Genomic DNA, 144,179 nt, shown 5'->3' with positions numbered 1-144,179 from the left:
AAAATGCATAACTTTAACAATAATAACATAATACACATAAGTAAATAAAAATAAAATAAAATAAAATAAACAAAAGTATAAACGACATATATAGATAAATATAAAAAAGCTAAAATAAAAACATATTTAAACATAAAAAAACGTATAAGATTTATATTGCAAGAGAAAAAAAAAATAGTTTCATAACTATCAAATCTAGAACTAAATATATCAGCCTTATCCTCATATTGATTACCATATCTGTGGAGCCTAGTGATAGGCGAGTGCGTGAGATAGTTGGTCCTAGAACGTGCAGAATAAAAAAACGATCTGTAGCGGGTATGTCGACCAAGTACACGGAAACACACCAACTCCAGCAAATCTGGACCGTCAATGAATGAATTGATCACTTTATCAAGTAATTATACGTCAGTAAGGATTCTTCTATTGGAAAGTTTTAAAAGATTTGCGAAAGATAACGATTGATTTTAATTAAATAAAGCAGCTGAAATATGTAATTCAGTTCGGACAAGTCAGTTAAGTAAGTCAGTTCCAGAATGCAGTTAGTTCTGTTAATCTAACGTAAAACATTTACGCAGTTACAAATGAATAAATTAGTATTATGTTAATAAAATTTGTATAAAACCACTCACCGACTTATCTGTCTACCAGTTTCGAGACGTCACCCGTCTCTTCGTCAGGACAACAACACTACACCAACATGCAAATACCACTACACACCTTCACCATAGTAGATTTGCATAAATATAAAATCGACATGCAGGTTAGACACATGCTTCAATACACCACCACCGAGGGTTTATGAAGCTAATAGAGGACTTATGAAGCTAATATTTCAAAAGGATTAACAATCGGAAAAGGAGGAAAAAGGGAGGGGGAGGGTAAGGTGACCATTAGAATGAAATATCGAATAATGGACTATATTGGAAAGTTACTTGATTATTATTTTTATACATATTTGATACATTATTTTTCAAATCCTTCTTTATGTAAAAAATCTCCATATTATTTACTTTCAGTCCTTTATTATTTATGTGTAAAACTTTAACACCGGCATCTTTATTAAATTCATGATTTGAGTCTATAATGTGGTTGGCGAATTCTAAATAAATTTGTTTTCATTAATACTATTAATACTCTATTAAAATTCAATACTTTTATATTCGATTTCAAAAACTTATACTAAGGTGCGTTAGCACTTTAAATGTATTTGTATAATGGTATACACACACATCCGTAAAAAAATATCGTGACACAAGGTGTTTATGAGTTGTATTATTTTACCCTAGAAAAATGTCGCGTAATAAGTCAATCATGCTAAAGAAGTTATGAGGTTTATTTGATACTGATTTGCCATTGATTTCAGCAGACCAAAATAAACGAACCCATAAATATTTTTTTGCTGAATTATAACGTGTGCTGATCGTGTCGAACCCATTTTGCGCAGCAAAACTTTCCTTCGTTCCATTTTTTGTAGTAACGGTAAGAGTTCAGACTATAGCGACGAAAAAAATGTTGAATGGAAGGCAAGGTGATCAGTTTAATGCTTCGGGTGCCAGTCAGGAACAATAAAATATTTCAGTTTAAAACCAATATTTCGATGAGTAAAAGACACTAAAACGAAATTGACAATGTCGACAAGAGGAGAAAAAAACATTTTAAACAGATTAATCATACTTTATAGCACAATCAAGTTTAGTTTATGAATTTGAATATTTTAATTTTTATAGATTTTGTGAAGATACGTATTTGTGTTATGAATAAAACCGGTAATCGGAAACATTTCTGCATACTTAACTCGAAGACGCATTTTATAAATCTAGTTTTTTGTTAATGACACGTAGATTTTACGTTCATCTTTGCAAGAATTCAACCGTGACCTCAAGATGAGTCGTAAATTTCACTCGATTCCGTTTTCAGGATTCTAACATTAGTGCAGCCATCCAGACGAAAACACTCGTCTAGGGTTTTGGTTTTATTTCACACACAGAACTGTTTTCCTCATCCGTAAATTGAATAATTATGTTTAAAAACATCCCATAATTTTAAAGCAACAATTTGATGAAGTCGAAAGACAGGGAAACTTTAGAGGAACATTCCTCGTGGTAATTTAAAAAAAAAAAAACGAATATTTTTTTCCAAAAAACTCATTTTCCGATTAAGAAAAATTAATTATTTTATTTTGAAAATGGATAGAATTTCATTGTCTTGGACTAGCACATCTTTCAAAAACCCCAACTGATTCTTTACCCAGTTGGTTCCTTAGTCCGCATCATTTCGTTGGTCAAATACGTTTTTAATCTCATTTTTTTCAAATAAAATAGTGTGATTTTCCAAAAAAACACGAGGGTGCTTTTTAAAGTACTACATCATAAAAAAATGTTTCTTTGAAGTTTCAAAAATCATGTATTTGTTAAGTCTTTCTGTTGTAGACCTTATGATACATACATAAGTAAGTGCGTTAAAATGTTTAACAGGCATACTCGTACATTATTATTTATTTTATTTTTATTTATTTGGGATATCAACAGTAATACATGTAACCAAAATATAACAAATAAAATACACATAGAATAAAATCAATGACAGATATCCACAGGAATACATTAAATACACGCACAATACATACTAGTGTGTTTGTGTGAGTGTAAGTGAGTGAGAGGGTGGGTGAGTGGGTGTTATTTTGGAATGAGGGTGGACATGTGTGTAAATATTGCACAAGTGTCAAGTATCGAAAATATTAAGAATAAGAGATAAAATAAAATAAAATAAAATAAGACTTTATTATTAAAACTAAGTATAAGACAAAAAAGTATGTTTTAAGACGAGCATTTTATTTTATTGTATGCCTGTTAAACATTTTAATTGTATCAGTTACTATTGGCGAACCAAGTAAACGCAAATTGAGTTCGTGTTAGTAGACACACTAATATATTTAATTTGAGAACGTCTTGTCACGCACATGTAAGCGAAGTTTATTAAATATTTTAATGAACTGTGGTATAAATGAAATTTCTGATTCTATGGCGTGCGTAAGAAAAGTTTTATTAAATAATTGTCAGGGTTAAATTTAACGTACAGTCTATTTTTTTATGAATGAGAAAGTATAATTTAAAACATTGAATGTAAAAAAGCACTGAAAGTTTTATCTCATTTCGAAATTACTCCTTTAAACGTAAAGTCTGGCATTTCTGTTTGCGTGTTAACTATGAAAACCAGCTAGCATGATTTTTTTATCAAAAGAACCGTTAATTTGAGCTACTTATAGCTTAAACTTAATGTGAAACATCTTTAAAAAACTAGAAATGACACAAGTCACGAAGGAAAATCATTTTACTTGTACACAATTAATGTATCAGGTGTTATCATCAAGTTGTGCCCGTTTTTTTTTCCAAATTTAAAAATCAGTTAAAATGAACTGTACTTTGGTTTAGTTAATGGTTACACCCGATGATGGGTAATCTGAAACTAGGTGAGTTATAATATTAAACTGGTGTGCGATCTACATATACAAAGTGAAACAACTTTTCTGTTCACTCAAATTTAAAATACACATTTGGTCATGATATTCGCAATTACAATACGCGTTACTCAGGGAATCTTCATGTGTCTCAGTTTCGCTCAACAAAGTTCGGCACTAGGTCATTGGAAAATATTGGCCATTCCGAATATAATAAACTGCCCGATGAGCTAAAACACGAAAAATTGAATAAATAATCCAGAAGTGTGGCAATTAAAATTATGCTTTAAATATTTTTGAAAGTGATAATTATTAATGTAATTTATATAGAAGGTGTAAAGCAGTGGAATAACGCCTCAGAGGTAGGGCACCACGCTTCAGAGATGAGACATGTCGGCATTCCAAATATAAAGGAAAATACTCATCGGTCATACAAAAAAATGCCTGAGATGTACAAAATTAAAATATACGCCAAATTGTATTTAAAGTAGAATAAAACCCATTACTATTTCAATAATTAACTGAAAACACAGAAACTGTGCAGAATGTAGCTGTAGATGCTGTATTGGCACCGGGTCCAAGCTGTATAATCTCTTCGTTCTAGTAACGAGAGAACCCTTTTAATACCCCGTCATCGCTCTAATTTTTTTGCATCCTCTTTCACTGTAGTAGCCGCTCGATTGTGGAATAATCTACCCACTAATGTTAGAGACGCCCCTTCTTTATTTACATTTAAGTCAAGATTGAAATGTCACTATCTAAATATTTAAATTGTTCCTTTATCCTTCTTCTTTCCTTCCCATCCCCTCTCCTCTCTTCATAGTATAGTGTTATTTTTTTTAAATATTTATATTTATTTTTGTTAATCTTTGATTTTAATTTTTGTATAAAATTGTAAGATTCAAAATGTCCATGTATTTATAATTTTCTCAAACTGAACGAACGGTTTGGGTAGGTAGGAAGAAATTGCCTTAAGGCAATATGCCCGCCCTTATATGTATATTTATTGTATATGTATATAAAGTGTCAAATAAAAATAATAAAAATATAATAGTATTTTGGTACTAATTTACGTTTTGTAATAATTTTAATGATAATACATGTTTTGGAATATGTCTCATTTAATTTCATTAGGGGTTTATATGTTTACAAACATATTACAGGATGAATTGGAAATTTACCTGCTGTTTAATTAAAAAAGATGCAGGTGGGGCATCTGTCTTTTGAAAAGACTACGGTGGAGCATGGCATAAAGAAGGCCGGGAAACACTGGTGTAAAGTATTGTGTTTTATGTTTCTTGTACAGTAATGTTTTCTTTCTATTTCGGATGTATATATGATATTATGTATTGTCAAAAAAATGTTTTTTTTATCTACGGTCCCAAATGAGTTTCTTTGATAACTCCTGGGAGTATAATATGTAATTTTTGAATTACATGTTTTATTAATAATAATAATTTAAAAAAAGTAAAGTAAAGTCACGTGTAAATTCACCGGACAGTTTCCCTTTGAATTCGTTAAGAAGCAAGTTTGCATATCAACCAAGGCTGTGGACATTACAACTGGTATCTGTGTCGGCAATATTACGTTACTTTCCCACATTAAATTGAACTTATACGGACAAACTCGCTTACGAAAAATGTGCTGAATGTGTTTTGTCATTTTTATAATCTATTGAGGTAAATACCGGTCACGGAATGATACACTTTCTTGACATATTTTTTCCACGAACTATTAGTGTATAATTCGATTATGTGCGATAACAAACCTGTCAGCAGCTTCACGCTATATCCTCACTAGACTTGAAAGCTCACCTAACTTGGTTAGCAACAGTGTTTACGCGTGGGAACCATAATAACTTCGCACTTTTTTATCCCACCGACTGTAGAATGCACAGAATAAAACCCGCCCAAAGTTCAACCGCCAAGAACACCTACGTACAATAAAGAAGACTAACTTCGCAGCTTTTGTCCCGCCACCGAGATGTGCAAGTAAGCTTTTACAATTTTCCCTTGGGCTATAACGCGAGTCTACATTACTCATCTTTATAGAATTATATTGGCTTAACATATTGTAATATAATTAGTATTATGGAGTGTCGAAATAATAAACTAATTCATGGATAAAGTTATTTTAACATGTCCAAGGATAAATAATTGTAACGCATGATATATGCAGAAAGATAAATAACTCAATAATGTTATAAATATTATGGCCGTTAAAATATTACATTTAAAAATGAGTCAGATGCTGGTTAAGAACATTGGTCTGAATTTATTATTTGATTATAAATATATTTAACCTGCTTTAAGAGTTTGGTAGAGTTACATAAGTTCTAATCTAATATTACTGAATTTTAGCTTTGATACTAAATGAACTTGTTAAATATGTTATGTCATCACAAGATCTTTTTGTACGAGTATTGAACTACACTCCGGTATCGGATCATTCCAACTGTTTTATATAATAAACATTAACGACAGAATACACAGTGACATAATGGGAAAAAAAACTATCTATGTGGACGACTAAAGAATTTTATATGAAAACAAAAATGACATTGAAACGACTAAAACCATCAACAATGACGTGCAAAAACTATTAGAATGGACAAACAAAAACTTTTTAACACTAAATGCCAAGAAATGCAATATAATACATTTCGAAACACAAAAGAAGAACCATAACATGAACATAAAAATAAACAACGAAACTCTTAAAGAACTAGAACATGTGACTTACTTAGAACTCACAATGGACAGACAATGAAAATGGACAAAACGCATAGACGGACTCATTAAAATAATGGCATCACTACATAGCCTCTTCAACAAAATTAAAGATTTTATACCAAGAAAGGAAAAAAAATATGATGTACGAAGCCCATGTCAATAGTAAATTGAGTTACATGATCGCCTTCTGGGGAACTGGTAACAAGACAAACATAACAAGAATACAAAGACAACAAAATGAAATTCTTAAACCAACATACAACCTACCCTACCTGACCTCTACGACTGAACTGTACAAAAAAACACACTAGTTTGCCATAAACTACTTGACTAAAATTGAGACCTTAAAAGTTGTGCACAAAATAACTATTAGCCAAAAATGCTGACATACACAAATATAACACCAGACAACAACAACACTATCATATTGAAAAAGCAAAGACAAACACAGGACAGTCAAAAATACTACATAATGGACTTAAACACTACAACGACTTACCTTACTACTTGAAAACTTTTACTGGAGACAAATTTAAAATCAATCTGAAAAAGCACATGATGACTGAACTAACTAGACTAGACGGGACATAAAATGACTAGACAATATAAAATTTATAGTGTAACCCTAATGGGTTTTTTAAAATTGTAAATAAATAAAAATAAATAAAAAATATCGGGTACTTGTTATATTAATAATAACATTGTAATGCTATATAACTTTTGTTAACGTGTGTGAATATACTTAGGTTACGACGGTTGACTTTTACATTTTATCATAATTGTTTGGGTTTCATACACTTGTATCGATTAAAGAAGACAGACCTGTATTTAGTTTTTTTTATTCGTTGAGCAAAATATTTAGTTGATATATTATACCTCTTTACAATCAACAATTTAACTGGGCGGAGTTATTGACGTTAAAAATGGACGCAACACACTAAGAATAAAGGGCCCTTACTCGTCACGCTGAGGTTGCCGTTGACGTTGGGGATATTGGTGCCGAGGTATACCTCGGCACCAATATATATATATTTATATATATTTATAAATGAGTTCGGAGTAATAGCTTTGCCTTTAAATATATGAACCCGCATAAGTATCTTTACCCAAAAACCTGAATGACTCAATCATCATAAGAATGGATACCTTAAAGGGGTATTTTAAACGTAAAAACGCGCGTAAAAAATGCATTTTTAACGCATATTTACGTACTAAATACACGCTTACAGAGATATCTATTGGCGCGCAAATCCGTTCAGAATACCAGTCTAGAACTGTTCGTTTTTTGATAAAGTATAGAGAGTAGCGATTGCAATTATTAACGATAAGTTTATATCAGACTGCAGAATTGAAAAAAAAAATGTAATGCGCTTTTATTGCATTTTTTTTCTCAATCAGGTCATTTCATATTTTGTTTTTATAATATTTGTTTATTTAATTTTACAATTCATCCTAGGGGCATTTACAAAAATTATACAGGTAAGTGTAAACATAGTAAGTATTAATTTAAAAAAAAAAACACTTTTCTTGTATACATGTAGAAACAAAAAAAGCATGCTGCAATTCAAAATAAAAGTGAAACTTTGAATAGTAAAAAAAAAAATATGGATATAAAAAAAATGTTCGAATCTTGATATTATTTTACTTTAATAATTTTTAAGTTTACTGTAAGTATTTAAAAACTTTATTGAACTTTATTTTGTTTGTCCTTTTTATGCGTTTTTATGTTTTTAAAATGATAAAAACTCTTTTGAATTCTATCAAGCAAATGTGGAACATCAAAGTTATTTCTCCATTCTAGGGTAGAAAATACTAAAGGTTTAACAATGTTAAGAATCGTGCAGAATGCAGAGCATAACGTTTATTGACATAATTAAAAATAAGCGCAGAAATAGTTAAGCATGAGGAAAGTGAACACTTAAACATTGATAAAAAAATATGTGTGCGTATGTTGATTTTGAGCTATGTAATTATTTTTTTTCTGAAAAATAATCTGAATAAATTATTTGATAAATAATATATTTTTACAATAAAAATAAATAGTTAATTCAATGAGGCATATTTAAACTCATACTTTTTAATAAATATTCAAGTAGACATTTTTACAAGACTGATTATTCACAGAATAAAGAGCTGTTTTTCCTTTTCAATGAATACATTAAGATTAACAGTTTTTTTATGTCAGATTCTGGTCTAGAAAAGTTTTAAAAAAAGAATGCGATTTAAAAAAAAAAAAATTGTCAAACTTGCAAGGGTCAAATTCATATTACCCATATCAGGGTTTCCTAAACTATGTTCAACGGAACACAGGGGTTCCACGAAACCTGCATAAGTGTTCCGCAAAAATTGTGTAATTCTATACGAAAACAACTCTTATGAATTTTTTTTTTAAACTACTAAGAACAAGTCCTAATTTTGGAATCCATTTTTCTCAAAATTGAAGAACTCAAAATCTCACTCATATTTGTATATGAATTGATACAAAATCTCAATATACTACATGTTTAAATACTTTTTTTAAAATTAACAATCATGAACTGTTCAACCTCAAAAATAAGCTAGGTGTTCCGTTAAAATTATCGGCTCTGTGAAGTGTTCCGTTGCCGAAAAACTTTTAGAAATCTTGATCTCAATTTATTCATAATACTTTAATTTGAAAATTAACATGTTAACATGTTAATATAGCTCTTCATTAAGAAATATTGCATGGACTAAGAACAAAATGAAAATGTGTAAAAATGATCAAAAAACTGCAAATAATAACAAATATCATATTCTGTATTAGACAATAGGCATTAATGATGCAATAACTTATATTTACATATAATTATATACAAGTTATTACATCATTACAATGGAATTCCATCAAGAATTGTCAATATATAATTTTAATAAAATAATAGGCATTAAAGCTAAAAAAAATGTGAACCTACTCTAATTTTAATAATTTAAAAAGTAGCTTATTTATCTAAAAAAAAAACGCAGTTTGTACAAACATGTATATTGCATACAGAAAATAAAAATTGGTAAATAATAAGGTAAAATTGTAAAAACAGTCCATATAAATTTTTCATAGCGATGTAAGTTATTCGTAAAGTAAATTATAGGTATCGAAATAAAAGTAATTTAAAAATTAAATAGTGTTAGAAAGTCAGAAATTGCATATAAAATAAATAAACATGCATATATGGATAACAATAAAGTATATGAAATACAATTTAAATGTAATAAATAAATAAATTGAAAGAGCAAGAATGAAAAAAAAAACAAGTTCTTTAAAAATATTTTAGAAAATACAAAACATAATGATCAATGTATATTTACTGACATCGTAAAACTAAACAGGCATACTGTCTATAAGAGATCTTATATATTTTGTAAAGGAGAAAGGAAAAATGTCTGCGTAACCGGAGAGAACGGTATTTCAATAATGACATGTTCTAAAGTAAACATATTTTTTCTTGAGTTTGTCCTAGGTATGGGCAAATTGAATTGAGTTTTGAGTCTTGCCTTGTTGGGTACAAGATAATTTGAAGACTTGTAAGTAAAAAGCGGTCTATGACGTTGTTCACAAATTTAAGTAGGTAATATAAAATGATTTTTAAATGCGATTTTAAACTCGTGTAGGAGGGTCTGAGCAAATCATATTGATTCAGATTTACAGGCAAATTTTGCCATTCTAAGATACCATGAATCAAAAGGTTTCTCGCCTAGAACCAACGAATGCTGGATTTAAGACAAAAATCAAAAGATGAAATTGAAATATTTGTATTGCTCATGGAAAACTCTTAAACTATTAAACCGTGATAAATAATACATGTCGCTTTCTATATCGCGTATTTTATCCAACCGATGAAGATGTAATACGTTTAAAAAAAAATGCTCAAATATGTAAGAGACAACATGAAACAGCATTATCTTCAATTCTGATCGAACATCTAAATGTAAATCTTGTATGATTTATACGCTTAAGTAGAAGTTCTGACTAGAGAAGTAAACAAAAACTAAATAAATGAAGTGGATGTGAAAACGGAAAACGAGTGTTTGTTAGACTGGCGCCGCCATAACACTTAACTGTTTTATATCGAATCGCCCTGATATATGAAGGCGCCCTATTTCGTTTTATGCCAGTATTCTTGTGCTATGTATTTACATTTCTCAACAAATTTCAATTCGCTACACCAAACTAATTTGCAATGTTTGAATAATGAAAGTTAAGAAAATGTTATGGATTCAGAGATGATTCTAGGGATTTGAGGTAAAATGAACGTTTCTTTGCTTAAATAAGATTAAGATTTTTTAGAAAACCAACAAATTTAGAGAGTTGATACCACACGCAATCTGGGTGTTATTCTAAATAGCGAACTTATATTTGAGAATTACTTCGATGAAATACTGACCCGTGAACCGAAAAATCTTGGTTTTGCTCTTCGTACATGTTAGGTATTTGAAGATATCGCGTGAATTCAAATTTTCTACTTTGCATATTTATGTTCGCAATTTGCTAGAGTATGCGTCTTCTGTTTGATCTCCACAATATGTCACACATAAAAAAAGGTTCAAGAAAATTCAATTGACATTTCTCCAACATCTTAACTTGAGATGCAGGTATACCGATATTAATCACATATCTTCCTGCAAAAAGCACCACTTGCTTACTTTAGAAGATTGCCGACTGCTATTAGACATGAGGGTCCTTTATAAATTACTTAGTGAATGCCTTGATAGCTCGGCTTTTATGTCAAAATTATCATGGAATGCCCCTGGCTACCATACCCGTCACACGTAGAGCTCTCTATTTCATGTGCCAGCAGTTTGTACTAACTATGCCCAGAGCTCTCCACTTTCACGTTAAGCTCATGAGTATAATTTGAACTTTCCTCCTATTGATTGCTTTGATTGCAATACATTGATATTTAAAATAGGCATTTCAAAACAGACTTTCTCTTATACTTAGTAGTTTCTTAATTTAATATGAAATAAAAACTAATTTTATTTATAATATTTCATATTTTATATCTTTTTGAGAAATGTACAATAGTATACACACAGATGTTCACCCTTACACAACAACTTTTATAACTAATATCTAAAACATATTTACACACTCAAAAAAACCGGTTTATGTATATTTCATGTATTTCTATGGATATGTCAATGGTTTTGTTTTTGGTTTGTATATTTTATTTGTTATATTCTTTTATTTGTTTTGTTAAATTAATGTTTTGTTTTTTTTTACTATTGATATCCCCAATTAAATTTTTCGATTACTGCAGTGAATGTATTTTTTATGCATAATGTTTTATGTAACAATTTTTCTCCACTTTATTAAAAAAAAGAGTAAACAATTAAATTGCACAAACGTTGCAGATATATAACGACATAATTTTACGAGTTGTATTAGGTAAGCTGTTTTTGTTTAGGCCAAGTAATTAATTTATGTGTTTTTCATGGTAAATGCTTCTCTCGACTATTTTTCTTCCTTTATCAATATTTTTTTTTAGAAACCAAACGTATGCAACGTAAAACATGTTGAAACGGTCTCATTTGCTATAGTCCTGCTGAAAAAAAAAATATTGGGAGATTCGTTAACTTTAAGTATCTTTTAATTAATTAAATTCCAAAATTTTGTATTGTGAAAAACATTGGTAATATCATTTGGAAAAATATGAAATAATGAAAGAGCAAGTAAAGTTAAATAATCTTTTGATTAAATAGAAATTGTCACACATAAACATGATAATTTATATAATTTTAAAGTGTAAGACTGATTATTTGACCTTCTTCTTAACGAAAATGATCCAAATCCACTGCAATTGATATGTGAAACACTGGGTGAAACAATTATGACGATTTCTTTAATGTTTATGATATCTTGAATTCCGTGGACACATTTAAAAAATATGTACATCACTGTTGAAAATAACTGTCAAGATAAAAAAAAAAGTATGAAATTTTAAATTTTAATGTCTTTTCATCACGAGAAAAACGTTTTAGCTTTTATAAATACAATTAAAAAAACGGGTTTAATAGGAATCAAACTTAAACCTGATAAAAATATAAGAAGGCGCGTAAATGAAACTATTAATACATTGTCTATTTACGAGCGGCATACAGCTATTAGCATTATCGAGGCGTATTATCAACCTTTTCGCTAACGATTCATATTCCAGAACGTAAATATTTGCAAGGCGCACCCAACAAAGCGATCCTAGCGTAATCACCAATAAAATGACACTAGCTTTTACCTTTACGAGCGTAAATACAACAATAAATTGGGACCGGTCCATAAACTTTCCTCTCTTCATCTCTTTATATCTTAAATCTTATCTGGCAGTTAAACTTTGGATTACCTGGAGTTCTGCGTCATTATGCCACCCAATAAATTCACGGTTCTGAGACTCGTCCCTGGAATAATCGATTATAAGATCCAAACATTATATAAATACATATAAATGCTTAGTTAAACATGGTTTTTACGGCTTGAAATTTGATTGACGTCATAAATAAATAAACATGTGATCATTAACATTCCTTTATCAGCACGTGTCTTATTATAACGCTCATCTGATGAAAATAGAGCAAAACAATTAATAGAATAAATAAAAACAAAAAACTCCGATATGCTAAAGCATTGACCTAATTCTGGATTAAGAATTTGCCGCTTGATAGCTTTAATTCACATCCTCTAAGAATAATTTGAACGCCTCCGTTCTGAAACAGTGTCATGTTTAAACTGTTTACTTAATAAAATCGACATTTTATTAAGTAAACAGTTAGTGTTGTGTTGAAAGATCTGATATATATACGACACACTGAGGTTGATTAAAAAGATAAAAAGAAAAATAAAAAAAAACTTAGTATGCATGGCTTTAAGACAGCATGTTAATTTAGTTTTTTGTCTCTCCTGGAAATTACGTTTTTTTGTGTTATGATTAATTTATCAGATTTATTTATTTATTTATTGAAAGAAAACAACAGCAATTGAAACAAAAAAAAATACAAATAAACCAAAATTATTGGCCAATTATAGTTTTCTATAAATTACTTAATACAATGTCAAAGAAAAAAAAGCGTTCCTTTAAAAAGCTGATGGGCCTCCGCATTATTCCACACCTAAAAAAATAAAATGTTACAAACATAATGAAATAATAAAAAAATAAAAAAAAGTTTTTTTGTTTACTCGGACTTAAAAATCCATATTGTCGGAGGATCTATACGGAGTAACCCCAAATCAACCTTCCCTTTCTTTTTTTTTTCACACAAGAGAAAATAATTGAAATATTAAAGTGTACAGTGAGATAATTTTTTATTTTTATTTAGGGTTCTGGCATTTTCTTTAAATTTATTTAAAGTAAGAAAATAAATATCGATTTAAGTATAAACCATGTTTTAATGAAAACAAAATAATGTTATGTGATGTACGATATACAAGGTGTTCTTTAAACCCCGTCACATCCGAAACCACGATGATCAGTATAGGCAAGAAGACATATGAGCATATTTAAAAAATATTTGGAATATGTTAGTGTTTGTTACCTACTTAGCGTCGGATTATGTCGACTGCCTAGTAGGTTCCACATAAATTGCCAAATATTTATCCGCGTTGATATCGTTCCATAAAACTCGTCTCGTGAGAACGTTTTTTACTTTACGCTCGTTTTGGATAAATCTTCAGACTAACATGGTATGTGTGATGCACAGATAATGTAAAATATTGTACTTACATTTTTATCATATTTTATTAATACAAAAGATACAATATATAAACTTAACTAAACTTAATATAATAGAAAATGGAAATACTTAAAAATAACTCAAGGAATCTAATAAGTAAAACGTAAAATAAAGCAGCTAAGAAAAATTATGAAATCGTAACAATTAAAATTATATCAAGTTTTTGTCTAAAGAACGTGTGTCACCGAACACAGCCAAAACGCTTCTCGTCCTGTCCGTCACTCGAACCTGGCGCGCGAAGTTGCGTGTGACGTCCATAGTGTTGCCACAAGAACAATAACTTTTTTAAATAATTTATTTAAAAAAAAAAAACGAATGGTTGCTTACTTCTGCAGGGGAGAAGCGAGGGGGGCGTGGCCGCACGGTCAGTGGTGTATTAGACTCCCCTCTCCCCTTCCTCGTTTCTCCTCTGCAGAAGTAAGCAACTGTTTCCTTTTTTTTGTATATATATTTTTTTAAATATTTGTTCTAACAATTTATTTTAATGTGCCAATATGGCTTCTTGCTCATACTCATCATCGTGGTTTCGAATGTGACAGGGTTCAATAAACACCTTGTATAAACAAAATAAGTATTAGAAATAAATAAATGTAATAGAACGCCAGTTTTTCTTTTTTTAAAGTTGAACACTGCGTATTAAAAAAAAGTTTTTTGAAATTGTTTAATATTATTTATTATATTATTTTAAAATACACCTTTTTCTTTTCTTTCTGGGAGCAACCATTAAAATTATTTTTCATTGTTTTTAATGTTGTTTAGAAACAATGAAAATAATTTGAGTAATGAACCATCGAAATGTAGACAATGATTTATTTTGCATACTTATCTATTTAAATAAACGCATTTAGAATTATTAGTGAAATTAAGTAAAAATATCAATGATTTCTATTAATAATAAAAACAGTCGTTTTTACTTGGTTAAAATGTTCAAAAAGGTCCTTTGTACTATAATGATTTTAATTCAATTTGGTGCTCACACATTATTTTTAGATTATATTATAAACTGTGTTATATTTCTAAAATCAATTAGAATCTAATTAAATATTCATTTAAATATTCAAATTTATTTTTCAATTCCATTCCACATTCACTCGCCTCCTTGAAATTTTTTCTATAAATATGTATAAATATATATATATATGCATTTATTTATTAAATCATCATTTTTATTCCGCAACGAATGGTGAATATGGTAATTTAAAACTTTGGTACACCAACCGAAGGGTACTTCGATATTTTTTTTACATGAAGGTAAGATGATCAATGTTACACTTAAGGTTTTAGTCCAGAGGCAATAGTGTAAAAACACACTTTTAAATATATATTTTTTTAATATCAACCATTCTGAGAATTAAACCCGATATCTTTTGCATGGTAGCCAACCGCCTTGATCATGAGGCGGACAAATATATAGAAATTTGCATAAACACATATGCGTATATGTGTGTGTTTGTATTTAAATATTCTACCATTACTGATTTCGTATAAATTGGCTGATTTGTATAATGCTATTCCCACAAAAGCAATGAAGCTGGCCACTGATTAGGTCTATAAAATTAGTTAATTCATGAGTTAATTTGGAAATGTATAACATTTGTTAAATTCAGTTTCATGTCAAAGTTTTATATGGTTTTTAGTTTAGATGACTCCAACATGTGGATTGAATAGTGACATTGCGTTTCAAACGACATTTGGAAACATCGTAAATGTTAACGATGTTATAAAAAAGAACCGTTCTCACGCCTGTACCTACAGAAAAGGCCACGAATTTCAATGTAATTCACTAAGTTTTCAACGTACTAACTATTACAGGATAAAACTTCCGTACAGGAATCATTATTAAAGTCATTTCAAAGAAAAAAATAAAGAAGGTCTTGTCGTAGAACTTTATAATCGATACTTATTTTTGGTCATCATTTTATATTTTTGTTTTTAATGCTAGTTGTTCTAGTCAAGAGTCAGCCCTGCAACAATGAAATAATTCCGTGTAAAATAACGTTTAAAACTAATATTTCACATCCACCATTTCAGAAATCGAAATCAAGACGTCAAACATTGGTTTCAGATACTTTTAATTCGTTATTTTATTTTATTGAAATAAACGGCACTTAGTGCTTTTTACATATTAGTTACAAATACAATTAAATATACATACATGTAAGCATAATTATAAGTAATACAGAGCATTTAAAACAATATGATTAATTTAGAAAGTCTAAGAAATATAAACTATATAAAAGAATAAAATATTACCAGTTGTAGAATTATGGATAAAAAAAGATAATTTGGTATTAGAAATACTTGAAACCAATTAAAAAAATAACTAAGAAGCAAATTTTGAATAACATTAAAAAAATATATATATATGTATTATTATTGAAAACTAATATTTAGGTAAATAGTATATGTTTATGTATAAACATATATAATGATGTAAAAAAAATGACAAAGAGAAATATTTTAAACTTATAAATTAATTAAGAAAAGAAACGAAAAAAGAAAAAAAAACACTAATAAAGAAGTTTAAAACAAATTTTTAACAAAAGTAACAAATAGTTACCTAGAACTATTACCAATAAAATAAAGAAGAAGAGCCGTTCTATATGTAATAAATTTCATGTGAAATGAGTCACCAATGTCCTGGTACTTATTGCCTAGAGAGTGAAATCTATTGATGACTGCATTTTTACCATATGATGTCGAAGTATTGTTGCCACAGTATTGGTAGATTTGCCGAGTTGTCCTTTTTGGTACATTAAAACTAATTAGTGATAAAAGTGCAGGGGTGTCAAACATGTTATGCTGGTCTTCCTGATATTATTCATAGTAATAATAACACTGCAAAACGCACATTTTTTTCATCTAGATCTGACGCATAATTTTGACTAACTTTTGATATCTTTTGAATCTAAGAATGATCCTAATTTTTGTTTACCACGTCAACTTTTTAAGTTACAGAGTTCCCTCCCCCGATTTGCCACAAAAGTCATAAAATATGTGCATGCGAATTAAAATAAAGAAAAAAACTAGCAAATGTACAGTTCAAAGATATTAATTTAATTCAAACAAAGTCTTCATTGTAGTTGCCGTAAGTGAAATTGTCTTCACAAAAATAATAAAGTTATTTTACTAAATTTTTGAAACAATTTTTGAGTTCGATTTATCAGCTGTTCTTTAACTAAATAGGGATACTGATGTTAGTTTTCTATTATCAAGTAACTATTTTTGTTTATATTTTATCTTTATGCAATTTCTTTAAGTTAATTTAAAACACTTTTTAATGGAATTACGTACGCATTGTTATTTTTTTTTAAGAAGAATGTTTTGATTGTAAATATTTCAGTACGTTTTTGGCGAAATTTTAACGCCATTTGGCGGCCGATATAAACATTATTTTTTTTATAAAAAGGGTAAAATAGAAATAAAAAATTCTTATTTTTTTTATTAATATTATTATTTGAGAAGGGTATAAACTGAAATTGTATTAAAAAAATAAAATAATTGTCTTATTTTTTTAAATGATTTTAAAGGCAAAATTTTACGTAGAACAATGTGCATGCTTCCATTTGCCATTATGTAGCGTCCCTACTCAAAACAAGGCTCTTGGTCTCATACAGTAAGGAAAACGTTATTCTTTTTTTGTAATATATACCAGTGTGTATTTGTATGAATAGGTAAATAAATTACGAAAAAATCCACAAAATTTGTTTAACCTAAAATAGTTGTTTAATTACAAAAATATATTAAGATTTTGCCTCTACTGTTCTTTTGTTTAGTTTATTGTCAACAATGTTTTGAGTTTGTCCAAATTTTGGTAGACATGGACTGGATTTAAGCCCATAGAGAGCTGTTAATATAAACATATTACAACAGACATGAAGAACATTTTACAAAAAGGAATATAGAAGTGCAGTCATCCACAGGGCTTATGACCTGTTATGACCAGCCCAGTATGTGGGAAAAATAATTCAATCATATGAATCTCACCCGCAACATTAAAGGTTTTAGCTGTTCAACTTCACAAACGTCAACAGATGGAAGAGTTGAAGGAATTAAGATGTTCAAATATGGGCAAAATAGTGAATGTTACACAGTGTGTAAAGTGGTCCCTTGAATCAATCAATTGCAGGTTACAAGCTTTGTAGATGTCTGGACTTTTATCTTCTATATTCCTTTCTGAGAAATGTTCTTTAACTTATAAGCTTTTAATGATCAGAACCAATTTTATATTCAAGCTTTTAAGTCATTACATAAGAATCAATAAAAAAACATAGTTAGAATAGTAATAGTTTATTGAGAAAATAACAATTTTATCTTTATCTACCTTATTTTTTAAAGAAATATGATATCTCTGGATTACGTACTAAAGTTTGGTTTAAATTTTAAAAGGTGAAATTTGCCGGTTGAAAACCAAAGTAACTTCATTTATTTAATAAAAAAAACATTTCCTTACTTTTAATCATGCTACAGCCTTAATATGACGAGTGTAATAAATAAACGAGATGGAAAAATATCTTGTTTTCGCTTGATTAAAAACGATAAAAATAATATTTTCTTTTACCTATCTAAGATTCACATAAACGTCTTGTATATTATATTTTATAATAGTCATTAGAACACGTTATTATACGTACATATTATTTTCATGCTGAGATGAATACTTCCGTAATCTTTTTGTTTATTCTCTATGGAGATTCAAGCGCTTAAGGTAAGCACCCGCTATGGCATTTTGTTTGAGCGCCTATTAGGTCGTCCCTTTTAGAAAACTTTTCAAATCTTCCGCGTCATTTTGTGATGGGCGCTTAAAAAGGCGATATAAATATCCAAAAAGCAAGGGCCTATTAAAATAATGAACGTTGTTGAAACAAACGGGAAAAGCTTTTACCATAAAGTAAATTCAACCTCACACCATTAATGACTTTTATTAATATTTAAATCATTATTTTTGTGATAAAACATTATTCAATGTTACTAAATAATGAAAAAGTTCAATAAATTCAAAGTTAATCAAAAGAAAATGTTTGAACAAGTGTAAAAACTGCATTAATTTTAATTAGTATGAATGTATTATTATTTTCTGTTTTTATTTATACATCTAATAGGTTTTTTTCTCAAGTACTCGTTTATTGAAAATGATATAATTTCTTATAAATAAACAACTATAACACATTGATAATATTATTAACAAATCTCTCAAACTTCTCGGTTTTATCAATAGAGTGACGGCGGACTTCAAAAATATTAAAACCATCAAAACTCTTTATTGCTCACTAGTTCGACCCCATCTAGAATACGCTTCTCCTATTTGGTCTCCATTCTACAGGACTCATATTGACCATATCGAGTCTGTCCTACACCGTTTTCTAAGAAATGTGGCATGGTTGCTAGGATTACAAAGGGGTAATTATTCCTATTTTGAAATAGAGCAATCTCTTAATTTGTCTTCATTAGAGAGACGTAGAACTGAGATGGACCTTATATGCATTTTCAAATTACTTAATGCTTTAAGTGATGTCCCATCTCTGTTGCAATCAATTTATTTTCATGTTCCTAACCGTGAAGACACTTATTGACTTTTATCTACCGGTTTCGAGACATACCTGTCTCTTTGCCTTTTCAATAATAATTATATTTTATGGGCGAGTACAGCCTTAAAAGAAAAAAAAAACATTGTCCTGACGAAGAATCGAATATGTCTCGAAACCGGTAGACACAAAAAAGTCGGTAAGTGATTACATACAGTTATTGAGTAAAATTTTATGAAATATTTAACCATTAAGAAGTATTTGTTATTAACTTTTTTTTTGTTATTCAATTATATTTTTTAATTTTGATTTATTTATTTTATTAACGTTTACGTACATTACAAAAAATATTTCAATGCACACATAACACGAAAAAAATCATACTAAAATTAAAATATACAAATATGGTAAAATAAAAATACCCAGCAATTATAGAAAAAGGATTCACTCCTCTCCGAAGTTTTTTTCACTAATATGAAAAATGTCGATATCCGAAGAAATACGGTTAAGTAAAGACATTGCTCTTCCTACTGGCATAACCATCGGCAGGTTGGTTCTGCAAGCAAGAAGATAAAACCGCTTAAGTTGCCTATTTCTAAGGTAGTCATTAGGAATATAAAGAAAAATACTCTCCATTACACATCATATGTTGATCGTAATACCACGGATTAATGGAAAAAATTCATGAGCAAGTATGCATTTCTACTTTTCTCCAAATTATTGTAGCCAAGCATTTCCAGTATAATGTCAGATGTACTATCAATATTTAAGGCGTAAACTTTGTGTTCCAAAATTTAAAAAAAAAATCTCTGACTTACTTGTGTCGACCGGTTTCGAGACGAAGATGTCTATTTGTAAAGACAATTATTACACTAACATGCATATTCCTCTATCGAGACGGTGTACACATATACAAGTTGGAAATAAGATCTTCATTTATTTCAACGGAGAGAGAAAACAATAAGAATGTTACACAGTGTGGACATTGGCCACTTAAACCACCCAATAACAAATATGAAGAATTATGAGAATACGTTATTGACTTATTTGTTGTAAAATATATGATTGACAAATTTGCTTGATTTTTTTCCTCTTGTTTTTCTCATTTGGGACAAAATGGACTCCCATTTGTGCATGTTTAAAGTAGTGTTTTTGTCACAAAAAAACGTTTAATTTTATTAAAAGGTAGAATTTTTTATCTTAATTAGTCTTGAGTTTCTGTTTTATTTTATAACAAACCTTCATAATACTCGAGTTAAAATAAAAATTAAGTTAAAAAGCACATTATATTTTTCCTTGGTTTAAAAGTATTCTAATTTAAAAATTATTTCCCTAGTAATAAAGATGAAAAAGAGCGGTAATTCGTCTTCTTTTAGTGTTCGTATACAAATTTCCGTCTTTTGTCGAACGGGAATTACGCGATTCATATTTCCTCATCCAATTTATTTACTACTCATAAAGAGGCAGGTGTTCGTAACGTCTCACGAAGCCCATCCAGAGAAAGCCCTCTTTGAAATCAAATTAGTGCTTCGGGTATACATGTCGAACAGTTTCGATAAGGCAAGCCTCACCTTGGGGTAGAAACTCGATATGTAAATAGCGAAATGTCTATCGGAAGCTGTTTGAAAACACGCCCGCATTCCAGGGCACTGTACAATGAAGCTGATTGGTTCTGCAAACGCTGCATTCCCATACATGCCATACTTTTCACCATATCAGGAACAAATATTTTATTCAGTGTTGCTACCACACTGTTTATTTTTTTAAATAACAGATTCTGTCTGTGTCTGCGTGTGAGTGGAAAAAGAAAACTTTTTAATGTGTGAAATAGAACCGGGACCCGAATTACAATGGGGATGCCAGAAGGTATGCGGTGGATGGGAAATTTGATAAATAGATCTAATTTCGTTGCAATGAGAAAGGGAAATATTTTTGAGAACGGATTATGAAAGTCTAAAAATTTACACAATTCGCAGTTGGTCAAATAAAAAAAAATGGAAATTTAACCAAGGAATTTTAGTGATAGATTTTAATCAAAATCAATAACTTTGGAGTTTTATAAAAAAAAAATCAACAAAAAACAGCAATGCCGTTAAATGAATGTTTTTTATTTTTTATTATATGCATCCAGAGGGCGTTTTCATGACAGGTACAAAATTAATATTCAAGCGTTTCATGGTACAACATGACAATATTTATGTAGGTCGAATAAATATGTATCTTTAAACCGTTTTTTTTTAAAGTACCGAAATACATTATGTTTTATTAATATATATATATGTAACTAAACCTATAATACAACATGAAAGTAGTGGTGCACAAAAAAATGTAAAATGTTAAAATATTTTTAAAAATAAGAACAGTTGTTAATTTTAAAAAAAATGTTTTTAGGTAGGTATTATTTAAGTGTAGGTAAGTCAAATAAAAAATAGTAAATATGATTTTAACAGCATTTGAATAATAAAAAATAAAAAAATCTAAAATCTGACAATAAAAAACAAAACATATTGAATTTTCCATACTCGTTTTCAAGCCAGTGTAGTCAGACAATTGGAGAATTAACAAAATATTTTTGTCCTATTTAATATTGAAGTTAATTATGTCAACCGCGTCAGTCGTTGTTAAACTATAATTATTATTACTCAGCGGCGTTTATTAATTTAATTATTAATATCTCTAACAAAAACTAAAACCAAATAAACTTTCTTGAAATTATAAAAGTTTACTTCTAATTTTAAAACTCTTTTAACTATCATATTAGATCACACTTAACTTGTTGCTAAGGTATGGTTAAGACTTATATTAAGCAAATGACTTGTTAAGGCTCACTTAAGTAAGTAATAATTCTACTCTATTAAGGGAAACTGGAACACATTTTCAAGAATATTCCACTCAACTCAAAACAGGTAAACAGATTAATAAAGTACTTGTTTATTACAATGATTCTTAATCAACGTCCTATTTCGAGACTACATACGTTTCTAAGGTAGTACCTACGCATTTAAGGAAGCAGGAGACTTTACAAGCACCATGTGTTATTTATTGTATGAAGTTAAAGGCTTCATAGAACCTTCAATGCGACGGAAAATTCAGACGGCAAACAAGCTTTTCTCGTTAATTAAGAATTCTTTTTTCGCTATTCGTAAACAAAGTTATGTAATTTCTCATTAAAAAAATATAAAAAATAATTAAACCAATCACATTTTCCCGCCTGCTGATAAGGCTCTAAAAAAACATTTTGTTGTGTGTGAAAAATAACCAAAACCATAAACGAGAGTTATCGACTCGATTGCTATCCTCATGTGAAAAATATGCAAAGGAAAATCGGGTTGATATTAGTTTTCATCATGGTGTAGTGTTTGATGCGTTTGCCTACCATGCTTGAGGTCCTAGATTCAATTTTTGAAAAGATCTTTGTTTAAAATTGATCAAATTTGCGATTTTTACTAATATTTTATATCTATGGCTCATTTGTAAAGAATGGTCCAACCATAAAGCACGATGTTAATTGTAAGTCACACCTTAACGTCAATTTTTTTGCTCAACTTTATTTGTCGTTTTTTTGTTTTAGTCTTTGACAAATTCAACTATGGAGAGGTACAAAATTGAGCAGCGCGTTAAAATTGTTGAAGCGTTTTATGAAAATGAGCGTTCAAACCAAAATGCATTTCGTGCATTTCATGATTTTTTTAGTCAGCATAATCGACCAAATGTGCTTACGATAAGGATAATTGTTCGCAAATTTCAGCAAATCGAGTCTGTAGGAGATGTAAAAATACCTGTGCATGCTCGCCTAGTTCAATCTGCAGAAAACATTGGTACTGTTCGCGATATTATAGCAGAAAAGCCGTCAACCTTGACTCGCCGTCGTGCTCAACATTTGAATATCTCGCGGACATCACTGATGCAAATTTCGAATGAAGACTTGATTTTACACGCTTTCAAGGTCCAATTGACTCAAGAGCTGAAACCTAGTGACCATTTCAAGCGTCGTCAATACGCCGAACGATTGGTTGAACAGAAACAAGTGAATAGTGACTTTACGAACAAAATCATCTTCAGCGAGGCATGAGGCACACTTTCACCTCAGTGGATTCGTTAACAAGCAGAATTGCCGCATTTCGGCAAATGAAAATTTACGAGTGATTGTTAAAAAGCCGATGCATCTACAAAGAGTGACGGTTTGGTGTGGTTTATGGGCTGCGAAGTCATCGGGCCGTACTTCTTAACCAAGCAGCTACCGTGAATGGTGTTCGCTATCGCGAGATGATAACGGATTTTTTGTGAGGATATGGAGCTGGACAATATGTGGTTCTAACAATACGGTGCCACTTGCCACACAGCCAACGAAACAATGACTCTTTTGCACGAGAAATTCAATAGCCGTTTTATCTCACGTCGTTGCGATGTCAATTGGCCGCCACGATCATGTGATTTGACACCATTGGACTCCTTTCTTTGAAGATATTTAAAAGAAAAAGTGTATGTCAATCAGCCAAGAACAGTTTTAAAGCTTAATGATGACATAATTCAGCACATTTACTACATTGAACTTCAATTTAGCTTCAGCGTCATTGAAAATATAGAGCATTAGATAGAGGTATCTCACCAAAGTCGTGGCGAGCGTTTGGCTGATATTTTGTTTAACACATAATTTTAATCGATCTTTTTTTCAATTTTCTGAAAACTTTTTGTTTCATTTACAATTAAAATTATGCGTCATGGTTAAACCATCCTTAAGTTTTAGCCAGATATAGAAATCTGATTTCAGCAAAAAATAATTCAAAGGTTTTGTTATCTTTTCGGAGAATTTATTGTGTGCGAAATTAATCCCCATACGTGAAAAATTCACTTCTGTCTTATTTCAATCTAATGAAATACGTGTCATATGTTTCTGAAGTATTATTTTTTTACCGTAAAAATTCTAAGGCTCTCACATTACAGAAAGCTTCTTCGGACAACTTCTCTCGTTCCAAAACGAGCTATAATTGTTTGTAATACAAACTCCTTAAGAGGAGACTTGAGTTGTTTGTTTTTTTTGCAACTGGTGGGAATTAAACCCGCAACGCCAGTTTCACCGCCAAGAATTTGTGTCGCCAAGTTTCAAGTTTCGGCCGCCAAGAGTTTGTGCCGCCAAGTTTCAAGTTTCGGCCGCCAAGAGTTTGTGCGATTAAATGAAGTTTAATTTAATAAAATGGTTGCCTGACCATTTTCATTTTATCAAGAAACTAATGTTGGACCAGTTGACTTATACTGAAAACCACTATCAACTAGAGTTTACTTGTGGACAATAATTTGCCATACCCTAACTTTAGTTGGTATAATTATAAAAATATAATCAGTATGCGAAATGCCGTTAAAACTTATAAAGTCTTAAAATAGAACCTTCTCACTGGATGTTTTTAAATATTTGTATATAACCACTTACCAACTTTTCAGTGTCTACCGGTTTTGAAAAGTACCCGTCTCTTCATCAGAACACCAGTTAAACCAGCACGCAAGACTTTATCTAAATAATCATGATTTTAATAAAAATATAGGAGTAAAAATTTTACACATAAATAATAACGGGTTAAAAATAATTAAAATGGAAATATTTTACATTAGAAAGCTTAAAAAAATAATGTTCCGTTTATCAATAACCAAACAACCTTTCAATATAGCCTATTATATAATATTACATTTTAATGGTCCCTTTAAACATAAACTTATAAAACTCAACCCATTCCCTCCATCCCTTCCCCGTTTTTTCAACTATTGATCTAACAACATAAAATATTTTCATAATTCAATCAGTAGATGTGCTAATTAAAATGCATGTCGTGTTGGTTTTAAATTTTTGTACAACAGCTATGGTGAAAGTGTATAGTGGGTTTTGCATGTTGGTTTAATCGGTATACTGACGAAGAGGCGGGTACGTCTCAAAATCGGTAGACATAGAAAAGTCGGTAAGTGGTTACATACACATATTTAATAACATTTAGTAAAATGTTTGACTACAAAGTAAATGCTATTAACATTAATAATAGAACCTTCAAAATTATGTATTATAACTGTGGAAAATTGAATTAGAATTTTATAAATTTACATATAAGTACACAAATAGAATTAAATAATTCTGAAAAAAGGGTTATTTGGATATGAATTACTGTTGGAATATAATTTTCATCAAATTTCAGTTTAGTCGAAAGGTTTAGATTCTAGAATAATAATATTGTACATTGTACAAGTTTGCTTAAACTCCATTTTGATTTCAAATCTCACCAACTGTCTTAACACCCACTATGAACACAACCCTGGTACATCAACAGTCCATTATTTTCATTTGCTCTGTGAATACAAAGTATTATATTAAGTTTCAGGAAAAAATCTGATTGGATATTACAGTCATTTAGGGAAAATTTTATGTCCTTATAATGGATACTAAAAATCAAGTGTAAAACTCAAGTAAATACAAATGAGGGGTTTATTTTGAATGTTTTAAATGTAAGCTTGACTTTGAAATAACGTATATATAAAATCACCCTTGCATTGTAAAATACGGCCTTTATTAACACCTGCGGGCTCATGTAGAAGGCCATCAATGACAGTTTTAAGGTAATATTCTCACGGAACTTGGAGATGCGGGTTTGAAATAGGTGAAAGAGAAAGTGTTGGCTGGCGATAGGTTTTTTTGGAGGCGATTGATGATATCCATGAGGATATGGAAAAAAACAAAGAAGACTGTTGATATAATAAAGCTTTTTATGAAAACCAATAACGCACAAAATTAATCAGTAGAAACATGTGGCAAAGAAAAAAAAAATAATTGAAAAGCAACACATTTAGTTAAAAAAAAATATTTTTATAGTATATTTCAATGATGTCGGGAAGTGAACGCGAGAGTTTTCGGATAGTAGGCAAACGGGCTGACTTTTATAAATTATAATCATCATTTCTTTTCCGCACCTAATGGTGCATAGTTCACTGTATTGGTACACCAATTGCAGCGTCTCTTGACCACTTTTTTAACAAGATGGCAAGATAATCAGTCTTATGTTTCAGGTACAAGTCCAGGGACTATAAGATATTATACTGTAAAAACAACTTTTTAAATAAAAATTTAATACCAACGATGTCAAAAATCGAACCCGAGACTTCTTACATGGTAAGCAAACGCACTGACCATTACACCACGAAGCCGACTTTTGTAACAAGGGGCGAAAAAGTTTGAATATTTTTTTTGCATTATTATGTTTAAGGACGAATTAGGTGTTTCGGGTTTCTGTTTAAATTAGTTCACGTTTCGTGCATTCATTGAAGTTGTAAAAAAAGGTTTACTTATATGTAAGCACAATCGTTGGCAATATTGGAGACCTCCGTAATGTAATAGCTGAGATGCTTTACTCATATGTGGAAGGTTGCGAGTTCGATTCCCGGCGAGAACACAAAAAAAGTAATTTTTCTCAAGCATAGGTTGTTAAGTAAAACACGGCATTTATCGATACTATTTATGGCCGATTACCTTTCGTTCCCATCCTTCATTTGACCCATCCTTATGGTACCTACCTCACCTCAAGATAGAAGATATTCAAAATTAGAAGATTCGGATTTAGAGCAAAAACCAAACAACATTTTCGACTTGACATAAAATCGGATAAAACGTGTTTGGAATCGTCGCGCGTCGTGGAAAACATTGTTAAATTTAATAGTTCATTTTGTCATCCAGTGCCAGAAATTGAAGAACATTCAGACCATATTAAAGGTAGGTATTCATTCCATATTCCTATTCTTTCTCAAATATTTCCCAATCACAAAACTGAATCAAATTCGATTTTCATTTACAGTCCGCCTTTTCGTTAACATGGGTGTTAAGTACTGTTATTCACCACTGTGATTGGGCTTTCTGGCCTGATGTGGTGCATTAAAAAATGTTTTGCCTAAAATTACAGTATCAATTTTAATAAACTTGAGTTATATTTGCCATTTAAAAAAAAAACATCCTCAGCTTGATGATTTTTAACCATTCAATCGTTTTTTTAAATATTTTTAACGCCTTAGGCGAGACTTTTTTCTCTTGTTGCGGATATAAGGAGTGTCGGAAACTCGACACGATGGGGTGGACAGGTGGTAGTTTCAAACGAGAGTATGGGGTAGAAAACGAGAACGAAGGAGGGGAAATAAACCTAGAAATAAAAAGATTCATGTCTGCCATTACTTATTAAAATGGTAACGTCAAAACATTTTTACTGTCAGAAGAATAAAATAATGATGTTTGCATTTTTAATATAATATAAGATAGGTATTTATATTCATTTAGTACAAAAATATATTCATAAAATCTTAATACTGGTTAATATTTTTTTTCTATTAGCTTATTTTCTCTCCAAAACATAAACATAAATTGTTTATATATGTGAATTGATACAATAATCACAGCGTATCTTCATCGTTATATTTTATTTATTTATTTATTTGATGCACAAAACAAACAATTTAATCATAGAGCACAATTTTATTTTTTTTTATGTCCCGACTTGTTAGAAAATTCCGTGTTATCAGTCTTTCGCATCAGGTGCCAGTTCAGGGACTGAAATAAATATTTTAGTGTAAAAATACGTTTTTAACCCAATATTTCATTTAAATCAAGTTGGGATTTTAATCTTAGGATATTTTAAAAAAATCGATCAAAACTTAGTAAACTGTGTGTGCATTTGTGTACCTTTATTATAAATACTTTTTGAATGTATTTTTTTCACTGTTTTATAAAAAAAAATGTTCTTTATTTTAGGTACTGACTAGCAAGGAACTTCTTGTGTTTTGGCCTGACATTTTTTTGTTATATTTTCAATTAATTATATTTTTAAAAAATCCTAATATTTTGCCAAAAAGTAATCTTCAAAAATATTGTTAATGAAATAAGACTCGATTTCAAGACTTTACTTCCTAAACTTAAATATTTCAGTGTTACTTTTTAATAATAAATTACCATTTTTAATTATTGTTTTTTATATTTATAGTTACATATATGTTTATTAAAACTGTTGAAAATTAAAAAAAACCGCAGAAAATACAAATGGTCCTTTCTGCAATCTGAATATCGAAATATAAATAAGTAAACATAAAATAAATAAAAATTGAAACGTATGTGTATGAAATCGTGTTAAAAAATTGCTTTTAAGAATATGTTAAAAGAATCTTAATATATAATTATTATAATAAAGAAATCGTTAAGAATTTATAATAAAGTCTGCTCATTTTGAAACAAAATTCAACAATGTAATCCATTGCAGATAATTATTTTTTTAGTTTTGAACACAAAAAATACACTAGTATGTAATAAACACAAATATCTCAATTTTAAGGCCGTTTTCCAAGAGTCATAAGTTCCTGTGGTAGAATATGGGGATCAAATTGTAGTAGAGCGGGGTTTGAGCCTCTGATTAGTGAGTCCGCAACATTACCAACGGGCTACAGGCTGAGTTTTGTGAATTAACTTGAAAGATTGTAATATTACAACAAATATGAAGAACATTTTAGAGAAGGAAAAATGGAAGTCTACGCATTTATAGGGCAAATGATCTGCCATTGGCTGGTTTAAATAGCCCTGACTTGTGTATTACATTTTATAAAATGTGCTTCATCTCAGTTATGATATGTTGAACATTAATTTATTTTTGCATTTGACGTGTTGAATTATTTATTTAATATATGTGTTTCGGTTATAATGGGGCGAGGCGACAGCGCACAGGTGAAATTTAGGAGTTAGTTGCGATTCGAGGTAGGGTGGGGCGGATCGGGCATAATGGGGTAGGGTGACCGGGGTGTTACAAGACGGGGCAGAATGAGCATTGAATAAATAACTAATGGAGAAGAAAATAATATGAAAAAGGTAAATTATAATAAAAAACTAAAAGTAGGTATGTAGGAAAGTAAAGTACCCGGTAGTTTAAAAAGTAAATCGAGCTTTAGAAAGATACTAACTTTGTAGAGCGCCGTTTCTGTCACACAAGTCCAGTACCTGTATAAATGTATGAATGACAAAAGCGACGCTCTACAAAGCTGAACTCAGCCGATTAAACTGGCAGTTCTTGTATTAAGCCCAATGTACTTTATTTAATGCCAGATACTGTAGTACATTCATCTTTTGAACGAAAAAATATATTACTGACTAAAAAAAAAAAAAATAGCTTTGATTTTTGCTACACTAACGTGGTAAAATTTCATGACAATATACCTATATTAAAATCAACAGTATTTTGGGTATATCTAATTTTTGTAGAAAGATACAGGATTTTACCTCCTAGGGATAAAGATTGACACACTTAATATTCAGTGGAAGAGTTATTAGTGTGTTTCGGTCATGATCACCTTTTACAAGAGAAGATAATTATCATCCCGCACTTGAATTTTGTCACGATCTGAATGCAGATCGCCCCCGTCCCAAAACCCAGAGCCCAGTATCCATTCACCCACAGTGGTTATAGAGTTCTGGAGGACTTTTTGTTAGTGGGCATAGAAGAAAAATAGCAAAAATATTCTTAAGGAATGCAAATTCTATGCAGATTAACGAGGAGGGAGAAAGATGTATCGATATAGTCCTACACATCGTCCCTTACCCCCTGGATCCCCATAATAACTCTGTTTGTTTTATTTATGGAATATTGAAGTCAAAGCACTTGTCATTGGCTAGTTTATGTGTAACACTCACCATTCTGCCTATATATGAACACGCATATTTTTTAAATCTTCCAACCGGTTAATTTTCGCGAAATAAAAAAGCTAAAACATTAATTGATATAATTCAGTATTATGTATATGAATATTTGGACATACTTCATAAAATATTGTTTAGTACAAAGTATTATTTTATTTTATTTTTTGTGATGAAACAATGACGGACAATTGTACATACATGGATACATTATCTCTAAGCAGTTTTTCCGGACCATTTCATTGTGTAAATATTTTTTATTCAATGGCGTCAGGTTGGTATGTTGAATTGTTTGCTCCTAACAAGCACCAGGTTGGGCGTGCAAACACGCCGCGCCGCGACGTGGCACCGGGCGGCTGCCGTCGTCGTAGTTAGGGCGATAGCCCGGACATTCGCGGTCAAACCTCTCAGCATACGGCTCGTCGCTCGGAAGGCAAATTTAGCTGACACGGTAGGCAGAAACTGCTCTTAGTTTATGCATAAACTCAATGTTAAATAATTGTTATTACTACTCGTAAAGTATCGATTTGTTTAAGAAACAGCTGTATAATAAATCATAATTGTTTGAACGCATTTTTATTTCTAAATTTATTTCAACAGAGAATGAAAACATTTTTGAGAAGGGAATATGAAAGTCTAGGCATTGAACAAATTAAAATAAATTGAAATGAACATGAACAACTCCTAGGGAGGAAATCCAGCCAGTCTTCAAGTATTTGGACATACTCAAACATTGTTGCATTTTTATTTATTTGCGCGTATTTACGCAACTTTAAAAGGATTAACATGAAGGTGATAAGATAATTATGCACGTGAATTTCTAATACAAATACGACAGCAAACTTACCCATATAAAAATAAATATAGTACAACATTAAAGCCAAACGAAATGTGTATACGTAATCAACAAAATGGTCATACTTCTCTAAATGATAGATGGTTGAATTGTAGAGTTATAAAAAAAACAAAAACATGGTGTACATACATAAATTTGTTTGATTGTTAGATTAGGCAAATGTATGGGAGAGAGGTAAGTGGGGGGTTGATCGTGGGTGTAGGTGTGGATGTGGGTGTGGGTGTGGGTGTGGGTGTGGGTGTGGGTGTGGGTGTGGGTGTGGGTGTGGGTGTGGGTGTGGGTGTGGGTGTGGGTGTGGGTGTGGGTGTGGGTGTGGGTGTGGGTGTGGGTGTGGGTGTGGGTGTGGGTGTGGGTGTGGGTGTGGGTGTGGGTGTGGGTGTGGGTGTGGGTGTGGGTGTGGGTGTGGGTGTGGGTGTGGGTGTGGGTGTGGGTGTGGGTGTGGGTGTGGGTGTGGGTGTGGGTGTGGGTGTGGGTGTGGGTGTGGGTGTGGGTGTGGGTGTGGGTGTTTACCTGACATGTCATAATATTTCATGTATTTTTCTACCTACTTATGTGCAAGATCTTGTTATAAAGACATGAATTTTATACCGGTCTTAAAGCCCCCTGTGCGTATATAAGTAACACATAAATGATACAGAAACATTTTTTTAGTATCTGTTCAGATGCATGTACATACGTAAAATATATAAAAAAAAAAAAAAACATTTTTATCCTACCCTCTCTTCATCCCCATCCATTGCTAAAGGGAGGACTGCAGGAATACCAATAAATTGAAGTATCACATTATTATTTGGAACATAAATAAACAAATGATCAGTCTGATTATTTATATGCAAGTTTAGGGGAAAATATAAATATTAAGGACTCACGTTTTGTTTAATTATGAACATTGTTTTTATAATCAACCTTGCTACAATTCGAACCCCCTAACCGCATGCGTGGTACAACAATATTGAAATGAATTGACAAACATATCCAAATTACTGTTTTTTCTAATAACTCTTATTAGTTCTGAAATTTTATCTCTTATCTGAAACAAGCGAATAATATTTCAGTTCCGACACAATTTTAACCAGAAAATCTAAATTAAAAACGTGCTGCGATAGAAAAATAAATGAAAAGTTTGATATTGGTGGTTTTCAGGAGAAAATTACTTTTCGGAAACATTCCTTCTGTTTGAAAAGAAAATCGGTTTAGGGCGAAAAGGTATTTTGCCATCACAACAAACCAGGGACTTTTGAGTCTGAAATACGCCTGAAAGTCTTTGCCTAGTGAAAATTCCTGAAATGATATTACTTACTTAGATAATCCTTTCTCTTTTCTGATTTATTTCACCGTAAAGTGTCGGATGTAATTTATTTTTTAAAATTTAAAATGTTTTGTTTTTATTATTATATTTGATTGAAAAACAAGGTTATAAAGTACAGAATATTTGATTAAACATTCACTCTTCTAAATTGTTCACAGCGTGTTATGTGTAGCCAACAACAATTTAATAAAAAAAGAAGAAATTAAAAAAAGGTACACAATTAATTTTAAAAACAAAAAAATTGAAGAGTTCGATTGATTAAAATGATTTATATGATGATAATTTATAATGTTGATATACATACTTCTGAAGTATGCTAAAATTTTCAGCTGTATTTAATGTTTACTTTTTCCGTGGTAGCCACTAAGGTGAGACGTATTCAGCGTTGTCGGCAACTTTAAAAAAAAAAATTTCAAAAGAAATATTTTTTTCTTATGATTTACCCAAATATTTAAATTTAAGGCCCATTTTCAAAGAGTTCAATTAATTTGATATTAGAAAATGGGATCAAAATGTAATAGAGTGGGATCCAAACCACGGACCTTTGAGCCGTGAGTCCGAGACACTAGCCACGGGACCACAACCCGATCAATTTGGATTTTCGTCTTGGCGATTCAGAATGCCTCCACTAGGACGATTGAGCCTTGGTTTCGATGTCATATTCATAGACCTATACTTTGTCCTCTTTTATAACACGCTTCAGTAATTCTGCATCGTCGTTGATTTTATTTTGTAATACCTGAGCAACTTCCAATCGCCGCTGTTTTTGTTCAAAATTCAAACATTTTGGAACAAATTTTGCTGCCACGCGTTTCATACCCAAAACAATCGAAAAAATTTCATGGCACAAGCCAATTAATATAGCAACTTTTTTTTATTGTCGTTCGGCGATTGAATATAATCATTTTATTAAGTTTTTTCACGTTTTCATTGGTTGTTGATGTGCTGGGGCGTCCGGGCCGTTCGTCATCTTCAAAGTCTTCACGGCCATCTTAGAAACGCTTAAACTACTCGTTAACTCTTGTTTTACTAATAACAGACTCATCATAGGCCTTTGTTAATATTTCACACACATTGTTCCACTTCATTTCATTTTAAAAAATAAAAAAAATTCAAAAAAAGGATACAAACTCTTTGACCCCTTTTTTTTAACAAACAAAAATTGTTGAGCACATAAAAACACATCTAACCTTAGTGAGTGCAACAGACAAAGTAATAAATGAAAAGAGCTTTTTGTGAAATTATTCAAATGATTGTTATTTCTACAACATACACGTTTCTGGACATACCTCTAAAAATAAGGAAGAAATTATTTATCCTAAAGTTACTTCAGCTGATCGGCCGGTAGAACATGGACCAAATCTTCATGCCCCTATGCCACCTAAACCTATCGATGATGTTTTACAGTCCACTCCAGAATTTAGTCAGCCGTCTGATGATGAGTTCTAATGTTCTTCAGAAAATTCAAAACCACATTTGTTTACCCAAACTGAGTGGAATTATTTAATTAGAGATATTGGTTTGACTCAAGAAAAAGCAGAAGTGCTTGATTCTGGAATTAAGAAGAAAAACATTTTCTGGAATCTGGAACATTCATTTAACACTTTAGAACAAGAAATGAACAGTTAGCTCAATAATATGATTTAGTTTACTGCCATAATATTATTGGTCTAATTAATGAATTAGGAAATTAATGTAAAATGAAAGATCGGAGACTTTTCAAAGACTAATTTAAAATTGGATTGTGGTCATGTGGCTACTGTCTTAGGCTCACAAATCAAAGGTTGTTATTTTAAATCCCATTGTAATTTCCATTTTCTAAAAATGTGTTATTTACAACTTGTTGAAAATGACCCTCAAAATTAAACATTGGGGTAAATCATAAAAAAATTCAAATTTTTATTTATTATTTCAACAAAAAAAAACATCTTCAAAAGGTGTTTTACTACACAATGGAAATATTTGTGCCTCATTGTCTGTCGCTCATTTGGTCCATATAAAAGAATCTTACGAAAACTTTGATATTGTTTTAGAGAAAATTAACTATACAGCTCATAATTGGATAAAATTGATATCGTATAGTGAAATAATTATGGGTGATAAAAAAAAACTGATATTGAATACGGCTTCAGCACCCAAAAATACATAAAATTGAGGTTAATTAGTTTAAAAAGTTTTTACAAACATTTTTTTTGTTGACCTCTGTAATCAAGAAACCAACAAGTGCCGATCCTGACCACAGGAACTGTTCCTGCCTGCCACGCGAGAAGTCCAAACATTAAGGTTGGAAGAAGCCCAGTATAAGACAGGTAATTCCATTAATTTATATTGAAGTTCAGAAGCAAAAAAATTAAATATAACGCAAATCCACGAACCGTCAATATTCGAGCGTCCATCAGCTTCTGGCGAATGGCCCGTTCATCAGTGAAGTAACGGAATAACAGCCTTTGCGTTACTGAAAAATGAAAGTAAACACTAAAAGCATTATCTTTAGTTTTTTTTTAAATCAAGAAAAATATTAAATAATTTTACCAATTTTTCCTCATTTAAACGATTCCCATTTTGTGTCTTAGATAATGTTTTTTTTTACCAAGATATACTCATTTTTTTATGTCACCAAGAAATGTAAAAATACGTTCTATATGTTAAGTTAATATTACTAAATGACCTGAATACACGTTTAAGGTGCGTTTTAATAACACGTCTTTAGTTTGCTTTTGACCATGAATAGTGAATACGTAATCGTATTTAAAATTAAATTGTATTAATTTGTGGTATTATGCAGAAGTTGACATACCCGCACGAATGAAAAGCTGGCATTTATATTTTGCTCAAGTCCTTGAAATTAAAATCTACGTTTTCCTCATGATAATAAGATTTTATTCGAAATTTTAATTAATTAATTAATTTAAATTGCATATCCCAGTAGCTAATTTCATGCCGTATATATATTCATTATGAAATCTTATGGAATAAATTAAACAATCACATCCTAATTGTGTATATTTACTTTAATTTCAAAGAATTTAAGTAACGTTTTACTTTTTTTTGGTTTGCTGACAAAATGAAATGAATTCTGGCATTTTAGAAGTACAATTTCTGTGTTCAGGCAGATGAAGAATATAGTTCTGTTTGTGAAATAGAACCAGAACTCTAGATGAGTGCTTTTCACACAGCTGCTCTCAGGTAAAAATATTGGCTAAAGACATCGATCAAAGATAAGTCCGTCTCATTGTGTAGTGGTCCATATGTTTGCCTACCATTTTTTAAATCCTGCTTTCGATTTCTGACATGGTTGATGTGAAATATTGATTTCAATGTTTTTTTTAATGCAATGTTTCATTGTTCCTTGACTGGCACTTGAAGCGAACGAACTTACTGATTATTGAGATTCGCTGCATTTGGTGTTTTGATGCAATGCTCTATGCACAATCAGATCCAAGTAAGAGTGATAGCGATACAGGTGTTTAAAATAATTCGTGTTTTTAATTTTTTTTTGCATTAGAACCAGTCTACAAAATTTTTGTGATATTAATTTTTGTAATTTTTTTAAAAAAATATTTTTACACATGGATTGGTTCAATATTTAGTGGATACAATTATTATATTTAATTTAAATAAATATTTACAAGTTTGTTTTGTATAAAAAGTTTTAATGACGTAAACAAAACAGGCCACTAAACCTACATTAAGGAAAATAAGGAGAAGTAAACTAATAAAAACAATAATAAATGGGATTTTTTATCGAACGAAACAATCAAACCATCACGTCATGCCGTTTTTCGGTTAGAGTAAAAAAAGAGGATAGAATGCCATATCATTATGTCTTTGCATACAACCTCGCTTCCTCTACATTCATACATCATCTTATGCACGCACGCCGATTATTTATACTTTTGACATATCAGTCTTCAAGTGTTTGCTGAATTTGTTCATGCCATGTTTTCTCGGTCTTTTTCGTTTTCTGTATCCGTCTGCATTTGCATCGTCAATCTTTTTAGCAGTTCTTTCGCTGTCCATTTGTCCTACATGTCCAAACCAACGCGGCACTCCTTTCCTGATTTTGTCGACAATGATTGTCTCAGCCTCACATAATGCATGAATTTTGACATACATATTTTTACCACACATGAGCCTGAGATATCGCATTTCAACAGCATTCACCCTGCATTTACCCTAATTTTTCCGATTTCATACCTCAATCTCATTCATAAGAATTGGCACCAAGACTCCATTGTGAACTGATAATTTTGCCTCCTGAGACAAACATTTTTTTGCCTAACGAACATTGAAAGCCCTATTTACTTACCTGTGGCATCTTTTAAGATCCACACACAGCAAAAATAATTTAAAAAATAGCTGTTATAAACGTCAATTTTTTTTTTACAAAAATTCTTTCTTAAGAAAATATTTGCGTTTTTTAAAAATAATTTACATTAACTGCTTTCAATGCCCATATCGCCGTCAGAGCAACATTATTATATACAGTTAATTTGTCTGTCACCCAAAATAAAATTTTCTCAATTCTGATTACGATAAGGTATGTTAGTTCATTAGCTTGTTAATAATCCAGAAGAAACAAGTCTAGCCGAATAATTCAAAACCATTAAGCCCAAAAAAAAGTAATTGTTCATAAATGCCGCAACAAATCGGTTTCTTAGAACAGGCATTTGCCCATATAGGAACCGATTGCAACATTAGGCGTATTAATATTTCTGGCTTGCCGACCCTTCATATACTGAGCCTACTCCTAGTACTAGCAGAATTTTGCCAGAGTGTTTTTTGTGCCATTTTGTAACATTGTATGTATAAACTAATAAATAAATTAAAAAAAAAAAAAAAAAATAAAATAAATTCACTCTATTCCTAGCACCACCCTATTTGACTAATGAACAACACGCGATTAGATATTTTTTATGTACGAAACCTTTATATATACAAATCTGTTTAATAATTTAAGGCAAAATGTGAAATTCTGCGATGAAACGTGATAGTGTAGTAATTAAATTTTAATCCCGGTTCAAAGAACCGTAAAAAAACCTCATAAATTGAATATCGGTATTTTATTCTGACCTTTCAATACACTCTCGACTCTGTATCGATTCTTCTTCATGTTAGCGGTATGGCCACGGCCACGTTGAATTAGGAAGGTCTTTCAGGAAATATGATCCTGTTTGTTTTTCCCCATCTTCCTAAGTGCCTGTTTCCCTTTTTTCACGCACTTTGGAGAATGTTACGGACGAGCGTTTACCGCACAAGTATCATTTTCATGCGAGAGGATGTAAAATAAATATATCCCCGTCGTAAAAACTATCGACAGTGTGACTGACGGTCGGCTCGCAAAACCACGTGCGCAACATTAAAAAAATCCAGTTCAGGAAATGAAATGCTGGAACTTAAAGCTGAATTTTCATAACGAAACTGGTTCGTTCGTTTTATATCATTTTCACGATACTAATTAGGCTTGTCTATGTTTTTTATTTCATATTTCATGCAATGCATTCTACTAGTTTTTAAATTTTTTTTAAAGGAATATTTGCGTTCTTTTGATTTACCCAAATATAAAATTTTGAGGGCCATTTTCAACGAGTTGTAAATAACTCACTATTAGAAAATGGGAATCGAGTTAAGGTAAAGTGGGATTCGAACCATGGACCTTTGATTTGTGAGTCTGAGACAATAGCCACAGGACCACAACCGAGTTGGTACTAGTACTATTCATTTATTTTTTTTACATGATAATAAAAAGACTGAATTCACTTGTACGTGTCCGGGTGGATAAACAATTCAGCTATGTGTTAAATAAAACTAGAATCATGGGCTAGTATTTCCGACTCAATGAGTACTCTTAGATGAAAACTTTTGAAAAACAAATTGTAGTAGTTCGTTCGCCAACTATGTTTTGATCCACGGATTTGATATGTCTGAAGACCTGACTGAATAATGTTGTATTTAAACATAATTTTTTCAGCACTTGGTAATGTTATCATAATTTATGTAACATGTTTGTGTTTGATTTGTCTGTAAAAATATTCAGTGGCAATTATTGCGTCATTTGATTGTACGTATCTGTATAAATTTATGAACACAGGTCATAAATACCAAATGCCAGGAAGTCCACCACACAAATTTAACACGTCACTAGCTGGTAGAAATTGGAAACCGACAAGGCAAGACTTTTTCCAAACTCTAAATAGGCTAAATTCACTAAAAATTAACAGTTTACAACAGCTATGGAGAATATTTAAGAGAACAAAATATAAATGTCTAAGCTTTTAAAAGGCTTATGACCTGTCATCGGCTGGTTAAAGTGGCCACTTTACATGCTGTGTAACATTCATAATTTCGCTTCTATTTGAACATCCATATTTATTAAATTCTTCCATCTGTTAATTTTAGTTTGATGAGGTAAAATTATTCATTTATTACAGTTTGAGTAGGTATGAGTGGTGGCAAAAGTTGGTTTGCAACCAGTAGTCTTTGAGTAAGTCTGCTGCTTTTGGGTGCGCTGCCGGTGACTGGCCTTGAGTGTCACCTGGGGGTGTTCTGGTGCTCCAGAGAGTAGTAACTAACGTTTCCTATCACTGTCGACATAAAAGAGTTTGGAACGGGTGAAAAATTTATTTATTTATTTTATTTATACTTTCCTTTGTCCCTACCTTGTAGACGATGAGGGGTGGTTTTAGAGCAAGAGTGAAAGGGACATTAAAAGTTGTAAATGTAAATATTTGTTCTCACTTTTACTAACTGAATTTGGTTAGTAAAGGATGAAATATAATAAATTCGTAATAAAAAATATAAAAAAAATTGCTGATTGTATGAGTGAATCCGAAGAAAGACATGTAGTCTTTAAAACGGATTCGGGTATGTGGTGGATGCTTTTAATGTTGATTTTAGTGAAATTAAAGAGCTGTATGTTGTTAATAAATAAGTATTGTCTAAATTTTGTAATATTGTTGTATGTAAGTAAATCTTTTATTTAAATACACCTTTTGTAGACAACAAAACTCCTATTTAGTAAAAAATAATATACTCGTAATCATCTTGACACAAAAAATGTTATCGACATATTTTTTTTCTTCCTTCGTGTATATTGATTGATATTTTATTTTATTATGTGTCCAATAATTTAGATACGCCATTATTGCAGTGCCCTCTGCACCACGGTATACGGAAAAGAATTGATAGGTTACGTTTTCAAAATGGCAATGTTGAATTTTCATAATAGTCGTGAGATTTTATTGAAATTTAAGTTACTAGTGCTTGAAATGAAACACAAATTTCAATTTTGTTCGGTTGACAAAAGGGTGTTATTAAATTGCAACCCCAAAAGATACTTATTGGCATTCTTGCGTCGCGTTGGCTTGTACGTCGCGTCGCGCGTCGGCGTGGCGTGACGTAAATAAAAGAGTTAAATAATTATTGCATTTTCATCAAAACGGACTAAATAGGCGGTTTGATCTTCCTTTTTTTGTGTAACCCAATTTAACTGTGTGGACAAAAACATACCGTTTTATTAAGATTGAAATTGTTTTTTTTTTAATATTGTTTTTAATTCTGGTTATTGATTTTTGTAACATCACTATTTTGAATAAATTTTTCAAAGGTACATTTTTAAAACAGTGTGAAAATACAAAATGAACTTCAGTATTTAATAACAAATAACAACAGCGAGGAAGACCATTTTAGAGAAGAAATATGGAAGTCTAGGCATTTACTCGACTTTTGATCTGTTATTGCCTAATTAAAGTGGCCATTTTGCTCACTGTGTAACATTCTAGTATGATTTATTTTATAAAGTGTCTACTCTATGAACCTTAAATATTTTATACAGACTTTCCGTATTGAATGTTGAGGGTTTCTAAAAGTTTTTAAAATGAATTAAATAATTAATCTTTGTACTATTTTACGAGGATTTATTATATTGGCATATGCGCCAGCCCACCCTACAATACCATATTGTAATAAAGATTGTACAATTGAGTAATAAGATATTTTTAAATTATTGATTTTCAAAATGTTCATTTATCTAATAAATATGTTTAACTACTTCACTAATATGGTCTTTCCATTTTAAGTTTTGGTATATGTATAAACCAAGATAATTAATTTTATATATTGTATCAAGTACTAAACATGTTAGATCGTAGTTAGTTTTGTTGTTTATACTATCATATTTATTTATATTTACTATTAAATATTGCTTGTCAACCGAAAACCTAAGATTGTGGGCCAACGCGCTGACCAACAGACTACGAGGCAAACGAATAATATAATATAAGGGTTAACGGCCTAAATCAAGTGAGGGTTATCACTAGACTCCTTACAGGGCACTGCAGATTGAACAAACACCTTTCTAGAATGAAACATTAAGAAACTTCTAGATGGAGGTTCTGCAGTGCAGGTGTGGAAACACCTATACACCGTATATGTGAATGTGATGCTTTCATCATCACATCACAAAAGGAGCCTCATCCTCGGGGACCACTGGTTAAACCCGAGGATGTTAAAGAGCTCGCTCCCTACCTAATAGCCTGATACTTTACTGATCTGGGCTTGGAGGGGGAGATTTATCAAAATGTAAACTCTGCCTACCCCACAGTGGCCAGGGTCTTAATAGACCAAGGCATGGAGGGCGAAAACTATTCACGGGTCATAATAGATCTTCGCAGGTCGCAGTGACGTCAGGAGCTTATATAACACCAGCTCCCACCACTAAGATTGAAGGTTACACAGAAACTTTGCCATAGTCTTGTGGCTATTTTCGAATAGTTATTTACAACTTGTTGAAAATGGACCAAAAATGTAAATATTTGGATGTATTTTGCAAGTATTTTTATTTTTAATCCTAAAAAAAATCGAGTTAAGGTAAATCCACCTCATCGTGTAGTAGTTGGTGCATTTGTCTGCAATGTTTCAGGTACAAGGTTTGATTCCTGGGAAGGAGAACATGAAATTTTGATCTTGAATTTTATTAGTAGTTTATACTTCAATATTTTATTGTTTCTGAAATGGCACCTGAAACGTAAGACCTATAACCTAATCTTCACGTAATATATCGTAGTGGTCATAGAACAACGACGTATTTGCGGAAAAATAGACTTTCTTTTATATTTGACCTTGAAAAGGTTATATAAAGGCTTTTTATTCCAGGTTTGAACAAAAAAAAAATATATAACTAACCCAAGTATCAAATAACATACTGTTGTACATACTCATTAAGTTGTGACATTAAGTGACAAAATTAAACCACTCTCACGTAAAGTTGAAAAAATCACATGCGTCGTTGTTCTACGACCATGACGATATTATGTTCATTATGATATTAGGCTGCATTTGATGTACCAATTTTATGCCCTATGCACCACAGAGTCCGGGTAAGGACATGATGAAATATCAATAACAAAGATTTCTTGTTCCGTTATTGGAAACGTTAATTACTTTTGTAAATCAGATAATTTTACCTTTAAACATTTTTCAACTTAACGTCTTATGGTGTAACTTAGCCATGATATTTTACATAATGTACAAGTTGTTTAGATTCAACTCTCTCTTTTTTCTCACACGATTTATTTTTCATTATTAACAATCGTCATCACAATCAATTTATACTCATCTAGTGGTGTATAGGGTACTGCATAGACATTCAATATCTGCATATCGGAATCATTTTTATTATATGGAAGGTAAGCTACTTTAAAACCATTAACACTTAAGCTGTTCATTCAGTTTTATTTATTAACGATAAGGTGGCCTTCGTGGTTAAGACACCTGACTTACACACGGAGGGTTCCGGGTTCGATTTTCGGTGAAAAGACAAAAATCTAATGTGAATTTTATCAATACTGGGTGTTCTGTGATGAAATTCACCACTGTGATTGGGCTTCCTAGGATGCTGCGGTGCAATTTTTTTTTTTTGAAGAGCTGACTGCATTGATAAAAATTTAAATAAAAGAATAGAACTATTTTTTTTTGTCATAATTAGTTGCTCGAAAAATAAATGGCAATAAAACAAGCTATTTAACAAAAAAAAATCATTTTTGTCAAAACAGAAGTTTTATGAAACTCATTTCTATTCTAATATTACCGGACACTGCCACCGAGTATCTGCTATGGGCTAACAATCTATTGTTTGCCTTGTCCTTAAGCTCCGCTCATTCCCCTTAAAATATTATTATCTTGATAAATTTGACAACCGAGCGAACTGTTACTAAAAATTGTTGGAAGCTTTTTTAAAAATTAAATTTATTACAGATAATCGTGCAAAAATCATAGTTTTAAAGGTCGTAAAACTCAATAAAGTTTATAATAACATTTTATAGTGTTATAAATGAGCACTTGTATTTTTGGCACATAATAGAACTAAAAAAAGATGTGAAAATATAAATTACACTCGGAAAGCTCGTAAAATATGCCACATGATTTCTTGAGGAAATAATTAATCCTGTCTAAGACCATTTTATGTTTTGGTGAATGGCTCTTGCTAAGTACTAATAAATTTTCAAAGCTGTCGCAAATTGTTTGCTTTACTTTATGTCCGTTTTCGCCAACTTAAACTTAATAGTTTTTAATCAAACAGTGGTGTCGAGGGCGCTTAAATGAACGATTGGATCTCTTTTTACCAATTTGATTGTTATTTTAAGTATTGCATCCCAGCGGAAATAAATTAAAATTTTCAAATAAAAAACGATTTGTCATTTCCGTCTTTATTTTGTACCGAGTCATTTGTTTAGTAACAAAGAAAATATTCATGTATATTTTACAATCAAACATGCTTTGAATTTGTTTTGCTTCGAGTCACTGTGAAATTTTGGGATTTAAACGAAAACTAAGTTTGTAGTCACTGGAAATGCATTAAAATGGCATTAAGGGTATTTACCGATGGATTAAATAGATTATTGCAGATGTGAAAAGCTTTGCATATGTTGTTATGTCCTGTGGGCGGTATTTTAAGCGGCAGTTATACAAATGCAATTTCATTTAAGCTCTTATAAGCAATAAAGCTTTACAAGTTAGTGAATCTGGGATAACGTTTTATATCCTTGGACTTAATAGTATTGCTGCCCTTGAGCCAAAAAAGTATTAACTGCTCTTTGTAAAATCAGATTATACATTGCAATATTTTAGATTGGACTGTCACCAAATGCAAAACGTCGATCACTTTTTGTCGCATGTTATAAAACTAATCCAGATAAGCTGCAATTGGAGTACCATACAGTGCCTTATACACCACTGAACGTAGAGAGAGGAACGATAATGGTGATATGATTTTTCATATTTTATATCTTAATGACACTTGTGCAATAATAAACACACGCATGTCCACCCTAACTCTCACCTTCACAACTAATGTCTAAAATTGTAACAATATTACCTGTATGTATTAAAAATTATTATCTTTCAAAAAATACTATTTAAGGCGGAAAAATAAAAGTAAAAGTAAAAAAAAATTGCGTATCACCTGTAAGAAAATATTATCTATCATTTGAAAAATAAATATTCACTGAAAGAGTGAAAAAAAATGAAAAAATCAAAATTTAAACAATTCAATTGTGTTGTATAGCTGTAAAAGTGTAGTGGTAAACTGGTATACTTCATTTTACGATGTCAGGAAGCCTAATTAAAATAAACATGCCCTTACCCCACATTGATGGCCCTTTTAGCGAAATCCAGAGTAAGGAAATAACAGATAAAATTTTATCCCAAATGAATTACACAATTATGAATGAACTAAAAAAAAAATGTACTTGCTGAAAAAATAAATGTACTGATGGTATCACTGGAATTTGTTACGACTAAATCTGATGATTTGTCTACGTCAAGTAAATCAATAGAAGAAAAATTAGCCTTTGTTTCATTGGAAAATACAAATCTAGTGAGTAAAGTTAATGTTTTAAATACAACAATTAATCGCATTGAACAACTTCTAGAAACAACAATATTGAAATTCAAATGGTCCTAAAACGTAAAGAAGAGAATATTAGCAAGATGTTTTCTACTCTGTGCAAAAAAAATATCTGTCTCACTTTTGGAGTTTCAAATACAAACATACAGCAGAGTACCAAAACTAAAGAAGGGATCTCATAGACCTCAAAATATTATAATTTCTTAAGTTTTTATTAGTTTTATATTAAGGAATGATTTGTTTTTAAAAAAAATAATTTTGATTATTTTGATTGTTAGTTTTATGTAAAAACGTATTTTATTCATGTTTATTTTAAATAATTCTAAAACTATGTAAGGAAAAGATTAAAACAAATTTATTTACTACTGAACGCAGACAAAAATCATTCACTAACTCCCATAAAACAAAACACAAATACAAGAGTTACTAGACATCAGTGACTGACCGAAGTTTCAGTTTCGGTATCGGCCAGTTTCACTCGCGGTTTTGTTTTTGGCTAAACATGTGCCGAAACTTCGGCTCGAATGAAATCTGCGGTCAAAATGTGTCGAATTACAATATTAGTATCCGTACGCGTCGGATAGGCGTTTTAGATTCCCCCAAAACCGATTTTTTTTTTACAGGCATATTTTTGAAAAATTATATTTTTTATGAAAGTATCCCTACTTTTAATGCAAACAAAAAGCGCAATTAGAGATATCGGATTATTGTACGTTTAAATAACTTTTAATTGTGTGGGTATTGTCAACTTAAAAAAACAAGATGGATTTTACGATTTGTTGACCATGATTAGTAGTTCTAAGATCTTTTATATTTGTATTTTTTTAAATTCCTTTTTAGTTAATAAGTTAAGTTTCCTATAGCGTACATTAAGGAACTGTTGAATAAAGTTATATGTTCAACATAACAACGATCTAAAAAGCGCTAAAAATAAAAAAAAATATTCATAAAATATATGAACTTGATCTATTTATTAATATTTTATTTATTTATTCATACAAATACATACATATTACAAAAAAATATAATATGAACGTAACCCAAACTCTATGAGGCCATGGGCCCTGTGTGTTGAGTTGGGATACAACATAATGGAAAGTGAAAACACGGACATAATTTAATATTAGCAAAACTAAAAAATAAATATAATTACATATATTTCAAAGGGCATCTGGACAACACGCTTAATTGTATATAAATCTATGCAATATCTCGCAGCAGTTTCTTGCGATGGTCTCTTGCCTTAGACAAAATCCAGACTTATACACTATTTCTGAAGATGGATTTTGTTTTGGAGAACTTACTATGTTCATCCTGGACATTGAACACTTATTTCATTGTGAATTTTATTTTTCACTCATTTGAATGCGTGAGGTTTATAATAGAAATGCCTTAATTTGGGGCAAGTGACTTTTAACTTATTCAAATATGTTTCGCTTTCGGTTTCGCCCGAAACTAGAACAGAAGCTGAAATTTTGTTTTGGTTTAGACTGAAAACTTTTTTTCGGTCGATCACTACTAAACACACTCCACCCTGAAGCTGCAAAAATAAGTGAACATCAAAACTTTTTGATTGAAGACAATTGGTCTACTTCTCAAACAAAATGTATAACCCACTTCCATTGTCCTTTAGGACAAAAAGTAAGTACTCCAATTTTAAAAATTGCTATTAAGAAATGGATAATGGAGGTGGATGGGCACAAATCGATGATTGAATCAAGGCAAAACCGGTACAAATATATATAATTTTTTATATGTGTTTTCGTTTGTAAGTTTCACATAATTGTATAATGTTGGATTTATTTTCTAATTATATTCCAAAATAATGTAAAATGTGTTCTTCGGCACGAGACTCCCCTGTTAGGCAACATTATCTTTAATTTTAAAAAAAACATACTAAAATTTAACGAAATAATAAACAAATAATCAACCTATTAGAATAAAAATAACTTCAAATAATAATAACGAAAGTTTAATTTAATATTTTTAATTTATTGTAAAATACAAGCATTACAAACTCAAATGCTCTCCTTAAAAAAAAAATTGACGGTAATTTATGAGCCAAATAAATTACTGTTTTATAGCTAAGCAATATAAAAGTATTTTCTTTGTATTAGTAACACTGACAAACTTTTACAGGTACTTTATTTTATTACCCTTTTTCCTGAAAAAACAAGGGTTTGCCACAAAACACACAAGAAATAAATCAATGTCCCACTAAAAAGGCTCACTAATAATCTATCAATAAAATACTGGAACCTAATGTATATTCTCAATCATATATGTTTTAAAGGACAATCTTATTTCGTATTTTGGTTAACCCTTTTATTTGATTAAAAAAATACAACAGAGATGAAGAACATTTTAGAGAAGAAAATATGGAAATCTACGCATTCATAGAGTTTATGAGATGTTAATGGCTGGTGAAGTTGGCCACATTACACACTGTAATGTTAACTTTTTTGCCTATGAGTGAAAATCCGAATTTCTTCTATTCTTCTATCGGTTGAATTTAGTGAAGTTAAAAGGGCTAAAAACTTTATTGTTGTAAAAAGATTCATCAATAAAACAATTTTTCAACTTTTATACTTATAATGGACTAGTTGGTTATTTGAAAAAATTCAGCCCTAGGGAAAGTTGGATATAAAAAATGTTACAGTATTAAATTTTTCTGCAACGTTTCTTGAAAATGTATGAAAAAAATATTTAAAAATATTTAAATAAAAACGAACTACTTTTAACGACGTCTAACTCGTCTAACTCGACGTCGACTAGTATTATAATTCAACCAATGATAAGAGAGTAAAGAAAGATTTTCGGTGTGCAGTTTGTTAACAGACCAATCGGCAAAACTGACGGAGATGAAGCTCAAAACTTGAGACGTCATATGCGGAGTAATTTCAGAAAAAAAAACTTTTTTATAGAAAAACCGCAAAAAAAGTTTTGATAATGCGTAAACTTCCATATTTTTTTCTCTTAAATATTATCGTTTTTTTTTTGCGATTTTTCATGAATAAATAACTCCTTAGTGGGTGTAATCCAGTACTTTCTCTATTAGATACTTAAGTTCTCGGAATTGAATTAGGAATTGAAATAGAAAGCCTAGGAGGTAGATGCCTACATTATAAACAGATAATAATTATCCGTACACTCTTTGACTAATCAACTTGTCTTCATGGAAATGATCAAAATACGCTTCATTTAGTTTTTAAATGTAGTGATCTATGCAGTACTGGGTGCGGAAAGGGAAAATTATGATAAATATGATGATTAGTGGTCTAACGATCTTTGAAATATTTCTGTTTTGTAAAACGTTCTTGAAGACAATAATTACGGTCAAAAGCGGGCTCGTCGGCAGACGGTCAATTTAAGAGCTGATTCAAATAAAAAAGATATTACTCAATATTTTTTAATACTTTGTGACGATTATTACTTTTTTTAAAAATGAAAATAATACAGTTTATCCGTCCAATTTTCCAACTTAATATTAGTTTTTTGTCCAACTATTTTTCAAATAAGCTGATTAAAAAAAAGGAAAATTAGTTGTTACAGTGAGCCTGAAATAATAGGGATCTAAAAAGTTGCCTTTAAAATTATTTTTTTAAACACTTTACACACATATGGTGGACAAACTGCTTTAGCGCAATTTTTCCTTATCTACCCAAACCGTTCAATTAAAAAAATCAGTGGTATATGAACATATTGCTGGTTCATTAATAATTCCTTTAAATAACAAAATATTGATATTTTTTTTAAGAAGTAAAAATTAACTAAATATCGACACTATATTATGAAGGGAAGAGGGGTTTTTTTTACTCTTTTTGGGAAGGAAAGAGGAAGGAAAAAGGAAAAACTTAAATATCCAGGAAGTTACATTTCATACGTGATTTGAATGTAAATAAAAGGGTAGTTACTCGAGGAGGTATACCCGAGAGCAGCTATTGAGTTGGAAAAACTCGTCCAGAGTTCTGATTCTTTTTAACACACAGGCCTGTATTATTCATCCATCTGGTTACAGAAAAGCAACACCCACCATCTCACACAAGCATATCAGCATAATTTTCCCTTTCAATAATTTTTTGTTTCAGCACAAATTTATTTTGATTTTTGAAAAAAAACAACCAGTTAATTTTCTTTGTACTTTCTCTCTTCTCGGATCTATGCTTTGTATGAAAAAAATAAAATATACTCGATATATGAGTTTTAATTTATTCTGGTTAGTTATATTAATTACTTAAATTCTTATTACTATTGGCTTTCTGTTCTTTAAAAAGTTAAAAACTATTTAGTAGGGGAGACAAATCAAGAATGAGCTAGCCAGGATATGTGGGTATGCAGATGGTTGTTGATATGTTGAAGTTACCAACAACATAACTACACTCTTTGCACAGATTTAAACTAAATTTAATCCCCAAGGAAGTTATTTTCAGTTCACTGTGATATTATTTTTATCAAAAGTTATTTCATATGCATCGATTTTAATTTTCTTTTATTCAGATACTTTCTAAAACACACAAATTTCATTCAAACTACGAGGAGAGTGATTTCTACGAATTCAAAAATTTCTACTCAAAACATTGTAAAAAAAAGCACTTAAATATCGAATAGAACGAAAATCCTTTGTGGATTACACGTTTTCGTGATATTACAGTGAATGAAACGATGAGTTGACAAAGGAAGAAAAGGTTAATGTGGTCACAAGTCAAGTATAGCGTAATGCTATGTTAAATCGACTTTCATTTTATCAGAAAAGTGTTCCGACATGACTCTTAATAACTTTAGATTACACATTTGGGACGCTGGGATGTCTTTCACTGAAAAACTAGAATTCAAGAACACGTAACAAAAATATACGAACGTTATAAAAAAAACTTCGTGAATTGTAAACTAAAGGAAGGTTTATATACATAAAGACTGTTTGAAGGTTTAACCATCGTTGAACTGAAGGTTCTAAAAATTAAATTATTTTTGATAATTAAACTTGACAAGAACTATGCAAGAGATGTATTTAAATCCCTTTTCTTGGATAGAAAAAATTGGAAAGCATCAAACTATTAAAAAGTTTTTGAGGATATCCAAATGTTTGAGAACAGGCTGAATTTCCTGCCTAGTGAGCTATGTAAATCTATATTTGTTGCAACAGAGAGGAAAAACATTTTAGAGAAATATAACTCAGTGATAAAACAGCCAATGACAGGTCATAAGCACTGTAAATAGTCAGACTTCCATATTCCCATCTCAAAGATGTGTTTTCTATCTGTTGCAACAATTTATGTCCAATGCAAAATTACCTATATGATGTTCCGAAATACTGAACAAAACATTGACGTCTCAAAATTGACGTAGTAACATTTTAAAACAAGGGGCCTTATTCTGGAAGGACGGCATTTTTATCGTCATCAAGATATCTTTGAACATATAATTCTTATGTAAGTGTGATGTCACTAAGCTTTTCCTAAACGGTTTAACCGATTAACGTCCGGTTTTTAGCGAAATGTAGGTCTTAGCGCTGCGCGTGTTTGTGGAGATTAAAAAAAAATAATCTAATATATAAAAATAAAGTTTGGAGCATATTTTTTTTTCATCGACCTACCAGGGTTGCATTCGATGAGAATGCAAACATATATAAAAAAATGAAAGGATGTTGTTTTTTCATGTGTTTAAAAAAAGTTTGTTTTAAAATGATTAAAAATAAAATTAGCTTTTTATGGATCCTAATCAGATTCCTTCCTTGAATTGTTTATAATTTCTTCCCATTCATTTCTTTTTACTGGATTTTTGGTAAAAGTGAAATAATATTAACTAAATTTCAATACGTTTCCGCAAATTTCAATCATAAATAAAGTGCGCCCCTGTTGTAAGAAGAGCAGAGTTTGACATTTGCAAAAAAAATTATGTACTTAAAAAATGATTATTTTATGTAGTGGAACAACATCTGTCGAGCCCGCTAGTATTATATAAAACAAATTGGTATTTTGAAATTTGGATCGCTTCGTCAAAACGCTATTCTTGAAAAGCCTTTGACAGTTTAATTACAAATGTAAAAGTAAAACTGGCGACATTAACAAATACGTAATTATCTAATAGCCTCATTGTCACATTTAAATTTAAATTCAAGACCTATTGTTTCTAGTCGAACTTAAGGTATTTTGTACATGAAATACTTTTGTGACAAGCGAAACTTTTACAAAGATCTTAAAATATTGATAATCATAAACTACGTTATATTGAATAAGTATTTTTTTATATAATAATGTTAGTCAGTGATTAGAAATACATACGTATCTAACTTTATGAAAGTAAAGCGCGAATATATCGTCTCAAATTGCATATTACGAAAGTTTACCGGTTCACACTGGGGAGCATCTCTACATGTACAACGCAACCTTAGGTTTGTGTGTCTCCGCAGCAGAGGACGCTTGTCCAGTTTGGCAGATGGGCATTACACGCCAAACGAGTGGATATTTATGTTAATGACATGACATTGCATGACTCACACTAGTGCACAAATTGTACCCTATAACAGGAATCGCTTTACATCATCAGGAGACATGCAGCAGTGAATACCGAGAGACCGACCATCAAATGGATCCTCCGAGACTGGGATCGAAAAGGAATTTCCTCAAGTTACAACTGACTTTGTTTATTTATTTATTTGATTAGGTAAACAAACAGTATGTACACAAATATTGCCAAATTTTTTGTATACTAGTGTAAGAAACTCATGCACACAGCAAAAAAAATGTTTACCCTTAATACAATAATTTAAATTATGTTCAATGTAAAAAATGTAAAAGAAACGAGATGAAAAAATATGTGTACCTAATAATAAAGTTAAATATCTGCTTTTCTTAAAATTTCTATAATTTTTTACCTAAATTTACATAAATTGTCACAAAAAATATCAGCCTCGGTAAATATATTGTTGTATTGGTCGCATATTCTAGGTATTGCAGATTGTTAAGAATAGTTTGTTGACGAGTTTTCTGTGTAAAACAGAAGATTTTGTTTTGTCGGTCTAGATGGTACACGGAATGGAAGTCTTTCAAGAAGGTTAAGACAATCAATTTTATTATTTTTTAATTTGAAAAAAAAAACACTGGTCTAACATTATTCTTCGACTTTTAAGAGAGTTTATTCCATGGTACTGCACACTTTCACCATGGTTAGAGAAGTTAATGTTAAACCGGTAGTCGATCTGCTTTAAAAAAAATTGTTGGACCCTTTCTAGTCTATTAATACTTACATAAGGTAAGGTGACCAAATAGGAGTACAGTATTCTAGCTGGGGACGAACAAATGTTTTGTAAACTTTTTCATATGTCTCGACGTGTTTAAATGGTTTCGATACTTCCATAATAAGTCCGACCATTTTAAATGTTTTTTTCAGGACTGATTTAATATGAATATTAAACATTAGTTTCGTATCAATAATAACACTTAAGTCGCGAACATGGATCAGGTGGATTTAACAACAATATTTTCAGTTTGTCCAAATTTTTGTAGACAAGGACTGGATCCAACTCTCTGGGGAGCTGTTTATATTAACACATTACAACAGAGATGAAGAACATTTAAGAGAAGGTAATGTCCACAAAAATTTGGACAAACTCAAAGTATTGTTATTAAAAAGAAGTAAATAATTCATTATTAGAAGGTACATTTGAAAGCGGACAGCAAAAGGAATTGAAACCGATGACTTTTGTATGAAGTAATGTTTATTTAAGTAAGGTATTGCGCCACGCCCAAGTTGCTAAATATTGTTTTAGAGGAGAATTTTACTACCAACATAGTTTTCCCTATTGGCTAAGGAGGGTCCAACAAAATTATTATGAATGTCACCCACGCAAGGAATAAATAAAACCATTTCAATTCCTTCTTTTATCAAATAACGGGTAATTTTTTTATAGTGATAGAACTCTTGATTTGTAATATTCTGTCATTTCTAAATAAAAAGCTCTATTTTTCCAACATTATGTGTGCCCTTTAATAATACATAAATTCAAAAGAAAGTTCAGTGCTGTTTTTATTAAAAAAATATGTGATAACTTACTATTAAATTAAGGCTGGTAAAACGAACGCAAAATTAGGAAATCATACGATTTTGCCATTTCAAAACAGTTTAGTCTAAATTTGAAATGGCGTAATCTGCCGGTCCAAAAGTAATTATTTTTTAGTTACATAAAACTTTTAAGTATATTTTTTAAAAGAAATACCTTTAAAAAACATGGTTTTTATCTAATTTATGTTTTTTTTTTATTTTTTATTATTGCGCGACCGAAAAAAAACAGTCGTTTAAAAATGCCAAAATCGTATGATTTCCTGATTTTTCGTTCATTTTACCAGACTACAGCCTTTTAAGCTCAATTCTTTTTTTTATGTCTTTATTATTGCTTTAATTATTTTTAATTTCTTCTTTTTGAAATAACGCTTCCCATGATGTCACAAGCTCAAGTCAGCTAGTTTTTGTGATACCTCAAAATAGAACCCCGTAATCTTCAAAACACGCTGAACATAGGCTCCCCGAAAACCAGAAATCTTTCAAAACATAAATTTTATTGACTATTCTTAGCAGGTGTTAAGTATTTTTATTTATCTAAAACATTTTGCATACGTTAGTTTATTACAGAGAAACAATAAAAAATGACCCATGCCGGTGAACTTGCCCCGACTAGCTAGAAGATCTGTGTTGAGTCAAGACACTTGCAACGCATTCATAAACATATATGCTCATACATACACAAGTTATATTATATTATGTATATTAAAACATATTTTGATATTTGTAAAAGTCTGTTTTCGAAAAGCTTTGCCGTACAAAAAAATATTTTTTGTATCTAATTTTCCAAAGCACCGAACTTCCGTATTGTAGAAATTGACTAAATCAGTTTTCAGTTTGCTAAGCGTATAAGGCTTTTCGTGAAACTATATATTTATGGCCTGAGAAGTTTGGCGACAACATTATTTCCAGAAATGGTAATAAATATTTTATATTATTTATTGTTTCAGAATGTACTTTGTGGAAAACAAAAACTTTTTTTAATTAAAACAATTATATTTTTTTTAGTTTAATGTAATAACACTTTTAGTTTGAGGAACACTGAATAACCCAAATGAAGTGAAAATATTAACTAAACTCACATATATAGGAACGTATTTTAATACTGATAGGGTAGGATGGAAGGAACAAGGCAGTGAGGGGTAGAGGGAGTGGGGTTTTCTGAATTATGGGGAAAATTGAAAACAGAGATGAAGAATTTTGGAATATAATATTATTAATGAAAGTTTTATCAAAATTTTTAAAATTTTGGATTTCAATATTTTGGAAAATAATACGGTCATATATAATTTCCTTGATCTCTCTATTAAAATGACCATTAATAAAATAGTTTTAAATTGTTACCGTTAACCTTCGTACACGGACACAGTAATTCCTGCGAATTCCTTACACCGTATTGGACATAAAATGAACAGTTTTTTTACTCTTAGTTAAAAAAGATTAATTAATATTCCCATTTGTAAAACCAACAGAAATAGCTTAACACAATGGAAATTATTGTGACTAAATAGATAAAATGTTGAAGAATCAAAACAAATATTAATTTATCTAAAAATACTTGTTTTCTAAATAAAAATAAAGAAAACTGAAAATAAATCCTGGAAATTCTATTCAATGATTTAATATTTTAGAATTTGAGTAAATTATAACCCCCAAATACCCACCCCGCGTTCTATACAAACAACAATTTAGGGAAAAACTTGATAATTCCAAATCGAAAATAGATCTTTAAGAAAAAACGGTGTGTATGAAAAAACGGGTGGAGATTGTAACAGTTAATATACTCGTATCGGCCAAACTGCGAGAAAAAAAAATGAACTCCGCCGTGGACTTTCTAGAAATACTTTTTCTGAATGCGCAAACCGCATTATGGAAAAAAAGCATTATTTTCATTCGCATAAAATTAAACTTTTACATTCTGTCATAAATAAAGATACAATAACTTATAAAATATTGAAACCCAAAAAAAAAATTCAGACAAAAGTTTAATTAATAATTTTATTCAAGAAGGCAACAGTTGGTTATCGCCAACTGTTACGTGCTAGGATATTTGGTCCTTCGGGCCTCGTTTTATCAGCCCTGCGGCCCTCAGTTGATTCGCCCTTCAGGCCTGAGTTGATTAATTAGGATCTCTTGTTTATTATGACTTTATATATAATTATTAATACTATTTATCCTTCGGTCGTACATAATGCATGTGTTGAAATCATAATTTTCAAGCGATTATTTCCAAAGTTAATTAGTTAAAATTAGGTCGTTTCTCTTTATAATTTCATAGTTTCTATTTTATTTAATTAAATTTTATCAGATCACTTATAACAATGAAACAATTTTAGTAATAATAATAATCAAGCCATAATAAGGTAAATTTTGTGATCTCACTCAATGCCCACAAACACGTGAGACCGAATAATCACATAGAGAGTTAGTTATTAGTCTGGTTTGTTATTTTGTAAAGTATGTCAAACAGGTTTGTTTATGTCATTTCGATTCATATCAGCAGTTGAAAAGTTCAGATTCTACATTCGAATGGCTTCTAAAATAACAAAATATTTACCCACAAGCATTTCAAATACTTAACTAAAGAAATTCGTTCAGTTCAGTGCCAGAAATCGGCGTTCATTATAGTAAATAACATGTAATTTTATGTTTAAATGACATTGTTAAATATGCAATGAAGTCTAATTAAGTGTAATACAAATATGTTAAATTAAATTTTAGCCAAAAATATTAAACACTGCATTTATTCACTAGGTGATCGCGCCACTTGCCCGTTCGCAGTTGCATGCTCGAAAAGTTGCTGATTCGCGGGATGCGTTATCTTTTGTTCACTTTGCTACAAAACCTTAAATACAATAATTGCAATTCCTACCTTATTCTGGGTTCTGGCACCCCTACCGCTGATACTTCTGTCGCGGCAGTCAGGATCAGGTCCAACCTTGCTGTCAGGAAGGAGGGGCACTTGACGAATTATACACACAGTAGATTTAATACTTATTGATGGCGAAATATCTTTTTGCGATCGCGATGACTATGTGAGCAATCACATGTGCGCACGGTCGGTTTAGTCGTTGTTCTGGCGCACGAACAATATAGGTACTCACGGTAGGAAAAATGCAACATCTTAACCAGGGTCCCGTAGGTAGTAAACAAATCCGAACGCCTCATCCAAGCAAATGTGCTAGATATAAAATATATATTTATGTGTGTATGTGTGGCGTAACCACAAGGTATAGTAAATAGGGGAAGCCCAGGCAAAGCGGATGTGTTGAGAGAGATATTAAATAAAAAATATAAAGTTTGCATAAAATAAAAACTTTATAAAGTATGAGGTTAGCAAAATTATTGATCTACAAAAGTACAGTTATGAAAAATTATTCTTATTTTAAATTCAAAAGATAATTTAAATTTGAAAAAGCCCTTCGTATTGTTCACTTTGCCCGGGTACCCGGGCAAAGTGAACTTGGGCTCCGGGCAAAGAGAATTAGGAATCACAATCGTAGCAGTAGTAAGAACCAAATCCACTATGTGAGGTGCATGATTCGTAAACCCAACTTTTACACTGGATGCATTGAATCCAATCCTCTGTTAGTGGTTCAACATAGTTTTCCTCACAAATTAGGCATTTAAAATGTTTATTTTCATCTGATTTTGCTTTTACTTTTAGTCCGCTGGTAGATGGGCCAACTTTTATTTTCTTCATAATTTTATTTTTTTTATTTTTTAGAATGTTGGCTTTATTTTTATCTTTTTATATTTTTTATGAGAGTAGAAGTTAGGACTTCCGACTTTTGGCATTTTCTTTTTCTCTGCACCGAATTGAAATTTGCTATGGGCATTGGTCTAATATCAAATGGTGACTTAATCGTCGTTAATAATAAGTGTGTACATTTAGAGGGTGTTTTTTAAATTTCACCGGTGATTTCAGCAGGAGGCAATGAAGGCTTATGTATAATAGGCAAAGAATGCGATGGTTGATTAGTTGGAGATGTGCGGCCTTCAGAATTTTCTGATTCAACATTTTGTACAGGACGATCTGTCACCGTAACAGGAGCATAATTAATTAATAAGTCACTAAATATATTTCGATTGTAAGGCCATATTTCTGATTTTTGAAAGCCACTGACTGCATTTTGTACAGATGCTCCTTTTAAAAAACGAGTTGCTAAAAGTTTTGCCATTTCATATTGATTGACTTTGCGTCCAGCATGATTCTTTTGAAACATGTTTTGTTTAGTTCTTGTTCAAAATATTTTTTGATTAAGCCATCGTTAAGTCATACCACCTTACCTGGTTTGTTTTTTGTTCGTATGTATACACCATCTATAAAAATGAAAACATTTTAGTTAGGACGTAATACGCTATTGCACATATTCAATAAAAGTGCATTCACTCGGGCAAAACGAATGGTCCATCCGCTTTGCCCTATAAGCTATACCCAAGGCAGTATCGGGTAACGTTTTTTAAAAAAATATAATGTGGTTTTTGTATTTCATAACTAAACTTAGTTTTTCAGATAGGTAACAAATAAACAATGGATAAAATAAACTAATATTCACCTGAAATATAACCAAATAATAATAATCACAAATACCTTACCTTCGATTATCGTAAGAAAATGAAATAAAAAACCAATTATTATCACAAAACGTGAGCATTCCTGTCAAACGACAAATATTCACTGTCTTGGCATCGGTAGTGATGCAGTACACCGATTTTAAGACTATTAGCGCAATCTAAAGGTAATTTTTGGAAATATTCAATTCATTCGCTCTGCCCGGTACATTCGCTTTGCCTGGGTCTCCCCTACATGTTCTGAGGAAGGAAACATTGACTTATTTTTATATAATACAGCATATTACAGCTTAGTAATATCAAGAAATGATTTAAAGATGGAAGTATTGGAAATAATAAATTGATATTTATAAATATGAAGAAAAAAATATTATTTGGAAATTGGTAGTTAAAACAATTTCACTATCCAGTTGAAATTTTCAGTTCAATCAAAATGCACAATATATTTTTGTGAATAAAATTGAATAAGAACGCAATAAAACATAATTTTCTCAATAGGCAAATGTTCCGCTTATAGAAACATGATAAGGATACAAATTGCACCATCAATTTAAAACAATTTATCACAGTCATAAGCAGAACAATAGCTTTAAGCCTCAAATCGTTCTGGCAACTTGATGGAAGTTAAATTAGGGAAAAAAAACAACAAAAGTTTCCGAAAAATCGCTTACGGTTTTCTAAAGTACAAGTTACTTGGATGAGTTTTTTGTCAAAGTTTTTCTTGGCCAGCTGCGTGTGTTTCGACTGAAACACGAAAGTAACGGAACATTTGAAATAAAAAAAAACATTCTTTAATGCCGTTTTGAACCAGTATTTTCATTAAATTTTTCGTTATTTCGGACGAGCTAAGAGTAGTGTCGAAGATCAATTCCCTTTATTGTTTTTTACTATTTTTTTATACCGAATCTTTAAATAGGGCACAAATAAAAATATTTTTAAGTGTTCTCTAATTATTTTTTTATTTTATTTTTTTTATTTTCAAATACAAAAATGTACAAAACATAATTATATTCCCATAAGTTAGAAAACTCATTCTGGGATAGATAAATAAATAGGAAACATACATGAAGTTGAACGCAATTAAAACATAAATGGACAAATCTCGGAAACCTTTTTAAAAACGAATTAAAATATATTATTTAACATATATTTATATAGGTCAAGAGTTATCGAGAAATAATTTAAGGAAATTATTTTTTAGAGCTATTTGATTTCCATTCGTAGACTGGTAAGAAATTGATATAAGGTGAATAGGCAAGAGGTTATTTTGAGTAAAGGCAATGTAGAGGAGTGACCTCAATCCGAATTTAGAGGAGTGTACAGGGGGTAAATAGAGACAGTTATGGGATCGTGTGCGATGGTTATGTATATCAATGTTGAATGTAAGCGCTAAACAGATTTTTTTACAAATAACAGTTTTTGGATTCTAATTTTAGAAGTGAGTTGACTTCAGTTAAATATATCTATGCTATTGAAAAATACATTTATATTACGTGCCAAGTGAATTAAATGAGAGTTCTGTGCATAGTTGATGCGAACTGTAGGTACATGGAAAAGAGATAGATTAGTGTGACTGGCGCGGTAGCCAGGTACATTAAGGGCCAACTCAGAAACTAGAACAGGACTATCAAGACGTCTATTAAGAATGTCATGTAAAATCCCCATATCTAATACCAAACAACGATCCTCAAGACTAAGTATATTATTTTTAACAAAACGTCGAACCAAAAAGCGGTAAAAACAAACACATTTACTCAATAAGTGAATGTGTTTCTTTCATTGTGTATTTTACAAAAAATACGCCTAATTCAGTTTTAGTTGAAAATCTTGTTTCGTTCAGTCACTACTGTAAGGAAATATTACTTACTAAGAATACTGATAAGATCGTAGAAAAACAAATGACCTTCTTTTTTTATGTTAAATTTTAAATTCGGAGCTCGATTGTTGTGAACTCCTGAATCTTATTAAATTCTAAATACCGAATCGAATCACTAGAAGTACTGAGTTATTTGCAACTACGAGTACATACGAGTACGTAGGTACTAACTATGCACGACACTCTCCTATTCCGCGTGTACATTCCTTAGCCAACAAGTTAATTTGTGATATAGACATTTTTAATACCAAAATTATCCATTTTAAAACGTTCTTAAATGCACTGTTTAAAACCCATTGTTAATGTCGTAATGAAACTTTCTTTTTCATACAATTGTTTCTCTGTTTTTGATGTGTATTATTATTATCCTATCTTTTTCTGAAATAAATGTATCAAAAATTTTTGTGTACTAGATATATATATACTTACTGTCAACATTTTTTTATTATTTGTTTTTAACACTAGTTTGTTAATTTATTTTTTTTTATACGTATATATGTATTTATATTTATTTCTTGTTTAAATTCTTAACAAATTATTTACAATTTGCTTTTTAATTTAATCACTTTTCTTAAATATTTTTTTTTTCTTTTTTACTTCTTGTTTCACTTTTTATTTTGCATAGCAGTATGCTTTTTATTGTTTCTACATCTAAACAAAAAAGCGTTGTTTATTTTATAAATTATTACTTACTATGTTTGTACTTACCTGTATATGTTTTGTAAATACCTCTTGGGCGTATTGTAAATTTAAATAAATTAAATAATAAAAATAAAATATCCAAAATGGATTTTATTTAATTTTGTATCTTCAAAATCAATATAAATATTGTTGGAAAATGTTTTTATTTTTAATTTTTAAAATAAATTTCAAAATAATAAATCACCACAAAAACACGCCATGTTGACAATTTTGACATCAAGATTTGTGACGACGTTCTATTTAAATTTATACGGTCACAAACAGAAGTCGAAATTCAACTGAATCGTGACGTTAAGGGGCATGGCCAATGCAATCAACCATTTTTGCGGGAATTTAAAATTATAAAATTAAACAGTACCTATACAACTAATATTCTTTTTAATTTATAATTGGAAAAAAAAAAAATTTCCGTATTAAATGAGAAATATTATATTATTATGAAAATGATCACAATTCCAGAGAAAAGGTGAAAATCGGATTTCCTTTTTGAAAAAAAGCGAAACCACAAAATTGCATTTTATCTATGGCGGTCAAAATATATTAAGATTTGGAAAAAATACATTTACGAAGGAAAAAAAATCCAAATTCAAACTGAAGGTTTAAAAATATATATTAAATAACTTAGGAATCTTGAAATAGGGCACACATAAATAATATGTTTACGTGTGCCCTATTTCAGGGTTCAAGAAAGAAAAAACATATGTAATTAAAAATAAACTCGTAATTTCAAAAATCTATCGTATATAAGGGTGTTTTTGTTTTCATTTTCTGCAATACTGCTACAGGTGTCTTTTATTATATGTAAATATTAAAATATTTTGATTTGATTTTTTTGTTTTTCCTGGGTTTGGAAATAAACGATTCATGTTATTATATGTTTAATACAAATTTGTGATAAAAATACCTTTGGCATGTGATATCATGTATTTGTAGACTTTCAAATTCAACAATTAAAATGCAAACATAATGTTATGGATGATTTTATTTATTAAAAAATATTTACTGATGAACAAAAAATGCCGCGCATATTTAAGCGAATGAATGCGCTAGAATATGAGTTTAAATTCCACATTAATTGCAGGACGTCCGTCAAACGCTTTTTAGAAATTTGTGAACTTTTACAAATTGTTTTAATTAAAATATTTGTTTGTCGAAATAGATTTATCTTGAAACGTCTGTGTCGCGTTTTGTATTAAAATATATGTTTTATAACTATAAATATTTGAATGCATTCAATAACTTAAATCATTGGAATGAATAAATAATTTTATGAAAGAATGTGATTCAACGAACGAACGAATAAATTGACTGAATTGAAAATTAAAATAATTTTAGGGGGAGGGGGCAATTCTCACAGATCTTAGGAATTCCGTGTCCAACCGATTTGACAAAGCTATTTTTTTCCAATTTATATTGACACCCTCCCCCTTTCCCCACCCCAATAATTTTTTCACAATAACCGCAACGCTCATCTGAATGATTTAATCGATTATTTCATTCACCAAATTACAAATTATTCGATTATTTCCATCTCTAATAACATATTGTTGCCAATGGCACCACCGCCGCGCCGGTTACTAGAACCGTGTAATTTCAAAGTAAAAATTTGTCATAAGGAAATATGAAGGTTTAGGAATTGACAGGGCTTATGACCTGTAATTGGCTGTTTTAAGTGGCCACTTTACGAACTGGGTAGCATTTAAATAAAACAATACATGTTTTTAAGTCATTTTAATAAGTAAGTTTGGAAATTATCTGCGATCACTGCATCGTCCTGGTCTTCAACTGTTCTCACTCCTGTCCGATCCCTTATATTCCACATCCAGAGTAACTGCTTTCTGACAGCTCCCGCCATCCGTACATCTTACCTACCAGCTGAAAAGGGTGATGTTTATCTCCCCTCAGCTCATAACCCAACTAAAGGAGCATTCTAACATTAACACTCGACAACAGTTCTCTATTGGCTATGGATCTCAATTAGTACGATTAATGTGGGAATTTAATTAATTTACTATACGTGTTATTCTGTCAAGCATCGCATCATCTGTTTCAAGTATATGGAAAGTGACAAAAGTGTCTTCTACTCACCTGGCGTTCTAAGTCCCACTAGGCCACCTTTGAAATGTGTATGACAGGTAGCTTATGAACGTTGTTCTACGTATTATTATGCCTCCCATCTATTTTATTACTTCATTATATAATTTATAATTAAATAACATGTAGATTGTAGAGAAAGTTCTAAATAAGGAATTTCAGTGTATTTTATTAATTATTTTATTTATTTAAAGATTATTAAACTAAGCCAAAAAAAATAAAAAATTAAATACATGCACAGGGTGTGGCAGCATAACTTACTTTTTTTAAAACTTAATAAAACCCATTTTATAAATCAGATTTTTAAAATTTGTTTTTCATAATGTAGGCACACACATACAATTTTGTTTAACTTAGTTTTAGAAGATCAAATCAGTTAGGAGACGCCCTCCATTCTCCATACACTGAGTAAAACGATTTCTGGCGTTTGTAATAACTTTCGCCAGCATATCAGAAGTTATCTTGGAAATTTATTCCTGCATGTTGGTCTTTAAATCTTTTAGGGTTCTTGGACGGTGTATATAAACATGGGATTTCAAATAACCCCATGGAAAAAAATTCTCTCTGCCTCAATGTTTTTATACAATTTAAAGGGACGAGGAACTCCAGTTCTTTGTCTGGTCGCACTTGCAGTTTGTCTGAACGTAGTGACCCTCAAAACAATTCATTTCAATTGATGGGACATCCGTTCGAAAAGTAGACCTTAAAATGGCAAACGCACACTCCTCACTGTTCCAACGCATGACGGCATCTAAACTATGTGGGGACAACATTTTATAGTTCCGCCTCTCGAACGAGACTACTAACGCTCCGCTACATAAGCCGAATGAAAGGCGCGCATTAAAAAAATAATGTCATGCTGTCGCACCCTGTATTATCAACGCTATGATTTAAAAAAAATGCTTTTTTGCGTGTGACGTCAAAGTTTCTTTTCTGTCAGTTCTTCCGATTGGTTCGTTTGCGATAAGCAAACCGGAAATCGTGCTGCTTTTTCTTTTTAAAATATTTTTTTTGCTATCCCCTTTTCTTTCCTTAGTTCCTCTTTCTCTCTCCTTCCAAATTTATTATCTGATCCCACATTCCTCATCCTTTAATACGTTTAACAAAATGTACTTTTTATTTTTTATTTTTTTATTAATATTAATGTGTGCAAGCCTAGTCTCCCAATCGAAAAACTGCTGTTTTTTTTAATTGATTATTTAAAAAAAAAACATTTTTCTTTATGTATGTGTCTCAAAATATATATTTATAGTTTTTCAGTACAAAATTCGGACCAATCTTTTTTTGACCACTCTGTTTTTTGGTTGGCTGGAAGATATTGCTTTAAACAATAATTCTGACTCAGTGTTTGTTTTTTGTTCTTGAAGTTTTAAATAAATAAATAAATCTCCTTCACAGCTCTCATAATATTGGTTGAATTATATAAACCATCACGTCACCGTCGTTCAAAGTAGTGCGTTTTAATCAAAGTATTTTTCTTTTTTTTTCGTAAATTTTCAAGAAAACTTTTCAGTACAATTTTCGGTCTGATTTTTACCACACGCAAGAAATCATTTTTTATATCCAATTTCCCGTAGAACTGAAGTTCCTCATTGCGTGTCCATGTTATGTATTATGTTGAATGAACATGTATATATAACATATATATTGAACATTACATATATATATAACTGCAGACGGATTATCATTTTGGACTGAATCATATTGGCTAGCCAAAAACAAAACGACTCCGTTTGTAAAAGGGCCAATCGACGATTAGCCATATTTTCAACACCTGGTATTTTATGATTTGGCCGCGTTTCTTTTTTTTAGTCGCTGTTCTCATGACTGACGATCGTGACCCTTGACCCGCGGCGGCACTGACAATTTGACTCTAACTCTGCTTTGACTGCGCCACTAGCAGCGCTCCAACTACTGAGGTGCCTGCTGCTGTCCTGACCTAATCGGTCCATCGTTCAGAGGATCTGTCTCTTCCTCTTTTTCTATTTACGTCACTGACCAGAACCGGTCGCTCCAGGCTACCCTCATTGCTGCGCGCAACGTGTTCAAAGGATGGACTCGAAGTTAAGTGTACCTTTCCATGAGATTCAAAGCATGTTCACCATCACATTTCAAAAGCGTCAATTCTCGGTCTATTCACTGCTTTCAGCGGCTATGTAAATTTGCGAAGATTTTAGATCGTTTTATAATATAAGATCTAACGACGTTATGTAAAATAATAAAACCAATGTTTGATACCCCTGATCTACTGAAGTTGATTTAATTCTATGTACCGCCTACGTTGCGCAGAATATTTACAATATTTTATTGTCAAAATTCTCTAAAGGTAGCTCAATATAACTCACCTATTTTTAGATAACAGAATACCGGGAATGAATATGCATCATATTTTGATAGTTTATCTCCGCCTAACTTAAAAAATAAAGTGACCAACATATGTTTATCAAAAAGAGTAAATCAACTTCCTGAAGGGTTAGTTAGGGTTAAAGGGTTGGGTAAGAATAGTTATAATTTGATTGATTAATGTATTTTGTTATTGTATAATTACTTTAAAATATGTATGTATTTCAAGTAATTTTTTATTTGTATACTACAAGTTTATGTATTAATATATCATACTCGATTTAAAAAAAATGAAAATTTAAGCACTCTTTAAACCACATTTATGTCAATGGCAGAAATGCCGTATTTCAATAAATAAATAATACTACAAACATTTAAATTTTTTTGAATTTTTGAATAGGTTGATGCATATTTTTTATATTGAATAAGTTGATTCTGAAAATAGATTGAATTTATGCGCTTCAATTTTATTTTGGGCTCGACATGTTTGAATAATAAAAAATGTTGATACATGTTTGAATCAGGACGTTTTTGAAACAGGCAAAAAAATGTTAAAATTTTGCTCTGTACGAACTGTAACAGAATGGCTGGTGGAAGGATGATGACGGCTCTAGTTCTGCCGTTCAGAGTTGTTTTTTCCGGCTTTCTTACAAGCTAACTAATATACCCTATCGCCGTCAGAATTGGGACAGTCGGATTAAGGGTGACAGACAAATTGGCTATATATACATTAAAAGCAGTTAAAGTGTTATAATTTCAAAGAAACACTAATATTTTGTAAAAAAATAATATTAATTGGACTGTAAAAAAAATTCACCAATCATTAAAGCATTCAATGTGCTGTTTTTTTTATCGTTATTTTCGTAATTCATTGTGTCATGAAAAATAGTCGAAAATACAACTTATTAGCTTCACATAATACATCAATATATTGTTTCGAATGTATTATACGCACTATAAAGTCTTTGGGTATTTTCTTGTCAAAAATAATTTAGAGTGTATAGTAGTTTCCGTGTCGTAAAGGCTCATCCAAGGTTCTGGTTTTTTTTCACACAGAACTGTATTCTTCGTTTGCCTGGACACAGACCGTAGGAACACAAAAAATTAAAAACGGTTTTATATTTCAGAATAATTTATTTCACATATTCTTCACCAATTTACAATTATTGTTATTAACATTTATCATGGTCTGTGAGACAATCTTGCAATTTTCTAATAAATATATTATGAACTGTTTGTTTTTCAGTTAAAAAACAGTGAACAGAAATATCACAACAAACCAAATGAGTTTTTCTAAAATTCAACAAACTTGCGATTTGAAATGTGCATATTCCGATTTTCTTAAAAATCACTTAATAATCAAAACAAAATAAAACAATTCAAGAATACACCACTGCAAAAAAGACTGATTGCATTTTTTAGATTTCCGAGATATTAATGCATTTTTATGTCTTAAACAAGTTCAGTTAAATGTCATATTAAAAACTAACAAAATGTGGCGCCTGTCTGATAAATTGTAAAACACAAACACGGGGTCACGACTAGCAAAACAATGGCAAAACATACGATAATGGCTTAAATTGACTTTTTTCTATGTATTTAAACAGACTCGTATGTTTTTAAAGGAAAGAGATTAGGTTTATTTTAAAAAGAAGTCGTTTTTGTTAGTTTTTTCCTATGATTGTATGTAAAAATATATTTGACGTTGACTTAAAACCTTTTTTTTTTTTCAATATGAACTCAGTGTCTATCAAAAAAACTTTTTTCCTTCTTTTTGCTCTCCTGTAAAATTTGGTGTTTGAAAATGAGCCTGTTTCTGATGTGTGCTCTTCAATTGATTGTTAATAATTTATTTTGATCCAGTATTATTAACGTTTTGAATCAAGCCATTTGTATAAATGAAGAAAAGAATCTTTTAAAAATAATAGCAAATTTATTAATGTGCAATCTTTAGAAAATGTGATTTGGTTAATTAAAATGAATCAAATTATTCATTCATGACATTAATAAATTAAAATTTTGTCATACTTTTTTGATTCAGATAGTGTCTTTTGTGGTCAAGATCCTTTTTATATTTTGAGTAAGAATTTTTTCTAAACAATCGCATGATTTTGTAAATATTTTGATGAAATTACATAAAATGAATCACAACATAAGAAGGCAAACGCACTTCATAATATGTACACCGAATTCACTAATTTACATTGTTTCATTTTGAAACGCGCATTTCTTTAGTTATATACAAATAAAGTGAAAGAGATTACCAAATAACTATAAGCAATAACTTTGCGGTCTCAAGCTTGAATATAAAAAAAAAATTGTACGAAAAAAACTTAAAGGAGTATTTAGCTAACGTTTATCACATTTACATTTAATTATTTCAAATAACTAATAAACTACAATATTTTATTAGAAATTTACGTATTTATTGTCTCCTTTTTTAATATATTTTCTTTAATTTTTGATTCACAAAAAAGTGTTTTTTTTTTCATACATTTTTATAAACTTCCATATGTAATTTATTTGCCATTCAACCTAAAATACTTAAATTTATATATTTTATTTGTTCTTCTATATACACGCATTTATGAAGTAAACACGGATTTTCGGAAGTGTAAGTCAAATTGGAGCTTATTAACTTGATTTATATTATTTGTTAATCTGAATGAACGATTAAACTAAATTCTCGTAGCCAATATGTTAAGAAGTAATTAATCATTTATCCAATCACAGCGGATTAAAATAATAGCCGATCTAATAATAAATTTGTTAATTATTATTTTTTTCATATTTCAAATAGTGTACAAAATTAAATTCAATGTGCATTATGGGAAATGATTAAAATTCATATTTTAAAAAAAGTCAAAAATCCTTTGTTGATACAAAATATATATAAATATATATATATATATACCGTATTTGGTAATCTCTTTACCCATATATATAATAAGGCTATTTCTTAGAAAGCATTATTTTCTAAAAAATATCTACAATTTTTAACGCTAAATATTTTATTTCTTTATATTTAAGGAAGACATCAAGTGCCAATCATGGCAACATACAATTAACTATAATTAACATTACAATATACTATTATTTAATTGGCATAAGTACAGTGAGAAGTATTTTTATGCAGTTTTCATAATTATGAAAATCAAAATACAGATCTCTATTTTAATAAATCTCCAAATCACAAATTATTTAGCCCCCTTATTAAATAACAAATAAAAAAATTTTAATAAAAAAAATAGATGAATGAACGGGGTTTGATTTAACAAATCAAAATTACACTTTTCTATTGATTAAAATATGCTTCTAAATTTGGTCATTTTAATTTTTGTAATAAAATGAATACTTTTTGGTCATAATACATGAGATACTATATGAATACGAGACTGTAGGTTATTTAACCTACATAAATTCAATTGACGAATGAACACCGCTTAAGCAAGAGACTACAAATGAATTATTCTTTTCAAAGATTTATGGAAAATATAGTTTATATTACATTTCAAATTTTGCTTTAGGCACAATAATAATAAGTACATTTATTCCGAAATTCGGGTTGAATTTACAGTTATAAATAAGCATTTTTACAGTTATTCGTGAATGAAGCAAGAGTTCTCTTATTTTAATCCATCAGAAAATATGTATATCTCTCCTTGAACAAATTTCTATCTTAACAATGTAGTAAACATAATTAATTACCCTTTATGAAGAGTAGAAGAATTCGTTTTTGCAACATCAAGATTTGGACAAAATTACATACATCTATTTTCTACAAGTATTAAGGATGCTTAAAAAAATTGAGTACAACATTGAGAAATCACAAGTTTAAATATTCGGAGTTGTGGATTTCTAAGATTTTCAGAAACAAAACCTTTTTGATTACTTAAATTATCAAATTAATAGTTTTTTGACATAAATATGTACTATTTTATCAAAGTTCAATAAAACAGATTGTATGCGTGTTGCGGGATATTTTGTACTAGAGAAACAAAACGTCCACTTTTTGTAAATACTGTTAAAATGTTTATTGATTTTACATTTTTGTGATAACATCAATATGGCAATACCATGATTGTAAAGTTTTCTGTAAAATATTCACAAAATGTGTAAGTAATAGTTCAATTCATAAAAAAATTGGGGTTGATTGAATTTTTCAGTACTTAACGAAACTAAAGATGTGTAAATGTTACTGATTGTTTTAGCATTTTGTAATAAAATATTAAAATAAAGTGGTATTCAAAATTAAGTGAAATTGATTGTCTTTTTTGTAAATTATAAAATATGCTGTTCGTATAGGGAGTGTAAAATTTAATTGAGAATAAGTGTTAATTAGTAGTCTGTTTATCATTACATGTTTTGTAAATATACTATGTAAGCGATACGTTGAATTACTTTAATATAGCTGCTTTCTTTAATGGAAGACGATATACATAACAATTAATTTAGGTAATTTTAACGTTATACAAAGTAAATTGAGAAGTTTAAACTCAAATGGGTTACAATAAATTATCTTTTCTACAAGAAAATTGATTTTTTTTCGATCCGTTTTCAAAAATTTGAGCGGATATTTGGCTTGATGTTTTTTGACATATCAAAGAAAATATGAACAGTGATCAACACGTGCATGGTCCGAAATGAAATCTTCGTGTGATTTTAATATTTAACATAATGTTTTTTTATGAATACAAAAAGGTTAAAAAAATACCGCTTCTTTATGGATTTGATATCCACAAGTGCCTGTCCAAAGGCACAGTCAATTTCCATCTCGTAAAAAACTTACGTTTTTATTCACTTTGAGGCGATTGATTTCCATTTACAAATATTTACATAATTTTACATTCCAAAATTATAAAACAAACGGAAAGTCAAAAACAATTATTAAATTTTCTTTCCGATTGCTTTTTAAAAATGCAGTCTACCAAAAATGGTCAGAAAAGTGAATAAGGTGATAAGCAAATTGAAAATGTTTAGAGATTTAGTTCCTATATTGGCCAAAATGAAGTCGGGTGGCGTTGGTTCAGCTTCAGATAACTCTTCGGGTATCACAACGTCCACTGAAAGAATGCAATGTTTAAAACTGTGTTCAAGGAAAAAAAAATATCAACGGTTATAGAACAATATGAAAAAACCTACAATAAAAAACAAAAATTAGTTCAGCACGCAGAAGTGCTTAACAGTTATTTGTATACTGGTTGGCTAAATGTTGTATCCCAAAAAAAGATGAAACAAATGGTTTTCATACACAATATGTCAATTTGTCGAAACATCGGTATTGGTAAACGCTTTCCAACGAATACAAGAATTTAATCATTGTCATTCACGAACTAAGATAAGAGAAATTAACGTTTTAGACCTTTCTTTCAAAATAAGGTGAATGCGGGTTGCGACATATTGTATTATAACCGTTGATATGATAGTTATAGTGCAAATTACGACATTCTTAGGTTTTGTGATGAATTTCATAATAATCAAAGAAAATAAAAAAAAGGATCAGTCGACGACTTTTTTTTCGTTCAAAAATAGAAAAGAGGAAAAATACAATAAACCTTTTGCTTAAAAAGAAAACATAAAAACACGTTAAGTATAAAAGAAGAAAAAAACAAAACCGAAAATTATAAGAAAATATGAATTAAATAAGTAATAAAAGAAACGAGAAATCATATAATTGAGTTTATTTATAATTTTTTATTTCTGTATTTATTTCTTCATCATAATTCCCTTTCTACACCAAATGGTGCATAAAGCTCTGCATCGGTATACTAAACGCCGCGTGTATTGATTTTTTAAAAAAGTTTTATGAAAGTAAGATGATGTGTCTTACGCTTCAGGTGCCAGTCCAGGGACTACGAAATATTCCGGTAAAAAAAAGCTTTTTCGAACAAATATTATAAATAGCATTCTTATAATATATCCAAACATTTTCAACGAGTTGTTAATAACTCACCATTAGAAAATGGAAATCAAGTTGGGGTAGAGTGGGGCTCGAACCTCGGACTTTTAATCGAGCATCGGACTTTTGATTAGTGAATACGCAACACTAGCCACGGGATCACAACCCGATTTCATGACAATCGTGACGGGATTGAACATGAGACCACTCGGTTGGTAGACAAACGTACTGACTAATGCACCACGAGGCGGACCAAAGAAAAATAAATATGAATAACTGAGGCAGAAGATAGAAAAGATGAAGACTGATGTTTTAATATAATATAGCAAAAATAAGTCAAATAAAAGCTCGGGTTGCGAAACAGAGGAAATAAATTGTACAAAATACACGAAAAGGTACGAAAGACATATGTGGGCACTCACCGATGACAGTGTGGTTCCTGGCGTCAGCGTACCTCGCCACGGGCCCCCTGTAGGCGGGGATGGTGGCCAGGCAGGTGAGGGTGAGCCGCCCCCCGGCCGCCAGGCGCAGGGCGGACACCGCCATGCTGAGCCTCTGCTGGCGCCCCGCCCTCGCTCCCGCCCCCAGCGTGAGGTGCCCGGGCCGGTGGTGGTGCTGACCTGGGTAAGGCGGGTCATCTTCCACCTTGGAAATTCACTTTCTTTTAAAATTTCGTATTTTTTCACCTTGATTTATTTCTATTTATACCTGAACTTATTTTAAACAGGGAGGAAAAATAAATTGAGAAGAAAATATGGAAGTGTGGGCATTCACAGGTCTTATCATCTGTCGTTGGCTGGTTTAAGTTGCCATTTTACACACTGTGTAAAATTTAACCTTTGTTTTATGAAATCCAGTTTGTTTATAAACATTTTGACATAATCAAAATATTGTTCTATTCAATTTGTCAAATTTTGCGTATATCCAAATTTTTAAAGCAAAATTATCAATTTTATTCCTGACTGAGATAAAACTGTTGAAAATTTGGAAGTCTTGGCGTTTACAGAACCTATGATCTTGGTTTAATAACTACTTTAAACACTCTGTTACATTCATTACTTTTGTCATCAATTATCATTTAAGTCTGGTTTGTATTCGATGGTGCATAGGGCACCGTACTGTTAAATCAAAAGAAGCATAAACATTTATTTACTTTATTTCACATAAAACTGATCTTTTTTCTTTTCCATATAAAAACATCACTCGGCACAACCCGTGTCGAGGCATTCATTTACATTTTTAAATTATGTTTCTGGTTACAGTAGTTGGTATCTTTAATAATATTTGCATAATATACATACTCTTTTACTCGTATATTGATCACATATTCTTCAGTACGATTTTAGTATAAGAACACAGAATAACTACATATGTGGTTAACTTTAATATTTACGTATGATATTGTTTGATTCTGAATATATTTTAAAATCAAAGACTCTGTAAATGCCTAAACTTTTCTGTCTTAACAGTATTAATTCTTATTGCATTAACAGTATTTGGAGGATTTACTTTCTGGCTAAATATTTCAAGTAATGTCAGCGAATATCAGTTGCATTTATTAACACTATATTGTAAATTACATTACATCCAATATGATTGTGAAAAAGATATATTACGAGTGTGCAGAAGTTTAGTATTATAATACATACAACAATGAAATACAGTGTGTTTTTAATTTAAAAGCATTAATAAAATAAACACAAATTTTTAATAAATTGGGCAAAATATTGTTAATGAAATATTAATTTTTCTTTAAAAAATTAACAAAAATATTTCAAGGTATTTTGTATAAAATATTTAAAAGGCAATATGAATGGGTGAAAATATGCATTGTGAAGAATAAAAAACGGAATATTGCGTACAACAAAAGAAATAAAATGAGATTAGAAAGTTTACACAGTAAAAGTTTGATCAAACTTAAAAATAGGTCTAAACTAGTTTATTAAAACAGTCGAATTTGCCTATTTTCGGAGTGGACCACCTACAATCACGATTTTAGTATAAAAACGCAACAACGTTACATGCTTGAGACATTAAATAATTCAGATATAAGCAAAAATAAAAAGTAAAGTTTGTCATAGAATCCTAAAAAACAAATAAATATTTATTTACATCGTTATCTAAAACGTGACATATAATTCATATAATTTGTGAACAAGTGCCATACTTTCGAATTTAGTATAAACGTATTCGATAAATAAATACGACTTGAATGTAGATTTTAAAATACAGGTCTCTTACTATAGCAAATAAATGAAATAACTTATAACTAAGTTAATAGCAAATAAAAACAATTGTGTAAATAAAAAAATAGTTTAAAATTAAGGGAAACCGGTTTATGTACGAGTACGGGTATATCTAAGAATTTAAAAAAAATATAAAAAAGGAAGAAATAATAATCGTATGCTTCGCAAAATTCAGAATAATTTCATTATATTGAGATAAAAACTTCAACATTATCATTTAATTTCGGCCTTAATGGTGCATAAGGCACCTGCGTTGATACACCAATCGCAGTGTGTCTTGATTATTTTTTTGTTAGATGAAGGTAAGATGATTAGTCTTACGCTACAGGTAAATTTTCGATTGTAAAAAGCTATTTTACAATAAATATTTTTACCAAAAAAATAAATAGCAACCATGTCAGAAATCGAACTATAGTCCTCTTGCATAGTAAGCAAATGCGCTGATAACTACGCCACAAGGCCGAGATAAAAACATATTTTCTGCATGCCTGAGAACTGAATGATTATATTTTTCAGTAGTTAATTATACAGGAATTCATTAAACATTTTTTTATAGTTTAAATCCGGGGGATTTGTTTTCACAAAATATCTGAATCTTTTTTAATTTTTAGGTTTTACTAAATCAGCATTAAAAGGTGAAATCATGTCGAAATTATCGAGATTTTGTACCAAAAAAAGCTGTACTAACTCAATGATTGAATGAACAATGAACTAACACATTATCAACTAAGAACATCAAATGAATGTGGAGATCATGCGAATATTGCAATTGTGATTGTACGAGTATAGTGAAGTGATATAAGTCAATTGATTTAAAATCATGCAGTTAATGTGCGAATAATAAACTGTGAAAGGTAATATTAATTACGTTTAAACAAAAAAAATATTAAGTTTGTCCTTTACTGAAAAATGATAAATATTAATGGCATATTGGTAGCGTCGCGTCATACGTCAGTCCAAGTTTGCGGTAAAATTGTTGGCAAATATCAAATTAACTTTAAATGAACGTTTGTTTTGATCAGTTTTATGAGTGATATGGTTTGTTGTTCAATAACAATTTATTTTAACTAAAAACAGTTGTTATGACATAAATCAATATTCGCGGTTTCAGTCGTAATTGCATATTGGGTAGATCCAATTGAAGACCTTGTTTTAAAAACCTCAAATGTCATAATCGAAAATTTTTTCAGAAAAGTAACAAAGTTAATACCACGGTTTTTCTTCTGTTTTTATGTCTTTTCATGAAATAAAATCAAATGTGTACTTTATGTGTTGAACAATTTTATGTTTATTAAAAAAACAGTATTCATATTACATCAACTATTTTAAGACAATATGTCTACCTTTGTGATTTTGGTCCAAATCAAACAAAATTTTGTAGGAATATTTAAAATAAAAAAATCAGTTATTCAAATATTTTTTAAGCAGTTGAACTTTCCATACTTAGATCTGTAAAAATATTCAGTTAACACTTTCTGTTTTCGCAAAAATAACGTATTTTTAAGAGTGAATTTAAGGTACTAGTGTTTTTTTTAAAATTTTTTGAAAGAACGATTGTATGGACGCATAAACACCACCAAGGACCACCTACAATCACAATTTTTAGTATAAAAACGCCACAACGTTACATGTTTGAGACATTAAATGATTCAGATATGAGCAAAAATAAAAAGTAAAGTTTGTCTTTGTCAAGGTTTTCTCTTTGTCAAGGTTTCCTTGACAGAGAATCTTTTTTGCTTTGAAACCGGACGGTGAAAAATAAAAATTGGTGGTTAAAAACAAAGTTGTTTTATTTATTTTGAATGTTTTTTGTTTTTATTTTATGTTAATACAATATTAACTCAATGTGACGACCGTCCACCACGATGTGGCAATGTCAGATCACGCTGCGGCATTCTACTCGTATATGTCATTGCCGTCATGATGTGACAATCAGATCTCTGTGTATATGTTTATGATTGCAGTACAACATCAATGTGTATAGTCATGGTAACATAAGATTTAAAAAAAATACAATTTAAATATACTGTAACAGTAATTATAAGGTGAACATGTATTAGAATTATGTAACAATATATTGCTACGTGACAATCTTTGACTGTGGTGAAACAGTATATGGTCACAACGAGATCACCTATGATCATGATGTAACTTCCGGTGATCAAAACGTGATTGTAAAATGTGACCCCAAAAACAGTGAGTATATTTATGGTAACAAAGTTGGTATTTACAATCGTGATGCAGCTGTCTATGATCACAACAAAAATTTCATGATTACAAATTTACCGCTTTACACTGATGTTATTGTTTTTACTTACCATTTGTGACTGTGATGAAGTATCTAATTGCAATGTTATATGATTACAACGAGACCATCAATGACCGTTCTGTAACTGTCTTTGTTCGTAACGTGACAAACTATAACTGTGATTTAATAGTAAATTATTACAAAGTGACCACCTAGAACCATTACGTAAAGCTCGGGTAGTGAACATTAATGCGGTTGACAGCCGTCGTAACGGTGACTAGAGAGTGGTTTCTTATAAAAATGGTGTTGATAACACCGTTAAAAAATAAAACCACTCTCTAGTCACCACTACGACGGCTGTCCACCGCATCACCGTTCACTGCGGCCGTTAAGATACGGGCACCGCTGTCCTAGGAAACCCTAGCTTTACTATCAATAATCACAACGTGACAATCTTTGACCGTAATGTAATAGTTAAATATAATTACGTAACTATCCTAAACCGTGATCGAAATGTCTGTGATCGTTATGTAACAATCTATGACTATAAAGAAATAGTAAATGATCACAAAAGGACCTCTTATGACTGTGATGTAATAGTAAAAGGTCACATTTATGACCGTTATGTTACTGTATGTGATCGTAACGTGACAATCTATGACTGTGGTGTTATAGTAAAAAGTCTCAACGTGACCACCTATGAACGTTATGTAACTGTCTGTGTTCAAAACGTGACAAACTATAACTGTGATTTAAAAGTAAATTATTACAGAGTGACCACCTAGAACCATTATGTTACTATCTATAATCACAACGTGACAATCTATGACCGTAATGTAATGGTTAAATTTAATTACGTAACTATCTTAAACCGTGATCGAAATGTCTGTGATCGTTATGTGACAATCTATGACTATTATGAAATAGTAAATGATTATAAAGTGACCTCCTATGATTTTGATGTTATAGTAAAAGGTCACAACGTGACCACCTATGACCGTTATGTAACTGTATGTGATCGTAACGTGATAATCTATGACTGTGATGTTAAAGTAAAAGGTCACAACGTGACCACCTATGACCGTGATGTAACTGTCTATGATGTCCATGAGGTGACAACTAAGCACCACGCATGCGCAGCAGCCGCACCTGCGGCATGTCCCTAGCCGAGTGCCGATGGAAGTGGTCCACGCCCCCGTACGCGTCCCTGGCCGAGCAACTCTTGCCTACTTTGGTGCCGTTCCTGGCTTCCATCAGCGCTGGTACTCCGACATCGTTAGGGCTCGCCGTGTGCTCCAGAGGCCGGACCGTCGGGTGAAGCCGGCTGCGCGTGGATCGGTGCCGTTTCCTGCTGCGGTACAAAGGGGCGAGCCGGGTGTAGCTGCGAGATAGCGCGGGGTCAACCTGTTGTATAAGGCGAGTGGGTCAAATGTCTACAAAGCTGCAAGTGGTGAATACAACTAATCACTTTGTCAAGTAGACAAATAATCTGCTCTCTAATTACATTCTAAAATAAACCAGATACTTTTTTTTTGCATCTACGATTGATGTGTTAAATTGTACATATATATATTTACAAATACTTAAACTTTCAATAAAAAAAAACATTAAAAAATGTTTGTTTTGCGTTAAAATTAATAAAACGATAAGGTGTTCAAAAATATTGATTTTAAGAACAAAACGTATTTAAATTTACTATATATTTAAGTCTAATAATTACATTTTTGTCAAAAATTATACACAAATAAAATTTATTGTTTAAGCAAAATATTTTTAATTCCGATTTAGCTTAATACAAGCTATTTCAATTAAAAAATGAATAAGATTAACGTCTCACAACAGGAAAATTGCCATATGTTAGAAACATCTCTGAAAAAGAGATAAGTCGAACAAGGTGAACAAGTTTCACAATTCAAATGAAAGGTACTGGATATGAAGTATGAACGTCAAAAAATGAAGTATTGAGGTATATTTTTTTTAAGTTTTCGAACTTCTAAGACATAAGAATAAACTTCATGTTAATAGCCCATACTATTTATTTCATCCAAATTGTTTTTATAAATATAAAAGTATCGCCTTATTTACATTTTTAAACCGATCACCCTTTATTCCCTGTAAACGTTATTTTCACTTTATGATCTCAAAAAGCAGAGCTTTTAGAGATCATGTGAACTGCTGTCATATGCGATTATTAGTTAACACATAAAAAATGACGTTTTTACTTGATATCCTGTGCCCTTCAAATATTAAAAAGTATTGATAAATACATTAAGATGTAATACATTTCATGAAGTAATAACACATTCTAATTTGTTACAAAATGTTGCAGTACAAAAAAAATGTTTTTTCCTGAAAATAAACATATTTCAACTTGCGTTGTTTTTCTTTTGGAACATCGCAACACGTAAAATATTATGTGTTGAGGCACTACATATTCCAACATAGTCATTTCTTTTTTGCTAATGTCAGTGCATTAGCAAATGTCAAAAAGTTGATATAAAACATCCCCAAATTAACTTTTAGAAGTTCCGAAATGTATCACACAGTTCTGGATAATGTAAGAACTTTGAAAATAAACACAAATATAACATAAAACTAAGGAGGGTAAAAACTCACGAACCAACACATAAAAAAAAGTTGTTCTATTATGAAACATGTTTTAAGGGTAAACAGGTAGAAAATAATGGAAAATTGTTCTAGAAAAATTTATGAGAGAATGTAATGTAAAGAAGGTTGTCATAAAAAACCCCTTCTCAGAACTATCTATGCTTCAGAATCATTATATTTGAACATAAAATTGAATTATCAACTTTACGGTTCAATGTATGTGGTAAAATTTTATTAAATTAAATGTGCTAAAGAAATATTTCTTAATAATTCGCATGTTCTTTTGCTTATAATTTTATTTTGTTCACCAAACAGGTCAGGAGTCCCAATTACAGTATTGAATTACACCACCAAATATCCAGGCATGAAAAATATTATTTTTTATTTTCTCACTGAGAATCGAACCCGGGACCATCCGTAAGTGAGTCTTAATCACCACACCAACGTGGCCTTGCTTACGCTAAATAATTATTGTTTTCATAAGCAAATATAAAATAAAAAAAACAATGAAAACGCCCGGGAATCGAAACAGATACCTCTTGCATGGTAGACAAACGCGCGTCAATGTTTCTTTGGTGGTGCATACATACATGGAAAAATTGCTCTTGGCTGAACGAAAAAAACTACCTAAATAAGCTCTCATTAATTTTGTAGCCTATGCATCATTGTTCTGAATTCTTTTCCTCCTAATAGTTCAAAAGTACATGATAAACACTTCATTGGATTCAGAAAAAGAGGAAAATAATTTCTTTCTGACTAAGATTAAATTTATTAGACATGATCAATTCGCCAAAATGATTACAAAACTTTTCAAGAGCCTCGATTTTTTTTGGAAGACATCACATCTGTAAATCCAACAGGACCTATAACAGGGCCCCAGATAGTAGCGAGAAGCTCCATTCAATAATCGTAGAGAGAAGGATTGGGATTAGACCGCAGGATATGTTCAGAAGATAGATTAGGATATCCGCAGCAGCACGAAGGGGAATCAACAATATTTAAAAAAAATCATTTTATATAAATTTACCATAACCAGATAAAAACTGTATATTATTCCGGTGATCAGGGAAAACCCAAGAAGATTTTAAAGGCTTACAGATAGGAGGAAAAAACTCAAAGTATTGTTGAAAACTTTAATTGTTTATTTATTTTATATTGTAGTTCCATATGTAAGAAAAATCATAGGGAAAACATGGAAAATAAGCATTTTTAGCATATTTGTTACCAACTTATTACATTTCAGATTGTTTTCGGCTGTTAATTTTTTTTACGAAATTGACGTTTTAATAATTTAAGGTTAATTTGCTGTCTGATTACCAAAATCAAAGTAAATTGAGAGTAAACAAAGCACCCTTTGAGTTTTATTGTCGGAATTCGTGGCAAGTGTCATAAAATGTCAGCTTTTGTTTTCTACTTTAATATAACTAAGCCTACAATTGACTGACATTTAGTATATGGGCCACATATAATTTTAAATGGCGTGACGGCGGAGTCTTAAAAATGTATTACTGTAGGAATAATTAAATTTAAAAGCTTTGGCCAATGTAAGGGTTACGTTTATAGCAATGCGTGTAAAAAAACCTCAGTAAATTAAAATAATATTTTCGGTTGATGTAAATTTAGTCATACGAGTATTTATGTGAAAAATTTGCAACGTTTGCTTACTGCCAAAATCATCAGCGAAAATATAGACCGCCCACATTTTTTTTATTTATAATCGTTATTTCATTTTTTTTAAGGAATAGCCCGTTAAGCCTCTATTTCAAGGTTTGTCAGCAGGAGAGATAGAAGGGATATGGAAGGAGGTAATGAAAAATACACAGCAACACCCAGACCAATTGAGAAAAAAATATTTCTTTGATTTCTTTCTTGCAACTGGCGGGAATCGAACCCGTGACGCCAGTTTCACAGATAGCCGTCTAACCTAACCTAACTAACTGCGCCACAGCGCCTATTCATAGAAAGAAACATGAAAGAACAGGCATTTACAGGGCTTATGACCTGTCATTGGCTGGTTGAAGCGGCTACTTTATATGCTGTGTAACAATCACCATTCCGCCTATGTTTAAAATACGTTTCCTCAACTCTTTGATCTTTTGAATTTTGTGAAATAAAAAAGATAAATATCATCTGGGTGAGATTCATCCGGCTGAACGAATTAACCTTTTAGGCAATGCCTGAAAACGATTTTCTGGCGTTGATTAAAAACCGTGCAGATAAACCTGAAAAAGATTATATCATTGGTAAGTATGTACCTCGGTACAAAACACATACAGTCATATCCAAATATAGAATTCTTTTAGCAAATGTCAAACCCTGCTATTTTTACGAATGGGGGTGCACTTTATGCAGGAATACAATTTTTAAAAATGAATAAATTGTCAGTTATATTTCATTATTTTAATATTACTAAAAAAAAAAAAAAATGGGCAGAAATTATAAGGAGTTTAAGGAATAAATCTGATTAGGATCCATAAAAATCTTATATTTGTAAATATTTCAAATCAAACTATTTTTATACAAATAAAAACTACATTCTTCCATTTATTTTGTATACTGTGTATTCTCGTCAAATGCAGGCTGGGTAAACGATGAATGAAAAGTTCCCTCTCCTACCTTTTTTTCTACTGACTAAAGTGAAAATATTACTAATTTTAAACATACCCTACGCAAAGCTCATCATTTTGTAGAAACCCACGTAAATTAGTACCCAGAAGTATATCGAGAATACACAAATGACTATTGTTTTTTATGTATATAGATATAAAATATATTTTTCTACTATCAACGTACATAACTTTCGATAAATTCCCTGTGACGCTTTATTTTTGTAGCTATACAGAATGACATGCTTTCTTTACTGCAATAAAAATAATAAATCTTTTAAATGACGACAAAAAAATTGTGGCGTTCGATTTAACACCTCCGTATGTTTTCTAAGCAAAAGTTTAGAAAAGTAACCATGACGTTTGTTTTTAAAAGAAAAGATTTTGTATTTTACACAATAAATTATTAAAATAAATTAAGTTTATTTAACTTTTTAAAAAATATTTTGAAATATGATCTTTCTCTAGGACTGATAGTTTTGGAGTAAGTTGCGGTAAACCCCTTTAATCCCCTTTTCCACCCTAAACGCACCCTTCACCCTCAAGGACTTTTAATATGTTATGCAACAGACACCAACAAACAATCATGTCTTGTTTCACAACTCCGGGCTTTTTAACCTCGAACATACTTTTTTGGTCTTATAAATCACATGCAGCCAAGCTACGAGTATATCGATAGTAGTTAAAAAGCTCGTCATGTGTTTGAATATTGCGCGAAATTCAAAACCAACAGAGGGTTTTGTCAAAACGTCATAAAACAATAACACAAAAGAGCTTCCAAACAAATACTTGACGTTTTCATCTGTAAACCTTTGAATTATAATTTATTCTTACTATTGATAACTCAGTGAATAATCAATCTCATTTAAATAACCTTATTTGCGCAAAATTTAATAATCATGATTAATCTTAATAACTATAATTTAATCAAATCAAATCGGGATAATTTTCCATCGGATCTTATTGAAATATATCTCATGACTTTTGTGACATCTTTTATGATGAATAATTTAACCTGCAAATCATGTAAAATACCTATAGACAAATTATAATTTATTTCTCATGCACATGTTTTCAGGATTTACTCACTGAAAGAAAGCTTTTTAGATTTGTGCTGAAAGCGTGATAACGGTACATTTTCACAACACTATTTAATTTATATATGTCAAACCTTCACTCCATTGATAAACCAGGTGATGTGGGGCGCAGGGTGTGCTGGGCTAGTTGTGCAGTTAGCTTCCACCAGTTCCCCGGCCGTGTATAGGGGAGCCCCGAACGTTATTTTAGGTGGGTGTCTTTGTGGTTCTGAAACAATAGCTTAGTTACATTGTGGAAACACAGCATGTATTATGGTGAAATCCTTGAGTTAATTAAAACATACAAACCAGCAACTACATTAACATTTTATTGTTCCATTTGACAGTTCTGTTACAAATAATTTTAGTGTTTAGAAAATGCAAAATAAATATTAAAGTTAATTTTAAATCAAAGTAGCGCTTCAAGTACATTCCATTAAATGCGACCACAGAACACATTCTCATAAACAGAGGATTACATTAGGATATTGGTAGCTTGACAGTTCATTTGAGATTCACTTGCCATAAAACTAACAAGGACACATATTTTGAGTACTTAAAAAAACTAAAAAAATATGTTTACGTCCAATTGAGTGCATACTTGGTACTTTATTATTTGTAAAAATATTTGTTAACAAATATTTTTTTTTTTTTACAATTCAGAATATTTTCGGGCATTGTAACATAATGTGATAAAATTGTCAATCTCCAAATTTCTACCGTTTTTCCAATTTATGATAAAAATTTTGAAAAACAAATGAAAATATGTGTTTCATTATTTGCAGAAAGCTATCAAAAGAGTGGTTTTATCAATTTCGAAGAAGCTGAGTTATAAAGGTTTGAATGATACTTCATTAGTGTACCAAATTTGGCGTTTCTCAGTCGTTTTTAAATTCTAATATACTACGACCTTATCTTACTATTTAAATATTTTTAACTACTTTTTACGGCCTTGGCAACGTATCAAAGCACATTTGATAGATTATTAACTTCTCTAGCAATTTTTTTTCTCCAAATTTCCACCATGTGCGGTTAATAGAAACCAAATTTCATTTTTACGACTGAATAGCTTAAAACTGAATAAAAATAATTTCTATTGACATTGAATATTTAATCCATTGCGTACGATATTTAAGATATAAGAAAAAGCCTTTTTTTGGTTATTAAATAGATAAGCATGTTATAATTTGCCTCCAACAATAATTATAGAACGGCACATAAAGTTGCAATTATAAATTTTTACAATTATTGGAATAACTATAATTGTTTCAATGGTAAATCTGTTATTGAAATATTATTCTTTCAAATTTCCAAGGAGTGTTAATTAATAATACAGTTAAATACTGAATTATAAGATGATTTTCAAAGCCTAGTTGTTTTTAATATTCACATAAAATAAAGTTGACGCCAAAAAACGGAAGCGGGTATTTGATCCACATTAATAAAGAGTATTGTATTTTTTTTTATAACGAACACACAAAAAATTTCAATATTCAATAATATAATGTCGATATTGTCACTTGATAGTAAAATTTCCAATAAATTGTAGCTTCGGTGGTACGTCACAATTGAAGCACCGACAACAATGAAGTGCGATATTTAATCGTATACTTAGCTGACACAATTTACAAAACTTCACAGGCGAGCAAACGTCAAAAGTGCCTTCATTCGTTTTCGGGACCGTAAAGCTAGCGCCACATTAAAAAAAAAAAAAACTATTTTCCGCCTTTTAGTATGGCGGTTTTTGCTTTCCCTCTACCATGGTTGAGGTCCTGGGTTTGATTTCTTGTTTTTTTACTGAAATATTTCAATGTCGCCGGACTGTTATAAATATGGTGGAACAGGCAAGTGTTCATGTGGGATGCTGATGCAGATGAAGCTGTGCTTCCTTGTTCTCTTATTTTGTCCTCCTCCTACGGGGATTTTATACAGATCCTCTGCCTCGGTTCACCCAGGGAGTCTTTCTTTGTTCAAGGCCGTTCTCTCATTGTAAATAATCGTGTTCTTAATAACGTTTGTTGTAATTTGCATATAATCGTACCTTCATCTTTCTAAAAATTAAAAATAAAAAATTTCCATCAGATGTTTATGTATTTTTTCTTACAGTACCTACAGTATATTATGCTAATGAATTTTTTGGGCATTTATTTTTTCATTTTCAAAAAAATATGTTTTCCATGTTCTGTGTTACTTTTGTTGTCGGTTTCGTGGTGCAATGGTCAGTGAATTTGCCTACTGTGCAAGAGGTCTCGGGTTCGATTCTCGACAAGGTTTATAGAAAATATTATTTAAAAGGGAGTTTTTACATTAGATTATTTCAAAGTCCCTAGACTGGTACCTGAAACGTAAGACTGATCATGTTTACCTCTATCAATTAAAATGATCAAGATACGCTGCGATTGGTGTGCCAACGTAGTGCCGTATGCACTATTAGATGCAGAAAAGAAATGATGATGATGATGTGTTACTTTAGTCTAGTCATTCTGTAGTTTTTTGTCATTATTTTTGGTTGGGTCTATTTGTGATAACTGTTTGTAAATTTCGTACATATTTTAATAATGAATAAAAAACAGTGGTATTGAGTAAAACCTAAGGAGTAAGGATAACATGTTTACCTCAATCCATTATCCTCCTAGTCCTCATTAATTTGTATAGAGTTTGTACGTATTTCTTTGAAATGTTTTTGCTAATTTTTCTCTATGCGCAGCTCACAAAGAGTTCTCCAGAACTCAATAAAAACTGCATGTGGATGGTGGGTTTAATGATTCCCTCAATGTTCCTGAACTGACATTTAAAGCGTAAGACCAATCATATTAACTTTACGTAACAGATGATCGAAATATACCGCATAGTGCGTAAAGGGAAATAATAATGATAATGAAGGACGAAAAAGCCACATAAGTATAATGATAAAGCACTCGAGACAACTTTAAGACAAGAGTCTTTTTTATGTACAATGTGGTGAAGAATATAATCTTTTTGATCATTTTGATCTAACAATAATCTACGTCATAAAGTCTAGTGGACTTTCGGTTTCTTACGTATAACTAGAAGCTCTTTATCCAGGGAAGCCTTGGTGTATATTGGGGTCTCTAATGAAACTTCGCAGTAGTAGGTGCCACTGGCTGCAAATTCCAGGTCCCTTAATGTGATGACGCTTTCGTTACTTAGGGACATCTGAAACAAATGGAAAAATAATTAAAAAACAGAAAATGGTTGAAAAAAATATTTAATCACATTGCTTGTCCTTCATTTCTATATATATTTAAAAAAATCTTAATTTATAATTTTAAAAAACCCGAAAGAATTACATAAAATGTGTATTATGTATTTATATTGTAATTTTTTAAGCAAAGACATACCGGTAAACAAATTGATAAAAAATATTTTCAAAGTCCGAGTCCATAAATGGATTGCTTAAAATACTAGATAAGAAGCTGAAGAATATGTTTCATATATCAGAATAAAATTTAAGTTTCTTGAAAGTCCTTTCTCGTTTTGCTGATATAGGTATGTTTTAGAATCTTTTTTCATATTTCTTTTGAATTTTTACACAACAATTGATGTGAAAGTATGTACAATTATGTATAAAATAAATAATACACTGACACTCCAGAACGTGCCTGTGGGCCAGTGGAGTGGCTACATCCATAAATAAAAATAAAATTACATTAAATGTACCTATTGTTTAAAAAAAAAAATTGTAAACTATATTTTGTATTTTATATTGCATTAAATAAATGAATAAATAAACATATAATGAGGGGATTAGAAGCTATCTAATAAATCTCCACCAAAAACGGAAAATAAGTTATTGATGCCAACATTAACTTTACATAAAAACCTACCTTCCCAAATAATAGCGTGATTCAAAACTGTCTCTACATCTTGCAATAACAGATTTCAATTAGACTACTTGACACCGCAAACTGAGCATTTTCCATTGAGTTAGTGAAACATAATTTGAAATCTCACTATTATTTTTTTCAAGTTTTTCGCAAATATCTCGGTAACTCCTTCAATGAACATTTCTCAGTTTGCTTTTAATATCTTATTTATTTATTTATTTAACTTTTATTATTTGTACATTGGCGGGCTTATTGCCAAATGGCAATTTCTTCCAACCAACCTATAAAATAAAAGTTTTATTTTTATAATTCAAGTTACATAACATATTCAATAGAAAAAAAAAAGATTAAAAAGTGAAAAATATATAAAAATAGAAATAAACGTATTTGTTTATAAATTACCTTAAATGAAAACTATTACTCAATGGGAAAAAGGAAAAAAACGGAAAGAGGAAAAAAGAAAGGAGGAGAGATTAAGGAAGAGAAAGGAGATGTTTCTTCAGACGTGATTTAAACAGAGATAATGTAGTAACATCTTTGATGGTGGATGGGAGATGATTCCACAGTCGAGCCGCATGGACACTATATGAGTTAGAGAAGAAAGAGGAATTGTGTATGGGTATTAAGAGAGTGCCTTGAGAATGAGAACGAAGAGGTAAACCATGAACTGATAAGCGTTGAAATTTTTCACACAGGTATATAGGAGCGTTAGGACAATGAAGTACATTGAACAGAAGTGAGAGGGAGTGATAGTCTCTCCGCTGTCTAATTTTGAGCCATTTCAGTTGCCTACGATAATCAGAAATGTGGTCATATTTCCTAAGACCAAAAATGTACCTTATGCATGTATTCTGAAGTCGTTCAAGTTTATCGAGTTGCTCACAGCTTAAATCAGTCATGGAAACATCAGCGTAATCTAGAATGGGTAGTAGTAATGCTTGTACAAGAGTGCATTTAGTACTAATGGGTAAGAATTTTTGCAACCTTCTAAGTGAGTGTAGACTGAAAAATATTTTGCGGCTTAATTCATTAGTATGAGCTCGCCAGCAGAGATGTTCATCCATTAGTACTTCTAGATTTTTTACGGATTTCCTGTACTGAATATTGGTACCATTGACAATAAGAGGATTAAGTGAAGGTATGTCTAGCTTACTAAGCAATCTTTGACTACCTGCAAACATAATTTGTGTTTTAAACGGGTTTATTATTAAACCATACTCTAATATCCTTATATATTATATAATTAAACAAGTTTTAGTCATATTGTGTCTCGTCTGGTTAGCATAGTCATCGTGACATGTGTTTTTTAATACTGATTTTAAAAGTCATTAGAGTGTTTAAGTCCATTGAATAAATTTTTTAATGTGCTTCTTTGCTTTGTAAATTACAATGGACATACACATATAATTTTTACAAATATTTTTTTATATTATTTAATTTATTCATAAATCAGATAAAACAAAGTATAATTTATTTATTGAAAAAAAAATATTGCGTTCTCATAATTTACCCAAGTATTTCAATTTCGGTGACCATTTTCAAGGAGTTATAAATAACTCACTATTAGCAAACGAAAATCAAGTTGGAGTAGGGTGGGTTTCGAACCTCGGGCCTGTGATCCGTGAGTCCGCAACACTAGCCACAGGTCCACAACCCGATTCATTAATAATACTCCCAGAAGTTACTAAAACTCAATTCGGAACTTAAGAATGAGATTTTAAGAATGAAAGAAGTGGTGAATCTGGGACGAAGGAAGATAAGGTAATTAACATCACATGAAACGCAGATGATGCAACTATATTGGTAGAGTCAGAAGATGATTAACATCTAGGATCTCGTAAATTTAATATAAGCGTTTGCGTATTTTTTTTTCATATTTTATTATTTAAATTTTGCCACGAGCAATTCTTAGTACATAAACATAATATCCGTTGATAAGAACATCTATGTCAGCCAGAAAATAATCAATTTTTTTATTTTTTAGTATTCAAGTATTAAAACCTCGAGCCACAGCGTCTTATACTCTGAAGTCAACAAGTAAAGCCTTATTACCATCAAACAAGTAAAGCCTTATAACCATCAAACAAGTAAAGCCTTATTTACATTTTTTTATATTTACATTTTTTTTGCACCACAACAGGCCAGGAGGCCTAATTACAGTAGTGAATTACATCACAGAGCACCCAGGCTTGAGAAAAATCACATTTTTAATTTTTTGTGTTCTCACCGGGAATCGAACCCGGAACCTTCTGCGCGTGAGTCTAGCGTCTTGACCACTACACCACGTAGGCCGCTTATTAGCATATGGATATCGTACGACACGAGAAATACATGTGGATTGGAAGCCAGATTCAGATATACAAAACGTGTGTCAGACCAATCACCGTGTATGTAATAGAGACAAGGTTCTATAAGGTAAAAAAACAAATTAATAACTGCTCAGAACGTCAGAGATTAAATACTTAAGAGCAATTGCACGGAAAATTCTAAGGGACAAAGTACGGAGAGAATAAGTTAGACAGACCTGTGATATCCAACAAGGAGAATATTCTGGAGAGATTACGTCAATAGAATAGACAGCTTCAGAGTACCCTATACCATGGCCCATAATCCCAGCTGGTCATAAAACCACCGAGAAGGCGAAATGCCGGCTGAAACTCAACGTCTCAGCTGTCAGCTTCTAGCCGATAACAGATCAACCGATCCAAACCAAGAAGAATAAGAAAGGAAAGCCTGATGATGTATCATACCAGTTTAAAAATCAAACAAATAATCTGGAAACTTTGAGGATTTTTTAACAGTATTTCATTTAAAACTACTGGACCACGTAACAAACCCCTCGCTTCCCGTAAATAAATAAAGGGTTTCCTTTCATTTGAAATAAAATAAGGAAACGTCTTATTAAACAGCTGAATTCCTCGAGCATAATTTTTCCGATACACACACGACGCAGTCCATGTGAACATTCGAACATAACATAAATAAGAGAACATAAAATATACATCTATTTGAGTTAAGCCCAGAATACGCAATGAATTACCTTAATCATATTTACTTTGAAAATCTAAATACGTGACTCGTATTTTTATTCAAAATTTCATGGGCTGTGTTATACAGGGTCATAAATAATATGTCTTTTCATACATTTTTCTTAGCTTTCACGTTTTTTATTCAGAATATGCGCATTTAGAAAGCTTGCAAATCATTTCGGATATTAAATATTTATATACGGTGTCACAAAACTGTAAATAAGATTTATTGATGCTGATATATTTTTTGCATATAATATCATATATGAATGCATTTTTTATTGCTATTATCATATTATATACATAAAATTACACATTTATATCTATAAAACTGCTTTTATTATCTAACTAGGGTTATTTACTCCGTTTTAAGACAGTCAAAATATAAATATGCATCCTTCCCTTTTCCATTATGTTGTATTTATACTTAACACAGGGTTTTGGGCGCAAAAAGTTATGAATTTGATATTATTTTTTTGTGTTTTGAATGTTTGTATGAATAAATAATTAAAACAATAAAAAATATAAATGAAAAATACATGGTAAAACCAATGAAAACCATTTTTTCTATAAAAAAAGTTGTAAATGTAGTAAAATATAGTAAAACACAAAGAATAATACATAACGACCTCGTGGTGTAGTGGCCGGCGTGTTTGTCTGCAATACAAGAGTTCTCGGGTTCAATTCTCGGCATAGTTGACATAAAATATTAATTGAAAAAAGTGTTTTTACTCTAGAATATTAACTGTAAGACTGATCGTCTTACCTTCATGTATCAAAAATGATCAAGATAAGCTATGATTGGTAAAACACAGTGCAAAACAACGCTAAAAGTTATTTGTATCTTCAAAATACAATTAATAAAAAAACAAAATAATAAGGATTCAAATAAGAATATGTGTTTGCAATATAACAGCTACCATCAACCCTTCAATCACTCTAAGATCAATTTCGCCGAGGTAAGCAGTCAGTAACATCTTTTTCATATTTGCCTTTTTTTGCACCACAACAGGCCAGGAGGCCCAACCATAATGGTGAATTACATCACAGAATACCCAGGTTTGAGAAGAATCACATTTAATTTTTGTGTTCTCACCGGCAATTGAACCCGGAACCTGTTTGAGTCAAGAGTCTTGACTATTACACTACGGTGACAATATATCCATGGTTTTCATATTAAGTTATAATAAAGCTTTTGTCTTATGTCTACATTTCCACTTATCCTATCTATCATGTACATGGGGTTTCGCTAGCAACAATCAGATCTTGGAGGTATAAGTTCTTCAGAACAGTGCTCTGAGAAACATTCTTGAACTGAAATGGAATTCCCATGTCAACGATATCTACTGACAGAAAAAAATACTTCCTTTCAAGGTGATGCCACTGCATGACATAACCAATACTGTTTTGAATATCATAACATTTTCTGCTCACAGTTGGTCATGATATTTACAATTACAATACGCGTTACACAGGGAATCTTCATGTATCTATGTTTCGCTCAACGAAGTTTGGCAAAAAGTCTCTGGAAAATATTGGCCATTCCGAATTTAACGCAATTCAAAAATATTACTTAAATCTTTTTGATAGTGATTGTTATTAATGTTATTTATAAAGATGGTGTAAAGTACTGGGTTTTATTTTGGATGTATTAACTATGTAAGATATTATGTTTTGTCACAAAAATGTTTTTTTTTATGTACGGTCTCCCACTGATTTTTTAAATAACTCCTAAGAGTATAATATGTACAACATATACTATATGTATTAAATGTTTTATTAATAAAAAAATAAAAAAAAGTTTACGGTTTTATCGGTCTTTTATTTAATTTGGAAAAAAAAATAAGTTAACTATTTTACTTCTCACCTTTCTGGTTATCTATGCAAAAAAATATGTAAATCATTTGCTCTAAGACGTGAAGAAAACACAAATAAACTTTGCATTTATAATATAAGTATGGGTACGAATGAATGTGATAACATCCTTATAAATCACTTTACTAGTAATTACGCGTAGGTGTAGTAATACATAAACAATATAGTAATATATTATAATGGTTTTAATACTTACATTAACCGTTCATATTTTGATAATACACCCTAATTGGAACCCCAACTAACCCTTTTCTAATACATATATTTAGAGCTACTCCCAATAAAGCAAATTAATTATGTATGCGAGCGTAAAACAATGTTTACGAACGATAATGATTAGTGGTTTTGTCTAACGAAGTAATTAACGTACGCTATAATTAATTTATAAGTATGTATATATTTTGATTACGAAGTTCATTAACAGTAAATCAACTTTTAAAATAAATATAAATTAAACTAATGCACAAAGAGTTTTCCTGGATATTGGACCCTTTGCATTATTTAACAACGTTTAGGATCACATAGGCATAGAATTAAGAATAGTCCAGAAACCGCATACGCACATCAAACAGACGGCGACTCAACTAATCATAAATGAGTAGGTTTACGTTTTGACCCATTAGTTTCTTTGTAGACGTCACTCAGTACGCAACTCCTGATTAGAATTTAACCATGCCGTGTTGTGTCCTTTTAAAGTGTAAAAATACTGCTAGGACCTTAAAGAAACAGGATGCAATCGCATTTCATGAGTAATTAGCTAATGAATGTGCATATAACAAATGCATTACTTAAAAATTATATTATTATTCCATCTGTCAGATTGTCGAAGAAACGAAATTGAAATTTTGTTAGTGTTGCCAGGGTTGTAAATTTGTTTACCCTACTTTGCTCAATTTATAAGAGAAATAATGAAAATTTAACCTCAGATTTAACAACCCCGTGGTGGACATTTGACCGACATTATTTTTAAAGCATCAAATATTATTTAACATGATATAAAAATAAAATTTGTTTTACATTTTAAGTTCAAAGTGTATTTATTCAATTACTCTTATTAAATGACCCTTTACTTATTTACTCTGTTGTGTCAATCAATGTTTTCGAGTGCACAATAAATTATTAGAAAAATTAACAAATGGTAAGCATTTGTGTTACGGTTATATATTTCGCGATCTGGCAATATTACGCGATGATTTCAAGTATGCGCGTGGCGAAAGTGTGTCTAAGTGAGGGAATTATTGGACACAGTCCGATGTATTCAAATATGATTCTACGCTCGACTGGACTATTCTTAATTCTATGCGCATAGGTGTATATGTTTTTTGTACCGTGGGCAGTCGTTTATTCAGCTTTATAATCTGAAATCTTATTTGTGTCCAAGTCTACGTCTTTTCGCTCTGATTTTTATCTACTCCTAATTATAATATTTATTCTGCTTTTTTTAATAATTGAAATACAATTCTGATGTTTCATTTATTAATCAATATGTAAATTAGGGAAGTATGTAAAATATAAATACAAGCATATATTAACATTTATTTTATCTGTTATAAAATATGTATGATGCATTATTTTCGTTTCCTTGTACATTTTTATTCTACTAATAAAAAATGCTTAATTCCAAGTAAAGGTATACAAACAGCAAATGATTTTGTCTTAGATTTTTTACATCGTGAAGTCAACTTTATCGTGAAGCTCCATCATTAGTGTTGAAATTAGAGGATATTTATGTTCTTCTACCGAATTGTGAACATATTTTTTCAAAAAATGAAAAATGTCAGAAAAGAGTATTTATGGAGAGTTTCATTGCATTATTAAAAAAAAAATGTTTCTGAAGTAATAAGAATTCTCGGGGAGTCTAACGGCGACCATGTTCTGTCGAAAACAATATGCAGAAACTGGTTTCGACGGTTTCGAAATAATAATTTTGATGTTAAAAATAAAGAACGTTCTGACGCACCGAAGCAGACGAAGAAATGGAAGCATAACTTGATGAAGATACTCATTTCCTTGCTTTTGAATAATTCCTAATGCTTTCAAACGTTTGGCTACTGTTGTGTGATCAGACGCAAAAAAACTTGTTAAATTTTTAAAAGTTAATCACACAACAGTAGCCAAACGTTTGAAAGCATTAGGAATTATTCAAAAGCAAGGAAATGAGTATCTTTAGCCCTACAGGTAGTTGGATACAAAAAATGTTTTGCGCCCGGTAAAAAATAGAGCATTAAATTGTATGGCGAAATATCTTGAAAATGCACAAAAAATAATAATAAAACATATTTTAATAAAAACGCACTACTTTGAATGACGTACTGGTTCATATGTACCATGCAATAAAATGAGAACTTTGAAGGATATCCGGTTTGGTCCCCGTAAACGAACCAATTGAAAGAGCTGTCAGAGAACAACCTCTGACTTCACACGTGGAGTTATTTCAGAGATATAAAATTAAAAAAAATCATAGCGCTGATAATTCGATTTGTAAAAAAAAAATAACATTTAAGCTTAGTTTAATATTATATTAACAAATAAAAAAAGACACTGAACTTCCTTATTGGATGCCGTATGAATTAAAACCGAGAGACATCGAACGGCGTTTTTACGCGTGAACAGCTGCTCCAATGATAAAAAGTGATATTTGTTTTGCATCGTCTTGTGATAGGTGATGAAAAATGAATACATGACAATATTTTGAAGCGAAGAATCGTGGGTCAAGTCTAGTTGCTAATAGAACGTGTCCTACTAGTAGCTAATATCGACGAGCACTGAATAAATAAAAATCGGTTAAATCTTGTGGACAAAAAAATGTAAAGTAGAATTTTCAAAAATGCAGTCGTCATTTTAAATGTTTTCTTCCTATTTCTTTACTGTATTAAGGTACATAAATTACTATGCAAGACTTACCAAGTACACATTTTAGTACTCGAGTGTTGTTGATTTTACATGCTTAAAGTCACTTGAATCAAAGTACGGATCACGAAATACAATTTGTCACTAAGTACTCAAAGCTTCACCAAGCATTTACTTTAGTAGCGTGACTTGTGAAGTACAAAGGGACGACGAAAGCATAATAAATATTGCACAGAAGTTTGCTGAAACAGCGAACTTTCAGGTTTTCAGAATAAACTTACATTCATACACTGAAAACATACTAAACGAAATAAATTGCTGTAAACTATTACTTTCAATCGTGTTTGGCAATGAAAACTTTTTATTTCATCTTTATGTGTTTTTTTTTAAATAGATTTTAATGGAATTTGTTTCTGGTTTTAATAGCATTATATTCAAAATCCTTTCGTCCGAAAGTGGTATTAGTTTGTTTTTGTTTAAATTGTATCCGTGTTGAGGATCTAGTGATTATATTATTTGTGTTGAATTATCATGTCCCTGCTAAAACTTTAAAGCGTCGTTTACACGCAGAACTAACAATAGAAATGGCGAAAATTTCTTGCCCCATCTCCGTGAACAGCCTTGACCACGCGGTACAGATCACTGAGACAAAACAAAAATTTGGCGACACTTTACACGTGAGCGCCGTGAAGACAAAAACACGACAGCGTTTATTACGAGCTAGTTCACGAAAAATATTACTGTCGTTTTACCAATATGATTGAAATAAATAATAAAAATGATTTTTTTGCCTTCATTTACGGCAGAAAAAATGTGAGGGAACGATGTATTCACGTCAAGCAAATCGCTATCGGTTCTGTCCGTGCGTTTTCACATGAGAACAACGCGAGCGCTGCGCTGGCGGCCGCGCGCGGTTTTGTAATCATTGTTCCGCGGAGATAGCCTGCCCGTCTATCTTGGTGGCGATGTCTCGTGACAATTTGTTGTTCTACAAATTGCTGTTTACACGTAGGCAATTGTCCAGTTCTTGAACAAAACAGTATTGTATTGTCCACGTATAATCGGGTAAAAGATACGCTTTAACTTTATGGGATTTTTCTACTTAAACACACATAAACCATGTTCAAAACATACAAAATTCAGTAGTAAAATTATTTATAATAAACTATGTGACACAATGTTCCAATATTCTTATCAAATATTAAATATTTCATTTATTTAATTTATTTAATTTATTTTATTTAATTCATTTTATTCATTTTATTCGTTTTATTCGTTTTATTCGTTTTATTCGTTTTATTCGTTTTATTCGTTTTATTCGTTTTATTCGTTTTATTCGTTTTATTCGTTTTATTCGTTTTATTCGTTTTATTCGTTTTATTCGTTTTATCCATTTTATTTGTTTTATTCGTTTTATTCGTTTTATTCGTTTTATTCGTTTTATTCGTTTTGTTCGTTTTGTTCTATTTTTTGTTTTATTTGTTTTATTTGTTTTATTTGTTTTATTTGTTTTATTTATTTTATGTTTTTTAAATTATTTTATTTTATTTTATTTATTTTACCACACCATATAAAACTGTGTCACTCGCACCACACCCTCCAATTACACCATTATGTATTCATCAATAATTCCCTTTTCTCACCTAATGGTGAGTAGGGCACTGTATTGGAGTGTATCTTGATCATTTTTGTTACATAAAGATAAGATGCAATATTGTTTTGTCCCAGGACTCAACCATTGTCCACGTGTAAACGGCAATTTGTAGCACAGACCATTATTCATGAAGAAAGACACTGTCACTGGGATATTTTCTCCACGGAACAATGATTATCCCTACTACCGTGCGGAATCGTACTCAAAACTCCAAGCGTGGTAGGCAAACAGGCTATCAACTACGCTACGAGGCGGTCTTAGATATGAAAAAGTTTTAGGTTATTTTTTTTATTGTTGTAAATTTTGATCGTAACTCCAAAAATATATACCTTTTCTTTTGAGGACCACAACTGAAAATGGTAGAAAATGTTTCATTCTTTTACTGTAGCACGTAAGGACGATGTGTTTATTGCACACAGTGGAGTAATGATGTCAACATGAGGTAATGTTTTATATCGGCCTTGGTTCAGTCTCTTCCCCGCCAAAATTCTCTATTCTTCGTCTCCATATTTTCTTTCTTTGCTCTCGTGTGGGTTCCTGATAAAAATAATACATAACACGTTTTTGCGACCTTAAATATTATTGCGTATGGGAAGGCATTGTTCTTTATTACGGCGGTTGCAAAATATTAGGGTCTTTTATCTTTCGTGTGAGGCGAAATATTTTCCTTTTAGATATTTGGTCTTTTTTTTATACACTCTAATTATGTATTCCTAAGAATATGTTTTCTCGGGGCAACTTATAAACCTGGGCACATCGATACATGACAGCAAAAATTTTATTATCTTTGAATTTCATAGAGTTTTAACCATCGAAAAAAATGAAGATTGGAAATTCGATCAACTGAGAGCTGAAATTAGATGTGTATTATTTTCATAGATTGTCTATTTCAGACAAATTCTTCTTCTTTCTTCTTACAGAAAAATACGTCCGAAAAATACGCATTTTTATTTTTGTAACTAAAAAATATATGGTAAATTAGAAGAACTAATAATATAGAATATACATGAACAATAATATTAAGGAAAATACGAAAATAACATTTAATACTTTTAAAAATGTATTATTAAGTGTTACAAATATAATCTATAAACGGGATAGCGATTAAAAATAATTGGAAAAAAATTGCGATTAATACATAAACATATTAAAATAAGAATTATACATAAACATATTAAAATTATAAGTATACATATACAAAAATAAGAATTTGAGTAGCGCCTGCTAACGTCACTTAGCAAAAACATCCTAGTTTTTATTACAATACTTCGGCTACGCCATGAATTTCTTAACGTCACAAAGTCGCCCCTGAGTAGCGCCTGCTAACGTCACTTAGCAAAAACATCCTAGTTTTTATTACAATTCTTCGGCTACGCCATAAATTTCTTAACGTCACAAAGTCGCCCCTGAGTAGCGCCTGCTAACGTCACTTAACAAAAACATCCTCGTTTTTATTACAATATTTCGGCTACGCAATGAATTTCTTATAAATAAATTTAGTTACGTCACAAAATCATTTCCTGAGAAGCAGCTTCTGACATAAACCAACAAAAATATCGTCATTTTTATTGTATTTTTTCTGATGCGTAACAAATAAAATAAAAAACAGCGCTCCATATTCTAACCCAATCTGTTCAAATAGTTCTTAAAAACCTTTTGAATAAAATAATTGGCCATGAAAAAACGAAGAAGAAGAATAAAATAATTAAATAGGATATAAATCGTCGATTTCATCTAATCTTTGAAACGTATTCAAAAATAAATAAATTATATAATATTTCAACAAATAGTAAAATATGAAAATACTGAACGTGGTTTTATTATTGAATTACTCTGCACAATTTATGGTCATTATTAAGTTGTTTGTCTATTGGAAATGTTAACTAGTGTTGTAGTGGTCAAACTGACATTTGGAAAACAATGTGACCAACATATAAATATTTAATTCTATGGTGACCAATCACACTGAATCACACTTATGTACGAATTTCAAAAGTGATAGTTTTATTTATCAAACCAAATAACGGATTCTATTCAATTGGAACCGTAAAAGATGGTTATGATTATTAAAAATATTTTTTCGGCACTCTACACATTTTGGAAATCATTTTAGATTGAATATCACGGTAAATAATTATTTTGTTCTAAAAATATATGATTAGGTACGTCTTTAATTACGATCTAGAAATTAAACGTCAAAATTTTCGCCTTTGAAAAATTGTAATCGACCCGTGACAAAATACAAATAATAACAAAATATCGCTAATAGTAATTAAACCTAGATGTGCTAAAGATCCGAATGGCCAAATTATATTATTTATTATTATTAGAATCATTGACATGACATGTATTTCAACCATAGCTACATTCACATTGCTTTATTTCTGAATAAGATGCATGCGAGTTCAACTGTTATGTTTTTCTATGGTTATGCCTACTGCCATCTGTCATATATCAAAGTGCCCAGGTTTATAAGTAACGCCGTTTTCTCAGTGAGAAACACATTGTTAATTCAACCATATAACTCTTATTATTTCAAATATAGTCAACAGTTAACAATGGCAATCATAAAGTTCCGTATTATATTAAATAAATTGTCTAAGTTTTATAAGTGTATGTATTTGTATGCGATGGGTGTATGTACATGTGTGTATATGTATGTATGTTTACATGTGTGTATATGTATAAATGTGTGTATATATATATAAATATATACATTTATGTGTATATATATATATATATATGTGAATGTATGTATATATGTATGTATATGTGTGTATTAAAATGTAAATACGAGTAAGTTTATATTTTATTGGTCTGTGCTTACTATGAACTTGTAAACTATTATCATGTTTAACAATGTAATAACCTAGCTTAGAACGGTGTATGTAAGCTGGGCAAAGTGAACATAAAATTGTATTTATGATAAAATGTATAAATAATTAAATAAATGTCCAAATGTTTGTAGACCGGCTGGATTTCTGTTCAGGCAGGAGTTATTTGCTACAATAGAAAGAGAAAACACTTTTCAGAAGGGAATATGGAAGTAAAAGCCTTTACAGGGCTTATGATCTGTCATTGGCTGGTTCGGGTGACCAATTAAGACACTGTGTAACATTTACCATGTAAACTCGCGCCTTCTTTACAGTAGCCAGGCTCTTTATAGACCTGGGCTTGGAAGGCGAGAACTCTTCACGGGGACCCGTCACAATAAATCTTCACAGGTTGCAGTGATGTCAGGAGTTGCATAGCACTGACCCCCACAACTTAGAATAAGAAAGAAAACATTCACCATTACAGCTATGTTTAAACATCCACATTTCTACAGCTATTTCATCTGTTGATTTTTGTGAAGTAAAAGAGCCGAAACCACCATGTGGGTGAGATTTATCCGGTTAAACCATTTCACCTACTAGGCAACGCCTAAAAACCGTTTTTAATTTTTTTACTTCTACTTATACCAGTTAGTGATATACAAATTTGGATGTTCAAATATATGCAAAATAGTGAATGTTACACAGCATGTTAAGTTTCCACTCTAACCACTTAACGACAGGTCAGAAGCCCTGTAAATGCCTAGACTTCCATATTTCCTTCTTAATTTGTTTCCATCTCTGTTGCAACAAATTGAGATGTTTAATAGTAACATGAGTTTGTTAGATAATTGTTATGTACGATATATATTTTCATTCATTGGAGGAAAGTGACCTATCATGAAATATGTGCCTAAAATGAGATACCACATTTTTCGATACCCAGAATTAGTTTATACCAGTGCGAAGTGAATTTGTAACCGGCTTGTTTCCTGCGTGTGATATATTTACTGAGCGCCCGCCCGCGGTTCGTTTAGATTTGTCGATTATCGATTCACTAAAACTTTTTACTAGTTTTTTTGGATTTTTTAGAACAAAGGTAAGCTCTTATATTTTTTTGTCCTAACGTGTAAGGTATATGATATTTTTTTGATTTTGATAGATTTTTGTTGATTTTTTAATAAGCCGAGCAATACCTAAAAACGTTTTGTAAATATTTGATCTGTTTCGAATATGAGATATATTAGGGGACTATCTCATATTAAGGCCCCCAATAAAAGTGATTTTTTTCACGTGATTTTTGAAAAACTTTCTTGTAATATTTGATTTTTAGCGTCAACAATGGCACTAACAATACGAATAGAATCGTGGAAAGGGAGGTCAATAATTATTGCCGTTAACGCAGTGAAGAAGAAAGAAATGGGATATTTGAAGGCATCTAAGAAGTTTAATATCCCAAAAGGAACGTTAAAAAGGTATGTTAAATATACTAGAAGTTTTGAAAAACTGGTAAAAGTTACCTTAAGGAGAAAGCCTATTTTAGAACCTTGGTAAAAAACTAAGAAAAAATAATGCAAAAAACAAAAAATATCGGTCTTCATCATCAAGTGATTCGGATTAGGATATTGTTTTAAACAACGAGAGTGATTTTAAAAACAAAAGTGACAGCGATGTCGAGTGTTTATTTTGTTCAAGTGAATTTTCAGATAATCAGTGTGGTGAAAAATGGATTAAATGCCAAAAATGTTTTAGTTGGGCTAATGAAGTCTGCAAAGAGTTATCACCAAAAATTATTTTTATTTGTATTCTGATTGTGAAGGAGATGCCTAATAAATTAAAGGTTTTTATTTTATTTTAAGTTATTTTTATTTTAGGGATAACTATTAGAACAATATTAGATATATCTCGTATTAAGATACACCTATATCTCATATAAGGTACCATTTTTTTCCAATGACAATATAAGGGTTAGATTTTTTTTTATTTTTTTAATCTTAATAAGTACTCAAGCTTATGTAATAACTTCGAAATACAATTATAATACTATAAGTTATCCAATCAAGGTCCATTTCTCTTTTTTAATTTTTTTTTATTTATTAAAAAAGTGTTTTAAAAAAAGATATCTCATAGTAAGTCACTTTCCTCTATTTCCTGATTTTTTTACATTAAATTTTTTTTGGTATCTTTGTTTATATTTTCTAGATGTTTTAGTTAAATATATAAATAAATTGATTTTATTTTTAATTGGTATAATTAAGATGTTATAACGTATAATGACATATAATAATAAAATTAATATTAAATAGGTTAATATTAAAATTCCTTCCCGCCGCACACGAAATAAGTCGGTGTTTGTCGAAGTGTCCAGCGGGCACAACTTCTATGTAAATTCACCTATAGCTAGACTCCATCGCCTTGGTAATGAATATGGCGATGTTGATATATTTCGTTACTCATTGAGCATATTCAAGACCAAAGTACTACAGGCGACCGACCTTTATGTATGCTTAAAAGTTAGCCCGTGTTATGTTTTATATTTTTAGTTTATAAAACCCTTTTCAGTTTTCAACATTTTGGATAACTTCACTTTAAAGTTTAGTTTACCGGTGTAAAAAAAATAATAAAATAATAATGTTTTATTTTAATCCTACTATGCCTTATATTATAAACATAATATAATGTATGTATTATTATGTCTTAATAGTGTATTATGTTAACTATGTAACTTTATTTTTAAATTTAAAAAATATATTTTTTAAATTTTTATATTTGATAAAATGTTAATTTTGTTTAATGTGTAACTTTTTCTTATTATATAGTATGTATAATGTAAAAGCCCCATGGGCGTCAACAGAAAGAAAAAAAAAAAAAAAAAGTTACTAATTTTAAAAAAATGGTACACTTCCATTTATTTTTTCGACCAATAAGCACTTTCACCCTCTAATGGGCATCCTTAGACTGGTAAACATTATACAGTGTAATGATAATTTATATAAAACTAAATATTATCTTAATTGTAGGTACGTTTAAAAATTATCAAAGTAATATTTCAATGAAACAGAGTGGAAGAAATTATTGAGACATGTGTTGGCGGTATACATGTGGATAGGTATATAGGTGTATATGTGCTCGGTAAAGCGCTAATTGGTCGAAAAAATAAGTGGAAAAGTACCAATACTTTTAAATTAGTAACTTATTTGTAGATATGAGTTATAACAGCATTTCAACGGAATTTCATCAAGAATTGTCAGTAAATACGGAGAGGAGTCAATACTTTTTTGGCTCAAAGGCAGCAAATTATATAGGCCCGAGGTTATATAACCTTATCCCAGTTTCGTGGAAATGTGGTGGGATTGCCAAGCTGAAGAAGCTGTTGACTGCATTTTTAATCCATATTGGTCGGAGGGAGTCAGAGAATTTGTTGTCCGATGTAGAAGGACGTAAGCTGGTTGCTTGTTTTACTAGTAATGACTTAGGACTTAAGATATAGAGATTTTGGTATTATTTATGTTTTTTCTGGATATTCATTGTTTACCTTTAAGACTGAAAAAGCACACATTATGATAAAACTGTAAATACTTTTAAATATTATTATAAAATACATAATTTACTGCCTTAGAACGGAGAAGCTATCCCTAGTTAGGCAGTTTAGATGAACCAACAGCAAAAATAAAAAATATATTTGTGTATTTTTACTACTGAATTTATTTGTTGTATAAATAATTACTTATATATTGCTGTAATAAATATGTAAAAAAAAATAAAAAATTAATCATTTTAATCAAAAGGTATAAAATTATTTTCAAAAATTTTTTGACCAATCTTAATACCTATACACATATGTTCTAATATCATTTTGATTATTTTTTTATTTGTATATGCTCTTATTGGTTTAATTTTTTTAAATATCGTCTGCCAGCAATTTCTTTGCATAAAAAAATTGTTATAATTTGCATAAATAAACATTTTTGTTTTTTCGTATACTTCAAAGTGTTTTTTTCATTGAACATGCTTATTAAAAGTGTTTTTCTTTACTCAATATGTATTTTTTGTAAGGATAAAGGCACTGTGAGCCGAGTTTATTAATAAATAAATAAATAAAGTATTTCTGTGAACTATGAAACAAATAATCAATAATCTTCGCCTTCGTCCTTTATTTATGTGACAAAACATTATCAACTAAGACGTGATTGTACCGAGAAAACCACTAAGCCTTCAGAATTCTTTGGGCGGAAGTTGAGGCTCGAGATATTTCTTATATTCCAAAGCTGCCATAAACATTTCTCTAACTTATTTTTATTACACATTTCGTTGGTATGAAACTTTTGCGAAATAACTAATGGCTCATCCACACAGAACTTTGGTCCTGCGGGAATTCTAGTCTGCCGAGCTAAAATCGATACAACCATCTTCCGTCAGGTGGGCTAGCGATGGGATTAGGGAAATGGAACACCTCTTACCTTTATTTTCATATGAGCGGAGCCTACGTAGATAATATTATGAAGACAAGGATATTCGTGTGTTGTTTTTTGATGAGTTTTCTTTGTCTCGTATTTGATCAAATAAACAAAAAATAAGAAAGCTTTTTTTTGCATTTTCATAAACATAGGGTAAATACGGAAAACAATAAAGATTTTTTTTTGAAATCTCCATGTTTTTATTCTTATATTATAATAAGACATAACCTAAAAAATAATTTTGTCGGAAAATAATAAATATTTCGCCAGGTAATATATTTTGGAAAAAGCGCTATTTTATTTTATTTGGGAAATCAACAGTTCTACATACATATTTTAGTGAACAAACAGATATAGTGTCTAAACTCAGAACTAATAACAGATTTCCACCTAGTATACAAATTTAGTAAAGAAAATATATTACATATCAAATAAATACATACAATTTATACATATAAAAATGTTATTTTCATATACTCAATAATCAAAGATTTTTTATATATTTATTTTAAGAACATTAAGTTACTGTAAATTGGGCGGGATAAGGACAAGAATGCTTTTTTTTTTTTTTTAAAGGAATAACCCGCTAAGCCTCTATTTTGAGGCTTGTCTGCAGGTGGGATAGAGGGGATATGGAAGAAGGTAATGAAAAATACACCACAACACCCAGACCAATTGAGAAAAAAATCTTTCTTGGATTTTTTTCTTGCAACTGGCGGGAATCGAACCCGCGACGCCAGTTTCACAGATAGCCGTCTAACCAACTGCACCACGGCGCCTGTCTAAAGAATAAGGAGGGGAGGGGAGATGTACATATTTATTATTATAATGTCTACTAAAATACATAAAGCATTTTTAGTGTACATTTTAAATCTGACAGAGTGATGTTTGTGTAATCTTTATTTTTAAATTTTGTATTGTATATTGAAAAAGTCCTACGAAAAAAAGCATTTTTATTATACGATGTTATACTTATTGGTACATGAAACAGGTGGTACCGTCTACAAATCCTGGCTGGCACATGTATTGTTATTAAACCAAGCAGCTTTGTACAGTCAACCATTCCTGTCATAATTTTTTTGTATAAAATCGTTAATAGACGTATTAAATTATATAGGATACTAAGATTCTTTAATTTGGCAATGACAGTTTTTAATTATGACAAAGTTAATACCATTACTAGTCAAAAATGTAAACATGTAAGGAAAATAAAAAAAACACCCACTCATGTTTTAATTTTGTCTGATGAATAGTGAATTATAAATAGCCAGGAAATATGATAATAATTATTAATACACGGAACGCAAATACGAGCGTAAAATGGCTAACAAGTAAAAAAGTTCAACAAATTTTTCGAAATTTACAAAAAACCCTTTGACTTGAATTTTTTATTTTATTATCCTTTCTTCCAGTTGAAGAATACGGGTGTTGTGAAGGAAATATGCAAGTCTCAGCATTTACTGGGCTTATAAACTATCATTGACTGATTTGAGTGGCCACTTTACGCAATGTGTAACATATACCATTGTACCTTACAATGAACATCCGTATTTCTTCAATTAAAAAAGAACTAATTAAAGAAATACATTAAGAGTCTGGGAAAAAATGATTTGTGATTTTTTTTTCAATATCATGATAATTGGAAAATATTACGATTTTTAAAAACAATTTTAAATTAATGAGGTACCATGAAATACTGGCAAGTAAAATTTTTTTTTGTACTTATTAGAAGCATAAAAAATATTTTTAAATTGCCGCGTGAACGGTTCATTGCATTGACCACGCCCGTAATACGTCATGATTTGGTCGAATTTTGAAATTTGTTTTTTTCAATTAAAATATAATATCGTCACGAATCTTGACGTAATAATTGTCAATGCCAAACATGTCGCGTTTTGGTAGAGAGATATTTTTGATAATTTGTTTTTAAAAGTTTACAGTAAAATTTTCTCCACAATAAACCATAAAATAATATTTGCCGTACCATACAATAAACTCTCTTCAAAATTGAGAAAATAACGTTAGACCAGTTATTTTTGTACTAATTAATAAACAATAAAATCGATTCCCCTTATTTTCTTGAAAGATTTTCATTCAGTGTGCCATCTAGATTGACAAGACAAAATCTTCTGTTTGAGACAAACAACGCATCAAGAAATTATTTAAAGTAATTTACAAAACCTAGAGTATGCAAGCAACATAACTATAGATTTACCAAAGCTGATATTTTTCATTACAAAGAATGTAAATTAAGGTCAAAAGTCATAATAATACTGAGAGAAGCATTTATTAAATAAATTGTTTTTTTATACAAATTTTTAATTTCTTATCATTTAAATTGTTTAAATTTGGCATAATTTGAATTATTGTCGTATGCACAATTTTTTTTTTGGTGTGTGCATAAGTGTTCTACACTAATATGCAAAGAAATCGACAATATATTTTGTACAAATTGTTTTTTACCTAATAAAATAAATATATAAACAATATCTACATTTATTTATGTTTGTAGCATTAACTTTGTGTTCAAATATTTTAACTTATGTTAGTAAATATTAGTATATAACCACTTACTGACTTTTTTAGTCTACCGGTTTCGAGACGTACCCGTATCTTCTTTAGAAAACTCACTATACAAACATGCAAATACTAAAATACACCTCCACCTTCTCTATCATATCGAGATACATTGAGAGAGCGTCATGTAGCTTCAATGTTCGCATTTTAGAACACACGAGATGTTTATGAGATGAGATGACATGAGATGATTGAATAATTATTCAGAGTTTGCTAATCATCTAACAACTTCAAATTAGAATTTTTATAAGGATAAAAGAGAAAAAAAAATACATTCAAATAATAAGAAAGAATTTAAATTAAATAATTTGGAGATTTTTTGCATTGAAAAATGATATTACCTTAATGAATAATCAAATAACTTTTCAGTAAAGGTCACTTTTTAAATTAAAAATGAACCAATCGGGAAATTTCACCTCTACCCCCCTCCATCACAAGTCTCTACCAATCCTTCAAAATAAGATAGAATATATTTTTATTAAGCTTAATGCATGTTTAGACATGGTGGTGTTCGCATCTCTATAAATCTGCATGTGGTTTTTGCAGTTGGTGTTGTGAGTGTCTATATTTCCGGACCTTTTCTCTATTCATTTTACACATGTTTTAAATAAGTGTGCAATCTAAGCATTTTTCAAAAAACCATCTGCCAAAAATGACATATGTATTATTTTTAATATATTTATAATTATATATCTTTAATATTAAAATTATAATGAACTAAAATAAATAATGGGGCTTCGGATGCTGTACAAAATCAACACGAAGGATGATACATATTCCGCATAATATTTAATTGCATTTTAACAACATTGAAAATATATATTATACAAAAAATATACATATTTCTAAAAATGAAACATTTAAGTTCTTCAAAACCAAAAACAAGTTTTTTTGTCGAACGTTGTTTAGCTTAATATCAAAGCTACAAATAAAACATTTCTGGGAAATATTTTTTCAAACATCAAGCTTTAAATGGAGGGTGAGATTTTATGACCAAGATAGGAGGAAAAACTCAACTGGGGGAAAATATGATTATGAGAAATATGTTCTTTATTTATGTGATATGTTTTAAATTACTTTCAAAGGGATAAACAGTAAACTAAAATCATCCCTAAAAAGGCCTTGGAAGGAGTAAATAAAGTTGTTTTACTAATTTACAATGAAGAAATATAAAACCATTTTGAGTTTGTCCGAATGTTTGTATTTGAAAGACTGGATTTCACAATTAGTCCAAAAAGAAGTTTTGAAAATTGTTTTCAGGCGTTATTTAGTATGTTTAATAATTCGATCGGATGAATCTCTTCACAGCAATAAAGGTTTTTTTTAATTTTATTTTTTATACATACATTTCATAAAAAGTACACTTTTTTGTAAAATTCTAAACATATCTACTTTTACACATCTAGTAAATGTTATCACTGTAACTCTCCAAAAAAAGAAACTAAGTCTTGTGCTTGGAGAGTGACTCACACTGTTTTAGCTGCTTATTTATAAGAGTTTATTCAATTTTAAATACGAGTACATTAAAAGAAAAAGAAAAATAAAGGATATATAAAGAAAAAACATAAAACAATAGTACATTCATACTAATTAAAATTTTTACTTCATTTACTTCAGGGATTAAAAAAAAATATGTTGTTATTTTGTTCCCAAATATTTTGTAAATGAACATTTAAAGTGTTTAGGTGAATTGGTAATGTTTCAATTGTTTTATTTGTTTTATGGAAAGCTATGTGAAAAAACATTAAAACATAAAGTTTTATTAAAACTCACATGATTATATAAAAATTTTAACTACACAATACGATTTATGTAATTTATTTTACTTTATTTTATTTGGGAAATCAACAGTTCTACATACATATTTTTAGTAAACAAACAGATATAGTGTATAAACTTAGAACTAATAACAGATTTCCACATAGTATACAAAGTTAGTAAAGAAAATATATTACATATCAAATAAATACATACAATTTATACATATAAAAATGTTATTTTCATGAATACAATAATCAGATTTTTTTAGTTATTCAATTTTTAAAAGCGTTAAGTATTTTAAGTGGATTAAGTCATAAGAATTTTGTTGTTGTAATTAAAAGGTTGTATTCAAACTAAAAATATTTAATAGTCCTTGGACTGGTACCCGAGGCGTGATACTAATCATCCTACCTTCGTATAACAAACATAATCAAGATACGCTGCGATTGGTGTGCCAATTCAGTGCCCTATGCACCATAAGGTGCGGAAAGGGAATGATGATGATGAATTACATAAAGCAAATAAAATTTTCGGTAATTTTTTTTACAAATAAACTAATTAGTGTAAACTATATAAAATATAATAAGTTTATAAATTTATATTAACCACTTAAATTGAGAATAATTCTTCGACTAGTTTCGGCCTCCGTGGTGTAGTGGTCAAGACGCTTGACTCACGCACGGAAGGTTCCGGGTTCGATTCTCGGTGAGAACACAAAAATTAAATATGTGATTTTTCTTAAGCCTGGGTGCTCTGTGATGTAATTCACAACTGTAATTAGGCCTCCTGGCCTGTTGTGGTGCAAAAAAAAAAAATGTAAAAACCGTCAGGAATTAAACTAACTTATAATTCAACAATGTTTGATTATGTCCAAATGCTTGCAGACTGGCTGGATTTCTCTCCTAGGGAGTTGTTCATATTTAAATTTATTTCAACAGAGAGAGAAAACATTTTTGAGAAGGGAATATGGAATCTAGGCATTTACAGGGCTTATGACATGTCATTGGCTGGTTTAAGTGGCTTCACAAAAGTCAACAATGAAAGCATCCACCCCTTTCCCGAAACTGTTCATAAAGACTTGAGTCTTTCTTCAGTTTCGCATATCAATATCAATTTTTTTTTTTTAAACTAATTAAGCGAAAATTTAATATTTCTTTACAATCAAACCGCGAAAATAACAAAACAAATAAACTTTAAAAACTTTCATTGTACCCCTCACTGCAGTTTTGTCAGTTTGTGATCAATCAAATACACATGGTCAGCACAATCACCCTTTTCTAATTTCCCAGTATTACAGTGGAGGAATACAGTGTTAGTTCTAAATTGAGACCGCGGCCGTACGCTCCAGATCCCGCATCGGAAAGGAAGAAGAACGTAGTAATACAAACAAATCAATCAAACGACACGAAACCCAAATACATATAGGAAACATTAGAATAATTTGCCCTATACAACATGCACTCAATCAACAGAAGAAAAACAATACGTATCTATGACAAATCACAGTGGAACATCAAATCATTAAGACACTACCGGCAAAATCCTAACACAGATCCTAACACGATCCCTATCGAACTCAGGCGAAATTACTTTTCTTCATAGTACTGATTTCCTCGCAAAAACAATTTTCAAAAGTCAACAGATGGAAGAGTTGAGAAAATGTGGATATTCAAACATGGGCAGAATGGTAAAAGTTACGCAGTGTGTAAAGTGGCCACTTAAACCAGCCAATGACAGGTCATAAGCCCTGTAAATGCCTAGACTTCCATATTCCCTTCTTAAAAATGTTTTCCCTCTCTGTTAAAATAAATTTAAATATAACTTATAATTACTCGCGTTGCTATTTATATTATAAAATATTGTATGAAAGAGAGAGAAAAATAAAAGAAAGAGATAAAAAAAGATAAAATGAACCATAACGGGAATATTTTCAAAAGATGACTTGAAGTTAAATTTAATTGATTATTAATTATTTGAAGTTGATTAAAATCATAGTTTTCGGATATAAGGTGATTTGCGAATTCTGAAAAATAATTATTACTGAGACATCTTATATATTCTTTAATTCTTACTTTGAATTGACGTGAAGTTTTTTCAATGTAGAAATTTGGGCAGTTTAAACAATTTGAAATTTGAAACAACAAACCGGTTGAAGTTTAACTTATAATTAAATTGGTTTATACAAATTTATAAACATATAAGTGTAAAATGTCATACCACAAAGTGAAAAATGTTTTTGATAATAAAAGTATATAATATAATAAAGTCATTTTTGCAAAGCGGACCTGGGCCTGTATTACAATGGAAAGTTCACGCTTATCTTTAATTTTATCTAAAAATTAAAATTAAGTTTTCCATATAAAATAATTAATATGTGTACTAATTTTTATTCTTAACATGTTCAATTACAGGTTACCGAGGCAAATACTTAATAAATAAATTTTCATACAAGTATTTAAGTTAAGTACTGAATTTACATTTTTTATAATTGCAACTCATATGACACTGTAAATATCCTTATCCTACCTACATCCTTATTCAAATTGTTGTTGTTCTACTGTCCGGTGAGCAAGACCCATTGTGAAAAGTGATACTATAATAAATCCTTATTATGTACCCGCATCTCCATATTTTTGATCAAGTTCAATTAACAGCTTAAAATATATATCACGTACGATACCGGTATCAGTACAACAGTAAAAGTGAAGTGCTTCATAAAAGAAACAAACGGAAGATTTTTAAAGTTAGTAAAATTTCTATATAGTCCTCCGATTCTTTCTGTTGTATGTGTTCAAAGCCTTAAAGGTATTGATTTGATCCAACAATATACATTTTAATACATAAATATGGATTTTACTTTATACCATCTCGAAATGTATTGATGAAGATAGCGTTTGTAATCGTGGCCCCTGGCTCCAACTACAATAGAAAATGAAAAGAGTGATGAAGACGTTTGCCTCACGCAGGGTGATTCTAAGTTTGTCAGTAAGGCCAAAATAATATTTAAAAAATCTTGGGATTTTGTGTTGTTTTATACATTAGGCGTTTTGGCTCAATGTAGTCTACGAAATATAAATTAAATATGAAATAAATTAGTATTTCGATAAAACTCTGGTTTTTGTGGTATGTGTTTTGTTTTGCAAAGGGATTACAATATTAAAATACCTTAATTTCTTTAAATTGCTTTGACAAACAAAAAACACCCTTGGTAATAAAAAAACTTCATATTTTAAATGATTACGGTGTTATCACCAAAGGGTTTGAAACGTGCTCGGTAGAAAGTTAAGCAATAAAATTGCCACCATAAAATGTTGTATTTTGTATTACATATTTACAGATTAAAACTTGGATTGAAATTTATTTGTTAAATATATTAGATTACTGGTGATTTTATCAGAATGAAATATAAATTTACTCCGAAAATGTAGATGCCCGTAAAATAAAATGATGAAATTAAAATACAGTGCGATACATAATGACATGTGTACAAACTACTAAACCTAATGTAATTTGAGACTGGATTTTCTTTTAAAAGGGTTATTAAAATAATGTCGTTTTCATTATCTTTATAGACAGGTTTTTGTACCCACTATTAAAAATGTTGACAAATATTTTGACACGTCAAAAACAACACGACTGTCGTTAAATCGATATTTTAAGGTTAAGTATTACGCAACATGTTTTCTAAAATATTTTTTTATTAAGGAATATAAATAGGGTATGTGAAATAAAATTGGCTAGCGTGTTAAGTTTTCTGGCATCAAAAATATAAAAAAGTGTTTAAAAAACATAATGGCGACAAAAAACAGAATAGCGTTAAAATGAAAATATATAGTTAAAAAAAAAGGGTTAAATTACCAGCTGAAAACACAGAATAACCTTAAAAATACGGAAAAGCGTTAAACATTAAAAATCTTTATAAAATACTTAAAAACCGTTAAAAACACAAAAAAGCCATAAAAAAAAAATATATATGATGGCTTTAAAAATACACGATAGCTTTAAAAATACATAATGTTGTTATAAAACATATTATTGCTAAAATACATAGTATCGTTAATATACATTTTATCGTTTAATTACGTAAAAGCACTTAAATACACAATAGCATTTTAATATATAAAACCGTTTACAATTCACAATACCTTTTAAAATACATAAAACCATTAAAAACACATAACTGTCTTAAAAATACAAAAAAAAAATATAAAATACATAAAAGCGTAAAAAAAAATTAAAGCCATATTTACTTATTTATTTACTTAAAAGAAGTTGATAACTTTTTTTTTTAGATATAAGTCCCAACTTCATGAGACTAAAAGTCCTGTGTTGAGTTGGAACGAATAATTACACAGACAATCAAGTAAATTATTACAAATATTATATTGGATAAATGAAAAATAATAATTTAAAAAAATAAATATATGGCAAATCAAAATGGTAAATAGCAAACTCAAACATTCGGAAAAATATAATTACATACTGCAATATTTAATTTTGTCCAAATGTTTGTAGACAAAAGACTGGGTGCTAACCCCTCGGGAGTCATTAAGGTTAACAAATTAGAACAGGGATCAAAATCAACTGGTCCAAGAAATTTAAAAAAATTTGAAAAAATTGTTTTCATTCGTTGCCTAGTATGTGAAATAATTCAGTCAGATGAATCTCTGCCCAACAATAAAAATTTCAGTTCTTTCACTTCACTAAAATCAACAAATGGAAGAATTTAAGAAATACGGATGTTTGAACACAGGCAAAATGGTGAATGTAACACAGTGTGTAAAGCGGCAAACTTAAACCAGCCAATGACAGGTCATATGCCTTGACTTCCATATTCCCTTTTTTGAGGTATTCTCCATCACTGTTATAATTACATAATTGCGTTGAAAATACATACATGATACTGTCATTGAATAAAATTACTAATTAACAATATTGGTCTTAAATAAAAATTAAAATAGATTTTAAATCCAAAAATTGATTCAATCACATCCCTGGACTTCTCTATTATTAAGAGAAACCTTAAGATTCAACGATACAGGTGAGATTCTACTGAGCTTTTTTCCTCAAGTAGAATCACTTTAAAATTTTTGACAAATAATATAAAAAAACAGACAGTAATCTGAAAGCACGATAAAGCTTTCTATTATGGAAGATTTTCTATTTTTCAAAAATCAACAGAAAAACTATTGAAATTTAGATGCTCGAACAAAGGTAGAATTGTAAATTTAACAAAAGGTGTAGTCATTATTAAAAATAATAATTCATTCTTAATGAGGTTGTCTTTTTTTGTAAAAACGTCTGCTAATTTCCTAAATCTCTTTGATTTTCACTGTTTGAAATATTTTTTTTGAAATGTAATAAAAACTAATTTTCACCGTAAATTAGTTTCTTAACAAAAAATAATGACTCTTCTTCCTGAAAGAACGAGCTCAACGGAGTTCTTTAGTAATGAGACCGCACCTTTATAAAGAAGGTGCTTACATTAATCCCCTTTAGGCGTCATGATGTTATCAATTATTTTATCGGAAAAACTTTGGCTAGCGTTAAGAACACAGTTCAAAAAGTTATTGACTGAATTAATGTGATCGTTTAGAAATTTTACTTAGAGAAAAGCCAAAATTTTGGAAAACATTGTTTAATGCTGACATTAAAAAATACAACAATTGTAAAAATTAAACTTCCATTTAGAAAAAAGGCAAAATCACAAAATTCCATTTCATATCGCGGCTGTAAAAAAATATTATGATATCGGAAAAAAAATTGAAAGATTTTTTTACTAATCATTTTATCTTAAAATTGTTTATACAACACGAATGTCCTAGTATTAACTTTTATCTAGTAATCATTAAAATATATATTAAAAATTAACATTTCTTAACAATATATAAACACTTGAAAGCTTCAACGAAATACATTGCAAATAACAAAACATTTTTAATTTCAGTTTTTGGAAAGAACCGTAGTATTTGATCTTAGCCATTCGTATAGAAAATTATGTAACCTGTTATTTTGCTTAAGGTTATTGACAATATCAGTAGTTTTGCCATTTCCTTTATACGTATTTAAATATAAAATGTTTGTTCTGTAAATTTGGAAGTCTTACAGTTTGAAAACAAATCTAATAGCACAATTAAGTACCAAGTCATGTTTTTAAAATATAAAACTATATAATATTTCAAAAACCCAAAGGTGAATCTACTTGATTCTTAATATCTTCAATCCGTGCCTCATGTCTGAGGATGGTGATTACGCCTGACTCCAGGCATGGCTCGCCTGTGGACAGTCTCCCACCATCTGGAACGGTCTTGTGCTCTTCTATAGGCATTCGTCAGTGATGATTCTGATAACTCAGTGACTGTACCGCTCCATCTTGTCGGATGACGTCCACGCGACCTTGTCCCTTTGACATTTCCCAGGAGAATAGTTTTCTCTGAACTATCAGAATCTCCCCTGAAAATATGCCCAAAGAACTGCAGGATTCTTTTCTCGCACATGGATATCAGTATTTCTCTTATGTCCAGTTCCTGGAGAATAGATGCATTCGTACGTCTGGCCGTCCACGGAATCCGCAACACTCGCCACCAACACCATATCTCGAAGCTTCGATTTTTTTCTTTTAAGATTCCCTAAGTATCCAGCACTCCACACCATACATGAACACTGAGAAAACCAAGGCCTTCACCAGTCTCTTTTTGGTGTTAATGGCTATACTGCGATTCTTCCAGATCTTCACCAACCGACTCATAGCACTTTTGGCAATACCAACACGTCGCCCTATTTCACTTTCACATCCACCGCCATCGCTAATGAGAGAACCTAGATAAATGAATTTGTTGACTTTTTCTAAGTTGCGCAGTAAGGATAATGGCGCTACTTTATTAGCTCGATCAATGATCATTAAATTAGTTTTGCTCATATTTATTGAGAGTATCAAATCTAAACTAGCAGCATCCATTCGGTCAATTAGTTCTTTCACTTCAATCTCTGACAATGCAATAAGTTTGGTGTCATCAGCATATCTTAGGTTGGATAACTTCCTTCCTCCAATTGTGAACTTACTTGTCCAGCCGTTAGGTGCCTTTCGAATGATATATTCACCATATATATTAAACAAGACGAGAGACAAAATGCAACGCTGTCTTACACCTTTTCGAACTGGAAAGTTATCTGATAGTTCATTGTTTAAATTCACAATTGTTGAGCTTTTATTGTAAAGTGATTTTATCAGGCAAATAAGGTGTGCTGGTACCCCAATCTCATTGAGGACAACCCATAATTTGCTCCAATTTACACAGTCAAAAGCTTTTTTAAAATCAATGAAACAGAGAAACACAGGTTTGTTGAATTCTCTGATTTTCTCGATAATTTGCCTGACATTTAAAATCTGCTCACGCCTCCCCTTTCCCTTAACAAAACCTGTTTGCTACTGTGGGATTTGCCAGTTAAGAAAGTATTTTAACCGCAAATGTAAAATATGCAGTACAATTTTACTTGCATGCGAGGTGAGTGCAATCATCCTATAGTTATCACATTTGGCCGTTGAACCCTTTTTGTGTAGTGGATGAAAACGGATTCAGTCCAGTCTTTTGGCCATGTACCAGTTTTCCATATTAGATTACAAATTGTATGTATTGCCTGGTAACCTCGGTCTCCTAAATGTATAAAAATTCAGCTGGTATTCCATCTGATTCGACTGTTTTATTTAACTTAAGATATTTAATAGCATGTTTCACTTCACTTTTAGAAATATTGGGCTCTAGTTTATCATCAGAGTTTAAAGAAGAGTTTAAATCTACCATATATCCGGGGTCACTGTAAAGGTCAGAACAATAATCTTTCCATTTCTACGGTCCATGTTCTGCACTTGCGGTCACTAGTCAAAGTTCGGATTTTTTAAAATAAGTCTCTGGTTTCAAAACGAGAAGCGTGATTTTCTATTTTTTCTTCTTAATATCCTAAGGCTAAAAGCAATATTTTGTTAATGTTGAAGCTATAATATTATGAAGGGGTGATTATTATGCCAGTGGTTATAATGCAAATATTTATTATCATTTTTTGAAATATTTGTAAAGTATTAAACATATAAAATGACGATTGTTTTTTTTTAAGTTTGTGCTCTATAATAAAACAAATATTTATAATGAGAGGCCTTGAACTCAAACTTCGCTGATAATTGTGGAAATTTATTAATAATAAGGAAGATTTTTATGTTTTCTTTTGTTATATTTTCTATTTCCTTTTTTAATTACTATAAAATAAAATAAATACCTTGTAATCTTTTACAAAATATATTTTTTTCTCTTTCTTGATAATACATAATATTTTACCCGTCAATTTATTAAAGGAGTAAAAATTAATAAGCATTTCTTGTATACCCACTAACAGGCCATGCCTCTTTGGGATTTTTTCGTTTACTATTTTTGCTGTTAATATGTATTTCATTGCTATGTAATTATCCTCCATTTTTTTACTCTGTTTTACTTATTATGTATATTGTAAAGAAAATATATATAAAAAATGTAAATGTATAAAAAAAAATGTCATCACGATTCTGTTACAATTTCGTTTCGCAAGTTCGTTCGTTCGTTCGTCATAAATCCATCCCACTCTAACGCAATAAAAATCTTTTTTCGCTCTTGTTCCATCTCATATGATACAAATGATTAACGAAACGAATTAGTTACAGAATAAAGCCATATGAATGGCGATGACATATTTGGCGGCAACATTATTTCTAAAAATGGTCGCGTAATTTGACCACCATTGTGATTTGAAGCTAATTTTATTGTTTCCTTGGAAGCTCATTTACGTTCATAATCAATAAAAATAAACCAACATCTTTTGAAGTATTGGAAGTCAATTAAACATGCACTGTTTTGGAAAAAAATCCGAATTAGTTGGAAAAAGCGTCAAAAAATTGGACCGAATAAATGCAGAATAATTACTGTGGCGAAGTACACCGTGGAGGACAGAATAAACCACAATACATACAGCCAGCTTGCCAGGATTTTAAAGTGTTTTTGTTTGCGCCCTCTAGGGTGCCAGCCAGATAATTTTCCTTACTTTTATTCCCTTTATTTGACCATATAAAAAAACGAACTCATATCGATACATCGATGTTTTTTTCTGATCGAATATCTATTTTTTGTCCATCTCTACGCATATGCATCTCTACTCGTGGCATTCTCGTTGATTGCCGCGACCCCACGGGGTTCCTTTTTTGGTCTTGATTAAGGTTTAAAAAAATTAAAAAAAACAACAAATACAAATAATTAGTACTTTAGCGGACTTAATGCTAAAAGTAATATCTTCAAGCCAACAAAAAAACAGATTCTTTAAAAGAAGAATTTGTTTTAAATTTGTACTAAGAACGAAAATATGGACATTAAAAAGAACCTTTTTAATGAAAAAAAAGAGCAGTTTTTTAATTGGGAGAGAAGACTAGCATATATTTACTTCTAAAAAGTTCTTATTAATAATTTCAAACGACGAAATATTAGCTTACTTTATAAAACATTCAACAGCATTTAGCCGTTAAATGTATTTAAATTAAGTGTTTATCTTAAAACTGTCACCTTTTTTTAAAATAGTTATTCTGAGTATTGCAGTCATACGTCAATTTATTATAAAAACGTATTTTGTCCTTGTTAAGGGCATCTTAATACGGGTACTTAATTCTTAGCTTATTATGGCCACAGCCGTAAAAGCCATAATATGTTGATAAATTTGTTAACAAACCGCAGCCCCAGAAGTACGATCTGATATGTCGAAATTGTCCACTTTGCAGGAGAGCAAAAATAAACTTGAAAAAATTTTGATAATTCTCGTTAATGTTCCTAGGTAAACTGTTATTTCAATGCCATTTTGTTTGTAGTATTTGGCAATTAATTGGTTTTAATATAAGAAAAGAAGTGTAACATCATAGTCACTGTAGTGTTCCTCTCGATATTTTACTAGTTTGAAGTCTAGCTCCAAAAAAAAATCGTTGAGTTACATCCATTTGTGGGCAGAAAGAAAAATAATTTTCTAAAACTGCATGCCGAACTCAAAACCGCCAATTCTAGAGATACGACAGTGTACTTTTGGGAGTGCGAAAAATAATTTGAAATTAATTAATAAATAAACTCAGATTTTGTTGCAATGAATGAGAAAAAACAAAACTTACGTCTAGTGTAGCTCCCACGGTGGTGTAGTTTCTGAATGGTGGTTTTCTCTCCCTGACGTACTGGAAGATCTTGGATTCCTCCCGCAGCCACTCCACCTTGTAAAGAAGTTCGCGCTGCACATTGTGTGCGCAGTGTAGCGTCATAGACGAGCCCTTGGGCGCGTAGCGGGCCATCTCCAGGGAGACTATCACCTCGCCGAAACCACCTGTCGACAAGGGTGAGGCAATCGATCAAAGGATGAGCCAAATGTTGACGATTCCAGTATGAAAGACAATATTGAAAAACGGATATTTATACTTTTTTGCTCCAAATCTGTACAGTGTGTAATGTAGGGAATCCATGTTCACCACTGCTTTAACGTATAATAAATCCTTACTAGCTGCATCTCAGATTAATTTTTGTGTAGTTATGACATTACATAAGTCTACATAGAATACAGGATTCGATATGCAGTAGTAAAAAAAACAGGATTATTTTATTCAACAATGTTTGAGTATGTCCAAATGCTTGCAGACTTGCTATATTTCCTTCCTAGGAAGTTATTCATGTTTAAGTTCATTTCAACAGAGAGGAAAAACATTTTTGAATGTTTTTCCAAGGGAATATGGAAGTCTAGGCATTTACAGGGCTAATCACCCAAGACTTCCATATTCCCTTCTTAAAAATGTTTTCCCTCTGTGTTGAAATAAATTTAAAAATTATTTTATTGAGTTTTCAAAAATAATTATCTTAAAATTAAAGTCTTGCTGAATTGTAAGAATACAATTCTCCAGCATTTTCTTATATATAGCTTCAATTGTTTCGTACCTTCAACCCACATTGATGATAATTTTGTCTGAAAACCCTGCATATCACAACATTTTAAAAATTTATTTATATTGTTTAATTAATATCTAAATGTTTTTACCTCAAAAAAAGAGTTTGTAACATTTTTTTATTGTTTCATTTTTTATGGATACTTCTTAAATAGTGGTTTTTGAAAGGGATGAAAGTACAATTAAATGTAAGATTTTCTGAATCAGGTAGAAGAATTTGTGCATCTGGGAAGAATGCTTATTAGGGGTGGAAAAAATGAGAAAGATATTGAAAGGAGGGTGAGTGCCGGAAACAGCGTGCACTGAAATCTACCTTGGTAAACAAATGCTGTCGCCGAAGGAAAAAACGGCTAAAAAGATGTACAAAGCGAATGTTGATGCAGAAAATGAGGAAGATCGAAAAATACATGGCACGATCAAATCCAACAAATACTTGAAGATAGATATTTGAAGAGTAGGAATAATCAGCGTGCATGCATCAGAAGATGTATGAGTGTAGGGGAAGCGAGGTCTGTAATCGAAGACAAAGCTATATGACGTGCTATCATATCTGCCTAATTTAACGGGAAACGGTGTAATGGTTTGTTTTATGGATAATTTTTAATTTCTTATAAAAAAAGAGAAGTTTTTCAAAAGGATGAACAAAAAAATTTTTTTTCTTGTAATTTACCCGACATGTTTTTGTATTTATTGTTAATAAAAAATTCTTGCATAATTAAATGAAAAAATAGGTACGCAATTAAACAAATACACTTCACTAGCTAATTAGAAATATTAATCGTTATAATTTTGTTTAACCACCTTTATTTTTTTATCACATCTTCAACACGCCGCGGTATGGAATCCATTTCATTTTGGAGATGGTCAGTGTCAAATAGCCATTTTTTCTTTATTGACTTTACTAGACTTTATTGAGTTTATTTCTTTCCCCTTTACATGTCACAAGTTCTCGATTAGGTTCAAATCGGGCTGATCTAGTGTTGAAATCCCATTAACTTTCAGAAATTCCTCGAGCAAAAATTAATTTGAAGAATATTTTTTGTGTTACGTACATAGCATACTGATTATGATTCAAATTATGAGAAAAGTGTTACAAAAAGGTGTTGCGCGGTGCCAGGGTGCAGTTTTTTTAAAAAAAACACCCAGAATATTGGCAAAATGCAGTCCACATCTTAGAAATATAAAATGTATAATTTTTTTTAAATGTACTTGTTCATTCACATTGGTGAATGCCAAATATTCCACTCGGTGAAAAGTAAATCATCCTAACATCATTTGTCCGGCAGAATGTAACTGTTGGCTGAAGACACTCAACTCAGTGCTTAATTGTTCTCCAGATCTACGTCTCGCGTACTGAATTTTACCCAACAAAATTCTTCTTTAGACATTTTTTTTATTTTATCTTAAAATAGTATAAACGTAATATATGAATGTCCTAATATAACCTTATATCTTATTATTACGCCCAAACTTCTCCTTTTTTCTTACATTTTCGACTTCAAAAATTATCTGATGTGTTAACTCGTACATATTCACAATGAAACTAAATTAGAAACTAATAGGTATAAAAAAAAAACTATTAAAATAAAGGAAAGTAATTGTTAGAAATTCCTTATTCCCGCAACTACCATATTAAATGGCTGAAAATACTTCAATGCTCGCTACTGTGTTTCTTTTTTAAAAAAACAATGAAGTCGTTTTTTGCTTGAATAGACCTTGATCAAATGATTATTTCTTCATAATGTTTAAAATGGGTTATTTACATTTTTTTTTTCATATACCCGTATATCAAAATATTTCGTCTTTTACTAAATGTAACACGACGCTGACGTTACAAGACCGTTTTACCGAGATTTTTTTAGCACAACATTATTGGTTATATTGAGTTGCCTTAAATTACTCGTATTTTCTTAGTTCATAAACATTTTGGTGGTTTTTTTAAATATATTATGCATTTACATTATAGATTTACGTATTTTAAATTTAGTATACCCACGCATAGGCTATGCTTATATGTGATTTTTTGTTTTCATGTAAAGTTATATTTTTAAAATGTACCAAATGTAAGAGAATAAATTATAAATAAAAAATTAAGATAAAATAAAAAAAAGTAACCATTATACGACTTGCAAATGCATTTCACTTTTCGTGGCTTGTTGATCGGCCTAAAAGAAAATCTCTCTTCTATCAATTAGACCGAAAAAATGTGTTTTATTGTATTAAAAGCAATGTTATTTTGGATAATGATGTAAGAAAAAATATTATTAGAAAGGATATTGTGCCGTGCGAAGTTTGCTTTTTTACTAAAAAAAAATGTTAAATAAATTAAATGAATAACATTGTGTCAATCAAAACTATAAACAATCTAGTATGTCTAAATTGACCGTTTTTAGGAGAGCAAAAACGAACTTTTACAAATTTGATAACCCTCTGTACCTAGGTACACAGTCATTAAATTGTCTTTTTTTTTGTATTATATGCTCATTTATCTGTTAAAACATAGGAAGAGCACTGTTACGTCATAGTTACTGCAGCGTTCGAGACCCAAAAGTAGAAAATGTTTTTTAATAAAACGGATTTAATGTATGTATGTAAGGGATTGTTTGGATTTGAATAATTTTCTCAAGCGCTAGAACAAAAGCGTGAAGAATTCATACGTATTACCCTCTCACGATTCTCATTTCGAGGGTAGGCAAAATGTATTCCGCTGAAATAATTTTAATTTCACCCTAAGAAATTCTTCTACCTATTATGCGCATACTGAAATTCAAATTTCTTAGTCATAACAACGTTCGTACCTATATTACATACACCAAGGGAAATACCTTCTCTGACGGGTACACTTTTATTTCTAATGATTTGGTCGTAAAATAAATTTCATCAAGTAAAGATTTTATTGCGAGTTTTTATGACATTTTTGTATGTTTTATCGTATTAACAAAATATTTTCGTGGGGTAATAACTCAAGAGGGTGGTAAAACATCATGCTATAGGTTTGGGTTGGTTCGTGATCTCAGATCCTGAGATTTGCGCCCCCCTCGACCAAAATTTAATTCCCAATTTTTGTACCACAGATGTTTTATTTATAATTATACTTTATAAATTTAAAAAAAAATCCTCACTAGAGAGGTGATTGTTCTCAAAAGAACTGTGCACCCTACAAAATTTAATTTACATTGTTCACATGACACTCTGTTCTTTATTAATTTTCTTCTTTATTTTTTTATCGAAATATTTTTTTTGTCGGTTAACATTATAAAATGGCCAACAATAAGCATTTTAAAATAGTTGAGTTTAGAAACAATATTTGCACCTTTGACTAAATGTTCGTTTTAAAATATTAAACCATGTCCCTAAGCAGGAGATGACAATGCTCATCTCCAAATTCGCATTGCAAAATAATTTTAGCATGTAATACTAGAAATAAAAAAATATATCATAAGCACATCAAAAGCATTAAAATGTTCTGTATATGGAGTAATCATTGGTATTTTAAGAATAACATTAGTAATATATTTCTGTGCTTTAATAGTTTGATCAATATGTTTAGCTGCAGAGGATTCCCATCCTTTTAGTGTATATTATAAATATGATTGACCAAAGCTTAAGTATACACCTATTTTAATTGTCAGCCTCGTGGTGTAATGCTCAGTGCGTTTGCCTACCATGCAAGAGGTCTCGGGTTCAATTTCCGACATGGTTGATTAAAATTATATTTATTTGAAAGGGTGTTTTTACATAGGAATATTTCATAGTCCCTGGACTGGTACCTGAGGCGTAAGACTGATCATCTTTTTTTTAAAAAGGAATAACTCGCTAACCCTCTTTTTTGAGGCTAGTCAGTACGTGGGATAGAGGTGATATAGAAGTAGATAATAAAAAATACAGCACAACACCCAGACCAATTAAGAAAAAAATCTTTTTCTAATTTCATTCTTGCAACTGGCGGGAATCGAACCCGCGACGTCAGTTTCACAGGTAGCCATCTAACTAACTACGCCACGGCGCCTGTCTAATTACTTACCGTCGTGTTACAAAATTGATCAAGATACGCTGCAGTTGGTGTATTGATGCAGTGCCCTATGCACCATTAGGTGTGGAAAAGGAATGATGATGATAATAATAGGTGGGTTTTTTTTATTCAAGACAACTAAATTGAAATAATCCGTGGAAAAGAAACATAAAATGGACATGGCCAAATATATCACCAAGGTTTTAATAAGCTTCATAGTCAAATGATATTACCATTTAAAATAATGAAGTCACACTCTGAAAATATTAAATTTACTCAATTTATCGACAATAATATTGTTAACAGTTGTGTATTTAAGCCGCTTTATTATGTTGAATGGAATTTTTAGGAAAAGAAAACGTAAACGGAAATTTTGTTAAAACGCATATATTGTTACGAAATTCTTTCGAAACTAATTTAACGTATAATTCATATTTAACGTGATCATAAAAAGCGTAAATACTGTATTTTTGTAACCGAATGTTTACCAAATAAATCATAAACCTCATGTTGTGAAAAACCTTGTTTTCGAAATAATTAACGTCGATTATTGTAACGTGAATAAAAATATATTTAAATGATGTGTAAAAACAAGAAAAATGTACGAGAAAAGGAACAAAAATGTACATTCAAAGATCTTTTTGTAGTGTCTATGGTAAAACTGTATCCATATCTCATCCTTTTGAACGTCTAAGTTTCTGATACAGGTGAAATTCTTTAACCCTAAGAAGGCATACGCTTTTAACCTCAATGTGGACCTATTTTTCGTTCGAACACCCCCTTTTTAATACATGGCGGAAGAGCTTTTGCATGTTTCGTAGCAATAGGTAAAACTTGAATACAAGTTTCATTTGTTGCGTGGAGAGAGCGAATTTTATACAACGAAAAATCGCGTATCACGCCCTCATTTACACGTAGCAAATAAAGGAAAATAGATAATAGGGGAGGTTTAAGGTATCCGTAGAGGAATGCTTTATTGATTGCTCGCGTTAGGACAGTTGAATTATGCTTTGTCTATGTATTTTCAAACGTAAAATAGGGAGGTTCATTATGTTTTTCATTTCATTTCCTGATAATGTTGTTTGCATGTTTTCTATGATTATGGCTTATTAAGTCGTTAATAAAGAACTTGATTTATTTAAAAAGACTGAATGTCAACTTTCTGTTTTGTTTGTGACTTGATATTCATGACTTAAATATCTTAAGTATTTCAGCCGAAATAAAAACAAGACTGCTCGAATTTCAATGATCTAAATGATGTTTTAATTCCTTATATTTACGTCAGCGTCATGTCCGGAAAATAAACGCACTTTTTAGTATGCATTTTCAGGCTGATTAATTATCATTTTCGCTTAAATAAATTTTAATTACCATGTCATAGGAAATAAACGGTATGTTCCGATAATTTAACTAGTGAATATTCCTTACACCGTTTACCAAATATTGTGTTATGGAGGAATACCGATAATGACATTATTTTCGCCATTGTTATGTTGGCATGACTCTGAGCAAGGGAACGACAATGTCCATTTTTAAATCTGTCTAGCAGAATGATTTGAGAATGTGATATTAAATATTTGTTTGGTTATTACGACAGTAAAAAAAAACTATCATATTTCACAACATCTTCGAGATTTGCACCGGTTAAAAAGCCCAGAGAGAATAAAACACAAGCTTTGCTGAACAGTATTTTAATCCCTTCATGAAACGCCTCCAAAATATCTATCGGATCTCTGTTTTAAGGAAAATACATGACAAAGATAATGTACTCTTAGTTTTTAGGATTTGATTAAAGTATAAGAAAACTTGCGAAATCCGGCGTTGCCCAAGTACTAGGTTCGGATATCGTGCTTTTGCCGTTGCCAGCCCCTATGCCTGGAACCAATTGCCTTTACACTTACGTATCATCGACAACCCGCCCCAGTCAGTTCAAATATCATCTGAAACCTCACTTATTTTGTTTGTCATATCCTAAATATTAAAATCAGAAAACATAATTTGCAATGCCAGCTTAGGTAAAATGTTTATATAAAAAACTGCAATGTGCCTTTGAGGTGATTTTTCACAAAAATGGCCATACATAAACCACTCAATTATTATTATTAAACATGTCTCAGACACATCAAATGCTTTTTTAAATGCACATTATACAACAATCATTTTTAAAACAGTCGTATGGTCAGAAATTAAAAATATAAAAGAACGCCGTCTTTATCTTTATTCGTTTATGTATTGTCTTTCCTGATAAAATCTCTCAAGCAATACAATTCATAACTTTTCTTCAGAGATTTGGATAAACTCAACTATTTTGACCCTGGGTTTCTGGGTATACCTTAGTGTTGACGTAAAAATAAATTTCTAAAAAAGATAAAATTATTTCAAAATATATTACACAATACAATTTAAATATCTGGTTGGACGTCCTTGATTTAAAGAATCTCGTAACATTTTATATTCCTAAAACTCGTATGAGACAAACACGGGCAGCGCCATTTTATATTAACAAATCAACAATATATTCACTCGCGTATTTAAATAATACATAAACTTGGCAATAAATTTAGTTATGTTGATATATTTTACTGTTCAATACCAAAATTTTATGAAAGATTTTTATCAATGGTAGAATAATTTATTGGGTTATTTAGTTGTTTTGCGTTCTAATCCCATAATTTTTGTTGTGGTTTATTTAACATAATTTAATTTCCATCTTTTTTTTGTGTTTAGTTATTTTAAACAGATCTCCACTTTTCTTTTGAAAATAAAAAAGCCTGCTAGGGAGTTTTAAATGAATAAATAAAATAAAAACTCTCAATTCTAAAAATGTTTACAAAAAACCGAAGAAATAATAAAAAAAATTGTGCATAATTATGTAGGTACCAGTGACGAACAGTGGTTTTTTTATCGGGATCTACTAATGGATTATGTCTGAAAGGGCCACGTAAGCGCCACACGTCATATGTCAACCATGTAATATTTAACACAAATTAGCCTTAGGGAATCATAAGGACCTGATAAAAAGCTGAAATCAATTGATGGTTATCATTATAGCCCTTACAGGGGACAGCAGATTGAACAAACACCTTGCTTGAACGAACCATTCCGAAACTTCTAGATGTAGGTTCTGCAGTGCAGATGAAGAAACGCCATTACACATTTTATATTAATGTGATGCTTTACATCGGAAAAAGAGCCTCATCTTCGGGGGACCGCTAGCCGATGTTAAAGAGCTCGCTCCCTACCTAATAGTCCAACACTTTGCGGATCTAGACTTAGAGGAAAAGATTTAGCAAAATAAAAGCTCTCGCCTTTTACACAGTAGTCAGGCTCTTCATAGACCTGGGCTTGGAGGGCGAAAACTGTTCACAGGGGCCTGTAACAATAGATCTTCAAAGGTAGTATTGACGTCAGGAGGTTGCATAATACTGATCCCCACCTCTAAGAATAAGAATATTAAATAATGTTCGAAATACTATTGTACAAATAGACAATCTTCAAATAGTATATGTAATATGCAAGCTTACTGTAGAAAGAAAAACTTCAAGTGGGTTTTAAGAATTTAAAAACAATACATATATTTGTATGCAGAAAAAAGCTGAGGTAATCTCTTAGTTTCATCATTCACTGGGAACAGGCGGGGCGCTGGGCTCTGATATTGACATTTATATTTGGAGAAATATATAAACAGTGACGGTAATTTACAATAAAAAAACATTTTTTTTTTTTTTTTTTCCTTTAGTAAAACTAGTAGAAAATTTTATTATGGATAGTCAAATATAAAAGTTATCTGCGCGTAATCGCTTAAAGAGACGATTCGCCCCTACCAGGGAAAGTTGAAACAGAAGTCACAAGCAGAAGCAGAAGCTACAAGAAGTCAAAATTAAATTTTATGGTTGACAAATAAATGAATATACTATACATACGTGTGAAAATAAAATAATTCATATTTTCACTCATAATTCTAGTTTGTTAATGGGCTATTACTAAAATTAGCTGAAATAAATAACCAGGGGAATTTCAAAAACCTGAAATGCTCAATTCTTCTCATAACAATCAGATTAGAACAACGAGGTCAGCTTACCTGTCATTTCCCAGCTGAACACGAGCAGGAAAACTCCCACAGACAATTTCCCCGTAGTAAAACAGGACGCCATTGTTATTTGTCAATGGCACTCGTGGATGCGAAGACCATCACTACTGCGCGGCAGCCATCTTGGTTTTGTTATTTCTCCGAATGGCCGCGGCCGGTAGGGACCACTCGGATTCGGGCGGGAAGCGGGAATTATGCGGGAAACATGTTTAAATGCACGGAACACTTCACTGTTTTAATTTTGGAATGGAAAGTTTATTTTTTGTTTCCGTCAAAACGGTTATTTTTTGTTTCTGTAAAAACTGTTATTATTAAAACACTTTAAAGGGGTTTGTTGGACAAAATTTCACGCTCGACTGTATTTTCACAGCCAGATGTTTTATGATTAATTTCTTTTAGTTCGTTAAGTTGGAATTTTTTCACCCTAAGTACACTTAATTTAAATATTCACTTAGATAAAAGGACCCCTTTTGGTGAATAATTTACAACGAAGTATTTTAAAATGCTTTATTGTTCGCATATAATTGCATAAACGGAAAGCATTAACTTTGCGGTCAAACATTTTACTATATGTTATTCAATACTCCTATAACATACTTTAAAATATAATAAGGCCTATAAATGTTTGCTTTATTGATGTCCCGACGAAGAAACAAGTACGTCTTGAAACCGGTAGACATATAAAAGCTGATAAGTAGTTATTGTTCTTAAATTTGTTCAAATAATAGTAACTTAGCCCTCAACTTGCGAAAGATAATTACTCAATATTTTTCAGATAATGTGGGATTAATATACATAATGTTTAGTAATTAATTTATAATACATAGCATACAATTGGTTTACTTGGATATTTTTCATATTTGAATGATAGTAAAATCTAATTCAAAAACTTCAAAAAGTTAAGTTCGAATTGAGTCACAACAAAAAAGTACTGAAAAAATAATTGAACAGAAACCTTTTTTGCGGCAAGGGTAGTTTTATCTAATCTGTCGAATGTCGATTTTTGTTGAGTAAGGGTATGTGTCAATGAGAACCCGAAACTATATCAAGTTGGGCACTTTTTATGACCTTCCCTATTCCGGTATACTAATTTACTTCTTTTTGCCCAACACAAGTTGAATATAAAATATTTACAGCTCTACGTACATAAATATCCTGTGTCCTTTGGATATACAAGTATAAGCGTAGAAGACTAGGAGCTTAAATATTATATTTTGTTTTTACTTATTCACAATTCACAATTTCCTAATTTTTTTATTTTTTTTACTATGTTAACTTGAGAAAAAAAAATCACCACATTGTAATTAATAAAAAAAAGGAATCAAACATTAAATAAATTAACGATATTATTTATTTTTTATACGTTTCACTTTTTTATTGATTTTTTAAGGAAAAAAAATATTGAGAGTGAAATAAAATGTTGTACAATGTGTTGCTTAATAAGCTGGAAGAGAAATCTTTTTTGAACTGATTTATATTTGAATGTAAAAATATGGTTATATATACTATTGAACTTGTTTTTTTTTTAACTATCTTATTCGTTTTGTATTTTTCTACTACTGTTGTACATTAATGAATGTATAACTTTCAAGTTTTGCTTTTGTATCCGTTTTTTATAGATTTGTTAGTAAAATAGTACGCACCCAATAGCATATATTTTACATTTTTTTTATTTTTTGAAAAACAGTGTAAATGTTTTATTTCCGAATAAAGAACTTTTACTCAAATGAAAAATAAAAAGAATGATCAAGATAAGAGAGAATTTGAAAATTTTCTTAAGGTAAACCAAAAAAACAAAATAGTTTTAAAAATATAATGTTTTGATACCGTAATACTTTTCACAAACCACGCGTTTTACATAATATACTTGTTTGAATTTGTGAACTGTCAATCGTATTCAAATCAAACTACCTACAATGAATTATTTAAATTATATCCATATAACAGATTATCGTAGGACTCTATATAGGCGTCATCTGGTTAAAACGTGATATTATCGACCATACCTCCCTTAGTCCTAGATTCGCTAAATTTTTTGGTTTATGTTTTGTCGTATAATACATATTTAGTTATGAGGATGATTTAGTCGAAGAAACTCCTGAAAATATAAATCACTTTAAATCAGTTATGTATAATTCGTCGGCCTTGTGGTATAATGATCAGCGTGTTTGCCCACCATGCGAGAGGTCTCGGGTTTGATTCCTGACATGGTTGACATAAAATATATGTATTTAAAAGGGTGTTTTACACCAAAATATTTCATAGTCCCTGGACTGGTACCTGAAGCGTAGGACTGATCATCTTACTTTAATGTAACAAAAATGATACGCTACTATTGGTGTACCAATGCAGTGCCCTATGCACCGTTAGATGCGGAAAGGTAATGATGATGAAGATTGTATAATCAATAAATTAAAAAAATACATTGAAAAAAAAGTTTTTCTGTCTGTGTAATAGGACTAGAATTTAACACGAACGGTATTGACATAGTAGCTAACTTAGGTTAAAATCATAAAACCAAAAATCGAGTGAAGAAAATTCCACCTTGTAATGTCATAGTTGGCACGTTTGCCTACCATAGTTGAGGTTCCGGGTTTGATTTCCGAGAAGGTCAAGCTAGATTTATTGTTAAGTTTGATTTCCACAGCCATTTCCTTTGTCCCTGAACTCGCACCTGACCTTGTAACGTGATTGAGATGGTGTAATTTATCTGGCAGAATTTTTGTTTTTTAAATACGTACTTCATAAAATACTCTTAAAAATATGAGTATTTTTTTAACAGCCTTAGATTATATTAAATCTCAAATTCATTAAATTTCCATAGTGTTTAGAGCCAAATGTAAATATTGTTAATACTGATATGAGAAAAACATTAATCATTTTCATAAAATATTTTATGCATTGATGAAATTTATCAACGTCAAATTGTAAATCTTTAAAGAAGCGAGCTGGGTAAGGGTCTGAGAATTTACGAAAAGGGATAATTGAAATTTTTAAATTATTCTCCACATGGCAAACATTTATCATGTATTTTGTCAACAATATTTAGAGTACGTCTAAATTATTACAGACACGAATCCTGCAGGATTTAACCTTCAAATGATTAAATCACGATTGGGAATCGGTAAAAAAAAATTGATAATATTTTGTATTGAGTAATTAAGAAAAAAAAAAAAAGTATTTGTTTTTTTCTTACCTCAAATACTCGAAATTGCAAAATACAGTTTAACGCTATTTTGGTAAAACAATCCCGAAACAAAGAATAACTTGGACGGCACTTAATTCCTTCCAATTAAAAAACAAAAAGATTTGGCTGTACTAATAACAAAATATTTGACCAAGTATAACAATATCACAACTAGCCAAGCCAAGAGAGCAATCACACTGATGTTTTTGATTAGAAACGCTACTTATTTATTAATTATATTTATTTAGTCATTCAAAATAACACAAGTTTAAACTTATTAAGGCTTTTTAGGCTGTGTTTGTGTCAAGTCATGCGAGTAATAAATAACAATAAGAAATACAAAGTAAAATTAATTATATTTATGTGATGCGATAAAATGAAAATCCAGAAAAACAAGATGTAAATAATAAATAAAAAAATCCAAAGAATACATATAATTTAAAAAAGATAATTAGACATAAATGTCAAAATATGAATTACACAAATTTAGATTCGTACATAATCAAATAAACAAAATAATAGTACCCCTAAAATCAACGAAATAACAGTATAATGGTGAAATATAAAAGTATTGAAAAATAACGAAATAATAGTATCATTGAAATCAATAGAAGAAGAATATATATATAAAAAACACAATTGAAATGATAATTGAGATATGGTTTCTAGAAACTCACTCTACACTCCAGGAAAAAATAAAAGCAATAAATAATATGCCAAATAAGATTGAGTACTTAATTAAATAATACAAAAATATACAATGAAAAATCAACAAAAAAAAATTACAAAAAGCAAATAAAAGTTTAAGTATGGAAAGGAAGCAGATTTGTCAATTTTTGCTAAAATCTCAAACTTGACAACCTCGTCCCTATATAATGTGTCCTTATTATTATTATTAAACACACTTTTCTAGTACGAAACCGTATTTCAGAAATAATATCGACATTTATTTATTTGTTTATTATATATACAGCCTAAGCCAATTACAACAGTTACATGAAGAAACATAAATGCAAGAAACTGAACAAAAAGAACATGAAACTATTTAGCAAGGACAAACAAGGGCAAAACCATAATTGTATGCAATATATTAAAAAAAACGAAAGACCTAAAACTTTGAACTAAACCATGCCAATCCAACTTCATCCTACATTGTTTAGTCGCGAAGAGATCTACGAAAAGCCGGAAGATCTTTCCTAAAAAATTCCAAGTCGTGTGATGAATTGACTAATCTACACATTCTGGGCATTGGGGCATAAAAACCAAAATTGCTCTTAGAAAATTTTATAAATAGCAGATTTCGACTTCTGGTGACACGGTTGGGAACATGAAAATAAATTGATTGCAACAGAGATGGGACGTCACTTAAAGCATTAAGTATTTTGAAAATGCAAATGAGGTCCATCTCAGTTCTACGTCTCTCCAATGAAGACAGATTAAGAGATTGCTCTATTTCAAAATAAGAATAATTACCCCTTTGTAATCTGAGCAACCATGCCATTTTTCTTAGAAAACAGTGTTGGACAGACTCGAAATTGTCAATATGAGTCCTGTAGAATGAAGACCAAACAGTAGACAGACATGCCGGAAAGAGTGCAAAAACGTTTTATCAAGATATTGAATGCTTTTTGTAGACTTCCATATAAGGATATTCTTTACAGCTTGATCACACTGGAACAAGAAAGAACAAAAAGCAAACTTATTATTGAATACTATAAAATTCTGCTTGGGTAATAGATAATATGCTTGAGTAATATGCAACTAAAAAGACATTTGACAAGGTTAGATAAGCCAAAGTTGAACTTAACAATTCACGTAAATGTTTTTTTAATGTCAGATTTTTGCACATATTGCAACAGAGCGCCTCAAGAAATAATTAAGTTACCGTCAATCAGTAAAGTTGTTTAATCTTTATTTTTTCACGTATACCGTTTGACAGTATGGTAGTAGACGTAAATATTGATGTTGTGTTCGATTTATAATTTAATTTCGACAGATCTAACATTTAATATGAGATGTATTTAAGAGTTTTATATGAATGGAGTACAAAAAAATGATATGTATAAAATTTACTAAACATCTAGATAAAAGTAAAAAAATACAGGTAATATTTTAAGACTTAGCCAAAGCATTCGATACGATTTCCTTCTTAATTATCTTAAAGAGACTAATAAATTAAGGTTGAGTAAGAAAAGTGCACAACTGATTTGAACGATATTTGACTAAGAGAGCACAGAGAGTTACGAGGAACAACAACCGAGGCTGTCCTGGTAATTTTAATATTGATTTTAGAGTTCCTCAGGGAAGCACGTTGGAACCACTAATGTTTTTGGTATGTATTTGAATGGAGTAACGTGTTATACAAATTCTTGTCATAGTTTGTTGTCCTGTTCAGAAATTTTATTATATATTGTGTTGTGTACGTAATTAGTGCTGTGTAAGATTTATGTTTTTTTGGTAATAATATATATATATACCAATATTATACCAATATAGCACTTTGTGCACAACATTTAACTTTAATAAATTAATATTTATGATCTTTGTAAGCGAGTCTTTGGGTCAGTTGTTTTTCTTTGCTGATGATACAGCTATTGTTTACAATGCCTCAAATTTTGTACAGCTTATTTAAGTACTTTACTTCAGTCAGCGAGTATCCATTTCAAATAACGCTTCCCATTGTTACAAAAAAAGACAATCAATTTATAAGTTCCATACGAAGCACAATATTAATAGAAAAATATGGGATAAAATTTATTACTTAAGTATACTTTGATAAATAAGCTTGTATTGGTTTAAAACCAGTCGGTAGATTGGAGAAAAATAAAGTTGTTAAAAGCAAAGATCAGTTAATTTATTGCTGATTTTATTATATAAAATTAGGTTCTGAATGTATGTAGCTGACCACGCCCGGTACTGACAGGTATATTTAAGTAAAAATAATGTTTTTATGAAAACGTTACAATTGTAATTGTTATTTAACTTAAGATTTTTTTTAATAAACTTTTTTGAGTGCAAATGGTCCTTAGTGGTTCCAAAAATAATAGCGTTAACGTAATAAACGTTTGACGGTTACTTTAACGTGTACGGCTATCGATTTTCCGTCCCGTTTTAAACTGAATAAATTATTAACAAACATATCCAACCTCCCACGCAAAATAAAGCGGGAAATTTCCTTGATTTGTGTTCACGTTATTGTAATATTGTAACATGATTCTACCATACAGACATTCCGATAGAATTGATTCGATCGTTTTTATAGAGCATGTATGTGCTAGAAAATAATTTAATAAATAATGATGACAAATAACGTAATATGAGGTTGAAAGAAGTTTTGTATTAAATTGTGTTTCAAAAACAAAAATAAATTTTACTTAACTAGTCATAAAAAATACGATCAAGTAATTTCTGTTGCATTAAACATGTTCCGTATTAGAGATGCACCTATTTAAGTTCAATTTATATTTAAGCTACAGTTTTTATTTTTTTTTATTAAAAAAATTATCGCTCTTACAATTTACAAAATAAATACAAGATAAAGGGGGTACGGAAGAAAGTTATAGTCCAATGATAGTCTTGTCGACTCACCGATCAATGGTCCAAGGTTCAGATCCCACTCTACCATAACTCGATCCCAATCTTCCGGCATAAGTTAATTAAGGTTTTCTGGTCTGACAATTGTAAAAAATTGTTTATTAAATAAAAAATTAAATATTCATCTTAAAAAATAATTTTTAAACCGGTTGATTTTAAAATCATAGTAATGGAAAAACATTTTCGAAGATTGTTTCCTATTTGTTGAAAAATTCGGTAGAGTCGCACCCTGGTGTCAGCTCTATTATAATAGTAAGAACTATAGTTCTTTAATATACAAACGAAAGAGTTGACAAAAATTTTGATATATTATAACCATTGACAGAATTTAAAATATAATGTTGAGTGTAAAGTGATCACTCAAACTAGTTAAAAGCAGATCAAATGGCGAAAAAATATCATAATAATCTCGTTGCACGTTCTTTAATTTTGCCGGTTTATGAAGAAAAAAAAACAAGTATGATTAGTTACGTAAACCTTGACAAAGAAGCTTGTTTGCTTTGAAACCGGTTGGTGAGCAATAAAAATTAGTGGTTAAAAACAAAGTTGTTTTATTTATTTTATTACAATGATTAACCACAAAGTTAGTGCTTCAAATATAAACTTTATGTTTATAAGTATGATAACGTTTATTCGAGTAGTGTTGCTCTGTATATAAAACAAATACATAACATTGGCAAAACTTTAACGATCTATTTGAATTTTGATTATAACCCGCCCGTTCCCGTTACAAATTGCACTTAATTCATTGATATCTCGACAACTGCTATGAACTTAAGCCTTATTTTTTGTAATCTTCAATTAAATCTTAAAAAAGAACAAGAAAACTTTATCACATATGAAAGTTAATGAAATATTTTGAAATTTAAAGTTTTGTTTATCATGATCACCAAAAATGATAAAATATCTAGTGCCCTGAGACATAACGTCACTTTGACTTGTAAAACTCCTAATTTCACAAATGGACAAAGATGATATTTTTGCATTTTCTATTAAAATTTCAAATAATTTATGTGTTTTATTAATTTGTTTCATTTTAAAACTTTAGATATATATTTGTGCAGTGTTGCATTAATAAAAAAAATGTTTGTAAAGAAGACTTCGCTGCAATTTGCTGCTAAAATAGAACCTGTTTTTACTCTTCTCTGAACAAAAGTAAGTTTGGGACTCACGAGTCATACAAGTTAGGTCGACGATACTACATATATAAATAAAATAATTTTAGAGAAACATATGAAATATAATTGGATCACTAAGCAAGACACACATATAGTTTAAATAAGATGAAAAGAGAGAGTGCTTTTACGGCATTCTTTTTCTGACCACAGGTTACCTTAGGTTAATCTAAGGTGACTTCAGGTTGTCGGCCTTGTGGTATAGTAGTCAGCGCGTTTGCTTACCATGCAAGAGGTCTTGGGTTTGATTCTCGACATGGTAAAGATAAAATATTTTTTGGAAAATGTTTTTATTACATTTAAATATTTTATAGTCCCTGATTTGGCACCCGGGGCGTAAGACTGATCACCTTACCTTCATGTAACAAAAATAATCAAGATAAGCTGCGATTGGTGTTCCCATGCAGCGCTCTTTGGACCATTAAGTGAAGAAAAGAAACGATGATAAACTTCAGGTAACCATAAAGTGACTCGAGGGAGTATGAGTTTTCACACAGTATGTTAAAGGATAATAAAACGATATTCATGGATAAAATAAAAATAACCTAATGTTGTTTTTCGGTAAAATAAAGTTCAATTATTTTTTATTAGTTTGCAACGCTATCATGCAAATTGCAACGGAACGTTATTCAAAATTGATTAAATTTGCAGCACTTATGATTACGTAACTAATTATGAAACTAGGGAAAAGGAAAAAAAACGTATTTGCATTCGAAGTAAAATGAGTTTTTTATTATTACTTAGACTATTGGTGAATTCATATTCGATAAGTGTTGCTTTTTATTTCATTGCATTTGAAAAAAAAGTTTAGCCAAATTTTAAAACCGTTTTCAAATTCATTTTAATTAAAACGATACCCTCCTCGGTTATAAATAAATAAACCTTCCGTTGCTTAACGGTTATACCGGTTTCTCAGCTGAATATATAAATTAATTGGAGCATGTATATAATACTCGGTTCACTAGTGTAGATGGACCAGCTCTCCCTAAATTCAACAATAAATACGGAAAAAGAACACTAGAGTACAATATACCAACAATGTATAATATGCTCCCATTAAATATAAAAAATCAAATAAACTTATCTGGCTCAAGAGAAAGACGTCTGTCTGCTGAGAATCTGGCTTTTTGAACGTGGTTTTTTATTTGACTTTTTTTGTTTTTATTTTTTATTTTCGATGTACTTATTTTCTTTTTTTTCCAAAGTAATAAGAGTTTTTATTTGTTTATAGAATTTATGAAATAAGATTATGTATATTTATTACATCTTAATTAAGTGCCCTGAGACATCCAGATGTTCATTTAAATACTCGTTCGAGTTTATACAATAATAATTTTTATTTTTAATTTTTTGTATTTTTGCCTGATTCCACTTTTTATTATGTTGTATTCCAACTTAGGACAGGGTTCTTTTCCTCAGAAATAAGGTCACGTTATTATTTTTTCGTAAAATATATATTTGTATGTTGTATAATCTGGAAATACAACATCTGCACAAAGGTGCAATAAAAAGTTATTTAAAATGTGGAGTCCAAAAAGGAGGCTCTCTGCTCCTTGATTTAACCAAAGTCAGATGTCATGTAAACGGCGTCTGTGCTAACAATATTAGTTATGCAGATTGTATGGTATTATTGACTCCGTCTATTAAGAGTATGAGATTGTTAAATCTGCCGTACTTATATTGAAACACAAGAGGTAATTTTCTGAATTCATGCACCCATCATCACCTGTATTCTTGGACAAAAACTACTGTAAACGGTAACTGCAAAAGTCAAGTATCTAGGGCACATACTGACTGATGATTGTAAAGATGATCAGGACATAGAGAGACAGAAAAGAGCTATCAATATCAGGGCCTCTATGCTAGCAAGACGCTTTTTTCAATGCAGTGACGAAGTGAAGAAAATCATCTTAATATCATATTTTACGTCCATATATACAGCGAAACTATGAAACAATTATACGCAAGCTGCACGGAATAAATCAAGGTTCACGTATAATTATTCATATAGGTAATTATTTGGACTCCCTAGGTACTGCAGTGCCTCCGAAATGTTCACAGCTAGACGGGTAAACATCTTTGCTGCCCGAGTTCGCCAAAGAGCCTGGAGCCCATGGAAACGCCTGAAAAGCTTTAATAATGCGCTTCTCCAAGCCACTGCAGGGTGGGCACGTTTACCCTTGTCTTAACGATAGCGGGATATGTTAAGACCACCATATGTGCTTTAAATATAAAATTTTGTTTTATATGGTAGAATTGGCTCAGCGCTATGTAGCCATTTTACTGGGATAAAAAAAAATATTAAAAAAATAATCAAATTAAAATAAAAATGTTTTTTTTAATCATTTGCATCTCTATGCAAATTGCAATAGCACGTCATTCTAGTGGATCTAATTTACAGCACAAATAATTACGTTACTAATTAGGACGCCAGTGAAAAAAATAAAAAAAACATCGTTTTTGCATTCAAAGCGAAAAAAGTTTTGAAACTCAAGACTGTTTGTGAATTTAATAAATTTCTTCACAATCTTATAAAGCGTAAGCATTGTTTTATTAATGGTACGTTTTCTAAAAGGAATAATTTTTCAAAACATTACATATTAAAACGAGTATGATACTGAAATCACTATAATAATCCCCTTTTTGCACCTTATGGTGCAAAGGGTACTGCATTGATACACCAATCACAGCGTATCTTGATCATATTTGTTACATGCGTGTAAGACGATCAGTTTTACGCTACAGATGCCAGTCTAGGGACTATGAAATGTTATAGTGTTAAAACACATTTTTAAATATTTCATGTCAACCATGTTACGAATCGAATCCAAGACCTCTTGCATGGTAGGCAAGCGCAGTGATCACGAGGCTTTCAAGGATAATTAAAATAACATAAAACGTCTAGCCGACGTAAGGTATGCAGTTCAATTTTTTTTTAATTTTCACTACTTCATAAAACTCAGATAATTGAACATGCGTAAAAAAAATATGGTATATTTGTTGAATTATTGAAAACCGTTCTTAAATGTATATATATTTTTTTTTTTCCTATTTGCGCGACATCAGGCTAGAAGGTTACACAATGGTGAATTTCAACGCAGAACGCCCAACTTGAGAAAAATCACATTTTTAATTTGTGTGTTTTTACTGGGAATCAAACGCGGAACCTTCCGTGTGTGAGTCAATTACCTCAATCACTTAACAACAAAGTCTGTCAAATGTTCTATTAAATTAAAGCACAGATGAACAATAAATTTATGTATTACAACAGAGATAAAGAACATTTTATGGAAAGGACAATAGAAGTCAAAGCATTGACAGAGCTCATGTCCTGTCATTGTCTGCTTCTAGTGGCTTCTTTATATACTGCGTAACATTCACCATTCTGTTTTTGTTTCAACATATATATTTCTTCGATTATTCCATCTGTTTACCTTTGAAAAGTTGAATAACTGACAATTATATTAATGCGGGTGAGATTCTGACTTAATTATTTCACCTACTAAGAAATTGTCGTCAGTATTTCGGTAATTTTCAACGGATGGACGAATTAAAAAAATGGAGATGTACAATAGACAGAATAGTCCGTGTTACACGGTCTGCAAAGTGGTAAGTCATAAGGCCTGTAAATGCCCGGACTTCTGTATTCCCTTACATAAAATATTATTCATACCATATATTGTATTGTAATATATTTATATTGACGACTCCCAAAGGAGCTGAATGCAGTTCTTGCCTACAAAAAATTGGCAAAACTGAAAATACTTTTGTTTTAAAGTTTGTTTTTGCTTTCCTGCAAAATGGCCAATCTAAACTTACCACCTTTTACTTACCACTTTTGGAGATGCGATATTTTACAAAATCATAAACTTATAATTTTATCCTAACTGTTGTAAATGGAAAATTGGATGGGAGTTATCATTTAATAAAAATATTGAATCATAAAAACCATTTTTTTTAAAACTGGAGAACCAAATTATCTTAATTGTAACGATTATTCGAAAACTCAAGTTAGAAGTCATATTGATTGAGAAAAAGGATTTTTGATTAAAAAATCTATTTTTTTAAATTGATTTTTCATGAACTTTTATCAATAAATCTTCTGGTTCTTTCAAAAATTTTAAAAGTTTTGTTCTATGAACTTTTTTTATTACTAATTCAATGTTGCGATGAAATATATTTTTTAAGTGTTTGTATATATTATTAATATTTGAAACATTACCTTTGTGTGATTGTGATTACCATTTTTCTAAATGTTATTAAATATTTGTAAATAACCAATTACCGACTTTTCAGTGTCTATCGGTTTCGAGATGCACCCGTCTCTTCGTCAGGACACTAATTAAACCAACATGCAAAACCCACTATACACATTCACCATAGTTGTTGCACAAAACTATAAAACCAACACGACATGCATTTTAATAAGCACATGCACTGATTGGGACAAACATGCACTGATTAAATAACGAATATATTCTTTGTTGTTTGAGGAAAAGTTAAAAAAAGGTAAAGGGATGGAGGAAGAGGGTGAGCTTAATAGGCTTAGGGTGACCATTACAGTGACGAAGAGACGGGTACGTCTTGAAACCGGTAGACATAGAAAAGTTGGTAAATAGTTTTTTACTATTATATCAAATTGCACTGTAGTATTGGCAAATACGCATTTCATAGATACATATTTTTATTTCTTATTTTTTCGTGATAATATATGCTTGCTTGTTTATTAATTTAACTTAAAAATGTCTTTCTTGCTTACCGTAACACTTTATTTATTGTTTGATTTATAGAATTTATTTCATAAGCTTATATCTTTGCATTTTTTGTTTATATGCTTACTGTTTTTTCTTGCATACCTTTGTTATTATTGTTTTTTTTTTTACTTTGAAAAACTTTTTGCTATATCCTTTTTAACTAATTTCACATTTTTTTTCTGTATATTCTGTTTATTATTTAGTATGTTAGCATGTATTTCATTTTGATTTTTTGTAAATGCCTTTTGGGTGTTAATAAACAAAACAAATAAATAAATAAATAAATATCCAAATATTTAATGACATTTTGTACGTTTAAAGTTTTGTCCGTTAATAGTCACCGTATACATTTAAAATCACGACTTTTCTTTCATTCCCTACCTCTTTTTTAAACTGTTTCTCCCACAATATCATACAATTTCATAACCTAATCAGTGCATATAAGGGTTGCCTACTAAATGCATAGAATGTCGGTTTTATATTTTTGTGCAACAACTTCAGTGAGGGTGGATGGTGGGTTCTGAAAGTGGTTTAGTTGGTGTCCTGAAGAGACGTGTACGTCTCGAAACCTGTAGACATAGAAAAGTTAGTACCTAAGTAGTTACATACAAATTTTTTTATAACATTTAGTTCAATGCTTGACCACAAAGTTATTGCCTTAAATATTAATAATACTTTATTATTATTATTATTAAAACATATAATTCATATATTACATATTATACTCACAGAGGTTATAAAAAAAAACACATTTGGGACCGTAAATAAAAAAAAATCATTTTTGTGACAATACATGATATCAAACATAGTTAACACATCCAAAATCATAAGAGAACATAATAAATGAAACTATCTTATTGTGGTCCCGTGGCTAGTGTCTTGGACTCACGGCTCAAAGGTCCGTGGTTCGGGTCCCACTCTAATAGTGAGTTATTTAAAACTCGTTAAAAATGGCCATCAAAATTAAATATTTGAGTAAATCATAAAAACACAAATATTTCTTTAAAAAAAAAACACAGCACTTTACACCATCTACATATATTACATTAATAACTATCACTTTATGAATCAAATACAATCAAAACCTGTATTTTCCAGCAAATTTACTTTTTGCGTGAATTTTTGGACAACCGTTATTTACATGAAATCATACATCCGCTCTTATCTTTATTTATAAACTTGAAATGGTAATTTTTCCCCCCGATCTAGAAACAGATTAGCGGTAGATTTACCATCAGCCATGTTTTACCATACCACAAGATAATGGGATTCTGGATACGGTAGTATTTTAGCGAAGAGTATTTATGAACGTTGATCTAAAGTATAAAAGCGTAGTATTTTTGTTCAGAGAAAAATAATTTACGAATGACACGGAGTATTTTTGAAACAATCAATACTTTATAAACCTTATGACAGTGAAACGATGAGAATAACATTTGGTCATTATAAAGTCATAACCATTAGTTTTAATATCTTTACTGACTGACAGCTTTATTTGCAAATTTAATTCATTCAATTCATTAAAATTTATCCATAAATTAGTTACTAATGTAATTGTAGACGAAGAACTAAAACTAGTAAAAAATTGTAGTCAACATGGACATAATACGAGAATATCAGACAAATACCATATACAACTTTCTAAAACAAGACAAGGACAATCAAGACTAATGAACCAGGGACTGAAATTATATAATAAACTACCCGACAAAACTAAACAAAAGACTCAGACAAACTTTTCAAAAGACGTAAAAAATATTATCTTGAACAACAGAGTATAAATGAAAAATGTATATATTATTTTATGTAATATGAATGTAATAATCCGTAAGGGTTTATAAATAAATTTTCAAATAAAAAAAAAATAAAAAAAGAAAAAACATTATTATCTCAACAGAGACGAATGGAACATTTTTTTTTCAAATCCATTTATAAACACATTACATTCATTCATTCATTACATTCATTTAACAAAATATTTTTTCCTGTTCAAATTCATATTCTTATGTTAACGATAATATTTCTAACATATTTTGTAAAGGTTGTCGGAGTCTTTTGTTTAGTTTTGTCTGGTTGTATATTGTATAATTACAGTCCCTGGTTTTTAGTCTGAATGTCCTTGTCTCGTTTAAGAATGTTGTTTATGATTTTGTTCTGATATTCTCGTATCGTGTCCATGTTACTACAATTTTTTTGAAGTTTTATTTCTTTGTCTACAATTACTTAAGTGGTTAATTTATGAATAAATTTTAATGAGTTTAGTTGAAAAACTTAAATTATATTTGATTGTTGAGTTTGTTTAAAGAGGCGAATAATTGCTGTTTGATAAGGAAGGTCATATACTAACTTTAATATTTTATTTTGCCGTCTTTGTAGTCTGTTTATGTCGTTTTGATTTCCTGTTTCACATAGTTACATTGGTTTCATATATTACAATTGCTTCCATTTTTGGAAAAAAAAAACATTTTTTAAAAAAAGATTCGACAATGTCGCCACTTTAGTAATTTAATATTTGATATAATTTGCCCATGTCAATTGTTAGTTGTAAATATTAAACATGTTCAAATGTTGTTCACCAACAAACCATCACGCCTTTTCCCCATAAGGGTAGGCAGAGAGGATAGAACGCCATATTACTATGTCTTTGCATGCAGACCTCGCTTCCTCTACATTCATACATCTGAGAAATATTGATGAATATCTCTACCGAGATGAAATAATTGTAAGGGAATGTAGAAATCTAGACATTTACATGGCTAATGACAGATTTCATGATTTCTATATCTCTACACTTGTCAAATTATTAACATTAGTTCAAATTCAAAATCACGGTATTAATAATAAATAAAATATGTAATATAAGGCAAAAGGCTGAATTAAACATTGTGTTGTCTCAAACTAGTCAACGACAACTCACAATTCCTTAAAATGCCTCTATTGTCTCAAACCCTAATAATCTTTTATAAGGGTTAAAATGAAATCGAAAAACTGAAAAAAGTCTGAATGCTGTCAAAGTTTGATCTCTCAGGCAAATGTGCGGTAAAAATTTGTACGATAGTTTTGCAAACGCCGAGAAACGTGCATTACGTAAGGCTGAGAAAAGTATTATGGACAAAATCAAGAAAGGATTGCTGCGCTGGTTTGAATATGTAGAACAAATGATCGGCAAAATAACATGGCGAGAAAGATATGGTAAGACCAAATCAATGAATACTTGAAGATGAATATGTCAAAAATTGGAGAAATTGGCGCGCGTGCAAATGTATAAATGTTGAGGAACCGAGGTCAGTAAACAAGAACAGTGATTTGGCATTCTACATATTCTGCCTACTCTTACAGTAGATTAAGTAAAGACGTCTTTAATAGGTTTTTCCTTCAAATATATGACATACTAAAAAAAACAAAAGTAACTTTTTAGAGAAGAGAATATAGAAGTTACAGAGTTAATTTTATTTAACTTATTGTACATAATATAAATTGTACAATTTCTTCCAAATAATCAATGATATAATTGTTTTATTTGTATTATTTAAGTTACAAAGTGTATTTAATAGAAAATTAAACAAAAAGCTTTTAATGAACAAACATATAAATAAGTGTATTTGTATATAAATGACCTTAAATCAATACTATTACTCAATGGAAAAAATGAATTAAGAAGAAACAGGAAATATTTGTTAGTGGATGGGAGATGATTTTAATAATTTAAATGAAAAAAGAGGAATTGTGGATGAGCATTTAGACGGTGCTTTGAGAGTTAGAACGAAGATTATGTCCGAAGTATGACCTGTCACTTATTTGTTTTGCGATGATCATCACTTTGCATTATAATACATTCAGTCTTCTCAATTTACACTTGTAAATTTGTATTTTGATATGTTTCCTTAAATGTCTGCATTTAAATTCCATATATTTCCCTGCTATTCCGGAATAGCGTCTAAAGAGTCAGATTGTTCATATAACGTTTATATATCAAACGATTAAATACGCTGTAGCTGATATATTATTACTGTGCCCAATGCACCTTAAGGCGAGATTTAGGGAATTGTGGTGGTGAAATTCACTAACTTTATCAGTTAATTTTGTGATGTAATAAAGCTAAATCATTCATGAAGCTTCGAATTATTTTGAACACCGTGTTGGAAACGTCTTTTCAATTTAGTTTAAGCGGCCTCCGTGGTGAATTGGTCAAAACGCTTGACTCACACACAAAAGGTTCCGGGTTCGATTCCCGGTGGAAACACAAACTTTGAAATGTGATTTTTCTCAAGCCTGGGTGTTCTGTGATGTAATTCACCACTGTAATTGGGCCTCCTGGCCTGTTGTGGTGCAAAAATAAATAAATGCATGAGTAAGTTTCATTTTATATCAGTTTAATTGAAAAAAAAAAAAATATTTTCGTTTTTATCGCACCTGAGCAATAATACTTATAGGCAAGACGGCAAAAATTTAAGGAACAACCGAAATAAAATTTACAATTGAAACCGAGTTTTGGCTCTTATATGTTCTACTGAAACAAAGACTTATTTAAATAAGTCACTTAAAAACGCTCAAAATCAGTTAAACCTATCATCAAACTAAATACTACATAAAATAATAGCTTAGGTGTTCTGTGCTGTAATTAACCGCTGTATTTGGACCTCCTGGCCTGTAGTGGTGCAAAAAAATGTATTAAAAGCCATTAAAAAAGCATTGGCCGAAACTTCGGCTCAACCAAAGCCTGCTGTCGGGACGTGTCGGATCACGTTCGGCTGTGTTTCATGTTAATATTTTTGTAGCATAACGTACATTGAAGTACTGTTACATATTACTTTTATGCATAGCATAACAACAAACCAAACAGCTCTAAAAAATATCGAAACACTTATTTAAATAAACTCGTAGGATTGAACAATAAACGCCAAATTTGAAAATTATGTTTAACTTATTTCAATAAGTTTAGTTTTAGTTTCGGCTAAAAAATTTGTTTAAGTTGGTCAATACATTGTTATTCCCGGAATGCAACATTTTTATTAATGTTTTGTTTCAAGAACAATTATTATTTATATTATTTTAGATAATTTGTGATTGGCAGATTTACAGGAATATCAAGTTTATTACAAAACACATAAAAATATGAACAATTTGACGTCAAAGAACCTATATGTTTAAGAATGTTACTAAAAACAAAATCAAATTAGGTCACATAAACCCTTATTTAGATTTTAAATCGGATTAACGAATTATTCGTGGATTGAAGCAAAACAATAAATAAATGTTTTTAAATCAGTATTTTACAAAGAATATAAATATTCATATTAAAAAACATCACACGAGAAGTGAAAGTGGAAGTCTAGGCATTAACAGGTTGGTATGTACGTGAAATAAAACAGTTAGATGAATTTTACCCTTTTCAAAAAAGATTTCAGCTCTTTAACTTCAGAAAAATCAATAAATGGAAGAGTTAAAGTTGATGATTAAACAAATGCAGAAAATTAAATGTTACAAGTATGTTAAGTGGCCACTTAAACCAGCCAAAGACTCTATAAATGCCTTAACTTATGTATTCCGTTCTTAAAAATGGTTTCGCTGTCTGTTGAAATAAATTTGAATCATTAAATTGTCTATTGAAGAATTAAAAGAAAAATGAAACACAAAAATAAAATTGTAAATAATTTAAGTGTTTGAATAAAAAAAATATATTAAAAAAAACAATGAAGCACTGTTAAATATTCACTAGTGGGTCAGATTTGTAAAGTCATTATTTTTTGCGTTTATACCGGAGAAATTATTATAAAAGTTAAAATAACAAAAACACATAAACGTACAACGTCACGGACACATTAACAATAAAATGTTTATATTGTCATTTTCCCACAAACCATTAGGACAACATTCAAACCACAAATTTCAAAAGACGGGCTCTAACAATCAACAGTTTCCACTTGTGACCGCCACACTCGAGTGGAATCCGATAAAGCCTCACTTTACTTAGAAGGCGAATGAGGCAAAAGTGATTTACAAGTGGTTTAGAAGTAAGAGGTTTTGTTTCGCTTTCACTTGTAAGTGTGACCACTCTCGGTTCAACCGTCTCCACCGGCGTCTGAATGGATACTGGTGATCGGAGGTAGGATGCAGGGGTGGGAATCCACCCTCCCACCCACTCACCTCCATTCCTCCGCTCTCCCTTCCTCCCACTCCTATTCCCCGCCGCCCAGCTATTCGAGAATCCCCCACCCGCGACGGAATGCCGCCCACGGAAGCAACTTTTGCCGCCCATCCGAGCAGCATCCGATCTAGTCCGGATCTGATCAGGATTAGGTACAAATAAATAAAAAAAAACAAGGAAATCTTTTGAAAATAATGGCTGTTATGCTCCCTCTAGCGTCGACGGAAGATAATTAATGTTTTTGAAGGAAGTTAACGTATGAAAAATTAAAGATGAGAGACCATAGAAAGCTTGTGATTCGTTAGTTATATGCCTTGAATATTTTTCAAAAAATACCTGCAAGTTAACTACGATGGAGTTAACATACTTTGAATTTTTATATTTTGAGCCCGAGCTTTATGCTGGACTTGTTCTTCTTCAAAATCTTATGCAATTTCTGTAATTTGACGTGTGACAGCATTCGTGAACCAGAAACACATTAAAAATGTGAATGAAGTTGACTAAAAACCAGCCGACTTTATCTGGAGTGCTCCAAAGCATTCGACATTGATAATTGAATGCGATATGTTTACTTCAGCTGTCGAACTTCCTCCTCGAAAAACGCTTACAATTCGTGTTAGAATTACGAGTATTTTTATTAATTTAATTTGTCTTATTTTTAATTTTTTATCAAATGAAGTTTTACTAGAAATATGACTTGAAAATTATTATATTATTCTTCAATGTCAAAATACGTATTTGAGAAATATATAAAATAATGTTCTTTTAAAATTAATTAAATGAATGTGGAGTATTTAAAATACCATGAAGACGTGTTTTTTGTT

General features: G+C 30.6%; 1 protein-coding gene across 2 annotated transcripts; it reads right to left on the bottom strand.

Moving 5' to 3' along the window:
* Nucleotides 1–67,983: 67,983 nt before the first annotated feature.
* Nucleotides 67,984–124,793, bottom strand: LOC148278254 (uncharacterized). Of its 2 annotated transcripts, none has more exons than XM_088231689.1 (7): nt 124,489–124,793; nt 115,580–115,785; nt 83,589–83,724; nt 80,643–80,776; nt 75,408–75,662; nt 70,187–70,409; nt 67,984–68,928 (listed from the first exon to the last, which is right to left on the bottom strand). In XM_088231689.1, the coding sequence occupies exons 1-7, from the start codon at nt 124,559–124,561 to the stop codon at nt 68,777–68,779; spliced, it is 1,179 nt and encodes a 392-aa protein (XP_088087815.1). In that variant the 5' UTR covers nt 124,562–124,793; the 3' UTR covers nt 67,984–68,776. The 2 variants fall into 2 exon arrangements, with proteins under 2 accessions (XP_088087815.1, XP_088087816.1); XM_088231690.1 differs by having other exon boundaries at nt 75,489–75,662.
* Between the last annotated feature and the right edge of the window lie 19,386 nt (nt 124,794–144,179).

Source organism: Micrasema longulum, unplaced genomic scaffold (genome assembly GCF_059751315.1).
Source record: "Micrasema longulum isolate JH-2025_06_02 unplaced genomic scaffold, ASM5975131v1 h1tg000902l, whole genome shotgun sequence".
NCBI classification, from domain to species: domain Eukaryota; kingdom Metazoa; phylum Arthropoda; class Insecta; order Trichoptera; family Brachycentridae; genus Micrasema; species Micrasema longulum.
Note: the sequence above shows the minus strand (reverse complement) of the source record. Positions and strands in the feature narration are given on the sequence as shown.

Bases quoted from the DNA above. Each gene is read 5' to 3' on its own strand.
- LOC148278254 (XM_088231689.1), bottom strand. From the start codon at position 124,561: ATGGCGTCCTGTTTTACTACGGGGAAATTGTCTGTGGGAGTTTTCCTG. The intron at 80,777-83,588 runs GTAAGAAACCGA...CTATTGTTTCAG, and splicing joins TAAAGAGCTTCTAGTTATAC to AACCACAAAGACACCCACCT. The intron at 70,410-75,407 runs GTGCGGCTGCTG...TGAATTTCCAAG, and splicing joins CGGCTAGGGACATGCCGCAG to GTGGAAGATGACCCGCCTTA.